Source organism: Acanthochromis polyacanthus, chromosome 6 (assembly GCF_021347895.1).
Source record: "Acanthochromis polyacanthus isolate Apoly-LR-REF ecotype Palm Island chromosome 6, KAUST_Apoly_ChrSc, whole genome shotgun sequence".
Lineage (NCBI taxonomy): Eukaryota > Metazoa > Chordata > Actinopteri > Pomacentridae > Acanthochromis > Acanthochromis polyacanthus.
The window spans coordinates 26353871-26495464 of NC_067118.1; the positions used below are offsets into that span (position 1 = coordinate 26353871).

The following is a 141594-nucleotide window of genomic DNA, read 5'->3' on the forward strand; positions in this document are numbered from 1 at the left end:
GAACGCCTCATCAGTCTCAGTTAACTCTTAAAAACCCAGACACATGAAGATCCCTGGTAATCAGATTTCTTTGCGATTCCCTTTGGGGGTCCGGTGGGAAAGCCATCGCATCTCACGGAAGTGCTGAACCATAACATTTTCCCTGGGAGCAGCTGGGAGTGTCTGGTCATTAAAGAAAGAAGGTGATCAAATTGACATTGAGCAGTGTTATGACCTTGTAAGGCTGCCTTCTTGGTGCTGCATAAGCTCCTCTTTTACACAACTCAGGTGACTCTGTATGCCAGCACTAATAACTTGAGTCTGAATCATGAATAAAATGCATCAAGACAGAGCTTTTGCTTTCCAGTTATTTATATACATTTTAAATGAGCTACAGAAAGGAGACTAAACAGAAACTAACATTCCAGAGCATTAGGAAGCTTAACCTCATGTTCATTTAACTGAACTGATCTGTTATCTGCTACTCATTGCCAACACTTAAATTTTGACATCGGCTCACGGATGTAGAGCAGGTTTTTAAAGAGTCACACTTCGAGTGACCTCCCGTTACCTTGTTTAGTCCACAAGTCAAACAGATGTCAGTGTCCAGACGAGCAGTTTTCTGATACTTCCACTCTCTCTGAGGGGATCCCCTTTCAACTAAAAACCCTCAGATAGGCTATAAATAACCTTCTGAAGTCATCCCTGATGTGTAATTAATTTTCAGCAGTGGCCCCCCACAGATGAAGCGTTGCAGTGTTATGACAGGCCCCTCCATCAAGCCCATCACCTGTTCGACTCACGCTACGCTTGTTTTCCCAGCAGTAACCCAAAACCAAACCCCAATTCCCAGCACACATGGGCACCAGTGAGACAGCAGGTAGAAAATAGAATCTGTGTGCGACAACATTTTCTGACATTAAGGATGAAAAGATGCAATTTATGTGTTTTAAAAGGCAGTTAACATCTCATATGACCTTAGACTTTATTCGATTTGAGCATTTTAATCCACTGGAAAATATACATTATTTCTTTTGCAAAAACATGATTTTTTTGAAAGCAGGACTGATCAACCACAATATTAAAACCAACTCCAAGCAAAACGGCTCTGAATTGTCGGACACAGAATCTCTGGGGGCATTCTGTGGTGTGTGCGATACCTGAACGTTGGCATTAGACCATTTAGGTCTTGTGTAGGGATGTCCCAGGACCGATCAGGATAATATTGAACTGAATGTGCCGGCACAGCTTAGTCTGGACTTATCTACCCTTGTTTACTTTGCTGTAATGAATTTCCTTCTCAAATGCAACTTTTGATCAACAACCACTGAATCTGTTTTGCAAAGTCAGTACACTAAATATTTATCCTGTGCCGATGCTGCCGTTTTCAGCCACATGCACCATATATATATATATATATGCAAAAGTATCTGTTTTATATGTCACTGGGATACAAGATTATTCTCCTTGTTCCTAGAAAGATTTAAAGTATGTGCAGTTACCAGAAGTCATTAGGTATCACAGAAGACTTTGTCATGGTGCCCCATTGCAAGGTAAACATCCACAGTGCTTTCAGTTTGCAAACATGGAACTGCCTACCTTCTGTCTCGATAGTATTAAACAGAAAGATGATCCACCTGCCTCGTGGTACAACCAAGAACTACAAATTATCTACAGTACTTGAAGTGTTTCCAATCTAAGAAAATGTTTTCAACTGAGACTCGACACCAGCAGGTACTAAGTATTAAATTAATAAGATCAGATCGTGGGCAAGAAAGCTTAATCTGGATATTTTTTTTTTTAGTTCTGCAATTGTGGTGCCATAGATCAGGACTTTGACAGCACTCTGTGGAATCTTAATTGTTTAGGGAACTGGAGAGTTTGAAGATAGGGTCAATGCCTTTTGCTCCTTTCAGACAGAAGCTCGGTTCAGTGCATTACTCAATGGGTTCTATGGAGGACAGAGCAAAACAGGCAGAGTTCTCCAAATTTTCAGCAGGTCGACGTCACCTCATCCTTTCAACCATGAAGTTCCTAGTTTGTTACAAACACCTCCATAATGGTAATCTATCTTCCCCCATGCCAAGAAGCATAAACTGTAGTCCTGATAGTAAAAAAAATAAATAAAAAAAATAGGGGGGGGCAGCAAGGAAGAAGAGGCTGTGAGTGCATAAAACCGTCATGTCCAGAGAGCAGCTCATCTACATCATAGTTTCCCAGCAGAACATTTCATTTTAACATAGAGGTAATGCGCTTCACCCATCAGATGTTTTTATGCTGTGGTTGATTGATGTGACAACATACAGGAGATCTCATCACTTAACTCCTTGAGATCACTGCTTTTACAAGAAATGAGCAACAAGTACACAAAATACAAAACTTATCAGCTCGCAACAATGCTGCACCTGTAAGCTAAATGTGGCATGTTTCCTGTGTAGACTCCACCCTTTCAGATTATGCCCCAAATGGAAAACACCCTCCCTACACTAAACACACACACTCCACATTTCAGCAGACATACAAAGCCCTCCACTCAAACTATGGAAACTCTTACCCAGCAACAACAGGGCAGAGCATTGTTTTCACAGGTAGACCAGTGAACCCCTTTGTTACAGGAAGTGAGCTCATTTAACTAAACCATCAATTTGAAAAAGTGCTACTGAAAGCTGAACTACGTGCATGTCAGCAGATCCCAGCTCCTGCTGAGAATGACTACCACGCTAGTTTAGTGCAAGAAGAAGAGAAAGACAAGTAGAAATATGGTTTTAATTAAGGCTGAGTGACTCGCCTGCCATGATGGGGGTTAAACATTTGCCACAAGCTGGGACTTTTACATGATTCACTTAATTGTCCATTAGGGAATAGGGCACACGTACAGGATGTGACTCTACATCCTTTCCCAAGATTTTCAGCAGCACATATCGCTCTCATTTCCACCACTAGGGTTCATGTTTGGTTTGCCTTCAAATTTTCCTTTTATCGCCTCAGAAATATTAAAGGGCGACCATTTCTCTTGGAGTGACACAGAATGAAGCTTTTATTTATATATATATAAAATCAAACAGGTTTTACTGGTGTAATGTTCTGACTTATAAGCTACAGCTGATTCAGAACTCTGCAGCTTGAGAAATCCAGACGGAGAGAAAACAATTCACATGTTTTAAAGTCCTGCCTGGCAGTTTGCATATTGATTTTAATGTTCTACTTGTTTTTAAAGCACTCCATGGTCTCACACCAGCATGCATGTCTCACATTACAGTGTCTGAACCGATAGAGCCCCTCAGGTACTCTCAACACGAGTCTGTTAGTTGTTACAAAGCACAAGACTAAAACTTTCTGAGGCAACATTTAGTTTTTATGTTCCAAGCCACTGTCAAGATGAGAACCTGAGAGTAGCAATGAGTATTTTGAATCTCTAAATGGAAAGAGAAAACCTACCATTCAATCAGATACAAGTATGGTTTATAGAGACTACTGTAACAACTTTTGTCTTTAAATGGATTGTTTTAGATTTATCTTTAGTATAGTTTTTATACTTTAAATTTAGTTTTTATGATTTTCCTTATTTGCTTAGTTTTCAAGTCCATTTTCTTATGTTTTGATCATAGATTTAGTTTTTATTTTAAAATGTAGTTTTATGCTTAATTTTTAATCTTTCAGTAGCTGAATCTTACTTATTCATACAAAAGGTGATAATATTTTAGCGAGGCAGAAAAGTAACCGGGACTGGGTAGCGTTGAGCTAGGAAAGCAAGCCGAGCTAGAACAAAACTACAAATTACAAAATGCCGACTCGGTGAACGAGTTACACCAACACATACAGTCACTAAGAAAACTACGACCCAGTGAGAGAGCGAAGTAGACTTAGCTGACAGCCATGGAGAGAGGGTGAGGTGAGGTGGAATGACATCTAGGGTAGGTGCAGGGTCCAGATGGTGAGGATCCAGAATGAGTCTGGAGAAAAGCAGTGGCTGTCGGGCTGAAGGTGAAGACAGAATCCAGGTAGAGCAGGTCAAGAACTGAGGCACAAGACACAACAAGTAAGCATGCAGGATAAGCACACAGAAAGAGCAGAACAATGATCTGAAACTACCTGGAGTAGTTCTACAGGCTAGCAGTGAGTAGTGGTCAGAATCAGGCTTATATGGCAGAGGTAGATGGGTTGCAAGTGGACCACTCTGTGCTGCAGGTGTGTTCACTCATGTGATTATCCAATCGCCTGCCTCTGCCCACAATCCACACACACACACCTCGCTCATGCCCACCTGTGGAAAAAGGAGGGAAATGAGAAGGAAAGGGAGAGACTGTCATCTGGCACAACTGGAGGAGGAGGCTGTGACATAGAATGTAAAAAAAAAGTCTTAGAAAATGTATATTTAGATTAAGACACATCTGTTGAAACACAATTTAACAAATGTTCCTTCCCTTATTTTTGTCAGATTTTGAATGTTTGCACAATATAGCTGTGGATGGCGCCACTCAGCCCCAGAGCTAAGCTTTAATTTTTCCTGAACAATAAAGACTTTTCAGAAAATTACAGAGTGTGTAAATGTTGTGAAAAGGAGCTTGAGTTTGTGAAGTCACTCAGCTTTGCAATCCATGAAATAACTGATGACATATTTCAGCCTGGAACAAAAATTATTCCCATCCCTAGAGCCATTATGAACATGACCTGTGCTGTCATGTAATATTGCAACAACATTGTTTCAATGACACAATATTTTCATACCAAGAGAAGGATATCCTCATTCATCAGGAACTATCTGGAACTTACCATCATTTGTCCCATTAAGGTCATCCACCACAAGTCTGCAGCTGTGACTTGAGATCTTTTTTTTTCCCCAAAAAAAAGGTAATCATTAAAAAAGACCAAAAAAAGTAAAGACCACAACATTTTCAACAAATTAGCAACAGCTAATTTGTAAAGCCCTATTTTTTATACATAAATTAAAAACATCCTTACAGCTGTGTGGATCAAGCAAGAGACGTAGATTCTTCCTTCTCCAGATAGCTCTGGCATGAAGTCACCCCTTTCTTCTCTGCGGGTGTGATAGAAAACATTCAGATGAGGTTACCCACTGGTTGTTGTTAAGAGACTATGTAAGCATATAGATATTTTAACTTCCACCTCGAGGAAAGCTGGGCACACAGCCAGTGACTTAGCTAATGGGATGTTTTTTATTACGGGTCTGAGAGGAAGGAAGAACATGTAACATTTAAGGAAAACCACAAGGAAACATGCACGGGACTGAAACTACAAGCTGCTGTTTTTTTTCAGTAACTTCCATAATGCATGGTGTTTTAGAATTGCTGGATGAAGCCATGAGGGACATGTCCTTGGGGACCAGCAGGCAGTGCAAGACACACCACATTTCACACAGCTGTGTGTCCACAGCTGTTTTTCTGATTCTGCTGGGAGTCATTTAGCTGTGTTGCTATGTTTTGGTTTGGTCGAGTTTACTTTTTTGCTTGTTCTGGCAGTGCCATCTTATATCAGAAATGCATGATATTATAGAAACCTTATAGTGTGTTTTTGCACATTTGAACTTCTTTCATTTTTAAAAAAAGACTTGATGCAACAAAATGAATCGAGTGCAACCTTTTGTTTGACTGTACCGTATAAGTTCAAAATATTGCAAACACTGTATGTAATTTCTACCTTGAGATGTCTGTCAATTTAAACAGTGATTAAAGAGGCAGTTTGGTGGTTGTGAAGAAGCATGGGATCATGGGAGTTGTTGTCTTCATCACCATTGCCAATAAGAATTGTGAATAGAATTTGATGGGAGGATATTGTGATGCCAATGATGGATATTGTAGGACACAGTCAGCCAATCACCTGCTTCGTAACATCCAAAGCATCCAGCCAATCACTGATACAAACCCAATACTGTGAAATTGTGCATGGAGAAGTATAGGTTGTGGGGTGAAAAGCACTTTTAATCCTTCTATTAAGGCAAACATTTTAAGCAGTTTATTAAAATCAAATTTGACTTTTCATTCCATAAATACAGTTATGTCCCAGTAACCACTAAAATTGCAGTTATAGCATTCATTTAGATAAAGGCGTCTAGATAGCCTGAACTGGCTGCCATCGGTGCTACCAAGATGGCTGCTCAGAGACTGGACTCACCTTTAAAGATTGTGTGAAAATCCGTCTGACATGACTCAGGCAAAAAATTTGGTCTTGGACAAGGAAATGTTCTTAAAGTTTTATTTAAATTATCCATGTATATTTGAATTACAAACTTTCATTGTAATGAAATAGCCACGAGTAATGTTAACTAACGTAATGCTAGTTGCTAAGGTAATATTAGATAACTTGTCTACACCATAGACTGTATATATAGTGGACGTAGCATCTGGCTCCAGAATTGAAGCCAACCCAGAAGTGTCAAAAACTTGCAATATCACGCCGTCCGCTAGGGTTGGCTCCAAAAAGCTTTTGCTCCATAGACCCCAATTCATTTTTGGAAAAAATGAAATTTGATAGACTGATTTTCTACAGTTCAGGATTTTTTTCCCGTTAGTTTTCATGGTCAAAATGAGAGATCAGGTGGCCGATCTTAAAATAAATCAGTACTGAATTTTAAATAAATCGTTAAAGTTGGCGGAGCCAGGGGGCGTGGCTATACTTGATAGACAGCAACAGAAGCCTCTGCGGTAAAATGTGGGCGGGATAAGAGAAACCCTTAGCCAATCTTGCCCCTAGTTGCTCTCCGGTCCAGTCTGTTTGATGACACTTTTTACGTCACTGGCTCCAAAAAATCCAAAACGGTGACCAGGAAGTAGCAAAATCCGAGCTTCATTTTTTTTTTTTCTTTATTTTTATTTTGTAATTGTGTATTGTACATATTTACAGTGAAATTTTATATTTACATACATATTTACAGCAAATACAGACAGTTCATTCCGATAATTTTCAAACTTTTGTTACAATAAAACATTCAAATAAAGAACGAGAGAAGAAAGAAAAAAAAAAGAAATAAAACCAAGGGAAAAAAACAGACCAAAAAAATAAACAAAACTTAAAGAATTCTGATAATTACATAACATTAAAAAAACAAAAAAAACAAAAACAGAGGCATCTCGGAGTTGAAACCAACGGGTGACGTCACGGTTAGTTTACGCCTGGTCTACACATATGGTTGCTGTAGCTAATGTTATGTGTTGAATCTAGCTGTGTCACTGCCATCTGTGGTCAAAAAATCTTACTAAAATTATTACAATCCATCACGAGGGACAAATACAAATCATAAAATGAAAAGAATAGCATAAAGTAGATATGACACCAATGACAGACGACCAAAATAAAACACTCTTTTACCACAGATTGTATATTATATATCACATTATTTACTGTATATATGACACACTATATTATTTACAGTTACTGAATAAAATTAGACATTTATCTGGGTTTGACCACTCTTTGAAACATTTTAGATGATTTAATCACACCAGTCAAGAAAGTATATGAACTGTTCAAGTAATTTTTTGAAATTTTAAAGCAGAAATGTTACAAACTATACTATTAAAACACTAGTAAAGCAGTCCAGTAAAGTCACTCGATAGACCAGCATTTTGAATGTTTACTTTCAGTGGGGGATTGATTATAGCTAAATAAAATACTTAAAACAAAAAATGTATCCAACAAACATCAAAAACAATCCCAACAAAATTAAGTGTCCTATGAAGTGTTTAGATTTCTTTTTTGGCATAGTTATGCAATCTCTATTTATAGTCGTCAGGAAAATAGTTGACCAGTTCACCAGATTGCATTAAACAACAGCAGCATTAGTTCTCCTGAAACTTGACTTTCTATTTCTTTATCTATGTGTGAAAAATGTTTAAGTAATTGTCAGAAATTAGTTTCTCATAACTGCAAAATGGAAACCGTTCAACGAGGAGAAGCTGGCAGTATTTCGGATGACAAAATTCCACTGAGATAGCAGAGATCTTTGCTTCAGTGCACATTCATACCAGTTGAGCTGGTTTAGCACTTCAGTAGAGAGACGCAGATGTCTCTTCCTCTGCATGTACATCTATAACCACAGACCACCTGATAACAATCTCTGTCACTACTTCCCGTTACCAATCCTCCACCCTCTCTGTCACGGCAATTGTAAAAATAATGTTGAATGGAGCATTAGTTATTGCTGTTAATAGTTACTAGTCTGGAGTACACTGATCCCTTTTCTTGTAGAGACGACAAGATTATGGCACTGTGGTACTAGAAACACAAGAACACAACAAGATCCAAGTAACAGCATCTCTAATGTCCGGAAAAACTCTAAAGTCACACAAAAATAAATGTGTCAGGAGGGATTAGGATTATGGGTTGTTTGAAATGGGCTCATAGTTGCTTCCTGTTTCCAGTTTTTATAGTAAACTAAGCTAATTGACTGCTGAATACCATATGCAGTCATAAATTACAGAGATGACAGAAACTGCCACAGAGGATTACTTTAACATGCAGGTACCAAATATGTAGAGAAGTTTAGAGAGATATGTTACTTTTTCACTGATAAAAGAGAATGTTTGAGTAGCTGTAGTTTTGAAATTGATCTTTACTGCCTTCATTGTTTCCTTCTTCCTGCTTTCAGAAGCTCACTTGGATCGTCTCTCGTGAGCACGCAGAATGAACTTTGGGCCTGAGGATCTGGATTTCCCTCCTCAGTTCAGCCAGCATGTGAGGAGCAGCGCAGACTAGTGAAAATACCATGAGCCAGTTTTATGAATAGTGCCATTTAAAAGGGATTGGTTTCGGTGAAGGCCTAATGATGCCATAGCGCTGGCGTCACACAGAGAGAGAGAGAGACAGGGAAGGAGAGAGCATTCTTTCCAGGCGCTGGAGCAGCACTTTCAGACTGGGACTGAGGTGGTGTGGCAACTTTCCATTTCGCGTACGTCACTCCTGAAGTCCAGTTGCTCTCCATGTCTCTGTCCAGTCACAGCAGTAAAATTAAAGCCCAAATAAAGCTGGTGATACTGTACATCTGTCAACAGGCTCTGAGATGACTGTGTGAGAGATTCTCCCTGATTATGATGTGTTTTTAATGTCTTCTTCAAATCTTTCCACAGGCTCCCGATGGACTCCATCAACAGCTCCAAAGCTATCAGCGTAAGCGGACTTCTTCCGGACATTGGAGAGGTAAAACAATAGAGAGCCAGAGGCCGGAAAGGTTAAACAGATGTTAGTTCTCAGCGCTGTGGACCATAGACACAATTGAGGGGGTTAGAAGCAGAGTGGTCTAACCCACAAAAATCCAAACTGAGCTTTATATAATATTTTATGGTCTAGATTTTTGTAGCAAAGTGGTCTAACTCACAAAATAAATATAGCGTTACAGTGGAGCTTCCAATGTTAGACCATTCTTGAAAACATGAAACATTTCAGAAAGTGGGTTAGACCACTCTGATTCCAAACCCATCAATTGTCCCACAGGTTTCAGAGGTAATTTGTTTCTACGTGTTTGTGTTTGGCCTCTTTTCAGTCCTGAGTGTGGCACAAACACACACTGACTGGCACAGGTAAGGAGCGAAATGATGTTCAGGTTACTTCCAGGGATTTAACATTGTGCTTTCATACAGTGTAAAACTTGCAAAAGACTCCCGAAAAGCAAAATACTCAAAGGCTTTCTGAGTCTGTTTTGAGTCCTACATTTACCATAACTGCCATAACTCAGAAGTATCTCTTGTCAGCCTTCATTACCTAGTTAATTCCCCAAAACGTCCCACTATTTTACTTTTAATGGAGGTCTCTGACTAACACTTAATAATAGGGCCTAGAGTTTACAGAGTAATTGCACTGTATGAATCAGGTTCCAATAAAATAGTTACCAGTAGTGAAAAAAAAGAAGACTGAGAAAAGAGCGTTACAATTGAGAAGAAGGAAAAATAAATAACTCTCTTTACAATGTTTCTGCAAATACTGGCTACCCATCTATTGGAATATTTGAAATATGGTGTTAACAAAATGTGTCTTCTACACAACTGAGCAATTAATTGTACTATGAGGCATTTTTGCTTTTTCTAATATGCTACAGCACCAAAGCTGCAGGAGTATGATGTAAAATGCGGGGTACATGTGTCATGGGTTTGAGTTGTGTTCCTATTTTATTTTGACATTCCTTGCCCTTGTGTGTCTCTTGACTTTATTTCCTGTCTCCCTTGTGATTTCACCTGCATCTTGGGAATCACCTGCGTTGTGTCTCAAAGTTAGTTCCCTGTGTATATATAGTTGTATGTTGGCATTTGTTCTACATAGTTCGTCCTTTTTGTCCTTCTTTTGCCACCCTATTGGCTTGCCTGCCTGTTGGTGGGTCTCCTGTTTTGTTCATTCTTCTGTTGTCCCACCTCTTTCCATCCTGACTCCTTCTCTTTGTTCCATGTGCTCCTTGAGTTTTGTTTCCAGTTTTGTGTGTTGACATTTAGGCTTTCTCACCAAATTTGTGTTTGTTTTTGTGTTTGGAATAGTTCCTTTTGGAGAAACCACTTGCTACGGTGGCCGAGACCCGCCATCGCTGCAAATAAAACAAACGCTGCAAATAAAAGAAACACCGCTGCAAATAAAAAAGAAACGCTGCAAATAAAAAGAAACGCTGCTGCAAATATTTGCAGCGTTTCTTTTTTATTTGCAGCGGTGTTTCTTTTTATTTGCAGCGTTTGTTTTATTTGCAGCGATGGTGGGTCTCGGCCACCGTAACTTCCACTTCTAGTAACCCTGCCAGCTATTTTTGATTAAAACTTTTTCGTCACTTTCATCAGCCTACCTGTTGTGTCTGCATTTAGGTTCTTCCATGCTTAATCCGTGACATTAAGCAGCGTTTTGAGTTTCGTTCACTTTTCAAGTGTGTATATGTAGGGTTAGACTAAACAAAGCTCCTGCAGACCCATGCAAAATCTGTTTAAGTCTCTTTAATGCGGAACAATATGATCACCTGAGAGAAAAGAGCCATCTTTGAGAGTCCTACAATCACTAATGTGAATGTTATTTGTACCAGAGCTATCAGTGTCTGGTTTGCACAGCTAGTTGTGAGAGAGTAAATATCAACAAAGGCCTCAGAGACCTCAGAGCCAGAAACTTCCTGCTATTGAAAAGACCAAGTACTTTAGCCTCCGTGGTCATGTGTTAGAGTCAGTGAAGAGCATAGATAGCGTATCTGCAGGGTCAAAACATGGAAAAGATTACTCTCACTGCTACTTTTCTTACTGCCACAGATCAGTATGAGGAAGGCAGTTCAGTGACGTTATAAAAAAAACAGGTTGTGAAAGAGGCTCTCCTAATTTTACCAAGTTTTCATCATGCAGATTGCTAAACCACAGTAAACATGACTTATGGTTTCCTAGCTACGTTAATATCTCCAGTAGTACTATTACTGAGTGTCATGGATAGCATGTAGAGTCTCAGATTTCTAACAACTGCAGTGAATGAAGGCCATGTGACACACATACACACTGGTGCACTGATTGTATGCTGCCACCTTGTGGTCACAGATGATAGTGCACAGCAGACGACTACTGTCGTGACCTCCAGTCTGAGGACAAAGGTTTCTCAATTTCTGCTTTTTCTAACACATAATGTACATATTTCTCACATTCATCAGTCAAGCACAGGGCGTGATCCAGATAACATTGGTGTAAAAAAAACCACACTGCAGCTAATGTCTCTTTAACCTGTCACTAAAGAAAATGTACTTTTAGCGCATTAAAGGATCTTAAATGTTTCTATTTTTGCATGTACACTTCACATTATGGGAAATGTTGTAATTTAATCAAATCAAGGTATTATGATTTATTATATAAACAACACTGTACACAAAAAGCATTTTTTTCAATGAGTATTTTATTGTTTTCATTTTTGTATAAAAAAACCTTTTTGTCCACTTTAGGCAACAGTTAGCATGAGAGTAGTTCTCACAGCTTTTAGATGAAGTCTAAACTTATCAGTCTTCTCAACAATCACACACTCCTTTCATACAAAGAAACACACAATCACATAGTGTACTGGAGTTAATCTGGCGCAGTGGTCCCAAACCTAAAAGTCTATTTGTAGAAAGCCACGGACAAAAGCTCGACAATAGGCAGCTTGTAATCATCGTCACTTCAAAGATGGTACTATGTCAAGGCAAGTCACGCAAACACAAAGAGCCACAATAAGTCTGCAGCCTCACAATAACCATAAGAGACGGCTTAGTTAAAATCTGATGGATGATAGCATCATTTAATTAGGTTTGAAACCACTGCTTTGGTGCAACTCTTAAGCAGGTTTATATTAAGACAATAAAAAAAGGCAAAGAAATACATCAGACAGCTCCTACACAGCAGCACATCCTGTGTTAGGCGAGCCGTTACAAAAAGCAACAGCTGTCATGTCAGGCAGCAAAACAAAGGACTGATTTTGTGTAAGAAGAGTCGGCACACTTACGCAGATCAGTATTAATCAGACATAGCTTAAAAAGACATTTAAAGACTAGAAATGTTATACGATTGCATTTACATACTCAATCACAAAACACTTCATTCCATAATCACCACATTAATGATTTGCAGTGCAGTAGCTATTGCGTTCCTACGAGAGGCTCTCCAACACTTCTAACATCAGCCATCGAGAAACATCTCCATGAACTCATTTCTCATGATGGTGGGGAGCAAAACCTGTAAATTGTAAATCTGTAACATCAGCACCTTTTAGGAATAAAATATGTATCCTCACTAACATCCCTCCCTCCAAAATCTCTAAGAGCGCACATACACGTGTGCATGCACACACACCTTTCTCTCTCATGTAGACCTACAACTGTCAAGTAGGTGCACACACATACACACCCCACACACACAGACTGAACATAAAGCATACAAATTCCGGTTGTTGTCGATCTGATCCATAAATTACTAACATTACATTGTTTTTTATAACTACTTTCAACAGAACAGGCTGCAGTTTTCTTGGACTTTTTTAATGCTATTTTCTGTATATGAAATTTTACTTTTACTTCAGAATCATCTCTCCCTCACAGAACGACGCATTTAAAAAGGACTAGGAAGATCTATTCTGGCATTTCATCATAACATGACTGACTACATGGCATTACAGTGTAGCAGTGTGAAAGAAAAAACATTTCCTTTCATTCCCCCCAAAATAAAACGACTGCAAGGACCTCGACTTCAAAAGCAACAGTATCTAATCCACAAAAGACACATTACTCAAAGAAATAATATCATCATAGGCATTGCAACTACAGGTAAACTTTTTTTTTTCTTCTTTTTGACAAATCGACTGCATTTGTACGAGCAGTCAAAGGTGAGCAAGAGCAACAGCTAAGGCCAGTGCTAATCTGCTGCTCAGTGTTGGTTTACCCTCAGGTCTCAGCACTGCAGGGTCACAACACCCGCTGCCTCACTTCACAATGTGCGTACAGGTCAAAAAAGCAGCAACCTCAGCTCTGTCTTGCACATTGCAAATGCATATACAGTACACAAAAAACAAGTATTTCCAGGATTATTAGGTCTATGTTCAGCGGAGGATACGATCGGAGGCCTTCATTTGGCTTGAATACAGCGTGAGTCTGCTGTAACGGAAAGCGAGCCGGTAAATACACCGGCTGCTTGCGCACTGCGAAACAATTTGTGTTTAGTGTTGATAGTTTTATACATCACCAAACAAAAAGGCTTATGTCAGCATTCACACACTGTGTTTTCTGTTTACTGCGTTGGAAATTACAAAGCACTACTCGCTGAACTTCTCGTTGACTCCTACATGCAAGTGCTTTCATGTTTTTCCATTAAGGCCGCAGTCGTCACCCCCGACATGAATAACGTACAACTTTGCCTTTTAACTGCATCCATATTACACTTCTGGGGAGTGATCTGTATGTGCTTTCAGCATCTCTACTCCCTCTTGTGTTGTAACACTCAATCTCATTCTCCGCATAATTCAATGACAGTCACTATAAGAGATTGCAACCTGTAGTCATTCTTCTTTATAGCAGTAATAAATGTGAAATGTGTAATTTACTCATCTTAGATGAAGCTATTGTGCAAAATATCTGCAGAGAAGCTAGTACTAAACTTCAGGAGGCAGTGGAACGACGTCTTTCTCCAAGCAGGACTCTTCTTGGCGCTGCTCTTCGGGGAGGATGGGTTGAGGACTGGGGGGCGTCTCCTTCACTACTGCCACACATTCCTCTGAGCACAGGATCACATTGGTCAAAGACTTGCTCAAACTCTGCCTGAAGGTGTTGTCTTCATGTTTATCCTCCTTCCTCTCCTCTCCTCCATCTTGTTTCCTCTCCACAAACTCATCTCCTCCTACATCAAGTTCTCTCGCCTGCTCCTCCTCCTCTGCTCTGGGCAGCGTTTGAAAGGCTGCAGGCTCTATGGGACTGAGCTGATAGTAGAGCAGGGAAGTGGAGTCTTTGAGGAGGTCAGAGGGGCTCTCCTCCTGGTTGTCAGTGATGCACAACACGGTAGCACCTGTGGGGAAAGGTCCCTGGAGGAGGACCTGCTCCACACCGGGCACCTCCGCCGCCTCAGATATCTCCCCTCCCAAGGCACTGGGTAGGAGGCAGAGAGGCTGCTCTGTGAGACCAGCAGCGCTCAGCTCTGGCTGCACCGTTTCCCCTTCAGCCTCCTCCCTCTCCCTCCTCTCCTGCTCCTCTGCGCTCTGCAGGTGCAGCACAGCTGTCTCGTTCTCTTGCTCCAGAATATCCTGCTCTGCCAGGAGATCTTGAACCTCCACAACTGAGTGCACCTCGCTTTCCTCCAGCTCAGAGTCCAGGCCAACCACGGAAGATAGGTCCGGGGAAGTGGGGCAAGTGGAGGAGGGGGAAGAAGTTGGGTCAGATTCAGCATACTGGTCCCCAGCTCCTTGTATCAGCATCCTCCTTTTCTCCAAGTCCAGCTTCATGATGGTGTGCAGGTAGTGAGTTCTGACTCGGAGAGGGTTGAACTCGATACGACCTGCTACGTTGCCGCAGCCGTCTCTAGAGCAGCCACACGGGAAAGACATTCGATCCACCTGGAGAAGAAAGCAGTGGAAATTTCAGCTTAATAGCACTGCAACAATAATGAGAGAATAAACACCTGGATATGATAACTCCCCATTAGAAAGGTGTTTACTGTTTTTCAGCTTAAATGACAAAGACAGATGGCACTGAGAATTAAGAAGATCAAGGAAAACACCTGGACAACTAAACAAGTGTTTGGATATTGTGCAATACTCTGGTTGAGGCAGAGATGTTCTTCATTGAAAGTACAAATTTAAAGAATAAAAAGATCATTTAAAAAGTGAACCATTCATTTTTGGCCACTTATTTTTATTTTTTTTCTAGATAAAACCAACAAAGCAGCTCAGGCAATATAAAAGTCAACATGCAAGACGAGCCATCATTATCAAAATTACTAACAATAGATCTGGCTTTTATTGCTATACACAATTTCTAAATTAGCATTAAAATGCACTTTACTGGCCTGCCTTGTTTTGTTTTCTTCATTATCGTTCTTTCTAAATACCATAAAGTGCACACATAAATATTGTAAAGGCTGACTCAGTTCGTCTATGCATTGACTTAGAAATTCTGATGTCACTGCACTGATCTATTGTTTTTAGAAAATAACCTCAGATGCAGGTGCTTTGAAAGGTGTCCCTATAAGAACACAGGGCAGAGATTTATCCATGACTTTAAACATGACGTCATTATCGTTTAGATTCCAGGGCACTGAAAATGCAACTCTGCCAAACAGGGGGAGCAACATTGATGAAATTCTTAATAGGACAGAGGTATTAAATTTGCAAACTTTATCCCCTAAAGGTTTGAACGATGAGATTCTGTGGCATGCTGCGCTCTCTGGAGGTTTGGGACTTTGGGACAAGTAATTCCAATGATTACAATACTATGAATGGCTTATAAAGGGAGCAATGCATATGCTTGCATTTATTAGATGTGTCATTTCTGGAAATAATCTTAGAAATAGTTAAGTGGCTTAGAGTTATACTTGGTAATGTTTTTCTTTTCTTTTCTTTTACATATGCGTTAAGTATACATCACAGTCAGTTACTGAAAGACACTCCCAAAGGAGAATGATTCTCTGACCAAGACCCAGAGAGGCTAAAACATTACCATAATCAATAAATTGTGATACTGCGCAAAAGCAGTGGAGTGGGTGTGATCTTCCCTTCTTCAGACTCCATTGATCAGTAAAGGACACGTTTCTATATAAAGAATGAATGATTCTAGCTCCAGCTGGGTGTTGTACTGAAGTGCTTTTAAAATTGTTTCCATAGTTCCTAAAATGAAAAAGAAAACAAAGACATATTTCAACTAACTGAAACAGAACAATCTGTCATGACTGTTCCGCACATGCACAAAGGGTCCTTTAAGTTGTTCCTGCCCTGTAGAGACTTCCTCAGTTCCCACAGTGGAAACTACAGCACAGAGAATGCCCACTTTCAAGTGCCAGCTAGGACACTAAAGCAGCTGGCACTATAAAACACACACAGTGTGTAGACTGGGCAGGACTCCAGTGAAGCATTGCAGGAACACAAAGCAATCAATAGAATCGAATATCAGGGTGGCACAGTCATACTGTAGTGTTTCATCTTACCCAGTAATAAGAATGGGCTCACTGGAATGACTGCACATGTTGATTGCATTAATGTATAATTCTGGCTTCAATACTGAGTCGAAATGTGGTTTAGAGTGAAATCAAATCATTATACAGTTAAAAAAAATCACAAGATTAAATCAGAAGGCTTTTTTCACAGAAGTCGTTTTGACCTGTCATAGTAGGAAGAGCACATTTGGTGGTGGTAATATTTACAATGGCTCTGTTATATTCAAGAGTCAAAGGAAGCCATGACAGTGAGACAGTGAGTCTGCATGCATAACACCAGCAAGCTAAACTAAAGCAACAAAAATACATAAAATACTGATTTAATTATTTACATCTGATCTCTGTGACATGTCAAAATGTCTTCTCTGAAAAAGACTGAGATAAATATGACAAACAGGAGATGCATTTTGAAAACTGAGCCTCAGCAAACTGCACAGTGGCTCTGTTCTCTCTGCAGGTGCACCCAGTCCGAGCCAACCGCTCTTACCTGGCACTTAATACCAGCCTGGCTGCAGCCGCAGTGCCTAGGGTCACAGTACAAACGGCAATCGCAGCCGCATTCCTCCCGAGAGAGGCGGATGGCTCTGAGCTCGGTTTTCTCTCGCGCGTCTATGCGGGCGATACCAGAGGCTCGCAGCAGGGCCCGACGGCGCTTTGTGGGCAGCGGCTGAAGGAAGAAGCAGTCGTCCACCTCCACGCCGTCCACGTCCAGGTCCTCGTCTGACACGTCCTCCAGAGTCAGCAGGTCTGCCTGAGCGCACTCCACCGTGCCGTTCCTCGTCAGCTGTGGGCGACAGTTAGCGTGGAACCGTCAGCCGTGGACAATAAGAGACTGATTTTAAACCGAAGCGAGCACCGAGTGTCTCCAAACCTGATGCTTTAAAAACAGCTTTAGTTGAAGCTGATTTCACATTCTGCAATAAAACTCAGATCATTTGTTTAAGTATAAAAATCACTGATGAGATTTTCTACTACAAGTAAAACTGATTTTACTAAAGTGAGAGGACTATTATCAGCAGAATACACTTTATGTAAAACCAGAAAATTGGCCCCTGTCCTGCGTACCATTTGCATCGGAAGCTGGAAGTTGGAGCTTGTGCAAGCGTGGTGGAAACCCAAAATTCAAACCTTTGTTTTCTTGTTAGTCATTCTTAGCTATACCAGTTGATAACAATGCAATAGATGGTATTTTGTGCATACAAACGCCATAGCAACGCATTCACAGATAGAGGTTAAGGGTTAGTATGTTACTACAGTTTTTACTACTGTTAATGTGCTGAGCAGCTACTTGGGATTTTGAGGTGGCTGTTGATAAGCTTCCTCCAACTTTCAAAGTCTAGAGGGGCCGTTTCTGTTGAAATTTTCAACATGGAACCACAATATCCCACTTAAAATGGAATGTGTCTCTATTATAAATGTATAAGCCATACAGACTAGATTGTCAACACTAATGAATGAATGTTTAAGTAACATTTTGAAGTTGATATGGCTCCATATTGAGCTTTCTGTCTGGGTAGTTCAGTCCGGTGGTTCCCAGCCTAGGGGTCAAACCCGCCAAAGGGTCACGAGATAAATCTGCTGTGAGACGACTAATGGAGGAGGGAAGACAGAAAAAAACAAAGTTCTACTCTACACATCTATTTATCTTGTGGACTTTCTTCTAATCTGTGAGAAGTGGTTTGAAATATTGGAGAGTTTTTCCTCTTTGGCCTGAAGCAGTTACTTAAACAGCGAGTTTAAAGGTGCTATCAGTCTTCAGTGGGCCTGCTAACAACTAACAGCCATGTGAGATGTGGAAAGAGGCCCCGGTTAGGCTGCTTCTTGTCAGGGAGTCGCAAAACAACAGGACATTACGAGAGTAAATGCTCTTAGTTACTACTGCAGATGAGGATATAAAATGCTTTTCAGGTGAGACCACTATCGAGACACTTCCATACTAAAACTAGTTCACAAAGTTATGCATTGTATTCCAAATAAATAATAATGCAATCTCTAAATATTCATGTTAAGAGAATCAGGAACAGAGCACTCAGTCAGTATCTATTAGTCAAGAGAGCATTACATTTTCAAGGATCACCGCAGACTTTACACAAAGAAGTCTTGAATTAAAGATGATATAATTCAATCACATTCTGAATCTACCTTCATCTTGCGAGCATTGAGCTTCTCCTGGCGCAGGTGTTGCCGCAAAGTGTGACGGTGGCTGGTTTCCTGTTCACGTGCAAACTCTCCCAGCGTGTAGTGTCTGATGGAGGAGTGGTGGCGGGCCATGCCCAGCGAGCTGCCCCCTTGGCTGGGCACGCTGGTGAAGCCCTGCCGCCGGGGGAAGTAATACACCGTCACCACATCGAAACGTACCCGCTTACCCCCCGGAGACGGCTTGTGCTGTCTGAGGATGGAGGTGGCTGATGTGGGGAAGAAAAGGGGAGGAAGTTTTGGGATGCAGTGTTACACATGAGTAATTAAGCGCTAGTGCTAATAAACAGTGCGGTTTTGGGCGGGTGCATTGCCTTTAACGTGTGTCTCCTGCTGTTCCTTACGGGTAAATGCGGTGCTGGAGGGTGGGTTAAGGCTGTCACAGCTGTCAGCGCTGTCACTGCTGGAGATGTCATCGTCAGAGTCCTTGGGCGTAGAGAATGGAGAGCTGTTGTCCACCTCTTCATATCGTCGTTTGAGGCTGAGGGACGAACCTGCCTCCATGGAAACTTGGTGTCTGAGGGCACAGAGCAGCAGACATCGAGCCACAGTGAGAGCACTCTGCACCAGTTAATACGAACCAAAAGATGTGAAGAAGTGAACTTTGATTAATGAGAAGAGAGCGGGTGATGTTTTGGGGGTGCATGTGTAATATTTGTTTACTACTTTCCAGGCAAAATGTTCTTGCTGTCTCTTGGAGAACTGGTTGATTTACATCAAAACGGCTCCTGTGTGAGGTCAGCACAACAGAAACAAAAAGCTGACATCTGTTTGGTCCGGTCTCCTTTCATCTGTATTCCAGCTCCATCATTTTCGTCCCTCTACCTCCCATCTCACATGAAATCCTACTTTGAAATTATCAAGTCCAGAAACGTCACCATGGCAACTGGGCAAGCAGGGTCTATGTGAACAGCCTTGAAGCAAATGATCCCTGTGGCTTCACAATGGGTTTTTAAAACATTTTTACCCCCAGTTCAGCTATAAACAGTCATGACATGAGTGAATCTGAAGGATGGAGCTCATCAATGACATCTGTAGGAGACCTCAAACAAGCATGTATGTTACATTGTGTCATGTATCTCATTAATGCTTGTAGACACAGTTGAAATGAATTAATATGTATGATTACATTCACTACAGACAGTAGAAAAGTGTATCTTAATCTGATCATAGTAGCATTCCCTTTAGGTTAACATGTGACATGCTATTGACTGCAACATACTGCATTGTCATTCCTAAATGGGACGACTCCAAATGAGCAAAATCCAGCTTTATATAGGACTATCATGTAATATTTCATCATTTTGTACAGTTTAAGCTAAACAGAGTGATGGTGGCAGGATGATGTCACACAGAGACCAGTCCAGAAGCTGCTCTGTGGACAGTGAATAATGAAACAGCTGCAGTCATAGTGGCTTTACTTGAGAGGAAAGTCCTAACATTTACTCAGAGAATGAGCACTGTTTGTTTCAAGCCTTGATTTTCAGGGAGATGCCATGTCACATAGATGTATACACACACACACACACACACACACACACACACACAGTTTACTCTTCATTATTTATATGTATCATCTATTCATCATGTCTTGATGTTATTGCACAGTCACACTTTGCATTTCACTGCCAGCGCTGCACGCCACAAATAAAAACTCCTGAATCCTGAATCATGTTGCAAATGCAGAATCAATAAGAAGCAGAAGAGGCTATGAGGGAACAGGGCCTGGTGTTAAAGCTACTGGTGCAGCAAGTGAACCATTTTCTAGCATGTATAAATAGATCAACACAGCAGAGGTGGAGTTTTTTGATAGTGTGGGCTTATTTTTTATTTTTGGTATGGAAACCAGGCTGTGGTTTCTGGTTCCCTTCAGGACTTAGTTTCTCTGTGTCAGGATGCAGCATGTTTACACACAATTCATTAGCCAGCCAGTGTGTGGATGTGTGTGTTTAACTGTGTGCATGCTGCTCACACTGAGTTGGGGGAGGTTGGAGGATTTGATCAGGCTGACAAGATCAGGCTCGATCACACACATACAAACACACAAAGAAACATTAAATCCTCTTACCTGCGGCAGAAACAGGGACCCTTATTCCAACCAACTCGCACGTCGTTTCTCTTCCCAATCCGAGCTGCACATCAATCTTTAAACGCCCTGTGAGCTGCTTTTCTTTCTTTTTTTCTGAGCCACAAACCCCCGATGAATCCAGACTGCAAACCGAGGAGCGACGGTGATCCAAAGTGATCTTGGCCGGATTGTCAATCTGCAACACTTTCTGTCTTGGCTTGTATTGGGCTACTTAGGCTTCATGCTCATTGTTCTTGCACACTGAAGGGATCACGAAGAAAACGAGAGATGTCTGTTCGACCGGCGGGTTTGATTTAAATGCTGCATGCCTGATCTGTTTAAAAGGACGGACGGGGCGTCAGGTGGTGGAGCTGCGATTTATTTCCTAACATTTTTTTTAGGTTTTGTTAGTGCAGAAAGAGTAATTTAAATGTCTTATTCTCCTGATGTGAAATAGGAGTAATGGAGAAATCCGCTGACATCTGTGTTCGTTTATCCTTCTCCTCACCGGGGCGGCTTCTCTCGGCTGGGCTTTAACTTCTCCGTCTTCTCGCTTTAATTAAAAACCCGGACCAGCCTGGTTTGGTTCGGTGTCAAATGTGTTGCAGGATTTGTCGGGAGAAGCCGCCTCCTTTCTCCCCGGTTCGGCCCCGGCCCCGTTTGTTACAATGTAACAATGGAGGAAGAAATTCTTCCCTGTAGACGTATATATACTTATTGTGACATCACGAGCATGCATTGCGCCGAGGCATGCCGGGAAACCGAGTGTTTCTCCTCCTTTCCCCCTGATTTCCTTTGTTCATATTCTGCAGAAATACATGTGCAAAACAGGACGTAACATTTAACACAAGCTTGCATCCCATCTTAATGTGATTTACAGAACAGGATATTGCCATCGTCCTGTCATGTCAAACCTTGTTTCCATGGCAACAAAATGACAGCGGCTAGGCCTCCACATCTGGCCCTTTGTTAGACAGATGTGGAGGTTGTGCTAAATTGTAACAATAAAATTATCCACATTATCAGAGGAGCATCCATCGTGTTTTCTCTTTATCACGACATTTTTTTTGTCAAGTTTAAATAAATCCCCATCACGACAATGCTCAGAGGTTTTTTTTTCCACACACACTTTTAGACATTTTGTGTGTATGTGTATATATATATATATATATATATATATATATATATATATATATATATATATATATATATATACATACATACACACACACACTATCAGCCAGAAGTTTGGACACACCTTCTCATTCTCATTTATTTGTATTATTTTCTACATTGTAGATTAATGCTGAAGATCAGCACTTTTTTGTCTACAACATAATTTTATATGTATTTTATAATTTCGATGTCTTCAGTACTAATGTACAATGAAAATACCAATTAAATAAAAACCACTGAACGAGAAGGTGTGTCCAAACCTTTGACTGGTAGTGTATGTAAATATAAAATAGAAATTTTCAGCTGACAAGTCAAATAAAGTATAGCTGTTCACTCAGAGTTTGACTTTCAGAAAGGCAAACTTTGAGGAATTTTGTTTAAAAAAAACTTTTTTTATATATTTATGCAAAGTTTCCAATCAGAAAGACAACAGAGAGCAGCTAGTGCATGGGTAAGTATTTTAATGATGCTGATGAAATTGGGCAAAGATGAAGATCTAAAATATCAAGCTATCAATTTCTTGTACAAAGGACCGAACATAAACTAATCATAATTTCACATGCAGCTCTGCTGTGTCCGACAACTTCTTACATTTATTAGCGTTTGGAAGTGGTAACATCCAAAAACAATGATAAAGAGATGTAAGTATGTTAAAAAAAGATGCTTTTAAACAAAACTTCCAGAATACCATGATTCATTAACAAAAAATGTTAAAATGATGATCTACTTTAAGATAATGTTGGGAAAATCGCCAGAACTGAACACAAATGCTGGTGTGCTAAAGAAGCCGATAGGGACAGGAAGCACATGAAGACAGTTTGCTGGTGTTGCCACTGTGATCACGAACACAGACAGTGTTTATCATCCTTCAAGATGCCGACGTAACAATCACGTGCGCCAGCACACTGTCTACATAAACTATGACGACCTATTCTGACATGGGAGTCTGGAAAAACTTCTCAACAGACAGACATTGTTAGCTTTCAAAGGAATCTCTGATGTTTTGAAGGACAGCTAAATTCCAATGGTTTCCCTTGACATCCTGGTTGTTGATTTTGATGCCTCTTGAGGTTTTTTTAATGCAACTGCGTGATTGTGTTAGCTTTACCATGTTTCTCGCAGACTGGCTTGGATTCCGTAAGGCAACTTAGCACGAAAAAAAGATATCATGCTGAACTGCAGACTGAAAGTAAAGTATTAACAGTGTCATTTTTGTTGCTTTGATCTTTTTTTCCTTTTTTTGGTTGTTGTTTTTTTTTAAAGAGACAACAAACAGTTGAGTCTGAACCACAGCGCTTTGGCACACCAGATGCTCAGCTAGCAAACAACGATAGCAGCTGTAGTGCCGTTAACCTCCTTCTTGAGACATAAGCGACAGAGGAAAATGCAACCATTTAAAGGAGACGATGGCAGGGCGAGGAGGAGACTGTTACTTTGCTGCGGTACCGGAGTCACTCCCTCAAAAGTAAGACAGTAAGGTACAGTGAGGAGAGGGCCAGGCGCTTCAGTCACATGTTCCTACTAGCTGCCTCAAGAGGTGTCTTGGGGCATCTCCATATATTCCAGGAACAGCAAGGAGTATTGAAGCTCTAGAGGGGCTGACTGGATCGGGTCTAAAGAACAGAGCAAGGCTGGGCTATCCTCATATTCACTTCAGGATGATGTGGTAGCCATCATTTGAGTCATCTGGAAAGAACAGAATAAAAAATCAGCACGCAGAGATGTTAAAAATAAACCTGCAGTTCATCAAGGCTCCATGGTAAATATAGAAACAGATAAATCATCAACATTTATTACACTCAAATACCTTTCATTGTGTCTAAAACAAAACATACTTCATCTTGAAAGTTCTGAATCATCTGTAAAAAAAAAAAAAAAAGAGGGGATGTTTAATGCAGGAAGGAATCAAGCATTAGCTGTTTGTTAGTGTCAAATCAACTATCCTTCTCTTTATTGGTCTCATCATCTGTAGCTGTGACTTAAAGCCTCTGGAAAGTCATAGCAGCAGCACTCACTTACCTCATCACTAACCAGCACATGAATGCCAGTGGGGCCCTGTTTAAAGATCTGATTTATCTGCCGGGGCGAGATGTTGAAGAGCTGAGCAATCTTCTCTGTCAGCTCGCTGGCAGTGAGCTCCTCCAGGTAAATAGCATGATATACTGCAAGAAAGAGCAGGGGGAGTCCAAACAGGTGTCAGTACCACAGCAGGACAGGAAGAACAGCACTTAGAGATAGAGCAGGAGTGTAGTAGCACATGTATTTATATCAAAATGTTAGGAATGGGTCTTTTGTTTGGTGCTCATGTGGATGTGTATTTAGTGCACCAGCTAAAATATTCTTTGTCTGTGTTTGAAGCTCAGTTTAAACTCCACATTTCCCCTCATAGTTAAGCCAAATGCAAAACAACCGGAGCTTGAAGACCTTTCACTATCATAAAAGTCTGCTGATTGGAAAGAGGTGGACTGGATAAAAAGCTATTTGAGGCATTGTTCAACTGCAGTCAGATCTGTAGGTGGTTGTACTTAGAACTTGCTCACTCATTTGAAACAACATAGAATCAGTAGTACAAGAAAAAAAAAGAGAGCGGTGCAAACTCCCTGTGGCATTTAAGAGGCATCTTGCTAACAATTAAGACCAAAGTGATTAAAAAAAAAACAAGACATGTTTTTATAGCAGCAAATGTGCAACCATACTCTGCTGTCTGATTTTAAACACATCCTGAAAGAAGTCAAGCCCCGTTACTAAATTCGCTCCTGTTGCATTTCAGCCAGCGAGTTGTAGCAGCTCTTCATTAGCAACCACAAGTCATGTCTACAACTTCTCATAACATCTGACTGATCGACGTCTAGGGCTAGTGACGGTCACTCGACACTAGCGGTGCAGTACAAGCTGATCATTTTCTAAATGCTGCACTTTGATTGATCACTAAGGTAGTGTCTACAGATACGGACCCGTACCCGTAGCCTGTGGCCTACGGATACGGCACTTTCCATTTGCCAGACAGATATGGACCCGTATCTGTTGAAAGGTAAGCAAAGGTTAGGGTGAGGGTCAGGTTTAGGGTCCGTACCTGTAGTACCGATGCTACGGGTCCGTACCTCTAGCGTCTACCGGGAGTCACGTGACCAGATCTCGCGTATCTGATTGGCAAATGGAAAGTGCCGTATCCGTAGGCCACAGGCTACGGGTACGGGTCCGTACCTCTAGCAACTACCGATCACTAAAGTAAACACTGAAATATGCAATAACTAAGATCAGTGCATACGATGGTATAGTGGAATTAGAATGTGATAGAGGCCATCAAATTTGGTCTTTTAAAGCATGAAATCACCTCTTCACCCCCTAGCTGGACATCGCTTGGCTTCTAAACATCCTAGTGCAAAGGCCTGGAGACAGTCAACATTTTGGTTGATACGTCCAATTGCTGTCTTGCTGAGAGCTATAATAAACTGGTGCCTCTTATGTCTGTAAATAAATATGAAGCCACAGACAGTTGGCGGTTTTCTGAACATGAAGACATCAGGAAACACTTAGTAGCTTGCCTCTGCCCAAAGACAACAGTCTTTCTTTCAGCAACTCTATTAAACATAAAAAGATGGTGTACCAGGACTCCAATATAAACACAGCAGCACATCAGAGGTCGATTTCTGACAGTAAGCTCATATCCCTCATGTAAACCAGGCTATTCATTTCAGGACCTGTGGCAGGACGCGGTATGTTTACACACACTAGAATATTAACTGTCAGTGATATGGAGTGCAGATGAGTATTTGTTGAACTGTGTACCTGCCTGTGTGACTTGCAGTCAGTATAGAAATTGCTGCATCGCAAATTTTACAACCATAAAAGAAATGTATATACAAATTTTCAGCTTTTAACTGTGATTGTTACTACAAGACATGATGCAACATGCCTAATGATGCCACAAGCCACCCGTCTTGTGATTCTCTGCCTCATTACTATGGTAGATTTCAAATACTTACTGTTCTAAAACAAACATGCATGAACTACCAATGTGTACTGACCAAAGAAAGTGTTGGCAGCAGCATCCCCATTTTCGTGTTTTGGTTGCTGTTCCCGTGCCTGCTGAGACTCCTGGCAAACATAGATGGTCAGCCTTGGACGTACCACCCTGCATCCACGGGGAGAAATGAACAGAATGTTGACTCCAAAAGTCTTTTTTTATACTATTAGGGGCATGGCATATTCGAAAATGTGATTAAATTGAGTGTGACTCACCGTCCCTTCAGTGCATTGAAGAGTCTGATACCATCAGCTGGCCCACAGATCTGAATAACATCCTCCCTGGTCAGTTTTAACAGGTCTGCCCCTGGTGCACAAAAATATCCCTTTTTCTCAGCCTCCGGAAATGAAACTCAATGTAACTTTTTTTTTTTTTTTACAGATCCACATAAATGAACAGTCTTTTCATTATCCTGTCCTCTTTGAGGTCACCACACACAGACTGACAGACCACAGTTCAGGATCTTGGCAGAGAATTGGTGTCTTGCAAGGTGGATCATTTCAGTCTTGTAGGGTTGTAACCTTAGTCGCTACTATGCTACCGTGTGTCATTCAATACCTCAAGTCTTCTCTGCTTCTGCTCACCTTCTTGGTGTTTCTCCTAACCACACACGTAGGATCGGTAAATCCAGCAAGAGTTTTGATTGAGCTGTTTTGTTACAGCCGACACTACGCTAAAGTACATGGATGTCGAATTTGAAATATGTATTCAGAGGGCGTTTTACCTGAGAAGTTGGTGAAGAGTCGGCAGAAGGGTGAGAAGCGGTTTCTATGAAGCCACTGCTGTGCATCCTGCGGTGTCGCTGTGGGTAACAAATTCTGAGCACACACACAATACAATGTGATGAAAACAAGTGCAATAATTGAAGCTCTGCTTTAATAAGTGAGTAATGACAGACATTTAAAGAGCAACCCCATCAAATCAGTTCTAAGTTTTAAAAACATTAAAATGAAAACAGAAAGCTAACACACAAAAATAATAATGTATAAAGATGTCAGATTTTCCTAAGGCTGCTTTATTTTGCTTTGAAATGTATATTTCAAAAGTTATCATTTTGAAATCAGGCAAAAACTATTTCCAAAAGTCCATTTTAAAAATAGAAATGAAAACCTCAAACTAACTGTTAAACATTGTTAATGTGGACAGAAATAACATTCTGTTCCTTCACTTCTCAGTGGGTGTACATGGAGGACTGAAGCATTATACATCAGGTAGGCAGCTGCCCAAACAGAGAGGTGACACAGGATGAAATATTCTGACATCATGTTTCAGGGTAAAATAATAGAAGCGTTGAATCACTGGCTTCCTGTGTCACGCACTCAACAGGAGTTGACCTTGTATTTCTGATGTACCACCACTGAATGCTTTCATTCACAGACTGAGGCAGAAGAGGCCAGTTTTTGTTTATTTTCTCATTTCGAAGGCAAAGGGTGTGAATGAATCTACATGTGAGCAAAGGTTTAACACCTCGATGTCAGCTCTGCTTTTGTGGTTATTAATACACAGTGATTCAATGAGGCAGAGTGTAGGAGGAAATAAAATGAACTTACATCTGCTACCTGAATGACGAGCTCAGGTTGATGGTTTGGTGATCCATTTCTAGCAAGGATGAAAAAAAATCATGTGTTAGGACCCAGGAAAATAAATAAAATGCACATTAGGAAGAATCTAAACATTGTGTGCGTTCCTCACTAATCATACATGGCCACTGTTCATGAAGTATTGACAGAATCATGAAACCCTCATACCCTTCAGCAACAGGAAAGCTGTTGTGTGTGCTATTGAAGCCAGGAGAGGGAGAATTGTTGACATATGTGACTTCAGGCCAGGGAGAGCACTGCAAAAGACCAACACTTTTGTTACTGTGGCATCTATATAACATCAGAAAGAAATTTCTGCTGCCACAAGTTATAACCTTTAGCTTTCTTTAAATTAAATGTATCCACACTCTTTGTGTCTCTGTTTGCATGTTATCCGTCATGTTTTTCATTTCTTTGCTTTAAATATGTTCAAGCTGAAACAACAGGCTTCATCTGAAGACTAATAGTCTCATACTGTGATTAATCACGAAACATTCTCTGGTTACACAATGTGAGGGATTGTGGCTTTTCTCTGTATTACAGCACTGACTATTCAACCTATTTGGCTTTTGGACAGTTGATCAAACAGAAACCAGCAAAAACTGACAGTAATGAATAATGAAAAGAAACATCAGTTGAATCTCTACCTGGATTGAGTGCAAACTTTAAAATTTTGACCCACTGCCCATTACAAAACCTTTTCGCTCTTTTCCTAGCCCTTTTTGGAAATACAAGCATATTCTTCAGCGTTCCACTTCATTAGATTAGGTTATGTTTTGTTTTGATCTAGCAGTGACTCGTGCCATTAACACACTTAGAATAAAGCTAACCTCTGTCAGGATCGTGGTTTCATAGGAGGGCTGGTACTTCTCCTTTTCCTGCGGCGCCCTCTTCTCCATCTTCTCCCGATCCGTCTTCTGCTTCCTGTCTGCTCCTTTAGGCTAAAACAGGTCATTCAGAGAAAACGAATGTGGTGGTAATGAACAGTAGTACCAGAGTGGTCACTGAAACAAATATTTGCATAGTAGGATCTTATTTAATTCATTCTTATTTCAGTCTTGTGGCATTTCTCTAACCTTGAAGACTTTGACCTGGCAGGAGGCAGAGTGGAGATGTTCTGTGTACTCCTCGCTCTCATTCTCTTTAAACGTGTCAATCTGGATGCGGAAAGGCACGCCCTTTTCTCCTCCGTGCTTGCGCATGGTGAACTCTGTGCTGATGCAGTGAACCTAAGGAAAAAAAAAATTAAATTGAAATTAAAAACCTGCTGTAGTAGACATTCGGTTTACTTATTACTGTCAAACAGAATATATGAGTACAGTGAATGTTAATAAGCTGAGCTCTATAATGACAAAGGGCTCTAAATGGCCTAAGATCACTGCAATTCCAAAGTTACAACATGTGCCAAGAAAACAAAAGCGTTGACCGTCATGCTACCTGGATAAAAACTGAGGTTCTTTTTGATGGGTCCCAAAGGAACTCCACAGTGTTAAGCTGAGTAGGGTTAGCCCTGGGGTCGATTATTCCAACTGACATGGGAATATCTGCAATGGATCAACACAAAACAAGCTGTTATCAAAGGAGTTCTTAATGACGACCAGCATGACTTTACAGTTTGGGTTAACCGTCAGTGTTCTGAATGATTTTTTAATAAACACAAAAAATATTTTATGGTTAATATACACACATGGCTACACGACGACATTCTTTCGAAAAACAAATCCAACACAACACAAAAGAAATAGAATTTTCTGGAACTCTCCAAGAAGAACAGACATTTTCATGCAGAGCTCACCCAAGTCGAGGATGCGATCCCCAGGCCTGTTCCAGCGCCAGCCTTCTAGCTGCTGGTGCTCTGTGTACTGAAGTCGTCGGTCATGAAACACCACACGAATAATGCTCTGAAATTCACAGAAATTCATTTTTACGAAAGAACCAAAAAGTAAATGCACTTTATACTGTTCAGACAGACAGTGACCTGTACAAATGTGTTGCAGAATATTTTTTTTACCTTCACCATTTTGCCAGTGATTTCAGGAAGTTCCCCAATTTTCCGATTGTCAAGCATTCTAATTTCATAGGACTGCCCTGTGATAAGTCCACACAGTGAATAAACAGATCTCAATCCCTCGAGTACTTCCAATCACAACAATACAACATGTGCAAATCCTTGTCTGTTCATCCCATGATGCAAGACATAGAATTTCTGACACTACTCAGCAACAATGATACAGCTTGTCACTCATTCTAACAATGGTATGATTATAGAGCAAATTCTGCAAGAACACACAGACTTTTAAAAAATCATGACATATCATGTTATTTATTTAACAAAGGAGGGAAAAAAAAACTGTCTTTCACGTACGTAAAAAGCACCAGTCAAAACTTTGGACACACCTTCTCATTTAATGTTTTTTCTTTATTTTCATAACTATTTACATTTTAGATTCTCACTGAAGGCATCAAAACTATGAACGAACACACATGGAATGATTTAGGAAACAAAAAAGTGTGAAATACGTCAAAACGTGTTTTATATTTAGATTCTTCAAAATAGCCACCTTCGTTTTGATTACTGCTTTGCACATTCTTGGCATTCTCTGGATGAGCTTCATGAGGTAGTCACCTGAAATGGTTCTTCAACAGTCTTGAAGGAGTTTCCAGAGATGCTGAGCACTTGTTGGCCCTTTTGCCTTCATTCTGTGGCCATCTCATCCCAAACCATCTGGACTGGGTTTTGGGCAGGTGACCATGGAGACCAGATCATCTGACGCAGCATCCATCACTCTCCTTCTTGATCAAAATAGCCCTTACACAGCCTGGAGGTGTGTTTGGCGTAATTGTTCTGTTGAAAAATAAATGATGCTCCAACTAAATGCAAACCGGATAGGATGTCATGTCGCTGCAGGATGTTGTGGTAGCCATGCTGGTTCAGTGTGCCTTCAGTTTTGAAATCCTCAATAGTGTCACCAGCAAAGCACCCCCACACCATCACACCTCCTCCTCCTCCATGCTCCACAGGGGGAACTATGCATGTAGAGACCATTGGGTCTCACAAAGACACGGCGGATGGAACCAAAGATCTCAAATTTGGACTCATCAGACCAGCATATAGATTTCCACTGGTCTAATCTCCATTCCTTGTGTTTTTTGGCCCAAACAAATCTCTTCTGCTTGTTGCTTTTCCTTAGTAGTGGTTTCTTAGCAGCTGTTTGACTATAAAGGTCTGATTGGTCAGTCTCCTCTGAACAGTTGATATAGAGATGCGTCTGCTACTAGGACTCTGTGTGGCATTGATCTTGGCTCTAATCTGAGGTGCTGTTAACTTGGGATTTCTGAGGGTGGTGCACAGATGAACTTCTCCTCAGCAGCAGAGGTGACTCTTGGTCTTCCTTTCCTGGGGCGGTCCTCATGTGAGCCAGTTTCATTGTAGCACTTGATGGTTTTTATGATTGCACTTGGGGATACACTCAAAGTTTTTGCAATTTTCTGGACTGACTGACCTTCAGTTCTTAAAGTAATGATGGACTGTCAGTTCTCTTTACTTAGCTGATTGGTTCTTGCCATTATATGGATTCTAACAGTTGTCAAATAAGGCTGTCAACGGTGCATCAATCCGACGTCTGCACAACACAACTGATGGTCCCAACCCCATTAAGAAGGCTAGAAATTCCACAAATTAACCTTGATAAGCCACACCTGTGAAGTGAAAACTATTTTAAGTGACAACTTCATGAAGCTCATTGAGAGAAGGCCGAGGGTTTGCAAAGCAGTAATCAAAGCAAAGGGTGGCTACTTTGAGGAATCTAAAATAAAAAAAAATATATATATTTAGAGTTATTTCACAATTGCTTGTTTTCTACATAATTCTATATATCTTGCTTCATAGGTATAATGTGTTCAGTATGCATTTACAATGTAGAAAGTAGTGAAAATAAAGAAAAAATCATTGAATGAGAAGGCGTGTCCAAACTTTTGACTGGTAATGTACATAACACAAACAAACTGACAACATGTCAAACTGCAAAAGAATGCATGTCTATACTGGCATCAGTGATTTAAAAACATTCCCCCCACAGACCACAGCAGTATATCGTTATATAATGTTTTCTATGAGGTAAACGTTTTGCTTTCAGAAGCTTTGGCTTCTTACTTATAGATCTCAACAAATTCACACAAAGCTGAAAAAGGCTGGGATCCTGAGGCTGACCTTGGTTGAGGTAGGTGAGTGTTTCATCATGCAGTTTAACGGCTGGCGAGGTAGCTGCACACAGAACATACTGAAAGGGAAGGATTTTGTTGTCACAGTCTGCAGGCAGATTAGACTCCTCTTGTTTGAAGATGGGGAGGGCAAGTACATCGCTGGAAAACAAAGACAAAAGTCATTAAACTGCCAAGAATTTCTGGCTTCACTGTGAGACATTCGGTCTTTGCTTAGAATAAAAATAATCTACAGAACATCAGTGTTTATGTCTAGCTCTTTGAACTGACAGACTTTCAAACTTGTGATAAAAGTTATGTTAAATGTAACACTACCTGGCATTACCAGACAACACTTGGGGCTGAATGGTGAGTAATCATTTTCTCTAGCCTGCAGTTCATTAACTATAATGGGGGCAACACTACCAAATACCAAGGTATCCAAGTCAATCTGTTATTGCTCCTCTCAACTCAAGAATTTCCACAATAAGCAGGCTCTGTTCAGAGCATTGAGCAAACCAGAAAAGGTCACAAAAGAAGGATCCTGCTCCAGAAAAGCAAAGTACTTGAGTCAGCAGAACCTAAATGGATTTCACATAATTTCCATCACCATAAAAATGAGCATCATAAATATTTAGTTTAATCCCTCAAATAAGCCACACCAAATCAAAAAACACAGAACTGTGCACAGACAATTACACTAATGGGTTAGGGATATGATGCATAGTGATGGGATAAATCTAATGCGCCAGTCAATTTTCTTCAAAGACCATTCTCCATCTAACAGCCAACAAGTCGTGTTTGGCTTTTCACTTTATCTGCAAGTGGTGATTAATTTGCCCTTCTGCTATCTCTCAGTACAGGACCTCACATATCCATGTACTCAGTCAAAGTGTGAAGAGATTTCTCTGCTCAAACTGCCTATTGATGAGGACACACGGGCTGTCAGAAAATGTGAAACACTGTCCACAACATGAGACACCATCTTAAAATCACACTGATAAAGCTCTGGGTTGATAGAAAACACAAAATGCTGGCATTTAAGCTTAAGCAGGTGATACAGGTTCCTTAAGAAAGTGTCATTACAGTCATCTACAACCTCCAAACAGATGTTTTAATCAATCTCTCTGAATTTAATAAAGCTTCAAGAGATTATATATTTTGGTAAGTATTAATGTGTAGCAGCGTTCAGTCCAACAACACACTTTAGACAGAGGGCTTAACACGCCAAAAACTAATACTGTACCTCATACTGTACGCCCCAGCACCAAGCTCCTGGCCAATGCCGGAGAGACTGGCATCAAAGTCCTGGACCAGTCCGGACTCAATCACTTCATCCGTGAGAGGCAATTTCAGAGCCCACGCCATGGTGACGATGTGGAGATTTTACGGAATGAAGTTCCGGTTAAAACTCGGGGCAAGTTTCACCTGTTTCTCACAACCTATCAAAATTTAGAAGAGAAAGTGAAGTGACTTATTATCAGCGGGTCTGACTTTAGCGATAAAACCACAGAACGTGTAGCTGTTCAGTGGACGAGCATACCCACAAAAATGAGTCAAGATGATCAAATCCGCAGTGTAGTACTTATCATTAGCGGGTTTTTATTCTTAGCAGCACAAAACCCCCTAGGTTAACAACAGTCCCAACACGTTTTATGCAACGGTGCACATAAGGACTGCCGAGACCTGAACTTCAGATAAACTACAGCATATTTATACTTTACTTATTATTCGCTTGAGAATCGTGCTCCTAGTGAAGATGCAAAGCTTACCTTTAGCTGAAAACAGTAGCTATTTGCATGCGTTGCATTAGTTTCATGTCATCATGTCGCGCTCCTTCGCCTGTGCACTAAAATAAACATGTCGAGCTAACAAGTTAGCTACGCAGCCAGCCAGTTAACTCAGTTAGTAGGATGCTAGCTCTTCTTTGCCTTCGCTACCGGGTATTCACCGGGCCTGTTTGTTGTTGGTAAGCATATTTATGCCTAACAAGACGTCAAAATCGTCTCCAAACCATAAATAGATGTAATATAACGTCTTGCTTTTGTTTGTTTATCCTGCTTCGTCGGGAAAGAGAGCCGCCGTAATTTCCGCTTCGCTTTCTCCTTCTTCGTTGGTTTATCCACAGTGCTGGTAAACAACTTTGATACTCATTACCGCCACGCATCGCTCAGTTTGGGTACTACCGGGGTACTTTCATCTAGTACTGCGTGTCTGCAGCAGAGGAGGCCGCAGTTTCAGGACTGTATTTCTAGGACACTTGTTTTCTATGACCTCTTTTTGGGCCAGATAACATCAAAAACACTTGTTTACTCCAAAGGCAACCTAACTTTTCTCGCTCAGAGGCACTGGCAAAAAAAAAAAGTACAGTTTTGGGTGGAAAAAAAATCAGTACTTGGATAAAAAAAAGTCTGAACAATATTATAATTTGCAATATTAATTTTCTCAATAGTTTGTGGGATATCAGTTTCAGGATCATGTACAACATTTCCTTTTCACATCAGTATTTCACTTACATTTATGATGTTGTCAGTGTAAAGTTTCATATTCCATTTTTAGGTATGATATTTCAATTTAATTTGTAATGTGTATTATATGATATTAGTCAATGCCTTATTATCATTGTCAACATTATTTTCCTTTTTTTATTCTAACCTGTTTTTTGTTTGTTTTAGCTTATTTAATTTCAATAATTTATCATACATACAGTGTAACAACTTAACAGAAAGTAGTATTTTGGATGGAACAGACTTTTAAAACTATACGTTGCAGTTTGGGAGGAATAAACATTTCAAACATTGTAAGCACTTGGACAGAAAGCAGCACTATGAATGGGAAAGCCCTTTAAAAGAGCTGTGAAAAATGCTGTGAGCTGTATATTGGGTCAAATTAACCCCTTAAAAGAATGAACACTCTGACGGATACCAGTGTTTTGGGTTGAAAAGACTTTTAAAACTATAGGTAGCACTTTAGGTGATGCAAACATTTAAAACTAGAAGCTGTATTTTGGGTGGGATTAGACTTTGAAACGATGAGTCGTGCACTTTAACATCCTGCCAATTTGCCAGCAAGTACTGCTGTGACAAGCAAGGATCTTAGAAATGTGGTCCTGAAACTGCAGCACACATCATATTGGGAGGATTTTAGCTGTGAAAAGCACCCTTTTTACATTTACATTCATACTGATGCCTAGACTAAAAACATACTATGTAACACTCAGGATTGATTAATAAAGACAGAGTTTATTTGATTTATCTGACAGAAAATGACAAAAAGCATCCAACTTTTTCACTCGTCTCAGTAAAACCTGAACTTTTCTGTGCTTTGAGGAGTCAAATGTATAATAGCTTACATCTTATTAATCTAATTTAGCTCTTTTTTTTCCTCTATCGGATAACTTAGCATATTAAACCATATTATATATTGTCTTCCCATATTGAACATGAAGGTAAACGTATGTTAAAGCAAGAACTTTGTAACACTACGGTTAGGTATATGTCCACTGCAATATAAGCCTACTGTCGTTTAAAAGGCAAATATGAGGTGGAGCATAAAATGCACCGTTCAACATATATAACCACAAACTCAAACATTTTTAAAAAATGGAATTAATGCATATTAGCTTTTATATTCTGCAGTATTTTACATTTCATCTGCTTAAAAAGTAAATTAATCTTAATTAGAAATGTTGCTTGTCAAGTTGATGATTGCAATTTTGCCAGTACTGCTACATTTTGCAAAGCCTCTCACAACACAAACATTAAATCCTCTCACAAACAAAAATTGAAACCTTGACTGGACGTAAACCATTCGCAACCCTTTCACTTTCCCTGCTGTCACTAAAGTGCAAAGAATTCTTGAAATATTGGCAAAGACAAACAAAACCGACACAGTATTGTTCTTACAGAAAACACCTTCATACTGCGGACGCAAACTGTCATCCAACTCGTTCAGAGTGAAAGTCATAGCACGTTTTCCTTTCCTAAACGGTTCGTTACACTTTTTAATCAATTTGATAGATTTTAGGCTTGGCATGAGTATTTCAAAAAAATCTGGCACTAATGTTTCAGGCAACATGACATCATATTAAGTCGACTTGAACAGGTCAAACGAGCTCCTATTTTGCAAATACGCTCCGTCTAACTCGAGGTGACGAACGCAGCAGAAGGCTATTAAGCAAACAGTCAAAGCAGTAAACAAACAGAACGCAAAAAATAAAACATTCTCTGAGCATGACGAGCACATTAAACAGACGGTGTAAAAACAAAGACAGACTGGTGAATTCGCACACATATGTCACTCACACAAACACGAAGTATCTGCGCGATCAGTCATTCACAATTAATCAAGCTTCATAAAAATCAAAAACAAATTTACAATTGGGGCACCACAGACAACAGGCAATAATGTAGTAAGACTCTGTTGTCCGAGGAACGTCAGAAGTGACTTTCCCGATGGACACCGGAGCCAAATGAGAGGAAATGACTACAGATTTCAAGCTCATCTTTCATTGATTATCACTTAAGAACGATCCAAAGTGATGATTGTCCCAAAATACTGGTGGCAGAGTCAGGAGTCCACAGAGAGCAAAGTCATTTCTGGAGCTCCTCAGACAAATAATTCAAATGAAAACAAGATTATGGGTCATTTGTCTGTCAGAATCTCATTTATGTCTGCAGAGCGGCTCATGCAGGACAAACAATACGTGAATATCAAATAAATGAGCAGCTAGAGCTTTCATGTTATCCACTGTGGCCAAAGTAGATTATTTAAATATCACCGTAATGCCAGCCAATGTCAGTGACATACATGTGACTAAAATCAATGTGACTTTAAGCACAAACACTTCAAATAAGTCAGAGGGGGAACCTATAAAACCACTGGTATAAAAGTTCATCAAATGCTTTTAAATATAACATGTTATCATCACTGTATTATTATCACTGACTATGATAAGAGGACCATGCAGTTTGACTTAGTACGCACCACGCAGAAGTAGTGTACACAATTACACAACTATTATTCAGTTTTAGTACTCTTTCATCATCTCCTTCATTTTCTCAAAAAGTTCATATTCTTTCGGCCTTAACGGAGTCGTCTTTACAACACAATCCAGATGTGTGCTGCTGCGTTACATGTTCAAATTCCCAAAAGGACAAAAGATCAGCAGCAAACTCTCCCACAATGAGGTCGCTGCTACACCTGGAAGACGTTAATCTTGCTTGTGTTTTTCAGCGTCTGTCGCCGGTTGCAGAACCATACTCGCACAACCTCCCGGTCATAGTTTAGCTCCCTTGCGATCTCCGTAATCTCCTGGCCCGTTGGCAGAGCATTCTTCTCAAAGTAAGAATTGAGGACTTCTATAGCCTGCGGAGTGAAACTGGTGCGCCGTTTGCGTTTTTTGGAAGGTTCACCACCAACAAACTCCATCAGATTCTGCTGGCCTTTCTGGTTCCAGTGCTCTGCTTCGGCCAGCCACTTCTCCAGGACCGGCTTCAGCTTCTGAGCGCTCTTAGGGGTGATATCCAGCTTCTCAAACCTGTGGTAACAAATAGAGTTCACACTGTATGACGCTGTATGGACTGTAGCTGCACTTAACGGCTGAGAGATTAAATCAATTCCATCCTTGTGAATTCACATAGACCAGAAAAAACTCCACAAGACTTCAACCAAACAATTGCACTAATAGACCTCTCCAGATACTGACAACTCATCTGCTGTCAACAGGCTGGTTTCTAATACAATAACAGAAAGGTTTGCAGCCATGCTAGCAGCTCTGTGGGGCTGTGTTAAGTCACAGCAATGGTTTCAGCTAAAAGCTAAGATCCGTACGCTCACAGGGACAATGCTGTTGAGATTTTGATGTGATGGTGACATGAGATGAAAACTAAAACAACAAAGCTGTTACAACTCATCCTTTGAGGGACATCAATATATCAACAAAATCTCATCATAACAGTCTGTACAATAGGGGTTAAATCAAAAACTAGAAGTATCAACCTCATGATGTCGCTGTAGAAAAACTCTGGGGATCACTTTAATTATACTAAACATGTGAAGCTTTTCACCATCACTTCACTTCAGTAATGTCCCAGTCAGGGGTACAAAGGATGAAAAGTGCAATCAAAGGTAGAATAAAGAAATCTGTGATCAATGAGGCTTTATGGTGCTGAAGTGACTGAGACATTAACAGTCAAGTATTTAGTTATTTGACATCTAAAGATGATATATGCCATGTTCTGGCGGGGGTATTTCTAGAACTGCTTTAATTCTGGAGATAAAAAAAAAACTAAACATGAACCTGCCAAATTTTGGAGGGTTTCTGCTACTCCCTCGCAAGACACAGAAGTATCATCAGGATAATGTAAATATAGTGCTGACCATATCTTTAACAAGTGTTAGAGTGGCAGATAAATTATCTTCAAACAGGTGCATGTTAAGGGTCAATCAGTGAGATGCAGGATCTGCAAGTGTCTGCAGTCATAATGTCATGGAGTGAATGCATTGCAAGAAAAGTAACAGAATGACAGATGAATAGATTCTGGGCTGCACAGTGGATCAGTGGTTAGCACTTTACTTTACAGCTAGAATTCCCTGGTTTGCATCCCTTCCTGGAATCTTTCTGCACGGTTTTCTCCAGCTTCCTCCCACACTCCAAAAACATGCTCAGGTTAATTGGTTACTCTAAATTGTCCACAGATGTGAATGCAAGTGTTTGCATGTGTATCCTTGTGATAGACTTGCGACCTGTCCAGGGTGTCCCCTACCTTCACCCTAAGTAAGCTGGGATAGACTCCAGCCATCCAACACACGGCCGTAATCAGAATTAAGCGGTATATAGTTAATGGATGAATAGATTTTTTAAAAATCTATTTAAACAGCACAGGATACAGCACTGCATCATTCTGAAAAGAACAGAACCTCATCCAACACAGTGGAGGCTTGGACCCATAAACAGTATTATCGGCAGGACAATACATCACATCTTGACAAGGGCTTGGTATTGAACATCACTTAACAATGCTTTGCTCTTTAATGGAACAGAGCCATTGTGAATGTTTGTACCTCTGCTTTGCCTGCAGTGAAAAAGATCAAATGTAAACACTCTGCTATCGATGCATCACTGACGCCTTAATAACTCACATAAATTAGTATTTACAGGGCATTAGCAGAAAAAGATTTCACTTGAAAGGCAACAAAACCAGGAGTAGCTCACCTGCAAATAGCCGACTGGCTGTAGGCCGGACCCTCCGTTGCAGTAAGAGCCTGCCCTACTTGCGTCTGAGTAAGCCCCAAGGACAGCCGACGGATCTTAAAATTCTTGGCAAACTCTCGGATTTCCTCCAGATTAATGCCTTCCTCGCTGCTGACGGCCTGCTGGGGTTCTACAATTTAGAGAATCTGGTTAAAAATATCTGGCTTCTTAAAACGGATCTATGCCTGTACAGGAGAAGCAGGTGTACATACTGCTGACAAGCTGGCCCACTTTTGCTATGTCTCCACAGGTGATGGGTACTGTGGAGGAGAGCGTGGTGGCCGTCTTCAGAACAGACGGCTGAGGAGCAATGACAACTGGTGACTGAGTGACAGCTGTTACCGAAGCCTGGGAGGGAACAAATAACATATTACAATATTAAATGTAACATCTTATGGTCCATATGAAAAAATAAACTAAATATTTACATACATTTAAGATCTCTTTCAAGATTATACTGTAAAAATGAAGCAATTGATTTGTCCGTTCTGACCTCAAAACTAAATCCAGACTGGTTTTGTTTGCGTACCTGTGTGCTGGGTTTGGCAAGTGTTGGAGGAGCAGCAGTTTTAGGCAGAACTGCAGCAGAAGTTGCAATTGCAGCAGCTCCATTCCCCACAGTGGCAATGATCTGACCCTGGGTGTTGAGAAGCAGCTGCGGGGTGACAGTCTGGACCTGAAGACCCTGGAGTGGGAGGGTGGGAGTCGCAGCCCCTCCGGCCAGAGAGGCCGGGTTCACTAACAGCGGGAGGGTCCCTATGACCTATAAACAGTAAATAGTAGAGAAATATGTAGACATACTTGAATACAACCCTCTGGATCATTTTTTTGGTTGTTTTCCAAAACGATTTTCAGGACATGGTAGCGATTTTGCTATTGGGATAACCTATTAGCAGTTCACTCAGGATAAAGTGATGTTTTTCAGGAACAAACACGACACGACTCCAGTGAGCTGCCATAATGGTTGGGCTGAGTGGCAGAGCTATTTGAGAGTACAATCATTTTTCACAGAAATTGCCTCATGCTCCACTGCTTTGAAATAACACTGCTGACTAATGTTAACTGGAAGCTGCGCTGTGTTTTCCGCAGAACTGAAGAAAACACATGAAAATAATTTAATGCCCTTTACTTGGATTTTACTTAGAGTGTGATCGATATGAATCACTATAAAAGTTTGGCAAAAATGCACCATCTGCAAAACACTTACTTCAATGTTTTTTAATCATTATTTATGAAGTCTGTTGTGTGCTCTCGTCTTGTTTTTAGATAATGGCTACTATAAGGGCAATTGTGATATTGCCCAGGTACTAAATCGTGTTTTTTCATTGTATTTAAGGAATTTTATTATTATTATTATCATAGCACTAGTATTTTATTGTGCTTACCTGTCCCTGGGCATTTGTGATGATCTGGCTGGTGATGCCAGCCATGCTGGACATGGCACTGCTGATGATGGGAGTGGACGTAAGAGAACTGAGGAAATGAGGCTGCGCTCCTAAAGAAGCAGCATTGATCTGCGAGACAGTAATCACATCATGTTCATAGAGCACAGCATAATGAAACCACAACGCTCAAGCCGGTTGCAAACAGTTGGATGAGGACGTTCTTACAATAGCTGGGTTGATGGACAGTCCTGCTGTCTGAAGAGCTGCCACAGAAATGTTGGACTGAGACACGCTGGTGGTGGCGGCAGAAGTCGCCTGGGCTGCTGCCACCTGAGCAGCAGTGACCTGTGCGTTGGTAACCTGTGTCGGCTGAGGGGTCACCTGCTGCAGAGCGGCCTGAACCGGCTGTAAGGAGGCCGCTTGAGGCTGAAACACCGTCTGTGCATTTGTCTGTAGCTGCGGCTGGACCGAGTTCAGGACAGTTGCAGCTGCGTAGGAAAGTATTTAAGATGTTATTGTTCAGTAATGAAGTCATTTATCGTGAGGAAAACTGACTGTGCACTGTGACTGTCTGCACTGCAAGCATGCAGAGGCACATGTGTGTAATATTTAAACAACACTAAGAGTTTGCAGCTTTGCTAGCAGTTCTGAGTGCTAATACTAACTCACAATCAGCTGAGACTAATGGAAAATCTGACCTGATCACTGTGCTAGATGAAAGTAAGGAATCACCAAAGTTATTACAATTAATCCTAAGAGGGACATTACAACCAAATTTTACGACCACACACTCATTATCTGTTGAGACAATTCGCTTCATACTGCAAATATTAAACTCAAACAAAAGGGACACGCAGAGGATACCAAAGTCAGCAGGGATGATCCTCTGTGGAACAATAATGTTTGTATAAAAGCTCTGGGATTCCTTGCAAAAGTTCAGTCTGGACCAAAGTGAAGTACGATGTCATTCCTACACTCACACAGCATGTCGAGGAGAAAGGATGACGAGTGCACGTTGTGTTTTATCAGTCAACTGTGATCTCAACAAATTAAATGTAGACACATTCTGCCTATGAGAGGCCAAATGGGGAGCAGATACACACAGCATGTCTTTTACCTTGAAGGCCAGCAAAGGGCAGCTTGAGGAGGTTTCCAGCAGGATTAGCTGCTGCGAGACCAGGCAGAGTAGCTACATTGGTGGTAGGAAGAGTGAGAACAGCCAAGCCGCCCTGGCCGCCGATGGAGCCCGCCATGCTGAGGGGGATGAGCAGCGGCTGGCCCAGCGACCCCGCCTGGGCCATCATACCGGTCATCAGCGTGGCCAGACTTTCCTGCGTCAGCACCTAGTGTGGTGTAATGTAGAGAAAAAGACATTGTTTTCTATCAGCAATAATGCCTTGGAGAACATTATTGTCACCTTAAACTATGTTTCCAATTATAGCCGTATTTGTACAGGTGCTAGTTTTCTAAACTAATACTGCTGTTACTGCATGTGCACTAGGAAGCTATACTATTAAGTTGTTCTTTTACAGTGTTAGGGGTTTTGCTACTGGAATTGCTGAAAATGTTGTGCCAACAGTTTCTACAGCCTCAGGCTACAAATTCAAGCATTTGAGATCAACTTTTCTCTATTTTTCACATCCACAGCAGATGCCAGATAGTGGCCTCAAGATATGTCACCTACAACAGCCTGTGGGTGACAAATGTGGCAATGATTCCCCTGACACGTGAATACCGGTCAAGAAATAACATGTGAACAGGGACAAATTAATTGGAATCAGTGGGAATTTCACGATTTCAGCATTTTACAGACACCAGTGCACTCCAAGCTGTTGTTAATTTCTAACCCCAGCTTCAGAAAAACAAGTCAGACAACCACACTACTCACTACACTTTTTTATCTGATGTGTAAAGATGAATACAGGACAGTGTAGTGGGTGTGTAGGTTCAGAGTCATACCTGTGGACAACCTTGTACGGTGATGGGCATGGCGGCCTGTGGCTGGGGCAGGGACACGCTGATGGGAACAGCGGGGGTCAGCGTTTGGACAGCAGGAGCCAGAGCCTCTACAGACACCACCTGCTGCTCGCCCAGCACTGCAGGAGCACAGACAGGGTCGGTCCTTACTGACATTTGAAGTTTTTTTTCATTTCACAGCCAGCTCTCATCAACCTTTCACCACTGTGTCATGCAAGTAGGAGCAATAAGTCATCTGGTCTCCATCATCATCTCGTAGGGCCGTGATTTACCTACTCCCCCGCTGCTCTGGGGCCCCGTGGCGCCGTCTTGGGTGCTGCTGGCATCAGGTTGCTCTGCGGCCTGAGCCACTCCCTCCTCAGCTTTGCCTTCACTCTTCCCATCGGATGCTGATGATGGCTGAGACGCATCGACTTCTACCTCTAGCACACGAATAGTTTCATGGCCAGACATCACAATGACCTGTGCAGTGACCAGGGATACATGAGATGACTTAAATGCAAAAAGAACCGGCTGAATAACTTCTTCATCTGTTTGAGGTTGATAAATAACCCGTAATTTAGCTATTTGTTATGATAAAATATGATAAAAGCCTGACTTGATCTAGCACTAGAGGTGTCACTAATAACCTAGAGTTCCCTACTTTATCAATTCCCCTTCTAACAACTTGTAGTAAGCCCAATTCTGACCTAACTGATGATTCATGGTATGCAATAATGAAAGCCCTAATGGAGAGGCAGCATGACAACCTGGGCTGGAGGACAAGGTGCTGAGAGACAATGCAGGAAGAGAGAGGAGGATGCATACCTGGTTGTCTTTGGCAGGGTATTTCAAAGTGCGGGGTTTAAATGGCTGAAAAAAGACTTCTGCAGTCAGACAGTGAATGGCTAAGGAGAACAGAGAAGCCGAGCACATGTTAGGACACAATGACCCAAAACAAAACAAAACAGAAAAGAAAGAGGCACAAATGAAAAGAGCATGAGTACACCAAAACAATGATAAGAGCATCAGCCAACAAGCGGCTCAAGCAATGCTTTCCTTCAAGCTCGCCTCGGCGCATCCGTGAAGAGCATTGCTTTTTGTTTGCTGACTATGTCCACAGAGAATGTTACCAGAGAGAGAAAAACCACAATTAATTATTAAGCTTGGCAGTGTAAAGATCGGTAACCCTCACAAGCATAGAGCAGCACGTATTATTAGGTGATAAAAGTGGCACCTGATCAATGGACTGCTGCACGGCAGTTAATCGTTATGGTGTGGTATGTTGGCACATGGAGGTGACAGGAGCAAATGGCAGCAAAGAACTTGAAGGGATCAGAGTGTGACTGGACTGGCTGTCATTATATCTGGAGGAGGAGTTGCTTTCACTTCTCTCCAGCAAACAGGTGAGTGTTACCTGCTCATTGACAGTAAGTGGGGCATCTTTGGCAGGCAGATCCTGGGAGTTCATGGCTGGCTGCACCACCACAGTCACTGTCTTCCTGGCATTCTGGGTAAACAAACACTGATTAAACAAACTCCTTTATAGATGCTGTGTAGGCATGCTAGGACTACAAATCTACCTGGACCCCTGTCAGCTCATAGTGTTTGCACTTTAGGAGCAAATCCTGCTCAAACAGACCCACATGCTGAAGCCAGTTTTTTTTTTAAATTCATGGCTATTTCTGTCATTGCAGGACCAGACTATTTGGAGGGGCCTATAAACAGGCCACACTGTGTTGTACTTTCTGCTGCACTAAACGTGACCAAACGGGCTGATCGTGGACACGAAGTGGCTGCAAATTCATCACAGATCGCAGCAAAGAGTCGAGGTGCCGCGTTCCCTGCTGCAATGCCCCGTTCGTGAGGAGGATCTGTCAAAACTTCAGCGGCTGTTGATGGCTCCCCACCCCCATCCTGCCCAATAAAAGTCTCGCCGCGTCGGCCACTTTTGAGGACAAGCGGCAAGCACCAGGCACAGGCGACACAAACCACCTCGACCCGTGCCTAGAGACCGAATATTATGGATTTCCCTCTCTTTATCATAAATATATAAATTATGCTAATTACGAACATTGCATATTAACCAAAACTCATTTCCTCTCGCCATTTCGCTGCGCTGCGCGAAGAGCCAGCGAGAACACAGTCCGGCTATTGTATTCAACTTACCGCGTAAATGCAGCTTATTTTCTGTAGTCCTCCGCTCTTAAAAAGGTCCTTGTCACAGTTTGTTTCGGTCACACATAATTAAAAATTCATCTCAGCTCCCAGACAGGCGCTGTGACTGCACACAAAAGAGGTATTTGCATTGATAAGGAGGCTTGCAATGTTAGGATCTCCTCTCTCTTAATATTTAATGACGATGCCCTTTCTGCAACAGTTCAGATAATCAGGAATCCTTGAGGTGTCTCACAGAATCCTATTTGAGCTGTAAAGTCGGACAAAATTGCCACAAAATTGGCCTTTTGCACTACGTCATGAACATAATTTATGCAAGAAAAAATCTTGCATTGAAAAATGTCTGCCTCGACTTGAGAGGTGCCATGGTTCTCTTAAAGGGGCCGCAGCGCACAAAGAGCAGGGAGGCTGTGGACTGGATGTACGGGCTGGAATAAAAACACAATAAATACACCAACACAGTCCCAACACTGCTGTTTGTGCAAATGACAGTATGGTTGAATTAATTAGTTTTTGAAAATTGTATAAAAAAATGAGAATTTACCAAAAAGAAGTGCTCTGATTGCACTCAAACAACGCCTTTGTATGTATTGACAACTATATGTAGAATAACAGCTTTAAAAAGGACATTTAAATGATAACAGATTAGTTTTATTACTATAACATGAAATATAAAATCTTTAAAAAAAAGAGTAATTTTACCTCACGACTCATTTTAATCTTTAAAAAAATACATCCTTGTCACTTATTCATTACATTAACTTAGAATATGCTTTTATATTTGCAGTCTGATTGTGCCTGTATGTATTGGTTATGTTGTAAAGCAATCCGTAATAACAATAGCAATATTTTGACAGTGTAAACACACATAAATATATACTGTCACTTCTTTTATACATTTATTTTAAATTCCTTCCACCAGTATAATGATTTTAATGCTATTAAAAGATTAACTTAATGAAAGTTGGCTGTATTAAGTGGTTGTTTTTATTGTTTTTCTGCAAAAAAATGCCTAATATCATTGTTTTTACTGTATCGTATTTAATAAATGTGTTCATTTTACTAGTTTAAATATCAGATTCACTTATGCAGATGAAAAGAAGTAGTGACTGATTATTTTTTTGTTCTTACTGTATATGGGTTCTTATGGGTTGTACATATAAATCTGAATCTTGTCATGTCTGTATTGCATTGCAAGATACATTGCTGCAAATTCATTTGTCTCCTGTTGTTTCTTTCACTGATATTATGGCAAAAGAAATACCATGACTGAAAATAAATAGCTCACAGTAGATAAAAATGGGTGTTAATCGTAAGTTTAATGATGACTGGTTTCCATTTAGCTGCTTCAGTTTCATACTAGTGAAATGTGTGCTGAAAGACATACTGTGTATTACTTACATTTGTTTTACTGTGGCTGTACAAGTCATTAGCAAAATGCTATTTTATGTGTAATATCAAAATTAACATCCTTCTTTGCTACATCAATACACTGCTATATACATTTGGACAGGAAATGCATATGTAAATTAGCTGGACTGGGTTGTGGTCTATATGCAGTAAACTAATAAAGTAAACTAGAAGACATTATAGCTATACAAAATATTATCAGGCGCTACTGTATGTATTTTGTATTCCATATAATACTGCAGCAGCTTAACCTTAATTTTAATTGGTCAAGAAAATGTATTAAATAGCTTTGTGGAGTCTTAACTCTAATATTAATAATACTTAATTTTTCCTCTTCTCTCATTTCTTCATTGGAAACCACTTTGACTCATTGTCTGTTGTTTTAAATGTGCTACATAAACAACAGTGAGTTGGCTATTGTACAGCCAGAGGGCCTGAAGGTCTTACCTCAGGAAATTATTAGCATCAAGCTATTTATTTCCTGTATTCTGGTGAGTTTGTATGCACCAGTTTGTGCCTTTTCTCCTCACTATAAGTTAAAAACATGAAATATGTTTATGTAAAGGAAAACACAACATTCAAAAATAAAGGAAAATAATGCAGCAAGGCTCTTGGGGCATTCTTTATTGCTTTCAAATGTTTATGCTCTTGTAGATCAACAGCGGAGTAAATCATTCCTCAATGTGTCATCATACCTACAGGCATGCTTTACTCTGCTGTCCTCTTTTGTGCCCCTTATTTGGGGAAGTAACTACTTAAAATGTGGATGTGGCACCTTTTCTTGTCAGTGATAGATTCTTTCATTTTGCACTGAACAAAATTTGATCAGTACACAGACACTCTTTTGATCAGTGACTTTAAAAGGTCACCCTAAAATGCAGTTTTATTAAAATGGCACAGTATAACACATGACAAGAAATAGATGAGAAACTGTTGTTGGCTGCTGGATGCTGGAGCGTTATTTAGTGTCGTAGAATGTCGACAACTCTACCATTTATCCTCTAAGATGTCATTCCAGACAGGCACCTTCATCCACCCAGAATCTATGCTTTATTACAACATTAAAGTATTTATTAGGGTAAACTGGGTAAACCTCACAAGTTGCTTTGATAAATGTGAATTCATAAATTAATAACAGTAATTAGAATTTTTTAAAATTTCATATTAATTTCAAATTTGTGGTGAGATATTTAGAATTTTTTTTAAAAATGGTCTGATTATTGCCTATGAAGTTGAATTAATGGGCCTACGACAAAAGCGATCCGCTTATTTTAACTTTATTATGAGCGACAGTTAAATTCCGGACACAAAAATATTGTCTAGTCATCAGTCAGCAGTGCTTAGCCTACACTAGTGGAGAGTTCAAGCTGGCTAATGGCTGACGGCAAGTCATTAGCTAGGTAACATACACACAACAACAACATATGCACACAAGCAACCGGTTGCCACATTTCAGGAATGTTTAGCCTACAGTAGTTAAAAATTCAAGCTAGTTAGCTAGTGCTACATCAAGCTATAAAGCTTAAAGCTATTAGCTTAATGCTTAAAGCTAGTTAGCCTTTAAGATAGATTATATATAGATATTTGTTGTTGTTTTATTTTTTATATCCAGTTGATTAGCTTTTATGTTTTTTATCAGATTGCAGTGAACATAATTTATCAGAAAAATTAGCAAAGACTGTATTGTTTAAAATCATTAATGTTCCAAAATTCTCCTTCTAACATTTTTACATATTACAACTTTAATGTTGTTGAAATTAATGGATAATTATCTGTATGACTCTCATCTTAACAGCGCAAAACATTTTGTGTTTGCACGCCTATTTTGTCAAAGTACTATCATTTCTTTCAGTTTCTCAGACCAGAAACATTATTTCAACGTTATTTTAAAAATTAACAAGGCCACTATCACTCCAGGGCTATAGGGCATAGTGGTTAGCACTTTGGCCTTGCAGCAAGAAGATCCTGGTTCGAATCCCGGGGTGGACCTGGGATCTTTCTGCTTGGAGTTTGCATGTTCTCCCAGTACATGTGTGGTTTTTCTCTGGCTTCCTCCCACAGTCCAAATATATGCTGAGGTTAATTGATTATTCTAAATTGCCCGTAGGTGTGAATGCGAGAGTGATTGTTCGTCTGTATATGTAGCCCTGTGACAGACTGGCGACCTGTCCAGGGTGTCCCCTGCCTTCGCCCGAGTCAGCTGGGATAGGCTCCAGCACCCCCCGCGACCCTAGTGAGGATAAAGCGGTGTATAGAGAATGGATGGATGGACTATCACTCCAGACAAGGCCTGAAATGAAAACTAAATTCTTTACTCGGAGGGGCATCTTTCCCTGGTTTACCCCTCGACATTAAAACATTCATACCATCATAATGCAGCAATAGTAACGATAGTAAATATACAATAATATCACAACATTACATTTTCCTGTGATGTCTCACTGGCCTTTTCAAAGAATCAAAACCTCACTTCACCTTCCTTCACTCTTGTTTTTACCTGTGGAGTGCGCATGCGCGGCAGCGTGCGTACGTGCGTCGAGCCGCAGACACAGAGCGGGTGACGTCACCACTTCCACAACAACAAGAAGCTGAAAAACAAGGAAGTGGATGATCGTGTGAAGCCGTAACCTGTAATAAGGCCGTGACAAGATACGCAGAGCTCCGTTCAGTAAGATACTCCTCAGCCTCCGGATCAGTCCACAACCATGAACAACAAAGGTATTTCTCCACACACCGTTTAGCTTGTTAGCCAGCTGTCCGTTAAACGACGCTGACGGTGAAACTAGAGACGAGGAGCTGTCGTTATGGCCATCTGAAGCGGACTTCACGTTTAGCTACGTACATAACAATAAACTGACGCTTTCTGGGTAACAGTGTAGCACACATGCTGAACCGAGCCGTCTAGCTGATTATCAAACACTACAGTTAACAGATGCCTAAATTTACTGTCACATTATGTTCTAATTACATTAGTGGGCAGCTCACATAATTTCCAGTTAGCTAACATCACTCAATACAGACAGATTTAAAGGCAAAGCTGACATGACTTTACTGTTTTGGTCTGTTGTTCTCCTCTTTGTTTTGTAAGATCCAGAATGAAAATCTCAATTTGTACCAGTAATTTTAGTAGTAACTGAACATTATATGTGTATTTATGTATGTGCACACACATACTGCATCTGATTCGGATTTATTTTAAAAATCACCCAGGTTATGCATCCATGCACTTTTGCTGTGGACTGCTACTAACCATTATTTTAATTCTAGATCCGTCTATTTAGTATTTTCTAACGCAGTCTTTGGCCTAGAAAAGATTACCTAACTGCAATAAAAAATGTATTTAAAAAAATGTCCACTGGGGCCCTTAAGGTCTTGTTTTGCCCCGAGAGTAGACAAAGAAACCACAATTTATTCAAATTTGATATACTGAAATTGAGATTTAAAAAAAAAAAATTGGAATGTTTGCAATCTACTATCAGAGTACATTGTTTTTTAATACCTTAAGTTGTTAATTGCCATCTTGTAATGTTTATTTATTGTGGCATCTTGTCATTTTGTGTACCCTACTTCAAGTTGGAACTACACTGGAAGTTGTGTAGATGTTTCCAGAACAAACCTCTTGAAAGAAATATTTTCTTTGAGGCTAAATTAAATTACACTTCCTGGTGAACCACTGGAATGGACAGTACCTTTTGATAAATTCCTCTAATGTCCATATTTATATAGTAAATTATTTTCTTTTTTTTAAATTGCTGCTGACACTGAATTGTTCTTTGCTCTAAATATGACATTTTTGTCATGGCCTCTGTCTGGGACTAATATTTAACTTCTGAAATTCTTGTTCTGTACTGCTTCAACATTTAAATACTGCCACCAAAGCATCACCACTCACTTATTGTGGGATTTCTGTGTCAGTCACTGTTACAACTACATGAAAAGTATTTGCCATAACGTAAAATGTTGTTTTGCAGGTTCATATCCACAGCAGGCTGTGTACCCTCAGCAGAGCACTGCACCTGTATACCCTCCTGCTATGCAAATGTCTCCTCAGGCACCTCCTTACACAGACACACCACCTGCATATTCTGAGGTAACATTTATAAGTCATGTGATACCACATTTAATACACACAGTAACGGTTCTCAAGTTTGTTTGTTTTTTAAATCTGTTCTTCCATCTCTGCAGATATACCAGCCCAGATATGTGCTTCCACCTCAGGTGCCTGGACAGGTGCCTCAGATGTCCTCTCACTACCCTGGTGCTCAGGTGTTTATGCCCATGCAGGCACCTATGCCGGTCGGGCCAGTGGGCCAGAATGTCCCCATGGCTTACTATCCCATGGGAGCCGTTTACCCACATGGTTCAACAGTGATGGTGGAAGGCGGCTTTGATGCTGGTGCTCGCTTCACAGCTGGCAGCAGTGTTTCCATCCCAGTGAGTATCCACTTGGTTGAGTAATTTAAAGATGCCATATTCGGATGCTGATCAAAAAGTTGATCAGCCTATGTTCATGCTTGTCTCGTCTCTGCATTAGCCTCCACCTCCTGGACACCCCCCCAATGCAGCTCAGCTGGCTGCCATGCAGGGTGCCAACATTGTGATGGCACAGCGCAAGAATAACTTCTTCATGGGTGGATCCAGTGGAGGTTATACAATCTGGTAACAGCAACTCCTCAACTCTTTCTTCATGCCTAAACCGTGTCCCCATTCCTGATGATTCCCCAGTTCTTCCCCCATCCCATAAGCCTCCCTCTTCAGGCTGCTTGGCCGTGCCACAATACTGATATCACCTAACGGAATGTAATATTTTAGAGCCCTTGTGAAAGGTACAGTACTCCACTTCTGACCTAGAGATCAAATGATAAATGCCACTGCCTGGAGAGGACAAATGCAAATTTTTAATGTTATAGAATCCATTCCATAATTCTTTGATGGGTCTAACCTCTTTGGTCATTCCAGATTGGACTTGGACTCTTTCAGGCATCTGTATTTTTTCAAGAGACCTGCTCTCCTTTGATCGAACGGTCACAAATTACATTGAGATGTTCTTGTATTCCTGTAAAGCTACGTAAATAAAATGTTGAAATATCAGACCCGCATTCTATAGTTTAGCTGCTTTATGGTGAAAGTGAAACGCAGTTACAAGGTTGCAGTTAAAGCGCAAAAAAAAAAGAAATCTCCACTTGTCTTTTTTTGAAACCTTTTAGTGTAGTTAAATTAATAAGTGTGTAATAGTTCCATGTAAATACCAGTATGATGATCATGAGAAATTACATCTCAAATATAAAAAAAAATCTGCATCCTGGATGCTTTTAGCTAGAATTGTCTTGTCTTTTGCACAGTATCCAAAAAAAAAAAAACCACAGCAAATTTGTTGCACAGTGAATTGTCTATCGGACAAATTGTTCTATTTAAATCACGTGTAAATTATATAAATTAAATTTAAACAAAAAATAATCAAAAATTTGAGAAAACATTTAATGCAATATCTAAAGTGGTTTACTGTACCTTGTTGGGCAACTTGTAGATGAACATAGTCAAGTGCCAAAGAGCACTGGGGATAGCCCTAAATTAAAGCAAATTAACTTCAGTAAACTTAAAGGAAAGAAATTTAAAGTAAATCCAAATAGTAAGAAGAATGGGTGGTTGGTGTAACATTTTAGCTTTTTTTGTCTCCTGTTTCTATTTCACAGTCGGATACCCAGAGTTTATACACTAAATGTTTTATTGTACAGATTTTAAGAAGTTCCCTCCCTTGTTTCTCTTTCACAACTTAGCGTCATTAAACTAAGTACTTATTCACCATAGAAAACGTCACCTTTTGTGATAGTATTAGTTTATAGTCAACATTTTCAACAAGGCTGAGGAGACTTCATCAAATACTTCACAATTTCTTTTTTTCTCCCCCTTCATTACTTTTTCCAAACTGAAGTGATTTACATGAGTAGTTAGGCTAATAAATTTGTTAGTATGACCAATGAGCTGGTTGTACCAAAGATCTGGTCTACAATGCACTTACGTTTGGTTGTGACTTGAAATTTTAGACGTCACAATTTAAAAGCAAACATATCCTTGAAAAAGAAGTTGTGACACTGTCGGTCCTCGGAGCCTTCAGTGTGTCGTGACTGCAATCGTTAGTTAATGTGTTAGTGTCACTTTACGTGGGTTAAATGCATCTTTAAGTTCCTTTATACTTTTGCACCTTTGCTATGTACAAATTTGATTGAAACACTTTTTATCTGAAATGCACTGCTAAGCAAAACTGAGAAGTTTCAGACAAGGGGCTACTCTCTTTTTTTTTTTCTCCACAGTTTTGTTTTCATGTGTTTTTTAAAGAAAGCTGTGACATTTTTAGATTTTAAAATTCATCCTGTCTAGTCCATTTTAAACTAGTGTCGAGACGTGTAGTGTTGTTCAGTAGCCTGTAAGTGTATGCAAACCTTTTGCAAGGAGGCTATATGACTGTCAGCATGATTGTTAATTTCCAAGACGTTTTTTGTGTCGTTGAGCAAACACAGTACAGTATCTGGCGAACTTATACAAGGCATCTGAAACTAGATAAGTCATCAGCATGGATACCATCGACTAATATTTGTAGATATTCCTCATTTTGGTGTCAATGTGTCACTGGGTATCCGACATACCGTATCAAGTTTTAACAGCTGTGGCCGCCGGAAAACAAAGAGCGTTCTTGTCGACACGCATTTAGTGATTTCAGTGTTCCCTAAGTCAGAACGACCATCTGTCTGTAAACCTGCTTCATTCCTGTGATGAACCTCTTCTGCGCAGCTCTCATGCAAAATCTCCAAAAACAGACGTGACTGATGTGTCACGCGAGTATTTTAAATGATTCTCTGTGTTCATTTATTCCTGCTCATGCTGTCATTATGTACAGCTTCAATGGGAAAGAGGCCACAGCTATTAAAACTTCCCCAAAAAAAAATAAAATGTAATTCAAACAAATGTTCTCTTTTTATTTCCATCTCTGCTCTGATTGTTTGTAAAGCAGCATAATGGTGGCTTTGTCCCAGCAATATGAAGTACTGTAAACTACAGCTGACCAGTAGATGCTATGCCAACCACAGCCAGCAAAAGGATCACTCTTTGTTGAAGGATTATGGACATTTATAGTTCAGGGATTCTCTTTACAATATTTTGTAAAATAGATGTATGTACTAAAGTGATGTGATGGGACTTTGGTACACATTCTATCTTTTAAGATTACTAAAGGAGATGAGTGTCACTACAGTTTGCTGAGACATGTCAAAGATGGAATACTTTGGAAAAAAAAAAGAACTTAGGTGCACTTAACTTTTTTATACTAAACTTAAAATTTAAAATGTAAGTTTAGAATAAAGGTTATTTTGGAAATTTGAAAATGTGTCAACTTTGTTCTTTTATTTGCAATTACAATATATTCATAGAACAGGACGGGGATTTATTACAGTGTGATGATACAAGACTGCATGACATCTGAGATTTTGGTTTGTGTGGAGTCAAGTGTGTATTTTCAAGTACACACTACATGAAGGGTAAGTGATGATTTAATCAGCATGTCTGTTTGAAAAGGTCCTTCTACTTTCCTCTTTTTAATACTGTCATCATGCACATATATAATGCATATTTTAACAGCATTAAAACCACCTGAATAATATTGTGTAGGTGAATGCTGTGATCAACAAGCAGCTCTGACCAATTGAGGGATCAATGCCTGATCCTTTGGGGTGTCCTGTGGGTTCTGGGGTGGGGGCCTCCTTAGATCAGACTTGTTCCGGGACATTCCACCATCAGATTAGGAGGCTAGGACAACACTTTTGGCTCTTCGTCGTGTTCCTCGAGCCATCCCTGAGTAGTTTTTGCAGTGCGGCTTCCTGTCTTTGTGGTGCAGGGAGCTTTGTCGTGCTGGAGAGGCTGTTGCCACGCTTGATCTGGGATAAAGTAACATTCACATAAATGCTAAAAGTTTCCCAGCAGAACATTGGATTGTGACAAGAAGATCAATATTAATTCACTTCACCTGTCAGTGGGTTTTAATGTTGTGACTGATTGGTGTGTATGCAGATGCAAGCGCATATACATGAGCTAAAAAAGGAAGCACAGTATACACTGCTCGGCCGGGAAAAAAAGTCACACACTCTCATATTTCATTGGACCGCCTTTAGCTTTGAGTGTGGCATCGTTTCGATAAGCTTCTGCATTGTCACAGCATTTATTTCTGTCCAGAGATGCATTCATTTTTGACCAAGATCTTATATTGATGATGGGAGAGTCTTCTCCAGCACATCCCAAAGATTCTCAGTGGGGCTGAGGTCTGGACTCTGTGGAGGACAATCCATGTGTGAAAATGACGTCTCATGCTCCCTGATCCACTCATTCATGATGTGAGCCCCATGAATCCTGACATCGTCATCTCGGAATATGTCCATGAAATCAGGGAAGAAAAACTCCACTAATAGAAAGACCTGGTCATTCAGTATATTCAGGTAGTCTGCTGACCTCATTCTTTGGGAACATAATGTTGCCGAACCTGACCAACCCCAGATCATAACCCTAACCCCCACAGGCTGGTAGACACTAGGCATGATGAGTGCATCACTTCATCCATCTCTCTTCTTACCCCGATGCCACCATCACTTTGGAACAGGGTAAATCTGGACTCATCAGACCACATGACCGACCTCATTTGGTCCTTGAAGATGTTGGTTCACCACTACCCTTCAAGTTTTAATAATGTGTTGAACGGTTCTTTATTTTAGCAGCTTCAGAAACCTCCTTAGTTGTTTTCTTTGCTTGATGCAGGCCAAAAATTTGACCCGTCTGAGACAGATTAACATCCTTTCCTTGACCACAGCATATCTTCCAACACGGTTTAAGAAATGAAAAGCTCCTCACTTCAGCTAGGCTTAGATAAGTTGTTGCAGCTGAAACATACTCATTAGTACAGTAATTATCCAATGGAAGGCTTACTTATTTGATTAGTTAAATCCAGGTGGCAACTTTCTTTTTTGTTGGCCAGGCAGTGTACTTAAATTGATGTCAGAATACTGAAGTTACTTGCAAGCACATCTCACTTAGTAAGCCAATTTTGTAGTGCATGAAGAGGAGTGAACTTTGTTTGGGCTTATACAACAGATTAAAGCGGACAAGCAAGGACTTTAGAAGCAACATTTGAGTTAAACAGAGTTATGATGTATGTAATCCACAGCTGTAAAAATGTAATGTGACTTAAATATTCAAGTAATAGTTCAGGAAGACTTTAGTCTCTAACAGCAGCAGCTTTATGCTTTCTTGGAAACATATAATATGGACAGTAAACATGGGAAACATGACTTTTTCAAAAAGACCAATGAAAGAATTACTAAATGAAAAAAAATGTTTCCTGAAATGAGCGTTCATACCTGCGGCCTACACCTAGTGAGTCAGACTACTGTCATACTTCTTCTTGACATCAGCAAACATTACATATTTGTATGAGATTATACTGAATTTAGCTAGGCAGATCAAACTTTGAGTGCAATGTGCAGCATGTTTTCTAATGTGATGTTTGAAGTCCTGTGGACAGCAGTGCTCATCAAAGACCCTGCCTGTTTCACAATACATTAAACACAATACTACACTGTGTTGCCTTTAGTCCAAAAAAGTTTTATTGCATTCTCTATTTCAAATAAGGAAGTCGTCAGTAACAATGTCTGGTGGAGAATTAACGCACAACAAAATCAGTTGCAAATACAAAAAAGAAAATAACATTTAGCCGTCCTAAAACAAAGAGGACATTGTTTTTGGCTAGCTTATAAAAGAATTGCATACAAAATCTAGAATTTTAAAAGCAGACTGCTATAAAAGCGACAGCCCATAATAGCACCACAATATGCTTATACAAGGCTTGTTTAGGAAAAAAAAAAAAAAAAACAGTATGACTGAAAACACATTTCAAAAACTAAAGAGAGAAATATGGCTGATAAATAGTGTTGCAGAGAAGCTCGTCCTACTTAACATTGTTGCTGAGTATTTTCTGATCTGTAACTGTGGACATTTTTAAATCCCACCACCTGTTCCGTGCCCTGCTCTGCTAGTCTGCACCCACCTGTTGTGTTTCACCTGCTTCACGTCCATCAACATTCACTCCCACAGTCTGTACAATCTTTGGTTTCACTTGTGCTTTTTGGAGAACATCTTAAACTAAGCTAATCTCTGAACAGTGCGCAGTCTGGAGCGGGTTTCCCCTCAAAAACACAGGAAAAATCAACCATCCGCAGATCCTTTTTTCCCTCCTTCAAGCAACACTGACTCCTGAAAACTTTTCCACCAGGCTCATATGAAGTATTCCTTCTTTTCGCTCACGCCTTGGTTCGTGTACTCCTCGTCGGGGTCCTCTCCTGGAGCCAGCTCCCCCGTCGTCCTGTACGCTCCCTTGTTGTGGCAGAGATACCGGTACAGCAGGAAGCCCAAAGCAGCTAACGTCAGCAGGATGAGAACAATAACCACTGGAAAAATACAGCCAACAGTTAGAAGACATTTATCACTTTTTCATGCGGTGAGAAAAATCTCCGGATAAAGCGAAAGCAGTTACCTGCAATAACAGCAGAGTCTGGGCCTGGGGGGACCGCTGTTGTTACCACTGAGGGGTGGAAATGAAACCAATTGATTGGATTTAAAGCAACTGGTGTCAGACAGTAGACACGGTAGAGGTCATGTGATAATACTGTAACTGAGGGGAAGTAAATGGTGTAATGTAGAACCACTGTGGGAGACTGACTACAAAAGCAAACAGAAAGCGTAGGCGTTACCCTCAGTGATGGTGGTGTCTGCCTGTGTGGGGAGCGTTAAAGTCGTCACATCTGTCGCTGAAAGAAAAACACAACATGTGTTGAGAAAACAGCACAAACAATTGGATTATAGTATCAGAATAACAATTGGCTGCAACCCAGCTTTCAAAACCAATCAGCCCATTCATGACAGATCGTAAAAACACAACGCGCTCACCCTCTGTCACAGCTTTGTCTGCGTGCGGGGCCGGTGTCGTCAAATTATCTGTATCTGTGAGATATAAAAGCATGTTAAAAACGTCACAGCGCTCCATCTGCAGCACACAGTCTGCTAGAAGCGCCTTGTGTAACAACATAGCTGCTGGCTGAGGAGGACAATAGTAATCTGATTAATAAGGGCTGGAGCTGAAACAAACCTGAAATATTTTGCACAAAGTAGAACACACAAATATTAGAGACAAAGCTGCAAAGACTGGTTAAATAACCGATTAGTTGATCGACGTAAAATCAGCAACTACTGAGCCTTTTAAATTATTTGGCTTTGAAAGGTGACCGTGTTTGTCTTTTCTGTGCTTTACATTAAAGCAAACCGAATAGCTTCTGGTTGAGGAGTGTTGGTTGAACAAAACAAGATATCTGAAGAGGTCACCTTTGGCTCTAGATTATTCTGAAGGGCATTTTTTGCTGTGTTCTGATGCTGTATGGACTGTTACTTGTAGCCTTGATCAGCAAAAGTACCAAAACCAGTGCATTAGTATGTTTTCTTAGATTACAGAATATTATTTATGTGTTATATTTGTTGGGAGTGGAGCAAATGTTAGTTACATTAGACTGTTGGTTGGTTAATCTATAATGAACAATATTTTATTTGGTAAAAGGAGGGTGTTATTGGGGTATATTGCACCATTAACTGTTATTTTTTTGTTGGGACTGGAGCCGACATCCATTACTTTACATTTCTGGGTAGATCAATCTATGATAACCTGTATGTAAAATGCTTTTTGTGTGGTTTTTTTTTTTCTGTGTGAGATAAGAACCAAAACCAGCTTTGTCAAATGCAGCAACTAGCGATTGTTTTGATTTTTATTCATATTTTCACTCTTAAAACATCACAAAACACTAAAAAAAATGTCCCACAGAGCACAAGGTGGCTCCATAAATGTCAGTGTACTGTGATGTAAGAGCAAGAAAAGCAGAAAAAGGTCACATCAAAGTATGCAGATACATTAAATGTTACATGTTAACCATTATTCAGAGGATTATTAAAAGAGCTGCCAATTCTTTCTCGGTCAAATCTGCAATCAATTAACCCAGTATTAATCAATAGGGGCAGCTCTAATGTTGTCAAAATAAGTATCAATTAGTTTAGTACTCAAGTATTTTCCAAGTATTGCTGTAAACAAGTTGTATAAATTAAAAAGTCATACAATGCTCCCATTAAAGTGATCAAATGGTAACTTACCATTCATGGTGAGCTCTGGTTCTCTGGATACCTGAAAGAAACATAGAAAATGTGAAAATCTAATTAAAATCTCTCACTTATATTTCCACTAAAAGTTAAAAAAAAAAAACCCGTTAAAACGTTTCAGTGTGTTGCACATTTCATTTTAAAGGTGGAATTTCAACGGTCAACACGTCTTTCCTGCTTTGTCACCGACACATTTCATCCCAGCTGACTCTTTGTCTGCTCAGTTAAACCGGTCTAACCTTTACAGGGAAACTAAACTTCTACTGAACTACTTCAACACCACAAGAGGCCTGAGCTCGAAGGAGGGAAGAAAAAAAAATCTATTTTCAGGTCAAGTTTTCTCGCTTCTCAATCAGCGACTCAATCAATCAGTCGTTGTTCCAGCAGCTGCGGTGGGATTCTTACCTGCAGCGGAGGAGTCAGCCAGCGGCCGGAATGATTTTCACACCTTTTATTCCCTCTTAGTTCGCTTTCCGCGGTGGATAAATCCAACGCACTCCGCTATTTTAGGGATGAAATCTAGACGCAGCGAGACTCAGTTTCAGCGTCTGAAACTGCGTCTGTGAAACTCAGTAAGTTTTCCTCCCAACACTCGTGAGTCATGAAACACACGCTCTCGATTTCCGCCCCTCCCTTCCCTCACCCCACCTCCCCCACACAGAGATCCTCTATGGACGGGACGCATCACTCCTCAGTCCAACACATGGACTGTATATGGGCCACTGGAAACTCTATTTGAACCGTTCGTATATAAATTGGATGACTCAGCTTGAGTAGCTGTAATACATACATGAATATGGATTTATTATATTGAAGCCATTTAAAAAAAAGGAAACCAAATGAAATGTTTTGAAATTGAAATCAATCTGAAAGAGCAGCAGCTGAGGATCTGCACACAAATGATGGAAAATGAGCAGAAATATATGCCATCAAAACCGTCAGCCCTCATGTTAAACATGAAACAAAGATAAAATAAACTTGAACTTAAGTGTAATGCATTCCTTTAATGATCAGGTTGTGTTAAATGCCACTTCAGTCACTTATTAAACCCCTAAGAACTCCTCTGTATATCAAAGTTACATAATTAGAAGGTTTCTCCATAAAAAAAAAAATCCCTCCGTGCCTTAAACGGCACAATGTGCAAATCTTTGAAGTCCTCTCCTCTATTTACACAGTTAACTGTGTATAAAGATGGACAAACCCCCAGTGACATCACCCGTAGGTGTCCTGAAGAGAGGCTTTGAAGCTCAGTGTAGCTCTCTATCTGGTGCTATCTTAACCTTTTCTTTCTCAGCCTTGATTATACTCTATAACAGATGTGCACACAGATAGCTGTGGACACCCATGAAAGCACGGTTGTTGTCATTATTCTGCTTTTCTAGTTGTACTGGAGAGTCTGCTTGAAAAACTGTGTTTCATACCTGCTCAGTACGCAGCATCTACTTATTCTGCACATGCACACGGCTCTCAAGGATGCACATGACTGTATTTATAGTGTAGTCATTGTGTTGGGCTACACACAACCCATTAGGACCCTCACATACCTGTTGAGATGACACTCACAAAACCTCACAGACACAGAAAATATAACAGCAGTGTAACTGAGGCGGAGTGGAGTTGAGCTGAGGCGGGCCATGCAGATGTCTCTGGGCCATGTACTGTAACTGTCTGTCACTCAAAGTGTTCATAACTTTAAGTCTTAATACAATTTAAACAGATGAAGGTATGTAAAAAAAAAACATTCCCTGTACAGTTGTGATTAACAGGGAAATGAACTCTAGAGAACAAGTACTTTTGTGTACCAGGTTGTAAATATGTTCTATGGAAACTGGCTCACTGGCCATTTGAGCTACTGCAGCCTCAGAGGTTTCTGTTGAATTTACACCCACTACCTCCCACTCGCTGCAGCTCAAGCACACCAGTAGCCTAGCCACGCTAGACAACCCACGGCAACGAATTTAATTCTCTGCCAGGGTGGGTCTAGTTACCCTCCATAAGGCTCGAGGCTGGATTCTCCTAAAACTGGCCGGACCAATCACCATGAAGTGTAGAGTCAGAAGGCGAGCGTAACTCAGTGACGACAGAGGCGCGACGATTCTGACGCACAATAAACAATTATCTTTCGACTGGGCTTTGGCCACAGCCCTTAAAGATTTGAAGCTAAAATTCAACTTGAAAGATAAACAAAGGACGGCACTGAAGTGTTTCATTGAGAAGAAAGACGTATTTGGACTTATGCCGACGGGATATGGCAAATCCTTAATATACCAGTTGGCTCCGCTGGTTGGGAAGCTAATGGGACTTAGCCACAATCCGCCGGCGCTCTAGGAACTACGTCAGCCTATTCGTTGCACTGATTGGTTGTATACCTACCCAATTGCTGCAGAGTGATTTGAAAGACAACCTTTTAGCCCGCCTCCCTCCCTGTCGAGCGGCCCGAGACCCTTGTGCCTTCAGAAACAGGGGGCTAGCATGGCTAGGCTAGCACACCAGTTCATCAAGGACTCTGTACAACTATGGAAAGTTGTAATATTACTCCAACAGTATTACTCCAACAGTCAACAGTATCTTCCAGCATATAAAACACCAGCATGTTAATGAGGTCCTACAGCAAGTGATTGCTGCATTTTCATTAATATGAGCTTGGTTTTCCTGCATAGCGGAATTATTGTAGAAATCTGTGTTTATTAAACGGTCAGAAATAACAGAACAATGCACAGATCTCTGTCAAGTAAAGTAGCACTAACCCATTGCCTTTTCTGTGTGAGCACTGATCGGCTTACTGCTGTGAATAGTCCCCCCCCAAGGGCTCAATCTGAGTCAGGAAAAATCTGTATGAAGGGTTCAGGGGTGACTGTTTTTACATAAGGTTTGCCAAAATCCGTGCAGCAGAAGCCACAAGTCCTCGAGTTACTTAACCACAACTAATTTCAAGAAGGTCCTGCTGCATGTTTTTTTTCTTGTAATCAAAGAAACATGAACAAAAACATGCACTGTATTATCTAATCATTCTGGTACTGACTAATCTCTATTAGTCAGGATTTTCCAAACTGATTCATCCAAATAAAATTATTCACTTTGCTGGAGGAGTTCAACATTTAACTTTTAGAAATTTGGTCCAAATAAGTCCTTTTAAATGAGGACTGCTTGCAGACGCACGTCATATCTTGTAGCAAATGTAAACAGTTGAAAAAGCATTGAAATCTGCGCAGAGTGGGAGGTCATGTTTTTCCTCATCATCTTAAACCTACATTGGCAGAGAAAGAACCACAGCAACTAACACACTTTTAAAATTAACTGCATTTTATTATTTATTCTGTTCATATTTCTCCATAATTACCATATATCTCAGTGCTGACTGAGTACATTCATCAAATAATTCAAATTAAGAGTCAGCTTGAACAATAAACATGTTTTAGAAATGTTTTGTCTCAGAATTACAAAGAGGATCTTCAAAGTGCACGGCTAATTAACAGATTTGTGAGTACACAGAGTCAAATGTATGTACATTTAATTCAAGCCTTAAAAAATAAATCCCTTCTGAATCCTTGCCATTAAATGTGGTTAATAGAATTACATTAAAAATTCAAAAAAGACAAAAGAGAATAAAAGAAAATAATCAAAACTTCTACTTAGTTTCAGTCAGTTGCAACATACCGTGGAGTAAAGCTCATTTCCTTTCAAAACTGAGATCACAACACTGTAGTGAGTCTGCATGTGTTCCTCATGTATGTAAACCTGTATAATGCATTTATCTTTGTTAAAATTAGACATTTAAGTCTAATATTGAAATGTATTTGCTTGGAAAAACTCCACTATACTGCATGGGTTCATATTTGAAAGAAGAATTAAAACTGAACTTGGCTGCAACAAAAATATTTTACCCAAAGACACCATATACTGAGTGCAATGTTGATTTCAATAAAAGATAAATAAGAAAACTAAGACCAACAGTATCACTCATGACACACAGTTGGACACGTCAGTGCGGCTGCCTCCACATTTTTTTCCTCTTGTGCAGCTGTTGATTTCCATCTCTTCCGTGTTGTTCTGTTCTGGTATTTAAAGATTCATGCAAAGTCAAACACGGCAGCAACAGACACAGACAGAAGAGGAACGATAATATGTGGTATCTTGTATGCATGAAAAACACACTAACCTTTGATCAAACTTTAAACCACTGTGTTTTTTGAGTCTGTGGAAACCTCTTTTCCTGCAGGAGCATCCTAGACAGGACACAAAAAAGAGTCAGGAACACAAAACAGAGAGAAATACATAGAAAAGCCCTGCAGCACTGTGCCATTAATGTGAGATGACAAACCTTTTGTGCGTCTTTAGGGTCAGAGTTCAGCCCACCATTCCCCAGTCTGTTTGGTTTAGGAGCATTGAGGGTTACTGGACTGTCGTCCCTTTCTTCAATGTGCAGTGGTTCGCTGTCTGCTGCAGACAGCTGTAGGTCCAGGCTCTCTGAATCAAACGAGTTGTTGTGTTCAGAGCTGCTCACACTTGGTGGAGCTTTTTTACCGTCTTCCTTATTATCAGATTCTGCAGCAGGCTTTGGCTCCTCTTCCTTTAAGCTCTTCTCCCCTTCGACCTGACTGCTGTCTTCTCCTGTCTTTGATTCACTCCCTGATGTTCCCACTGCTCCGTCTTCTTGTGTCGCAGAGCTCTGGTTCTCGCTGTGGCTCGATCTGGCCTCCAGCTCCCTGGACCCGGACGTGGGATCCTCCAGAGACGGTGAGGTTGAGGAGACTGTGAGGCTACTATCTCTGGACAGGGTGCTGTGGCGAGGTTTTTCTGGGGACTTCAAACTGAACCGCTGTCCAGGTTTAGGGCTGTAGTTTCTGTGGAATTCAGAGAAACTGGTTTTCCAGGCTTTAGGAGACATCAGAATCCGTCTCCTCAGAGAACCGTACCTGAAATATTTAGAATAGAGAGACATCAACTCATTAAATAAGCACATCTCTGCTCAGTACTTTTGGAAATTCAGTGACCAAGGCATTGTAATATCGGAAAACATATCGGAAAAGTACATCTGTGGAGACATAAAATGCTTCTTGGAGCTGCAATACTTTGAGAGAAGACTGAGACAAGACTGTGGAGGAAAGTTTACAGTGTTTTGTTTTCTGCTGAGTTTAGTGAAGGTTCAGCTGTCAAACGTAGATGTGAAAAACTATTCCTTTGAAGTGCCAATTGACTTCAAACTTGAAAAGGAAGAACTCACCGCTGGATTCCCTTCACAGCAAACACTTTGTCTGGATACTGAGCCTGCAGCTCCTTTATCACATTGTGTAGATCACGATTGAGCTGAAAGAGGACATGAAAGGTCAAAAAAAATGTTTTTTTAACGATGAATGTCATGTGTAGGATAGATATGAACATACCGTGCTCATTTCCTTGTAGAAGATGTCGCGTAAATTTGACACAGATGAGAAGACGGTCACATAGCATCCGATACGGCTGAAGGAGGAAAACATGGAAGCAGAATAAAAAACAATTTAACTCCCACAAATCATGCTGTGATAAAAATGAATCTACCAGACCTGTCAAAGAGAACAGGGAGCTCCTCTTTGAGCTCGTTGTTGATCCACTCATAAACACTTTTGGCACTTTTCATCTCTTCATCTGCCTGCAGAGTGAAGAAAATAGTTCTTTATAATGTATATATTTAAACATAGCAATAAATAGCTGTTTATCTTGCTTCAATTACCTTTTTAATCTTGATATCGTCCCTCTTCTTAGCAGTCTGCAGTGCCTCCAGGTGGTGAAGTGAGGAGTCATAATCGACCAGTTTTCTTCCCCTCTTGTTAATTTTTTCCTGTGAGTAAAAGTTACGTCAAGTCACCAGGATATGTGTGGCACGCTTAAAACAACAGACGCTGAGGTCAAGCCTTTACAAAATTAGATAATATACAACTTCACCTGACTACTTTAAATATTGATTTGAGCATCCTACAATATAATCTATTATACAAATTCACCAGAATAATTTAAATATTAAGGTTAAAATCCTACAATATTAATAGTTATACAAATGTATCTAACTTACACATTAAAGTTAATACCAAAGAATGTTATTTATTATTCCAATTTACCTGACTAAATTTAAATATTAAAATGGGAGCCTGTGATGTATTTTATTCTACAAATTTAAGTGACAAATTTAAATATTAAGTTTCATACCCTACAGTATTAAATACCATACCAAATTGCCTGACTAGTTTAAATATTAAAGTTTATGTCTTGATTTGTAGCTCTGTAGCTCTAAAAAACTCAGAAAAACTGTCTCTCCAGGCCACAGACAGATTATTTCTATATATTATCTGTGTATACATGTGTCTGGGTGTGAACTGCATGTGTGTGTGTTTGCTTTCAGGCTCTTCTGTCTGTTCAGTCTGTGTGTTCTCTTTTGTTTGCTCGTCTCCTCCCGCTTACCCTGACATCTGGGAATTGGCCCACGTAGGACTCCATGGTGCGAACAGCCTGATCTAATAGCTTCACCTCGTAGTCATTCCACAGGAGGTCCTCCCCCTTCGTTAAAAAGATGCAGCATAAATATTGCATTAATTATTTAAAGAGAGGGGGAGAAAAAAAGGGGGTTTGGTTCCCTGGCGATTCATGAATGTTGCTGCTTTTACAGCATATTAAAATGTGCAGTGGTGATGCTGTGGCAGCTTCTTTTTTTGGCCACTGACCTCCACGATGGCTCCCAAATCTTCCTCTCCGGCCCAGTCGGTTTCATAAACGTCAAACAAAGACTGGGAAAGGCGCCTTGAAGCCTCACGCATGTCTGTAACAAGCAGAACCGACTAATTGAGACCTGCAGAGGGCACAAATTCACAGTTCTGCAGCACCTATACAAGCAAAGAGCGTTCTCACCTCTGACTGCACTGATGTAGTTCCTCAGGTCTTTGTAAATTCGGTTTCCGTCAGTCTGAAAAAGCACAAGAGATTTGTATGATTTTCAGTCTTTATATTTATTACATCTATGTTGTTTGATTCACTGCCTGGTGGTGCACAGTGGATCGGTGTTAGCAGTGTCGCCTTGCAGATATAAGATTCCGGTTCGCGTCCCGGCCTACATGGAGTTTGCATGTTCTCAATGTGCGTGTATGGGTTTTCTCCAAGTAGCCCAGCTTCCTCCCACAGTCCAAAAACATGCTGAGGTTAATTGGTAACTCTAAAGTGTGAATATGAGTGTGATTGTTTGTCTCTACATGTAGCCCTGTGATGGACTGGTGACCTGTCCAGTGTGTCTCCTGTCTTCACCCTAAGTCAGCTGGGATAGACTCCAGCCCTCCTAATAAGGATTAAGCGGTGTATAGATAATGGATGGATGGATTCACTGCCTATCATCAATAAATCAACCCAGCAAACACACAACAGAACATGTTGAGACAGCAGCACAGAGTTCTCAACTGAAGTCAGATATTTTACTGGCCAGATAAACATGCAAAATCTTTCATGAAGCATTATTACCTGTTGGTCATTAAATTGCTGGAGACAATGTTCAAATTGGTCATCTCTTGTCTCCACAGTCTTTCCCAGTCTTTGCAGTACCTGCAGAAAGAGCATAGAAAATGCTAAATTCCAAAGCAGCAGCGGTTAAATGGCGATACATTCTTTCTCTTGTTGTTCAGGAAGCAAGTCGTCACCGACTGTGTACCTTTTCTTTGCTTCTGCTCAACTGTCTCTGCAATTTTTTAGTAAATTCACCCGAGGAGCCTTTTGGACTTGTGTTTTCTGCCATCTTTGATCTTATCTGTGTTTATTCCTGAGATGAAACAGAGAAAAGAGAATTTCTGTATCGCAGCACAGGCCTGCTGGGTGTAGCAGTGCAGAAAGTCAGGATCAAACACATTTTACCTGAGGGCAATGTACACATTTGGGTTATACTGTATTTAGTTATATTAGCACAATTTAGATTATGACAGCATCATTTCCTAAAAGACACTTTCATCTGGAAGGTCCAATTACTGGTGAATTAGTACTCCTGACTATCGCTACATCATGAATACAGTAAAATACAAACAAAAAGTTATTGAAAAGCGCAAGTCAGTAGACGGGTACAAGAAAATTTCCAAGTCACTGAAAATCCTTTGGAGTAAATAAACATTCATCACTGAAAGGCTGGAGGTAATATGGTACATGTGTGAATCCAAAACCTGAAACAAATGAGGTATCATATGGAAGAAAGAGACAAGTGAGCGAGGCCACCATGACACATATGACTCCTCTAAAGGAGTTACAAGCTTCAGTTAAATTCCCATGCAGTCACTAATTCTAAATTTGACATTACTTTGTAGAAATCAGTTTTCACTTGGACATAAAAGAGAGTTTTTCTGTAGATTCTTGCCAAAAAAATGCAAATTATATTAACCACGATTCAGTGTTGAAAAACGAGAAAAGGAGAAACTTCCATGGGGGAGTGAATACTTTTAATAGGCACCGTAAGCAGCATATAACACCCAGACTGCAAATCCTGTACATTATAGGTGACATTGAAATATTTATATGTAATATTACTGCTGTATTTCTTATGTAAAAATGCAATCTGATTTTACTGTATCCTTACATTTTGGCTTGTATCAGTGCTGCTGTAATGTGAGACTTTTGTGGAATTTACCTCACAGCATTTATTCAAACGGTTCAATCTAAAGATATCCAGTGAGATCGCAACAATGGGAAAAGTGAAGTATATCCAAATAACTTCTAAACATTCACCTCAGCGAGCACAGTTCTGAGAGAAGCTGCTAATTTGCAAGGGCCTTTGGAACCCTCTCAGCACTGGTGGTAAAAAAAAAATCATATCCATACATTATGTAAAAACATCAATAACGTCTTATGAAACTATTTCATTACAAGTAAAAGTGCTGCACTAAAAACTTCACTGAAGTAAAGTTTGGAATCATCATAGAATGTATTTAAAGTACTATATATAAGTAAAAGTGGTCATTATGTGGCAGGATAACTCCTTTCATACATAAATTATTACTTAATTTCCATTACTAGTTATTATTATCTTAAAAGAAATGTCTAAGAAGAATACCACTGTTGCAATTGATGGATGTGGAGTTAAGTTTGACTCACTTCTAGACTTTTAGAGCAGTCCTACAACTGATCAGTTAATATTTATATGCCCAGTTTAACTAAAAAATAAATTTACATGTGAAATAAAGATAGTGGAGTAGAGGGAAGAAACTATTTTCATTTTACGTACTTTTATTTACTCTACGTTGCACTTTTGATTGCTACATATTCCACACAAAAACTCAATCTCATTACAACACTGAAGCAATCATTAAACTATTAAAGCAAAAACAACTGCCATTTCCCTATTCTAATTAAAAATGTAGGGAAAGGCTGCATAAATTCTTTGCTTTAAAGTGATTCAGAATGCTATATTTCATTAGTCTGCACATTTGGTTGGTTTCTCCTCTTGATTTCAGCTGTCCTTTCAGTTTAGAGTTGTCTGCTGTAATAAAACTGGGCAAGGCCATGAATTCCTGCCTCTTGTGTCTCGGATCAAGATGTTTTCCACAATTTGACACAGTTACAATTGAATTTACTATGCAGTGTGTATAAAACATGAAATCTTCAACCACACTCCCAGGCTACAGCAGCAAAATGCCCATCAGTAATCCAGCATCATAAGCACCATTTACTGCTTGAGCTGGTAGTTAAGCTTTTACTTAAGCAACAGGATCAATATTTATTCCACCACTGGCTAAAAGTAGAAACTGAAGCAAGGCGCAAATCCCACAAAGGTAAGTAAATGAACTTTCCACCTCTGCCTCTCGGTGCGCCTCTGATCCTCTCGTGACTACAATACCCACAGTACCCCGCGGTAACCCACTTAACCCAGTAGTGTTGTGCAACCGTGAACTTTAGCCCGTGTTTTTGTTTGAGTGGCTGTTGGAGGAGTGGCCCCATGATAGACCCGCACATTCTGGAGCTGCTCGCCGAGGTGGCAGACATGATCATGGGCAGCACTCTGGCCAAATGCGCCGCCACCGACCTGGGCATCCAGTGGGCCGGCTGGGCTGTAGCTGCGGCTCTCAAGACCGAGAGGTTCTATGATTTGGCAGGTAATGTGGAATAGAAACACATTTGAAGCAATCATTTGTAGCCATGTGCTTCCTGCTTGTGCAGCTTTGGTTAGTGTTCTGCATAACTATTTTGCGTAAAGACATCTCGACTGAAAAGCGAATCACGTTTACGCGATAAAACAGCCTGTATTTCGGTTATTTAATCATCTATTTGATATGAAAGAACAGCAGTTTTGCACCACACGTAATTGTTGAGTTGTCATCATTACAAAACTTGCAAAACAGCTTTGTTGTGAAGCAGCCTGAGAGCTCCTCCTTCAGATTAAAAGCACAGATCCAGTCCGCGCCTGCGCCCTCAGGGACGCACAGGGAAATCTTGGGAACCTCTAATAGGAGCCAAAAGAGGGGTTTATGGCCCCCAGTCTCGTATATCTAATCACAAATCTCCTTTTTTGCAACCTGACCTCATATTTTCAGTAGTTAAAATCAATTTATGCTCATTTTACCAGCATTTATTACAGTATCAGAAGGTTAATAATGTTGTTTTAATAGCAAAAGCATTCAAATGAGGAGAGAAATTTATCTGCAACTCTTTTGAATGGTTAGCATCTTTTACATCATTTTTCAAGGCTGATCTTCTCTCTGATCGTCTTTCAGTTTTGGACAAAGCAAGCACAGGAATTGGGGAATTTTTACATTTTTACACCATTCGCTAAGATCTCACACCTCCTATAATTAATCAGCTAATTCAGAGGATAAATGGCAGATTGATTGACAATGAGAGGTTTTGTAATATTTTACCCGTTCAGACTGTGATTTTGAGTTAGATAGTAGACATCCATGCAGCTCACAAAATGAATGCTAAGTACATGAACAACGAGGAAGTTACAGATTTACAAATTAATTCAGCCAGTCAGCAAAAGGTGCGTCTGGTCCTGAATACAGAACATTGCAGCTTACCTCTTGACACCAGTGATTAAATACTTCTTTAAATTTTGCAAATGAATCACCTTGACACTTCTCCTGTACTCGTCTTCTTCTTGTTCGCTACTCCGCTCTGGGCTCCTGTATATTTTTACCCTTGAACTTTGGATCCAATAGTCTGCAGTATCCTGAGTAAAAGATTTATTGGACACGCCTTAGTCTCGAGCCACAACCATGCCCACGTCCTAACCACTGAGTTTACAACTCTTGTTATCTTTTCCAGGCTCCGGCACCTTTATACTCCTTGCACACCTGAGTCGTATATGGGGAGGAGCCAGTCATACCCGGCAGAAGGTGCAGACCGGGCTGGTGACAGCGTGGGGGCTCAGGTGAGGAAGGCAGCAATGACCCCAAGAGTCAAACACACATCTGCGGTTGAAAAAAACTGAACAAAAACACCAAGAGAGTCTGTCTTTTTTGAGAATTTATGTAGTCATGGAGGATTCTTGGCTAGGTCAGAGGAGAAGCTAGTGGATGTGTTGAAGTCAGGGGATCCAGGTTAATGAATAATGCCTTAGTTAATGTGAATGGTTGCTAACTGTTCTTTCTGCAGGCTGGGGACATTCCTCTTCATGCGGATCTTGAAGGACGGTCATGATCGCAGGTTCAACAATGTCAGAGACAGCCCAGGGACTTTCTTTGTGTACTGGACTGTTCAAGGTACTTGGAAGCATCGTACACGCCTCCCTCTCGTTACCATAGTCCTTGACCCGCTCAACACCCAACTTAAGGCAGGGTCGCCCCGTATAAATCACTGTCTAGTCGTCGGCTCCTTATATGCATTTATTCTAGGTTGGAGCTGCAGTTACTGTAAGTTAAGTGCATTTATTTCATGGCAGGATTAAGGCAAGGCTTGCTGAAAATGATTATTTTTTTCTTGTTTCTCTCAGCCGTGTGGGTATTTATGACCCTCCTGCCAACCCTCATGTTGAATAGTGAGAGGCGAGATGTGCCTCTGGGAACGAGGGACTATGTTGGCTGGTCTGTTTGGGGCCTCGGCTTCGCTGCTGAGGCTATTGCCGACCAGCAGAAATGGCTTTTCAAGCGTGACCCAGAAAACGCTGTAAGTTAAGAGACCTCATGTTTTGCAACCCTAAACTGCATTAATGCCTATTTCACTGAATGCCCAATTTACTTGTGCTTCTCTAGGGGAGGTTCATCCAGAGTGGACTGTGGGCCTACAGCAGACATCCCAACTATTTTGGAGAGATCCTGCAGTGGTCGGGTCTCTGGCTCTCAGCCTCGTCTGTGATGGAGGGTCCACAGTACCTGAGTGTGGTGTCGCCGCTGTTCGTCTGGTTCCTGCTGCGTTACGTCAGCGGTATCCCCATCCTGGAGAAGCAGGCCATGAAGAAGTGGGGATCTGAGCCAGCCTTTCAGGAATACATCAAGAACACTCCTCTTCTCTGGCCGTGTCCGAAACTTTGATGTTACTTGTTTGTTATAATGTCTGAACATTAATTGTCTCAAAGCTGAAGAAGCTACACACATTCAGGTCACTGAGTTTTCTGAGCAAAACATAATGAAATGGGTTGTAATATGCTTTTACTGTCACTTTGTAGTTATTCTGTAAAATAAATTGACTTTTTCACACCAAGTCTTTACATAAAAGACTTTAGTATCAGATCTTGTTGTGGAATTTCATGGTGAAAACTAAATTGCACTAAATTATTGTCAGGACTGTAGAGGCATTTTTACTTCCAAATACACAACAACCTGTTATTATATCAGTCATCCAGGATGTTGAGAGTCATGAATTGAGTTGCTAAGGGGCCTCTAATGTGTGGTTTTAAAGAGGAGTGAAAAAAACATCACTAACCAGAGGAGGCTGTGTTTACCATTACTTACAATGCCCTCCTGCTGTCCTTTACAAGACGCTTTTAAAACCCAATCATACCCTTGCACTTCACTTGAGTAATTCCATTTAGTACATCGTTATACTTCTGCTCCACCATGTCACATGGGCAAATACTGTACTTTTTATCTCACTGTATTTGTACAAGGCTGAGCTCATGATTAGCAGACTTCCTAGAGATAGGTGGTTCTCAGAGGACAGCATTGTGACAAATATATATAGTCGTCATTTGATGCAAGGCTGTAGACTAAACTTAGTATTGTATAAAGTGCTTAACTTAACCATCTGTAGCAGTAAAATAAAGGAGTACATGTTGCTGATGATATTTAAACACTTTTACTTAAGTTATTGAATGCAGGATGTTTATGTGAGTGTTTTATAGTGTTATTAGTACTTCTACTTACTTGTTAGTACTAAATTGCGAAAGCTGAAAATGTCAAACTTGCGACTGATCTGAAAACCAATTATGGGATGCCTCATCAGGATCATTCCAGGAAAAATCAAATCAGAAAACGGCTTTGACACAGAAGGAATCAAGGCTGGATGACAGACCTGGTTTCAAAATGTAGGTAAAACTGAGATATTTCATTTGCTGTAACTCACGACCAACCACATTTCCCATATGGTGATTTGACCCCTCAAGTTAAACCCAACATGCACATTCTAAAAAGTTATCTTCATGGATTTATCAGGAAAAAAAAAGAACCCCGGAAACCAATGCCTGGTCCCACTAGTCTGTGTTGTAGCAGATTTGCTGTTGAAACTATGTCATTAATGAAAAACAAAAACAGGATTTTGGGTTCAGATCATGACACCTGAAGTGGATGTAAATTTGATTTGGTTGTATTTTTAAACAGAACTCCTTAGTGTCTATCTCTTGTACTTATGAAGTTATAAGGGCTTAAAAATGCTGGAAAAATTTAATGTGAATTAAAAAGCAGGACATTTTGATCCAACCTTATGTACTTCAAACACTTGTACCTTCCAAAATACTCATGAGCATTTTGTATGGTGTCATTAAATATACTTAGGTTATTGTACAAGAAAAACAAGTTATTCTGAGGACATCATGAGGAAAGTTTTGTAGAAATTTGGTTGACTTTACTAAGGAATAAATATTCAGCAAGACCACTGTTAAGTGCAATTGAAATCAAGTTTATGGTCATTGTCAATGGATGCATTTGTCAAAAAAAACAAACAAAAAAAAAACTTATGAACACTGTAATATTTTCCATCTCCACCATCTATCCACCATGTGAAACAGCAGAAGGGCTTTTGAACCCCTTAAAGAATCTAAACCCAGTGCAGTTGCTTTTGACTTCCCACTTTTCAACAGAGTTGACTTTATAGGTCACCTCTCATAAATGAATGCAGTACTGAGGTCAAAGAGCAATAAGATTCAGGAAGTTAAACTTCATGACTCATTTCATTGAGAGGACAGGAGACATCTTTGTAAATGTTAGAAATGTATTTTATAAGTTACATGAATCTTGGAGAGCGCATTCGAGTACAAAACTTGTGCTAATAGTTAATGGAATAATGCCGTGGTAACTGAACTAGCTGATGTTACAAAGCAACTTCCGACTGTACAAACAAGCAATTCTTACGGGAGGAGCAAAATGATCAGACAATGCAAAGACAACAACTGGTGAGCGAAAACCCACAGCCGGTTAAGCTTGTAGAGGATCACTGAGAAGATGCTGCCAATGAGAAAGGTCTTCTGCGTGGTCTTACAACCACTGCCTGTAGTTCACGTACAGAAAATCAAGGATCTTGTACAATTCTAAACAAGACAATCCAACTCAAATAGAAACAGAAATAAAACATCAAAACTAAAAGCTACAAGCAACCACATATTCAGTTACAACGTAGAATGAAATGCCAATCGGTTCTTCAACTTCTGAGTGACACATGAGCTGAAAACCCTTAAAAGTAATGATTACACACACAAGCAGGTCACAATAAAGCTGCATATACAGTACATATTTTTATCTATGAGCACACTTCTCAAAAAGAGTGAATAAAGAGTGAGTAAAGGGCATTCTCATGTTCTGAACTGAGAATAACATGTTAAATATTTAGTAAAAGCAAAGACTCTAAAGACACATGTGTGCATAGATGGTAAAAACTACAATTTGCTCAAAAAATTACCCTTTAACAATCATGTAATACCATCAAAATGTAACTCTTACCATTGCAAAATATTATAAGTAGAAAGAGGACGGCTAAAATTGAAGCGTTTATAGCTATTATCAAATGTTATGCATAAATGCAAAAATGTTTTGGTTGTTATTGAAGGATTAAGTGGAGCTGCTTTGTATTATTTGAGAAGCGGCGAGGCAAAAAACTTTCCTTGGCGAGAAAACCCGACTGCTGATTTGCTTTTGCTCCCGAATCTGCAACAACCAGAGCACATAATGAAATTATATTAATTAGGAGTCGAAGTCAGTAAAAAAAAAAAGAGTCAATGAAGGATAATGGGATATTGCACAGGAGATTAAGTCCTATGAAAAATGTTGAAAGGAGTCAGCGTTTGAGGAAAAGAAAGCAAATTCTGGCTTTCTTTGCCTCCTGCGTTCATTGATTGACTATAAAAACAGTGTTAAAGCCGGGCAGGAGGGGGGGCTGTGCTTGTGTGTGTTTACCTGGGGGTCAGAGTGGACTTCATGCGCTGAGACAAGGAGCTGGAGGAGGGAGTTTTATTGAACTGCTGCTCTGGAGTGGTCAGAGGTCCCAGCATGCTCACTGCAAAATTGCAAAACAGTCGACATGATTTTGGGCTCCTGTGAACTGTCAGGCAGCGAACAAACGTGCCCATACACATACATACAAACACTGCAGCCACAACAAAGAAAGCTTAGCGAGCTCCGTACCTCTCTCTGGGGTGGCGTAGCAGTTTGCGTTCTCGATGATCAAGTGGTTCAAGTGCGGCTGCTCGCTCTCTGCCATCACAAACTGGCCCCAGTAATCCACCGGCAGAGCCAAGAGACGCTCCACAACCTGAACACAGAGGGATTAGTATAAATGCAAAAGATCAGAGTTATTTCAGTGCATTGCCTCATCGTCTTCCACCAATGCTACGCTGGTTAGCTTCGCCTTGAGCAACACAGAGGGGGGGGATTACTTAAAAACGGCGGATGGCATTATGATGATTTTCTGGTGTGTAAAACGACACACTAAAGAGGTTTTTGGTGGCCTGTAACTGTTGTGGAAGCTCAGTCTCTCAAATCACGCTGGTTTACACCATTTGAATGCATTCATTGCCCGACATTGTGATTGTTCATAAAAATGCGTCTGAAAACAATTCCTTAATACATTTTTAAATATTAACACCGATTTTTCATGCTTTGCCTCATTGTGGGATGAAACTAAATTACACTTATAATCCCTGTGATTTAACTGAATCTATCCCAGCTTAAAATGTATTTATGTGCTGCATTTTCCCCCCACATTATTTAAATTCTGAATTCTCTCTAAAGAGTAATTGTAACAGTTGGTGGTGGAGTCTGCCCTTCCTGTGCTGGATTAAACCTGTTACTGTGTAATTTTATTTTACTGATACCAGCCTCAATGTTTTCATTAGTTAATTAGCTTTTTCACATTAAAAATATTCAACTGGCAAAACATAGAGGGGGGCTTTTTTGTGAAGCAATCACAGGGAATGAAACTTAAGGTACAGTTGCAGAAAAGTGTTTCTACCTCTGAGTAACGACATTTTGTTTGCTGATGCCCGCAGAAAACAGACATCCAAACTATACTCTTACAGGCACGAGCATTTTGCTCATTTTTCTGTCAGCGGACCAGTTGTAAATATTGCAGGAAGTAGTGGAACAAGTAGGTTTGCACATGTGGCACACCTATGACTCCTAAGATAACAATCCCTGATAAGCAGTTTATTCTCCTTAGTTTTCTGCCAACAGAGTTCAAGGAACGTGTCAGACCTACCTTAGGCTGTCGTTTGGTGTCCTGCAGGATTGTCATAGGCTCTGGGTTTGGAACTGCATGACCCACAATAGTTGGACCAAAAACACGGGCCAGGTTATGGATGTCCATCTTAGTGTCCAAACTGTCAGCGACTCTGAGAGATTTCATTCGATTTAATTATGTCTGTCCGATGTATATAAAATCAAACAGCCACAACTAGAGGTAGGTTAAACACTGATAGTTGAATAGCTCGTCAAGCAAATCATTTCCCCGTCCACAAATCTGAAAGTCAGATATAATTAAGTAGATTCTAAAATTCTCAGCATATTTTTGCCTGAAGCAATCTGTCCAATTAAATTTAGAGGAAAAGTTCATTTACAGAGAGACGAGAACATTCTGTGAATATCAGCAAATCCTCTACAGAGAATTAGAAGCAGGAATGTACGAGGCATCAAAGATCAGGCAGGTATGTTACCGTTATAATCGCAAGATAGTACGTGCTCACCTCTGAAGGTGGAGGACTAAGAAAGCCAGCGTGTCTCTGTTGGGCTGCGGCAGGTCACCAATGGTTTGGTACATCAGAGCGATGCTGTTGTCGTCATCTGAAACCTCTGTGGGGGAATGAAGAAAACACTTCTGTCAGCACAGACTGAGAAATAGGATGTTGTGTGGATTTATAAGCACCTTGAAAGAAAGTACACCTGACTCCACTAACAAACAAACAAACACTAGAAAGGCCAACAGGCTAACGGATCAATCTCTTTTCTGTTTCAGGCAACTTCCTGCTAGAGGTTTCAATCACTGCTCAGAACACACTAGAAAAACAAAGCAGAGGCACTTAGGAAACCTGCATTTAATGGCTGCGTTGGGTACATTTCTGCTCCCCATTAAGAAGTTACAATGCAGTTATTTGGAGCTCTGCTATAAATTTCTTTTATTAATGTGCTGGTACTTTTTCTGCAGAGCCCTACGCATCAGACCTGCAAAACACACACAGACAGAAACACACACCGGCTGCTTCCATGAAGGGATGGTTGAGGCGGAAGGTGAGAAGAGGCTCTTTGAGGTTCCTCAGGAAGTCCTTGAGGAGGCCGGTGATGGCGTGGATATCGTCCACCTTGCTGAGCACGGGAACGGTTTTGCTGCGGAGAAACTTCTCTTTCAGCTCCTTCACTGTGCGGTCAGCTCCGGACAAACGGTAAAGTCCAGCCTTTAGAGACAAAAAGTACAATTATTTACTGTTTAATTATACTTCGAACTTAGACACAACTGGAGATGCAACAAACGATGGTAATTTTCAGTGAGTCTCCTGATTGTGTTTACAGCTCAGAGATGTTTTTTTATAGTGAACAGCAGCGTTTACATTCAGTACAGCACAGGGTATAATATATTTGAAATGATAGTTATCGTGTCAAAATTACGGCAGCCATACATCATCATTATGAGAAGTGACAAAGATGTAGCACTTTAATGGCTGAAGAGTTAAAGGGGAACTTTGGTTTTTTTCAACCTGGGATCTGTTTTCATTTGTCATTTCATACATGTGAGTGATGGAGAAATGAATTTTCGACATAGCTCCAGTATTTAGCCAGGCAGGCAGCTTAGTACTCAACATCCTCAGTTTAATTTCAACCAGTGGCCTTTTCGAGCTCTCTCCAGTGTTTTGTTATCCCTTCACCACCTCCATATTATTAAAGGCTCTTCCCAACAATATTTGCTTTAAAAAAGATGACAAAAAGAGCATTGAATTCTAAGAAGCTGCAAGCAGCAGAAATGTGACATTTTCCCCACATCATCAAATGGTGCACACAACGGTATTGGACAGGGTGATATTTGTCAGGTTAAGAGCCATGAGGACAAAGCATATCTCGTACAAAAGCAACAGCTGAAAAGGCTAATTCGCTTCAGAAGAAAAAGCCAACATTTCACAACAGCAGCTGCAGAAAAGAATTCTATGGAAGGAAAGTGGGAAAGTGAGAGAGGATCAAAACATAAAGCAACGCACAGAGGAGACAGCAGCAGTCATACAGCAATCAACAGATTTGGAGTCCTTTCACAGTCCAATTACACATTTAATCTCCTGGGAACAGATTGTAAAATCTTAGTTACAGCTCTGTCTTGGCTTAAAGGGAAGACATTAAAAATAACTACTGAGATGAGAGGCTTTACGGTTCTTCAAATTTCTGCTTACTATCAAGACAGCAAAGCGCCACTCACCTCATGCAAGCCCCTTTGCTCAATCTCATTGACACAGTGGACCACGAGAGGGGGAATCATAGGAGATGTGTCAGGGACATAGTCAGCAAGGACACCCTGGAAACAAATGGAGTCAACTGTCAGTGTTGTGATTCAAATATTTGTCTGCACATCAAGAAAGCAATTAGTGAAAATCTAATCACACACCTCCCCAATCCTGACTGGTGTGCCTCCCAGGTTGGGGATGCATGGCAGAGGACAACGGTCTCTACACTCGGGGTGCGAGACAATCCTGCAGTCACGGCACTTCTGTGAAATCTTGCCAAACTTGATCCTCTTACCACAGGGCACGCAGGATTCCGGCTTAATGACCTATAAAAGACATTGAACAGGAGGCCATAAAGCCTTGGTTGCTTGCAGCTCAACCAAGAAATTACACTTTGCTAACTGGCCTGTATAAACAGGGCCCAGAACGAGCAAGAGACCATTTAAGAGCTGGTGCCAAAAAGATTTCTGTGCAGACACCAAAATAAATCCAAATAAAGTAGTTAGATTTAATTCTGAGAACATATAAAGAAGCATTCAAGTTGAAGACAACAACAATATAACAGAAGAAAAACATTCACGTTAAAGATAACTGGAATTCCTCATAAAACCCCAGAAGAAAATAGGCTTTTCTTGTCAAATTAAGCCAACGCAGTTCTGTCACGCAAATGTCATGCTTACGGTTTTGGAGACAAATTCATGAAGACGGACACCGCCGTTGCTCTGTGGAGTACTGGGCTCAGCTTTCATCTCTCCCTGAGGGTTGCTCGGCTGCTTGAAGACATCCTCAGACTTGACAGATTCAGAGTCCCATTCCATAGCAGCTGAACAGGAAAGATAGACAATAAATGCCCGTTTGTAAAAACCATGAATATTCCGCATGTTTAAGGAAAATGCTCTGTTGAATCACAGCTTCAGCACACTGAAGTTTATTCAATACATCCATCAGGGCATTTACTTTTCAATAAATTGTCTTTTCATGAATACTTCTAAAAATGAACAACATAATTTAAGCAAAGATGTTATCCTGAACTGATAAAGCCATGTATAAAGAAAACATTTCTGCGTAATTAAATTAACTTTTAGGAGCACACAGAATGCAATTTCATATCCCTTTCATGATTATAGTGCAGGGCTTTTCCTTCATAGAGGAATTTCTGGCACCCCCCAAAGAGGCTTTCGCCAGGCCCTGAGGAACAGAACGGAGAATAAAAATAGCAATTCAATTTTATAACCACTTTTGTTAGTTGGGATTTCATTTACTCAAACACAACAGACAATTTTATTTATCAACGGGTCAGAAATACCAGGAAAATGCAGAGATTTCTCTCGAATAAGGCTGCATAGACTCTGTGACTTTACTGTACACAGAGCCATCATGCCCACTGTTGTGTGTAGTAACCCTCTCAAAGACCTATTCTAAGTCAGGAAAAACTGTGCAGCGACCAAGTACGAAAGTATGATAGACTAGTAGGGCTGAGAGAGTTGAAAATTATATTATATTACATTTTCTTTATGTAATGAGCCACAATATATAGCAATACTTCCTGGTAATGGACTCCAATGAGCTGCAAAACATAGACGGATGAATAAGTCAAAGTAAAATCATTAATTAATTTAAAGTTTTTCGTGAAATTAACACTTCAGTGGGTGTCATAGCTGGTGTATCTAAGAAGAGCAGCGAGGCTGACAATGATGCTGACTCCAACTTTTAACTGAAGTTTACAATGGCCTACAATTACATACAAAAACATTGTAGTATGACTATGGCAAGCAACGGCTGAAATGGACAGACAGATGAGCTGCAGATACTGGACACATATTGGCTCATAACAGAAATCTTACTGGTCTTTCTCCTGCTGCGAGTCCAGTAAGGAACAGTCTCAATGGTAGAAACAGCCTCAACAGGTCCTCCACTTATAGGGACGGTCACTGTGGTCTTCGTCACAAGGGTTTCATTTGCCTGTCACAGTAAAAAAATGAGTCTTGAAACCTTTCCTTTAAAAAAAATAAAATCATTGACCCTATAAGCTCATTTTAATTTTTTCAGCCCTAAGACTTGCCTGCAACGAAAACTCACCTTTTGGTTACCAAAGGTGACCGATTAGTAGCCATATTATTTAAAGTCAGTCACTGTGGTCATGCGTAATAATGCCACATGTAACAGTTATTAAAAAGTGACAACAACATCCAGATTGAGGCAAAAAAAAAACAAATCAACCAACCCTACCCTGTCTGAAGTTCTGCCTGTCGATCGAGACCTTTTGGAGGCGAGTGGAGGACCATCGACATGATTCCTTGAGGAGCGCTGAAATGGAGACATGATAAAACATGACACCTACACTTCCAACAAACATGAAGCATTCTTTTTATTTTTTTTAAAAAACATTTTTAAACAGCAGTAGGGCACATGTATTTAACATACCCTTTTTTCACGTTTCTTGAGTCGTACTGTTCTCACAGTGGAGGAGTCCCAATCCTGCCGCAGATCGAGCACAATACAATCAGATTCAGAGCAAACTTTACAGTATAATGTTGCTTTAAGACTAGATGAAGTTAAAGAGGGAAGTACTTACAAGAGAGTCATCTGTCTTGTCATAGCTGATATCTGACAGGATGGAGGCAGACTCATCTATCGTCACCAGACTATCAGGAGTGACAGAAAAACACAGGTTAGTCCCACCAATGTTGTTTTTCATGTTGAGCGTTTATTCACATTTTCTTCTACTAAGTTCTTTTAATAAAACTGTTTTATTTCCCATATTTATAAATATAAGAGCAGTTACTGATTTGAAACTGGGTTGAAACAGTAAATGCATTCAGTAAAGTTTACAGCTATCGCATCAGACTCTAAAGTGGATTTCAAGCTTCCACATAGCAAATCACCAACAACACCGGTCACAAACAAAGCTAATATACAGTAAGCATCTTCAATTTGTAAGCTACTCACCGTCGGCTGGCGTTTAGGTTGGCTGCTGTCTGACAGTTTGTGTTCAGGAAGGCCAGAGCCGAGCGCTGCTCTGCACTCAGTTGGATGCTGTTAGAGGATCCCTCACTGGTCAAGAGGTCCCGCATCAACTGAATCTGACGGTCCTGTATCATAAATAATCAGGCAGACCACAAATAAGAGTCAAGTGAAATAACAAGGGCTGGCATTTTAGCCAATCATCAAACATACCAGTTTGTCACAGTCAGCCTCAGCCTTTTGTCTGCGGCGGATTTCCACATCTACTTGGTTCCGGGCATGTTTTAGCTTGACCTCCAGAGCTCCTCTCTCTGTCTCGGCGTTTCTGAGAACGTCTTTGCAGGATCCGAGCTCCTGCTCAGCCCTCAGCCACTTGCGACGGCAGTCTTCAAAGTTCTGTACCATCTGAATGAAGTCTGGGGAAAGATGACACAGGTATTAATGTGGCAGAGAACTGTATAGAGACCTGTGGCAGAGAACTATATAGAAATCTGTGTCAAATATCAGACAACAAATTTGAAGCCACGACTTATCAGCCACTCACTGGGTTCAATGTTCTCATTGAGAATGTCAACTTGCATTCTCAGTTTATCATATAAGCTCTGGAGGCTTAGCACCGCAGACTCCATGGTGTCTTACGGTTTAAGACCCTCTGAAAAGAAACACATTGCAAGTTAACTGCATTAAGGTCATAAGGGTTGTGGCTTTACATCCTTTTGATTGTACTGCTGTATGGTTGTATTTTCATGTAGCCAAAAAACGAACAAAACCAGTACATCAAAGTAACACTACGTTCACAGGTTCACTTAAACATCTCTTCTTTGCTATCAGGTTGAATCATCAGTGCTAAAATCTGCTCCTTTTGTTTTCTTCTGACGCTACCTCGTTAGCTTGTTGCTAAAGTTACACGCATTTCACTATGAAATAGATAAGCAACACGACGGTTACATTGGGTCAAACTGTTGTTGCTAACGTTAAAAAAAACAACAATTAGCTACGTACCTGAAGAAATGTTGTTAGGTCAAGCCTCTCAGTGATTTCTAGTTAGAATGATGTTTTCTATTTCTTTTTCTGTTTTTTAACAGCCAGCTTCCTGCACCTTTGTCCACATCCTCACGCAGCCACAGCTACACTGAGCGCGTTGCATTTCAAATTTCGCCGCTGGCCAATCAGAGAAGAGCACCGCGCCGCTGTCACGGCGACGAAGAAGAAAAAATCTTCAAAATAAAAGTTCTGTAACGGCCACACAAAAACAGACGATTTTAAAACAAAAAAGAATGCCAAAATAGAAATATAGTACAACACATATAATATACAAATACAACATAATATAAAATTAAAAGAAAAGCATTTTTAATAAAGAAGAAATGTATGCGATTTTAAAAAGTGCCTTTCAGTTGTAACTTTCAAAATAAAGTCCATACTTGCGCAGAAACGGTTATTTCTTGGAGTCTGTGGAAAAATAACGACAGCAGCAGAGAGCAACGGAGATGTGCCAAAAACTATGACTAGTCTGCTACCATTATAGTAGTGAATGAAGTTATTGTTCATCAACCGTCAAAACTACGCTGTAAATCCCAACTTACTCGCTGTACTTAAGACACAAGACACATAATTCCTCTCCTGGCTACTAGACTGAATCTTTTTCTGGCATGTTCCTTTCCTTGCTAATCTTCAAATAACCATGTAGCTGGTGGGAGGACATCAAAAGAGGTGTTTTGACCTATGCTGATGTAGTATTTTGACTGTATAAGATTAGTCTCTGTGCAATTTTATAGAAATATGCACACACAACCTTTTTCCACTATTAATAGAGTCTTGTGGAGGATTATCCATTAATTTTAACAAAAAATGACACTTTTTCCTATGTTAAAGTCTTAGCGGATAAAGAAGCTACGCATAGACATCAATGATTTCCAGTCTGCTGGCTTTAATAATGTTAAATTTGTGATTAGTTATGTGTAAAATTATCTTAAAAAGTAAGGCAATAGCTTACCAGCAAAAGAAAATGTGTAATTAAGTGACTAACTAGCTGACTTTATGTTAGGCTAATGATGCCATATTAGCTTGTTGTAGCACTGCCTAGCTAGCTAGCTTGAATTAGGTAATTTGACATTGCTGCTATATCAGAAATGTTAATATTAATGATAATAAAGTTGTTAAATTACAACTTTTGTCCTAAGCTAGTCAGTTCTAAATTAATTGGTTTTCATGATACATTTTGAAATTATTCTAATTAATTTCTGTGCATATTAGCTAACATTTATATTGCCATCAAGGTCAGAGCAACAACAAATTTTGAAAACAGGAAAAGCTCTCAGAGAGCACAGTACTGTGCCAAGGCTGTTCATTCCCCCACATGACATTGTCAGAAACGCAGCATTAGTTTTTAAGAAATGCAGCATTTGTTTCATCATTATTGATGATCAGAAATCATGACAGTATAGAATGTGGCCATTTAATATAGATGTACCCACAAACAAAATGACCGCACTGAACACAGGCATGTGTTATGCATGTGTACATTATGTATGGATATCAAATTGTGTGACCTAAGAAGTTGGCGGTGGGAATTGATGGAACTCAGAAACACCCCCAAAATTTAGTAAACTGTTCCTTCTTTAATGTCAAATAGACAAGGCCTGATAGTTCCACAGTGGTTGATTTATACTAGGACTGTAATCATGTGATCGTCAGCTGATGACATGATTACTTGGTTTCACTTCTTGACATTGTTACAGTGAAGCCATATCGCTGTCTCAGTGATCTTTAACAAATCCATGGATCCAGACAATAAGTCGCATCACTGCCAAAATCTAATGAGGTGGTTCTTGTGCTATTTCTGACCTTCCTTGAAAATTTCATCCAAATCCATTATTGCATTTGAGTAATGTTGTGAACAGATGGAACAACAGACAAATCTGCCGCATTCCTATAATGTTCCAGTAAAGTAATAACATTGTCAGGATTTGCAAAGGGAGCTCAGGTGCAGGAAATGTACAGCAGACACAGGTGCATTTTTAGAAGGTTTATTACAGCAAGTTTCACAAAGACTACAATATTTCACTGGAAAACTACAATTGGAAATAGAAAATAGAAAACAAGGCTAAGCACTCTAATGACTGGATAATTCTAGAAACAACTAAGGAACCAAAAGCGAAGCATACTACGGCTGAAGCACAACTAACTCTGACAAACCTAATAACTAAGAAAGGCTTCAGTGAAGCTCTAGCACAGAAGTAGGCTTAAACTAAGGACCACAAACTAGAACTCTAACTGGAGAATGCTCGGACTGGGTTCTGGCGTTGCAGGTTGGGATTCCAGGGAAAGGCAGCAGCAGGTCGGTATGGTGGATGGCCAGGAGGGAAACAACTCAGGTGAGTTATCCTTGGGAAGCGGCTGCGGTGGCAGAGAGTCCAGGTGGAACAAAGTGGAGCAGGTGAATCCAAACCTGAAGCAGAGGAGGACAGTCAGAGTCACTAATGACAGAAATTGTACTAAAACCAAGCAGAGAAACACAAATGACAGTTACTGTTCATGTGATGATCTGGCACTGACAGGTGTGTGGTGTCTGGTTGTATTGTGAGGGAGGGAGGCTTGATTGGACGAGCTTCCACCTGCTCCTGATGACTGAACGAGGAACACCTGCCACTGCAATTATCCCTGAAGGTATCTAGAGAGGGAGAGAAGGAAACAGGAGGGAGAGAGAAAGAACTAGCCAAAGCTGGCAGCTGCCAGTCTGACACATTGATATTTGGCACAAATCACAGGTTAATATAGATTAAAATGACTTCTGAGATAATGATTCCCAACATTCTCAAGTCTTTTAATTGCAAAGTTGTTGTCTGTTAGAAAACAATTACCTACTAAATTTGTACACTAGTACCTTTATATTTACACATAAAATATATTTGTGTTCAACGGCATAACATTTTTCAAAATATAAAATATCTTCAGTGAACACAACATACATTTTAATGAGTTTTTTTTTTTTTTGCTTATAATGAACTGGTTAAAAACATGTTTTGCACAATGCATACTTTAATTCAATTGAAATGGTGGCTGAGCTTGAATTAATAAGCCTTTTTCAACTCATAAACCAAAACCTGCTGACTTAACATAAAATTAGAATGTCAAGCTTGTAAAAAAAAGTATGTGTTTGCGTCGTGAATAAATGTTGGTAAGCCATGTTCACGGTTCATAAAATTTGCGTAGACAAGATAAAAATAATAAAATGATCAAATTTTGCTCCACATTTCAGAGCATGAAGGTGCTTGTCTATATGAATTGTGATGCACAAAGCTGTTGTCAGTCTATTAGATTTTTGGTAAGATGTTGAATCTTCTGAACTTTCATTGAAATAAAACCATGTGGTACCTTTAGAGAGATAAACCACTATTTGGTGCAGCTGTTAGACATCTGAAGTATGACCCTGAATACACAATGCTCTTTGTGACATGTCAGAAGAAGCAATAGAAGGTTGTAAGCCACTGATTTGGTCTTTAACAATGTGCTGTATCTTTTTAAAAGCAGATTCAGTTATCCATTATTTAAAAATTTTCATCTTGAAAGTCACTAAAAGTATCAGGTAAATGTAGTGGAATGGAAATGCAAACCAGCAGAAAATAGAACTAATCAGGTACAAGTACAGTACTTGGATAAATTTACTTAGTTTACATATTTAAGTAAATATTGGTTGTTGAATAATTCCTCCTATTAGATTTTTAGTGCCCTATCAACAGCAATACAACATGAAGCCATCATGTGGGATAAAATTATTACATTCAGGTGTAGAATACTGAATTGTGACACTAGAAGCTGTGCCTTTCAGTTAAACTGGCTTTTCATCATATCCTAAATATTCTGTTGTAGCATAATCCCTCATTTTGACTGAGTAGTGCTGAAACAGCTGGAGCAGCAGATAGTATATCTCTACACACAACACCTTGTCATGATCGATTTCTGACTCAATCAATAACCTATAAACAGGTTGGAAATGGGCGAATGAGTGAAGGAGTGTCACCCAGGCAGAGAGAGAGGGAGGAGGGGAGAGAGCCCATCCAGCCCACTGAGGACAAACTTGAAGAAGCAGAGCAGCAGAAAAAGCTCCGCAAGACACCAGTGCAGCTGCTCGGCGGCTTCTGAAGCTACACAGGCGGAGGAGCTTGTTGCGGATTTACCATGATTGCCACAACTCAACAAAACATGACCACGGAGCTGGTACGTGCGCGTTTTTTTCATTCCTACTTTTTTTAAATTGTCAGATTCAGAGCAGATGTGTGTGTCTGTGAGGGGAGGCTTTTCCGATTTGCGGTGGATAAACTGGTGTTTGTTCGTCCATTCACACTTTGCCTCGTCAATATCCACCTCCTGGACGGGCTTGACTCTGAGCACTGCGGTGCAGCCTGGACTAACTCGACGTCCAGTCCCGATCACTCTTCACATTTCTGCTTCTTTTCTTTTCTTTTGTCCAATGTACACTTTAGCTGCATATTATCTGCACCAGTAACGAAGCTCGTTTTCCCCCTCTCCCAGTGTTCTGAAATGGGAATTCGTCCCAGCAGCTTGTCCCCTCCAGCATGAACCTGCACAGTGACAAAGGGGCTGCCTGCACTGTATGATTGATTAGCCCTGTGCTGCATATGAACAGAGATTATGAACCTGCACCTACAGCCAGTGCTGCTGATGGTGACATGCTGGTAGTTAAATATCTACAGTGCTGTCTAAATTCTAACCGTTGACTGTCTTGTTTTTATGTCAGCTTATGCATATTTTTTAATGTTTAGTAGGTGCGTTTTACACAAGATGTTGCTCAGCTTGTGTTTCTGTGATAGATTAATGCAATATTACAGATGGTGGTACAGTCTTGCATCAGATTAATCGGCACACTTTGATTTTGATCAGATTTATTGATCATAACTACCCTGCAAAACTTTCCCCAGCTTAATCTGTCAATTTTCCTCACCCGCTTTTTTTACTCTACAGTCCACTGCAACAATTTCAGCCCTTCTCAAGTCACATAATTGACACATCGAACTGTCAGGCTTCTTGAGAAACACTTTCAGTCATGTGTTGCTGGAGGAGAAAGTGCTGGAGAGACTAGATTAGGCAGTTAAATTAAGTCTAATTGTATTGTGCTTTTGAGCATATCGACGTTTGACATTCGGTGTCCCCCTCATCTTTAGGGCTTTTGCTTTCATTACGATGTGATGAAATCTTAGAGAAACTTGTCTGAAAAGATCTGTGTGATAATCCTGCAGTGCTATTGTCTCCTTGAAAGGGCCACACAAGCCTGCGGGGCTCATAGAAGATTCATTATACCTGCAAATGTCGCAACGTCTCATGCTACAGTGTAATCAATTTGCTTTACACTGTAAAGCAATTACAAGACAAGTCCTATTTGCTCGTTTTCAGTAGCAGGCTTTATTCCTGCTTCACTGGGTTCACTTGTGCGTCAAGTCAAGTTAAATTTTATTTAGCTCATTATCACAAAACGACTATCTAAATTGTGTGTGCGGAGTAGAACACCCCGTGTTTTCTGACCCTCGGTTCAGATAAAGAGATGTCTCTGTTATTGTGTCGAGACTGTGGCTGCTACCGGTGTTGTATTTTGTTTGTAATATTACTAGACGTATATAAGGTGCAAAGTGGATAGCGGAATCACTTTAAATGCTTTGGGATGCCACTTATTGCCACAACCAACTAAGAAAGTAATACCACAGTTTTACGCCAGAAAAGCATAATGCTTTGGTTCTGCCTCAGTTAATCCCTGGCATCGAGGAAGAAAAGAAACAGTGGTTTAAATAGTTCTTTCAAATGCAATATTGTTTTAATATTCACCCTGCTAAATTGACAATCTGGCACGGTGAATTCTTAGAGCGAGAATTTTATACACATGTTTGCTGGTGAAATATCAACATACAACCTGAGTCTGAAGAAAAATGGCACATGCTTTCTCATATATTACTGTAACTTTATATCATGTCACCCGTAGCTCTCTCAAGTGTGTTTTTCTGATGCCGCTTATTTCCTAAGGCAGGAACTCGGTCACGTGGCTGGACATGCCGAGGAAAAGCTCCTTCGTACAGGACCCTTTTGTACAGTAAATTTGTTACGTGTGATGGGAGGCATGAAAAGAAGATAGGGTAGCCTTGCAGCAGCAGAGGCTAAAGCAGTTGCTCTTTCATTTCACTAAGGCTTTTGCTGCATTGTCTTGCAATAGCCTGGAGGGCAAAAAAAATCTGCCCAGTTAGTCTCATATGGTGTCTGTACCACCTACTGTTTTCTTTTTCTTCTTTTCTTTTTTTTTTAAGATAAGAAACACAAAGGGAGAAATACTGGTGCAGTGAGTAGGAGCACAGAAATTCCTCTGGATGTGATGAAAGATGGCCTGGAAATGAATCAATACTGAGCTGTAGTATCTCATTACTATGGCCATTTGGTGACCATTTATTCTGGACATGCCAAAGTTACAGTCCACTCTAATGATGACCTTCATTTGTAATGAGGCAGTGAGAAAAATTGACAAGGTAATACATACCTGGGTTACTTGCTAATCTACAGTTTCCCTTGTGAGCAGTTACAGCGAATCATTAAAATCCGGAGCCTATAGGTTATATTGAGGGCTGTATTCGTCTGCCTGTAGATCTCCCCCTTTTAATGTGTGTAATCATTTTCACTGATGTCTTTGCTGATGTCATTTGTGTGATAAACATTATCGGCCGATGTTAAAGGGGGTTAGAGTTATGTAAATCCAAAACCAGAATCCCCGAACAGCTTGCTTTGGTTCCCTCGTTTCTCTGCATTTGATTTATTGTCGGATGCCTCAAAGACACAGAAGATGGAGTTAAGGAGGTCTCTTGAGCCTAATTTATAAATTCTAAACACCGCCTGGATTCTGCGCAACTTAGTTGTGGTGCATGCTGTGCAGATTGAGTAATTGTGTTTGGTGTGACTTGCTTTTTTAGCGTTCAAACTCAATCAATACAGTTGGGACTGTTTGATTTTCTTTGCAGTGCTTTGAGAAAAAGGAGCCAGTTAATTGGAATCAGTTTGTGTGCGGCGTCGTAAACAGATCCAGTCTGAAATTTTAAGTCGAAATATTAAAAAAAAGTCCTGGTATTCCACTGAGAGGTGTCATACTGTGCAAGAAACCATGTTCAACAGTGTTTCTATCTAAAAGTCTCCTTCATGGCTGTATTCCCACTATTAATTGTTTCACCCTGGACCCTGTACAACTGTACACCTTATCAATTCCCTCATTTAGTTGAGTGAAAATCCCTTGGCTCCGCTGGCACATGTTAGAGCTCTCTCAGTTCTGCATGGTTTGCCAAAAAGTCTTCTCAGGGGATCTGTGCACGAGAGTTATCCATAAACATAAAGACCTTTGATTTGCATCCCCGTAGCCTTTGGTGTTTGACTGACACTTCGGCTAACTCCTGTGGGATCAGGCAGGCTGAGTGAAAACACGGAGCACCGAGGAAGGTCTGTGTGCGATTCATTTTTTTTGAACTTGGCTCAGCAGAAAAGCTGCTCGGAGATATTTTTGCTTGTCCATCAGCATGCTGACTGATAGAAACCTGGTGTGTCACAAAACCCAGGCAGCAGTTTGCTCTGCATTAGATTCCCCACGTGCATTGTGACCAGCAGCCAGTCGGCACTAACAGCTCCTCCAGCATTCACTCTGGGGACTCTGCTCAGCGCATCTGCACCTCATTTACCAGTGTGACAAAACTCCTTATTCGCCCGAGTGTGGGATTCTCCCTGTCTGTCTTAACAATGATGTGACCTTAATTGGAAGTATAGCCTGGTGTCTCAGCTTGGGGGAATGAGAGGAGCTGTGCATCTCATTAGGAGGATCTTTGGTCTCACGTTGCTCAAATAATTACAGCGAGGACTTGCAAATGAAAACACTGTGTACTGGAATCAGTCAAGTGAAAAATTTAGTGTTTCCCCCCAGTATGAGATCCTGGAACCACAATGTAATTTTACTTTTATAATAAGTTTTACAGTAAGCTCATGATACACAACCGTCATTAATCATGGATTGCAATTGTTTTCCAGCATGTAGCCAGTTTGTTGTGGTAAAGTCCCTCTCCAGTGGTGGATTTAACCCATAAAAACTCATGTGTATCAAAGTTGCATATTTTAAAGGCTTCTCCATGAATATACATGCTCACTGCCTTGAGATGGTGTACAAGCAGCTACAAAATTGTGTCCTCTGGAATGCATGGATCTGTAAAGCCCTTGCTGCTCTCTTTTTCCACCCCTCGCTGCAGCTGAGCTCACCAACAACGACTCTGCTCAAACACTGTCGATATTCTTTAACACAATTGTAAGCTGTAATATTGGAGTAACTTCTGAAAAACAAGAATGATACAGAAAGCTCTCCGAGGTTTGTTACATATGAAACCTTGAAAGACTGTCATCGACACTCTGCAGATTAAAGGTGGAAATGCTCTTCCATGGCATTGCCTGCTCATTTCTTTCATGATATGCCGTAGAGCTAATAAAAAGCACCATATAGACATGGTAACAAGGTTAGAAAAAGATCTGAGATGATCTTTAAGGAGGCCCATCCATCCACCCGTTAGCTATACCTGCTTTGTCTTGTAGAGTGGAGAAAACGCGACCTTCACACTGAAAGAAATCTAACCGATCAACCAATTCAAGGTTCATTCTTTTCCCCAGGATTTTCTTGCTTTGGGCACAGTGCTCACCGCTGCACTACTGGGTTGCCCCACGTTAAGGAAGCACCATTCAGAATTCTCAGTTTTTCAAACTTATAATTGAAAGTGCTAAAGGTGCACCACGGTTCAGTGCTGACTGTAGCCAGCGGGTTACCTTATCTGATGGAAGCATAATGGTGGTTCACTGAGAGACTCTGCAGCAAGAGGACAGAGAATGAGATAAAACAGAGTGTTAGAGAGGCCAGGAGATGCACAGCCTTGGACATCAATCACCCAGCTCTGGCCTGCGTTGAAAGTTCAAACATCACTTAAAAGTTGTCCCTGCAGGTGCAACTGGTAGTGCTTTTTAATTTGTTATGATACTGCAGCCAGGAAGATCTATTGAAGATGAGACCTTGGCAGGCGTTCTGTGCTGGTGGACTTTGTATGTCTTGCAGTCATCTCGGGGATAAAGTACACCTGCTTCCTTACATCAAGAGATAAAAACATGTGAAATGCTCTTGAAAGTGATAAAAATCTGTGTCCAAACCACAGCAACAAAAAATAGATGCACACAGAAATTGAGAATCCATGCTGCTTCTTGTTTCACTGCACTAGTCTTTAATCTGCAGTTCCAGCAGAATTACCCATGTTCCCCTTTTCTGAAATGGGGTTTTAGACACCTTGACTCTTGTTATGTAAGTACATTCTCACTTTCCAGTGCGTTAATACACTTCGCTGCCAGGAACTTTGGGTCAGATGGTGAAGGGAGGTAAAGTAGTGTATGGTAGTGGAGTAAAAGCATGGCCAATAGCGCAGAATCAGGGACAGCTGGTGTCACCCAGGGAGTACGGAAGAGATACAATCTGTTGACGAGTAAAGTGCATAGATGCCCTTTTTCTGCTGCCCGCCTCTCCAAGGCCTGGAGGAAGGTGAGGTTTTGAGGGTTAAGCCAATGGGGTGGGCAGCCATTATGAAGGCTGAGTTTTATGGCTGCTCTGTGACTGAACTCTCACACTCCAGCAGGCGTGTGGCTCCAGCAGTGCCAGCCACTCATTATGAGGGAGCGGAGCACAGCCCGGGAACGGCACGCAATTGTGTTTAATTGTGATTGATACCGATGCAGGCTCATTCCATCAGTTCCCCTTGATTGCATTCAGAGGGTATACAAGGACTTGAGTTGAGACCTAAAGTTTTTCTTCTCCTGGTGTCTGTATCTTTGGCTGTAACTCATCTTCTGGCTATATAGTCCCATCTTCTGCTTTGTTTTTATTGCCTTGTTAACAGTTTCATCCTGAGCTGCTGAATAAATCTTGTTGCTTCTTTGGAGATGGAGGTTTGCCGATAAAATCACACTATAGTTTGAGACTTTCGCTTCTGTTTTAGCGGTACTACATGGCCCATCAGTCATGTAGCAGGTGAAATGAGGCGAGGGCGAAGAATTACGGGGCGGCCAAAATTGCTCCCGCAATTAAAGGCAGATCCCCTCGTATGCAACAATTTTATGCAGTTCTTATATGGAAAATTAGTGTAATCCAGCGAGGTCTCTGATGCTGAAGGCTGGTCTCAGTCGCCAGAGGAATGCTCTACTGATATGACTGTCGGGGAGATATTTCTGTGAGACTGTGGAAGTGAAGCTGCACTAATATCCTCGTTCTTGGCCGTGCTTGCACCGATCACTGTATTTGTGTGTTTACGTTCTCTTCAATGTCAGGACCTGGGGAGTTCAGACGGTCCCCCGCGGAACTGGAAGGGCATCGGGATTGCGATGGTGGTGATCCTGGCTGTTATGTCTCTGGTTATTCTCTCTGTCATCCTCCTCACGCCTGGTAAGAATGTGGAAGAAGAGAAAGACAGGGCAAGGAGGGTGTGAAGAGCTGAAGGGGAGAAAACACATCAAAGCAGGGAGGAGTTGTGATGTGGGAAACTAAAGGAATAGTTTGACATTTTGGGAGATTTGCTTTCTGGTGGGTACTTAGACGAGAGAATCGATACTGCTCTAATGTCTGTAGGGTGAACACTTTCTGTCCTCTTTGTGCAATCTACAGTAAAATCACAGTGTAAATTAAATGATTTACCCTTTTATGGGGTTATGATCTCTGTGACTATTTCTTGACTCCGAGCAGTTGCCAGGCAACCCGGGGAGAATCCTAAAACAGTGAGTTCTTGGTTTTACACTTTGGTTTTAAGACAGATTAAAGAAACAAGAGATAATGTGCTAATTAATGAGCTATAGAAGAGGTGCTATTGGATGGACTTTGTTATTGGTGAGCCCTGCCTCCAATCTTAAGCTAAGCTAACTAACTGCAGGCTGCAACCGTTCATCTAGAAGACAGATAAGAGATCAGTTTCTGCTTTAACTCAAGATAAAAGGACTCTTCGCACATCTATCTCATTAGGCATGTGTATAGTAGACGGTGGGCATTTGAAAAAGTGCCTGCACACTGGCAAACGTGCAAAAATATATTTATTTTTATGATGTTTTGGTGCTAGTTCTTCATGAGGCAGGTAGTTTCTTACAAAGAGAAGCAATATTGAATCGGGAGTGGGTGTAAGTCCAAAACCAATCTCATTCCCCAGAAAGAATATGAAGGCTTGAATCCCTTTATGAATATTATTCTACTCAATGACAATTTAAATTAATTTAAAACGCTGCATAGGAGCAATTATTACTAGACCCCAAAATTGTCTACATGCATTGGGTAAATTACTATAATGCGAATGTTAAAAGTCACTACTAAGGACTAACTATCATAAATATAATGTTCTGCAGTTGCTTAAGTCTTACAGTTCAGAGATTCAGCAGTATTGTCATAATGAAACAGCTCCATTGACATCAAAGCAAACTGTATTGTCAAAAATGACCTACAGCTCTAAAATCCTTCTGCCTATACATGCATATACGATCAATCCTGCCGTCTACCTCTCCAACAACTGAATGAACACATCTTCCAGAATGCTGAACTTGCTTTAAAGGGAGGTATACAATGGGCAGGCCGTTCCAATAGCTGCAGATGTTGCAGAGCTGCATGTATGACGAATGAATCCAAGATGAAGCAGAAATGTAGGCCAAGCTGGAAAAAGGCTCAGACTTTGCATTTCTGTAAACAAAGGAGTGCCCCTGATGAACTGGTTAATTCTGTCTCTCTGTCTTTAAAGATGAGTCTCACTTGTTACTCCGTTCCCATCTCACCATGGAGGATCTGGAGAGGGAGGAGTTCAAAGTTCATGACCCCTGTGTGGCATGGCTGAATGGTAGGATCTGTGTTCACACTTGTAATTTACTCCTGACTGACAAAGTGCTCCTGACAGCTTAACACCTCTTTAGTGTCACCCGTAACTGGATTTATGTATTCACTCTATTAACTCTAATAATCTCCTCGCTGAACTGTCATAAAAAATTTCAGAAAACGAAGTGGCTCTGCGCACCAGAGAGGGACATGTCCTGTCTTTCAGCCTCACCAACAACCTGACCACCACTCTGCTGGACAACAGCTCCCTGGTGAGTAACCGCAACGCAGCTTAGGAACACCGGGGACAGATTTCAGTATTGATTGACTCATATCCACAGACGGCTGGACAAATTGACGGGCGAATGGAGAAGGAGGTGTTTCTAGATTGAGAGCGAGAAGCTGTAGAGTCCCACTGCTTCACATCCCACAGTTCAGACAAAAAAGACTTGGCAGTGTGACAGTATCAGCTCATTTTCCCCCCAATCTGGCTGCTCTGTGAGCCCTCAACATGTGCCTTCAAAGAGAATTTTCCAAGCAAGGGCATCATTTTCAACACCGCCTCTGCGCGACACTGACAGACTTATATGGGTCATCGCCGAGGAGCTTAAAGCAGGGTTGTGTTGTCAGGTTGAGAAGTCTCTCCTTAGCGCTGTGATGTGGTTCGTCATCTCTGCTACTGTTTCCAGTTCCAGAAAAAATATTATCTTGTATGAATGCCAAGAAGCACAGGGGATTTCCCTAAATAAATTACCTGTGGAGACAATTTGACCTAAATATAGTGTCAGCCTTTGAGATTAAGATGCACAGTGAGTAGGTGAAACACAATCCATATCAAACCCAATGTTACACAAGGCTTCAGGGCTGCAAAAAAAAAGGCTGAATATTTAATGGTGAGATAATAACAAGACATAAGGGACAGAAAACTTCCACGGCAGCAGAAATGAGATCACTGCAAGTCTTAAATGTTGGGCAGGAGCTCCTGTTTGATGACCAGAGTGGTCCTACTTTTTATGAGCCACTCGCTGAGACACAGTGGAGCCACACGGCCTTGTAATTAGAGAGATTTTTAATTCTGTCATAAATTGAGAGGAATTGTGTTATGAAGCCTCAGGGCGATAAGAACACTGTGGACTGCAGCAATATTTTTGAACTAAATCATGATTTTACACACTACTTCTTGAATTAAGCAAGAATTGAATGCATTGGAATTGTCCAAAGTGGATGATATGTTTGAGGTTTTGGTAAGATAAGGAGGAGTGCAGTTTGCTTCTACCAATAGCGATTTCCAGCGAGGGTTCCAAGTACCTCATGGGGTACTTCTGTAGTGCCAGGGTACTATTTTTATATAAATAGTATGTCGGCAAGATCCGTAAAATGATATGTCAGTCAGCTATGTTGCTGTATGGCATTAATGTAACATACAGCAAAAGTTAGCACATGTGCTTGAATTTTAGATACAAAAACATGCAACTGCATAATCATCTTGTTGCATTATGACAATAATGTAATCTAGCATATATTTAAAAAACAATTATGCAGAAAATGATTTCACGTCGTTAAAAATATACAGAAAGATTAATTACTTAAGATATTCTTTATATTATGGTATTGAATTGCTGCTATCTACAAAAGATGAAGCATTTTGGTGTGAAATTTTTCGTTCAACCAGATGTCCAATACTTGTTTTGCATTTGTAACAGTCTAAACCATTTGAAAGTCGGTTCAGTGAGTTGTATTGATTATTTCCTTCAGCCTCCACAGTAGGGCTCAATGATGTGCAAAAATAATCATATTGTGATCATTTTAACATTGATATGAGTCACATTTGTAGTGGGAGTGGTAATATTTGCATTTTCTTCTCTGAAAAAAAGTAAAAATGAAGATGAGATTTCTTCTGTGGGCTACATCATGTATAATGGTTAGCTCCTGTGATTTGGATGTTGCAAGTGTCCATATTGAGAATTTGGTTATGTTTAGATTTATTCCTCAAACCGAATCAACAGACATCCATGCACTCGTAAAGTGCAGCTTCTCCTGACCAATAAGGTGCCATGTTGAAGTATTGCTGCAACTAACGGCTAACAAGCTCGCTGAAATGGGAATTCAGCTTTTAAAATGATTAGGCTAACTGTTGAAATTGTGAGAGGTCATCTGGCAGGTCTGCGGGTCATCTCATAGCAAAAGAATGAAGAACTGAGCTGACATATTCACAGGAGTTTAGTTTACGTTACTCTGTGAGGTTGCAACTTGCTGTAGTCTGAGTTTAATTTTCTTGTCTTAGCCTCTCTGAAGACCTAAGTAGGTTAATTGTCTTTGATTTGAGTTTTCTCATTGTCAGGGTGAATACACTAAGCGAAATATAAACCAGTGTTCAAATGTTCTTATTTTTTCTTAAGGAAAAAGTAAAAAAAAATGTGTTTTTCTTGAAAAAGCAGTAAAGTTAGCCAGTTGTGCGCAAACAAACCCAGCTTTCTATGTCTTGCTGCACATTCTCTGTCAGGGGCAAAGAAAGACGTTCAGTTTTATTTTATTTAACTGCAACAATCTTTTGAACATGAACACTGATCTCAACATCCCCAGACACAGAGTAAAAAGTGCATTTTCCAAATTTGTACCCTTTGCAACACCATGTCTGCTGCGTTTCAGTCAGCTCCTGTTATATCCCTAAATATATTAGAAAACCATTTTCAGTATTTTTATTTCTAAATGCTTAAACTTTTCTCTTTGAATAAAACAAAACAATATTTTTGACGCCTCCTCTTGAACTTGAAAGTGTTCCTTCATTTGGAACCACATTATTAATTATTAAGATTAGGATGCACCAGTTTGAGGAGGCTGTGGGTATAAGTCTGCCATTGGCTGCGCATTTCAGCTGAATTTCTCCCCCTCAGCAACAACTTCCAGGCTGCAACCTGCCACGCTGAAAATTTCAAGTTTTGCAGAGGATTTGGATCGTGCAGTAAGACAGCCCTGCTAGTTTTTTTCTTTTCTTGTGGATTATCCATTTTAATCACAGTGATTGTCTTTCTGCCTGCAAATACTCCACCAAAACAATTCCACCTGTCACTATATTGAGGGAACTCCAAACCTGCATCCTTCGCTTCGCTCTGCCTAAGACGATTGTGATTGGTATAAAGAAATACAAACAAGCCGGAGTGTTTTTCCCCCTATGGCAGAAAGATAATTAGACGACAGAATGATCTGGCTTGAGACTAAGGATGCACCAACTCCCGCTTCACTCTGACAGGATTGTAAACACTTGCCAGTTTTTCAGATTTCACAAAAATGTTAGAAACAGGCAAACTGGCATCTAAGGTGCCTTATAAAGAAAATGCAATGAGGGAGAAGGAGACAGGAATTGACCCTTGAAGACCTATAGAAGTCAGAGGAAAACAGTAATAAAGCATACATAATTCCAAAGAAGTTGCAATTTGATAAGCAGAAAGAAGAGCTAGACCAAGACTTTTTGCACAGAAGTCGAAATAGAAGTTTCTAATAACCTGGTGACTACTTTAATCTTGCCTTTTTTTTTGCTGCAGGATCTGACCACGACTAAATTCCAAGTGTCTGCAGACAAGAGGTTTGTCCTGTTGGCGTATAACATTCGACCGGTAAGTTTTCTCTAAATGTCAAGTTGGCTAAGATTTATTCCAGACAGCAGCGTCAAGCATTTTGCTCCCAGAAAATATCCAGGGCCATAAATTATCCACTAATATCAAAGAGCAGCTCTTACAGCTCGCAAACCTCCACATGGCTGGCAGGCCACTAGTGGCTGTGGAACGACAGTGACGTGAATTCTGATCAGAGCCTCAAAGAAACAACAGAGAGAAGGAGCAAGAACATGGAGGAGGAGGTTGAGGAGAAAGTGTGTGTGTGTTAATGTGTGTGTGTCTGTGTATGAGCTCATTTCTGCCACTGCAGCAGTCTTTACCTCTGTAACACCGCCCGCTGAACAACTGGGATAACACATGAGGAGCTGAATATTTAAACTGGCTGATGGCTGAAGGTGCAGGGGGGGGGGGGGGGGGTGTTTGAGGAAAGTTTAGAATTGAGTGATCGCTGTGAAGCGGATTGCAGTAAGGTGCAAAAGGGGGAAGGGGAGATCAAGGAGATGGAGAGGTAAAGTTGGAGCTGCAGTAATGAAATCGCCCTGCCAGTTCGGGGGGGAATTTTAACGAGGAGCTGACGGGAATCACAATCGTAAGGTGGGTTCAGATAATCGTTGAGGCAGACAAAACACAGATCTTTTGCTCGCTTTGCCTTTACGCCACGCCGCTCAGTTTCTCCACCCTCCCACCAGCCGTCTCACTCTGTAAATACCCGCAACGTTAATAAATAGTTGACTCTTTCCTCAAAGGGCAGGCAGGCTGGGTAATGTGCAAGTAATCAGCAAGGGAAGAAAACAGAATTAGGATGAAATGAAGGTCCTCAGCACATTTTCACCCACATTTTTATTAAAAATCTGGAAGCAGATTTCGCCGCTCTCTTTCACTCTCATTTGTTCAGCCTTTCAGTCTCCTCTATCTCTCTGGCTTTCCCTCAGAGACCTGCTTTTGCTCTAATCACTGCGTATCATATTTTCTCTGTGTGGGGGAATGAATGAGCCTGTTGCTGTGTTACAGCATTCGTCACACATGGTGCATCCATTCTAACTGAATTATTGAGCGGTTTGCATGTATTCAATCAGGTCTCAGATATCTCTGTAGAAAAAAGGCTCAAATCTTTGCCCAGTTTGTGGGTTGCTTTGGTTCAATTGCACTGTGTCATTAGCATACTTCCTTTGATATCAGCATGAATTGTCCAGTCTCATCTGTATGCTCAGAGTGTGTGCACACTCAAGGACCCAGTGGGAACGCCACCTGGAATCATGTGTTTGTTTAGAAATGGATATTTGTGTGTGTGCACGGCTGGCAATTTGTGTGCGTGGGGGTTATTCCTCCGTTCTCCCATCCGTTCTAGCTGCCTCCTTCTCTCTCCTGCTTCATCATCCTCACTCTCTCTGACTTTTTTCTGTCTATCTCTGGGGGGATTTGTGCTGACTGAGGCAGTTTGCGCCAGGCTCCAGCTTTGCTGTTCAGAAGAGGAGCGACACGCTGCTGAGAGTGGCAGAGAATGCAAGAGAAAAACAGAAAGCAGCGGCGAAAGAGACTCACGATGGAGGGGGTTGAAAAATGGGATATGCACCGTTTGCCCTCAGATACACTGCCCAGTTAAAATCAATCAGAATGATTATCAAAGAATGTCAGAGATGCTGGAAGCGAGAGAGCTGCAGTGGAGAGAGATGGATGAGCAGGCTGTGTGTAAAGTTAAAAGCCTTCCCTGGGTTTTGTATTAGCTTAGGAGGTTTTGTAGGGGGAGTTGTGCCTGGTGGGTGAAAATAAATGGATTTTGATAAGAGGGTATACATAGATGTGAGTTGGGGATTTTGCCACAGAGGAACAAGAGAAAGCAGATTTCCTACAGGGAAATGTCTTTCCTTAAAGCCTGTTTGAATTAAGCAGGTTTGCCTGAGAGTCTGTGTTGTGAGCAAAGCAACAGAGAGAACATATTTCCAAATGAGTGATTGTGAGATAGTTGAGTGGAGGAGGAGGCTCTGGGACTGATGAGCAGAGGCAAACGAGCCAGCGCCTGCCAAGACCGTGTAGTTTAGAGACAAATAAAATGCCAGGGGAGTTGTGTCCGCACTCTGCAGCAAACGCTGATGGGTGCCCGAATCAAGGCAGCGCATTGTGGGGCGGCTAAGAAATGTCTGTGAACAATGTTGAGATGGACGGATGCTATTATCTCTGCACTGTGAGTTTCACATTGTACAATAGATCCTAGTATCTCTACTCATGCAAAGGGTGTTGTAATCTCTATACATATCCTTTGTCACATTATCCCGCTCTACCTTCTGAGTGTTTAATCTGCGTGTTGTGCCCCTACCCCCCCATTTTGGCAGCATGGAGGGGTGGGTAGTAAAAGAGGAGGGGTGACAAGCAGAGCAATCTGCAGGAATTTTATGATACGTTACTGGCAGCCACATTAGAATTCACTCTGCCTCTCCAAGACAAGATGCTCTCACACTGTGTGCCTGTTCATCACGCAGACACACACGAACACACAATAACGTCGGCTCCCATAATGGTAAATCGCAAGCAGAATCATTGGGTTCCTAAACAAATCATAAACAGTGATTGGACAAGGTGCTGACAGCAATGCTGCCCCTCTTCGGTCTCAAAGAGTGATGTTCCCTTTAACTTCTTCTCTCTGCACTGGATAAAAAAAAAACAAGACGGTAAAAAATGAGGAAAATGAGCAGCAAGGGTGCCAGAAAAATACACATTTAAACAGTGGATTACTGTTAGATTCAAATTGTAAAAGAGTAAAAATATAAGCAGAGGTCTAAAAAGTTTTTTTTGCTGATTTAAATGCAGTAAAACTATAAATTTATGGTCAAACATTTTAAAAGCACAAATGTACTAATACTTTATCATTTGAAAAAAAATCTGATTCTTGCTGTGGACAATATTTACAGTGTTGTGGTATGTTTTTTCCATTTTTTTTTATTGTTTGTTTTGTTGGAAAGTAATTTATTCTCTGATTTTTTTTTTGTAGTTTTCCATAACATAAATCTGTAAAATAACATTTTAAGGAATTATTGACCATTTTTTTAATCCTCATTATGCACAATTTTTCTTCAAAAAATGGCAAATATCTATGAATAAAAATGTGGAATTACAACGGTAAATGCTCTAAAAGTAAAAATACAATAAGCTATTTACAGTTTTTGGCCCGTTTTTTACAGTCACCATGTACATTAATATGTTTTTCAGAGATTTTACTAGATATTTGTAATTTAACAAAACAGGAAAATATGTTTATGGCGTTAAAATGCTCAAAAAATAATTTGCAAGCTGTTAAAAAATTCTTTTTCCTCCTTTTTCTACATTTTCCGTTCACGTTTGACCAATTCTTGCCTTCCTCTCCCTGTTCTTGCTGCTCTTTATTCTGCCGTAAAACAGCTCTTTTCCTGTACACACTATTTCCCCGTCATGCTCGGACTTTACACCGCAATCAGATTTCGATTTCATTTAGATAGCCTCGGAATTTATTTCCCCTCCTTTATCCCTGCAGCTTTAACCCTGTGTCACTCTATCATGCATTTTCGAACACAGACAAAGACACTGTAGAAAATCCAATTCACTGCTAAGTGTGCTGTATAGAGGATGTGACATTTAATTTCTTAGGGATTGGTTTTCCAGGGGCTGAAGCTTCAGAGGCCAGTGGCAAATACGCTGCTTCCAACCATTTGCTTGGGATAAAAAAAAAATAAAAAAAAAGGAATGGTAGAAATCAATATATTACCAAGAATTCGTCAGGTAATGCTTTGATCAGTCGCGGTTAACACGATATGCACGCACGCGTTCATCGATTCTGGTCTACTTCAGCATGTAATTGAATTATTCAGAGCTGCTGATGCTTGTGCCAAGGTGCGACACAGCTGCCAGACACAATAGAGCTCATGGGAAGGATATTAGCTGTAATGATGCCATTTAATGCGAATGTCTGTTTAGCTTTTGCACTTTTCTCTCGCATGTTGTGTCTTAGTGTTGGTCTCCTTTATTCAGTCTCCTGTTATTCACTTGTGATCACAGTAATGATGTAATATGGATTGAAACTGCTTCCAGTGGTTTAATGGCTCGTATAAATGAAATCTAGCATGAAGATGTGATTGGCTCTTGTAACAATCCAAGCAAAATTAAAATACTGTCGCTTGATAATCACCACACATACAGATACTTAAAATAAGAGGGAGATCTTGCGTGTAGGTGAAAAGAATCCTGGCAGCCCTGATCATTTATCTGTCAGATTTTGTAAGAATACAACAATAAGCACTTAAAGGGGTGAAGTTTAACTAAATTCATAATTCAATACTGTGCTTAAGTACAGTTTTGAGGTACATTACTTAAGTATTCCTTTTTATTCTAATTTCCACTTCCTCTCCACCACATTTAATTAATAGTTTCAGTTACTGGTTACTTTTAAGATGAAGATTTTACTCTGAGTAACATAGCAAATGTTTCAAATACAATGCATTGTTACACTCAACAAAAATATAAATGCAACACTTGTTTTGCTCCCATTTTTTAGGGAGATGAATCAAAGATCTAAAACTTTCCACATGCACAATATCACCATTCTCTCAGATATTGTTCACAAATCTGTCTAAATCTGTGATAGTGAGCACTTCTCCTTTGCTGAGATAATCCATCCCCACCTCACAGGGTGCCATATCAAGATGCTGATTAGACACCATGAATTAGTGCACAGGTGTGCCTTAGACTGCCACAATAAAAGCCACTCTGAAAGGTGCAGTTTTATCACACAGCACAATGCCACAGATGTGGCAAGATTTGAGGGAGCGTGCAATCGGCATGCTGATAGCAGGAATGTCAACCAGAGCTGTTGCTGGTGTATTGAATGTTTCATTTCTCTACCATAAGCTGTCTCCAAAGGAGTTTCAGAGAATTTGGCAGTACATCCAACCAGCCTCAACAACCGCACACTACGTGTTTATTGTGAGCAGTCTAAGACACACCTGTGCACTAATCATGGTGTCTAATCAGCATCTTGATATGGCACACCTGTGAGGTGGGATGGATTATCTCAGCAAAGGAGAAGTGCTCACTATCACAGATTTAGACAGATTTGTGAACAATATTTGAGAGAAATGGTGATATTTTGTATGTGGAAAAAGTTTTAGATCTTTGAGTTCATCTCATAAAAAATGGGAGCAAAAACAAAAGTGTTGCGTTTATATTTTTGTTGAGGTATATTGTAGATACAACTAGAGTTTTCCAACCTTTTGGCTTCTGGTGTGCTGCTGACTGCAGTGTGTATTCAGGGTCACATTTCAGATTTCTGTGAGTTGTTAGCAGCTCCACTAGAGTGATTTTTTTTTTTTTTTTTTTTTTTTTTTTTTTTTCAATTCAATAAATGTTCGTGATCCAATATCTCAGCAAAACTACCAAAGATTGGAGAAGAGGTCCCAAAACTGAAACAGATCTGTGTATCCGAACGCTCCTTCCTCTCCTATAAATCATCCAACGTCTCTTCAGATTTATCTACCTCTGTTTAGTAAACTTTGAATAATATCGTTCCAGTAACATGCCGCTGATACATGGATGCTTCATTGCTGTAAAATTACACACCAGTCAGAGGCAGCAAAACAGAGCTTTTACTTCAGTATTTCAATATCCTTTTGTTGCTTGTACTAATCTACTAGAGTTTCTTTTCTTTTTGCCATATTCTTTACTTTAAATTGCTCTGTTAGTGCTTTTACTTCAGTAAAGCATCAGACCACTTGACTCGGTGCTTTGCAGTGATTTAGGAAGAGCTTAGGGAATGGAAACACAGCTGCCTGTTGCTTTTGACTTGATAAGGTTGACCGCAGCAGTGTCCTTCACAACATTCTTTCATTTGCATTTACCTATATTTATACATGTGTAGGAGCATGTGTGAGCACTAAACTATGTGTGTTTACAGCTATGTGCGGCACACCTGTGTGCATGATATCCTCTACCTCTTTCAGGTGTTTCTCTCAGTCCTTCACAGCCTCCTATGCTATCTACAATGTGGCTAATGGGTAGGTGGAATCATGAATGCTAATGCATGGGCTGCACTGGGCATGAGCGTTACCAATGCAAGCAGACCTGCGAATTGATAAGCCTCCTCTAAACGTGTGTCTCATTGAGTCAGAACGTCATGTTTCTGTAAGACATGCATTCATTCATCAGTGTTCCTGCCAGGCTCCGTATACCAACGTAAGGTTTGTGCTGTACTTCAGATTTCACTGCTTGAGATTCATATTCAGCATTATAAATGGGACAACTCTTTGGTAGCTGTGGATGATCCCTGTACTTCTGAGGAGTGATTCTGGAAAAGATTTCTGGAAGACCTGCAATATTGATCATTGCTTGCCTTAGAGGGAAATGTTTGCCTGTCCTGAGGAAGATAAAAGTGTGGCTAGACATATGGAAAGAAAAATGTTGCACTCTTGCATGAAGCAACCCCGTTCTCTGTTTCGTTTTCCCTCTCTGCATCTTGCTCTTCTGTCCTCGCAGTGCAGTAGCTCTGTCAAGGGCAGGGCATGGACGGACCTCACAGGGCTTCGAAAGGGACAGACGTCCCTAATGGATGGCTTACGCCTGAGTTTTTGTGTGTGTTCCAGGGATCTGCAGGAGCTTAACCCTCCAGAGAAGGAGAAGGCAGTGATACAGTATGCTTCCTGGGGACCTCAGGGGAACCAGCTGGTACGTGAGGCGCTTACTCATATACCGGATCTATGTGTTATAAGCTGCATCAGCTCAAACTGCCAATATGATAAGCAGATTTTCACACCCCTCATACCGTCTACGTATGAATGTGTCCTCCGTTGGACAGAATTTACATCATGATACCATCAATGGTACCATGTCATTATGAGATGAACTCCAGCCGCAGTGTCTATAGTGTACTATAATGGGGTTGTTTTACACTCATAATATAATTCATCTACCTCCCCTGTAATGTAATTGGCTTTTGCTGCTATGTCAGTGCTCATCTACAGCATATTAACTGGCAAGTAAAGATGTATTGGCTCTCACTCGTGTGTGTGTTGGCCAATGATTCATTCAATCTTGGACGGCTTCCGCTGCTCAAATCCGGCAGCCAGCTCTGAAGTCTGCAACCTTGCTGTCTTTGATAATGGATTGGTGCTGTCTGTCTGTGGTGCTCATGCCAGGCCTATGTGTTTGACGGAGATATCTACTACAAGCCCAGTGTGACCAGCAAATCACTGCGCCTCACATCCACTGACCTGGAGCAGAATGTGATGAACGGGCTCTCTGACTGGACCTACGAAGGTAGGATGCTGTCCAGCTTCACACTGAGGCTAGTTTACAACAACAGTCATGAAAAGAAGAGTTATGCTATGAGTCTGACATGAAAAACCTTCTGTCTTCTACAACAGAGGAGGTGCTCTTGACATATGCAGCCCACTGGTGGTCTATGGATGGCGCCCGGCTTGCTTACCTCAGCATCAATAACTCTGCTACACCTGTGATGGAAATACCTCACTTCCTAGGTGGTCTCTACCCCTCCAATGTGCTCTTCCCCTACCCCAAGGTGACAACTGGTTATAAAACGTTCACCCAAGCAGCTCCGTGATGCTGCACTAACATGCTCACTAGCAGATATGTTTACGGCGTTCGCCATCTTAGCTTAGCATGTTTGCATACTAATGTTTACCACTTGAAATGATGGAAATGTCTTTAGTTTTGTAAATGTTGAATGAAATTATAATGATGACCTCTACATGAAAAATTATCAGAAAATCTAATTTATTACAATTCATCTAGATGTGGACATTTATTTTCCTCCAAAAACAAGTCTTCACCCTCAAACATGGCTGTTTCAAAGTGAGGACCGACCAAAATGTCCTCACTTTGATAGTTAAATGCAGAAAATGGTCCTCACAATGTAGCAAGTACAACACACACACACACACACACACACACACACACCAGCTCCTTTATTTCAAACTACCAATTAGATACTTATAGACATTATAGCGTCAGCAGCTCCTCCTCCTGCCATCAGGTAGAGCTGATCTTTCCTCTTCATCATGTGCAGAGTTTTGTTCATTTATTTTTGTGCAAAAAAGTTTTATAGTCATTGAAGTATTGCAGTTTTGATTGAGTACTAGATTTTATCTTAAATAGATTAAATTAACATTTCCCTGTCATTCTACACCTTTACAATAATAAGGGAAAGTATGTTTATAGAAATGTTGGAAAATTTCTAAAAGTGAAATCTCCCATTTGCAAAAAAAATATTTGGACCATAAATTTTGTATTTTGTACAAACTCATTTAGCTACCTAAACTGCCCAACTCTAGTTTTGCAATGCCTGTAGAGATTTCCTCAAGAAGAGTCAAATCTGTAGTGGCTGTTAAAGGACTTGGTGTGGATTGAAAATGTGCAAATTTTGTTAATTTACAATTAAATCTGCATCACAGTAAAGTGTACTAAAAGTGAACCATCTGAATGGTTTCTGAAGTGACTGTATGTCAGCCTGAACCAAGGCGGAGGAGAACTGACTGATAAACCCTCTTTGCCGCCCCTACACTCTTGCTGCGAGCATGGCTAAAAAGATTTGCGAGGACTTTATAAGTTTAGGAGTTTATTTGACCATTTTTTTCCCTTCTGCATCTGCTCAGGCGGGCTCAAGTATCCCATCAGTCACTCTGCTTGTGGTGAATCTGTACGGTCCGGCTCACACTCTGGAGATGATGCCTCCCGACTCCCTCAGGGCCAGGTAGTACATCTTAGTAAATGTGAAAACAGAATAAACCTTTAAGGATTCAGGCACCACCTGTCAGAAATGATTACACACGTGCAAATTTCAGTCCCCTTCACTGCTTCTTCCTCTTCAGTTTTTTTTTTTATGCTTTTGCATCACTTTCCAATACTTTCCCCGTGTATCATTTTCTGCATCGCCTCTTCAGAGACAGCTACATCTCCATGGTGACTTGGATCAGCAGCACTCGGCTCGCGGTTCGTTGGCTGAACCGAGCTCAGAACCAATCAGTGCTCTGCGTGTGCGAGGCCACCACAGGGGCATGCTCAGAGGTGAGCGGACATCGCTTGTTCCACATTAGTAATCTGTGCGGCCTCTGCTGCAGTATACAGCTTTAATAGAATTTGTGCTTCATTTACACAGTGTTGGGAGTTAGGATTGATTTCCTTAAGCTCCCAAATCTCTGCTGGCTGGATTAATATTTAAGGTCATTTGCTGCATGAGAAGAATTTTCAGTGATGTACTGCAGCATTTTATTGCTGTGGCCCCTCTGTGAAGGCTTGCAGATTACAGTTCAGTGTTACTGCTATTTTTAATAATTAATAAACATGAAAAGTGATCTTTGTACAAGGCTATTTAAATTCGTTTTCGATGTTGATGTAAAATGTTTTGCAAGTGGTGTGACTAATAATTTCCTCTATGCTGTTTGAAATTGAAATCAACAGAAACACAAAATGACCATGGACATAATGCAAAACCAACGGCAGGTATGTTTCGCTTGCATTTTACCATCTCTGTACACCCATTTTTTCATGATCTATATTTATTTGTCATTACTGACTTTCTTTTGACTCTTCTACAGGACGTGCCACTGTTTTCAGCAGACGGCTCTGTTTTTTACACAATCTTGCCGGCAAAACAAGGCGCTCGGGGAGAGTTTCACCATGTTGCTGGTCTTACAGCTCAGGTCAGTTTTTGGACGGTTAACTTCTGACGAAAGTGGCTGTTGTTCAGGGGTGGAGGATATAAAAAAAAACTGTGATTAAAGATCTCAGCAGCACAGAGGATGAAGTCTGCTTTTCCCACGCTATCTCCACCGTTTTAATTAGCAAAGCAATTTGATTGCATTTATTTCCTCCATAATTATACAAACAATTGCTAAAACACATTTTTCTCTCAGGAGTCATTTCTCTGATTAGCATGTTCTTGGTCCTTTGCTGTTCACATTTTTGAAGAAATTAATTTCACCAACATATTCATCCTAAGCGGGGCAATTACAAATGTTTACTGGTGCTTTTTTTAATAAAAAACTATGCAGAAGGGAATGAAATCTGTTTATTTTCTCCTTTTAATTTAGAATTAAAGGCATGTGTTGGGTAGTGAAGGCCCATGTCTTTGTGTTCATGTATGTTGCTTGAACTCTCCTGTCTCTCCCCGACTTCAGTCCCAACATCAAGAATAAACGTAGTAATTCAAAAGCGCTTTTTCTGAATCATCGCTGTCTTTATTCGGTTTAACTTTTTGAACCTATCTTTATTTCCCTCTGACACAAACTTGCTGTATCGCTGCGCCTATTTTTACTCTGTGTCTGTGACTGCTTCTACATTTCTCTTCATCTCTGTTTCTCTGCAGCCTGCCATCCCCTCCGTCCCTCCTCGCTTCTTGACATCAGGGAGCTGGGACGTCACCTCGCTCTGCGCTCTAGACGAGAAGGCTGGAAAAATGTATGTGAGAGCCACAGTGTGTGGAGCCGACTTAAATAACCCTTTATCAGCTCTCAGCCTCTTACTGTGAAGACACGACTGACAGCAGGGGTGGAGTTGAACATTGGCCATCATTAAAATGATCAGCTCTTGAGAGTAAGGTCTAGATGTGTCAACTGCTGGAGAGCGAAGTCCTTCATTAGATCAGAACAATAGAGATAGGATTGTAATTAAAAATCACTTTAAAGAAGCTATTTTAACATGTCGCATTAACCTCAGTTAAAGGGCCAAAGGAAATCACTTTGAATGTGAAGAGAACAAATGATTACTTGGACTTGACCAGAGCAGATTATTACCTAAATCTGTCTTTATCCTGCTGGGGGCAAAACCCCCACATGAAACGATTTACTGGGGTGTGACCACCGCAGACTAGCAGGCAAAGTCAATTGCAAATCTAGTCAGTTATTTTCAGTCTCAGAGTCCTTGGGGTGATGCTGCTTTTTGCCTCCAGACAAGTAATTCTATCTTAAAGTATTTATGCAGCGTTGGATAGTCAACATGACTGATACCACGAGGCACATCGAACGGACTGAATTTACCATCACTGATGCTGCTTCAGGAAGTAAAAGTGATCCCAGGCTGATTTTTATTAACATGCTGAAGTATGTAAATCAGTGAAGATGGATTCTTGTCATGAATAATTGATACCCAGAATAATTAGGATGAAGTTAAGACACACAAATATGATGTGCGGTGCTCTAAGCAGCGAGTAATTGACTGTGTATGTGGTTTGTTTCTCTCGTCCTCAGTTATTTCCTGAGCACAGAAGAATCCAGACAGAGCAGACATCTCTACAGGTACGACCCCTCCCTGTGAAAAATCACCCTGATCTTGTAAGTCATTTTAGCATTTAATGGCTCCAGTGGACATGTATCGCAGCGATCCGTATTTCAGTTCCTTCTTGTCAAAATGAGCATTTGAGATTTGCACAATGACAGTCTTCCTGCCCACAGCTGTCACATCAGATATCAAGCACATCATTCTTTCTTTCAGATTTATGATGCGCAAATATCTGCAGTGCGTTTGTGACAATGACATAATTCTGTCATTGATATCCACAATTGCATTTCTACGCCCAGTCGTGGATATGTGACTGGTGGTGTTACTTGTCACAGTGTGTTTTAGACAACTGACAGATATCTGAAATTGCTTTTTTCACTTGGAATACCTGACCATAAAAATAAGTCTAGCAACAACTGAGCTGTAGATGTCTGAAAGGGGAGTGTTTTCTCTAAGAATTTGACTGAAATGTTTGAAACTGTGAATATCCGAAACTGAGAACAACAAGAATGGAGGAATGGAAGTGAAGAATCAGATATCTGCAGTAGCTATAAAATGTTTTAAACAGTCACATTTATTGTTTGTTTGGGGTTTTTTTTGGCTATTGCTTAAAATGTCTTTTCTCTTCACTATTCATCTCTTATTTTGTCTTATTTAATTTTCTTGTTTTGATGCGTTAAGTCTATTTTTAAGATCCAGTGTTTTGTCAGTCTCTATGAGATGGATTTAATTTGTTTGAAAAGTCCAAAATAAGTCAAGTTGGATTAAATACCTGTCTGATACTTCCTAAATCTTTTAAATATGTATGTTTTTAATTTTGGTTAGTACTATCAAAGTTGTATATATATGTATGTATATGTGTGTGTGTGTGTGTGTGTGTGTGTGTATATATATATATATATATATATATATAGAAATGCAACTTCTGTTCGCATGCAATGTAATTGTGATAGCTTTAGTTGCTGTTTTAGTGAGTAAGAATATAGTTTTTACAAGGGAAGAGGCTAATTTAAGTGGCTAAAATGCAGTCACATCTAGCATATGTCATCATTGTGGCATCAATATACAGCTGATATTGATGGAAATGTCATTATTGTTGCAGAAACGTCATAAACTAACGGACTCCGTTTATTTTTCATCTGAAGATAGTACTGAATGAGACATCAAGATATGACCAAAGTTATTACAATTCATGTTATTGTTGTCAAGGTATTCTACTTAAATCCAATAATGTGTAGCTCATTGTGGAATATTAGGAGAAATATCAGTCGGATGCATCATCTTGGGGCCATGCATGTCTGTTAATTCTAAAAAGCAATCAGAAGAGTAGCTGCACTCAGGAATGCATTGATATGTGAATCCTAATCGGGCCAAGAGCTCAGTTATGACAGAAAAATCACATCTCGGTGGACGAGGTCTCTGTGTGTTGCTGGAGCTGAGTCACTTGAGACTGATGGTCTCGACTGTAATAAACACACTTGTCTGTTCCCTCATCAGCCTTCTGGCTTTCATATCTTTTTATTAGCTTACATAGCTTTAGGCTTCAGGAGATAGCTCACGATGAAGGGAGATGGTTTGTTTAAACCTGGTCTGCGATTAGTTCTGTATGAAATTTGTAAGCAGCGGAGTGTAGAGGGACATTTAGAAACTCAACGCCTAACAGAGCAATCTATGTAATGACTTTAATGTCTAACCTTATTGAACCCCATTTGTTTCTGAAAACTCAACTGCTTGAATAGTCTGTCTCAGGAAACTATCATTTGACCTGCTCCTGAAGCAAATCAAGCTGCTTTAGACCGACCTGTTTCTTTTAAGTGTAGCCAATAACCCCCTTTTCTTGTATTTCTAAGTGTGGACATGGATGGAGTGTTTCAGCGCCAGTGCGTCTCCTGTAACCTCGTAGACGGATGTCGCTTCTTTAAAGCTATTTTCAGCCCCAATCAAACCCACTTCACTCTCTACTGCCTTGGTAAATCTCACAGACAGACACACAGCCATGCATTCAGACTTGTGGAATAAATGTGAAAGCTTCACATTACTCCGACAGTTGGTTTTATAATGTTGTCATTTGAAAAATTCCCCAGGCCCAGGAATCCCTAAAGTGACAGTTCACAGTACAAAGGACCCCTCCAGTGAGTGTTACATCTGCTTGTCTGACTAATGGTATAATAATACACACACATACACACACACTCACCCGGTTTCTGCAGTTTCCCCTGACAGCCTGCAGAGAGCAATCCATTCAAGTCGACCAGAAAGTAGATACTTGTGAACACTGCCCTCTGTCTGTGGCTCTCAGTTAGAGCGATTTTACTTGGAGATGGTGAGGATTTGATCCACAAGCTGATGCTCTGCTGCAGGGGTGTCAAACATGCAGCACGCGGGCCAAAACTGTCCCACCAGACGGTCCGATGTGGGATGTCTTTGTCAAGTGTAAAAATTACAGAGAAGGCATTAACTCCAGATTGTAACTTTGTGAAACTATAAATTTTAAATAATTTCTAGACCATGACAAGTTGTTTAAAATACTGTATTGCTCATTGTTCTTTTGTCATTTTGTCTCATTTTTGTAATATTTTGTCTTGTTTTTGTTGTTTTTTGTCTGACATTTGTCGTTTGTCATGTTTTTGTTATTTTGTTTCTAATTTTTGTCATTTTGTATTTCCTTTTTGTCTCACTTGTGTTTTTTTTTGTCATTTTGTGTTTAGCTTTATTCGTCGTTTTGCGTATCGTTGGTGTTGTTTTTTGTCTTGCTTGTCTTGTTTGTCTACTTTTTTGTTGTTTTGTTTCTCGCTTTTGTCATTTTTGGTCTTGTTTGTGTAATTTTTTTGCCTCATTTGTCAGTTGTTCATTTTTTTGTTGCTTTGTAACTTTTGTCTAATTTTTTGTCTCTTTTTTTGTTTTATTTCATGTCGTTTGTCTTGTCTTTGTTTCTCGCTTTTGACGTTTTATGTCTCATTTTTGTAATATTTTTTTATATTTTTGTGGATTATTGTCTTTTTTTTTTTTGTCTGACTTTTGTTGTTTTGATCATAAAGTAAAATACTATATCATACAGTTCCGGATACCTGTGACTGAATGTTTTATTCGTTTATAGAAACCCTGATCTATAAGTTGTAATGTGTAAATGATAAACTGAGCCATAATGTTGCTGAAACTGAATTTATTTTTCTTAAGGAATTTCAGGTTGTTCATAATGCTTTGTAAAAACATAGCTTCTTAAATTTACCTTTATTGCACTAAAGCAAAGGAAAAAATTAGAGTTGTGGTTATTTATTTATAGATTATTGTGCTCTGATTTTTCTGGTCGGGCCTACTTGAGATCAAATTGGGCTGAATGTGGCCCTTGAACTAAAATGAGTTTGACACCCCTGCTCTACTGTCTCTCTCTTGAAGTTCAGAATTAAAATATAACACAGTGGTGTTTTGTTTCTTGCAGGATATGTGGTCTTGGAGGACAACAACCTTATGTCTAAAGCTCTGGAGGATAAAAGTCTCCCTGAGACTCTCTTCAGGACGCTCCCAGCAGACAACCACGGTACAACAAAGAGAAAAAATTTCTGTATGCTTTTACTTTGCTAGATAGCATTCATCCAGATCATCTTGTATCAGCAGTCACAATGGAGCACTGATTACCAAATATCTCTGTCTGGGCTCCAGTTAAGTATTAACCAAAGCAGTAGTTTCTTGTACTTAGTGCTGAGATAGTAATTGTAAATCACAGTGAAAGATAATTCTCTCTGTGGATCACGGGTTCAAATGTATGTCAGGCAGAGTGTCTAAATGTAGTAGTAGGTCTGACCCATATATGCACAGTTCAAGCCCTGTTTACTTTTCTTAGACCTGCACCTGAAGCTATCTCTACCTCAGGGTTACGAGGCCAACCTGCACCCTCTCCTCATAATTGTGTAAGTGTCATTGAACGAGCACACTGAGCAGCCATGAGCTCATTAGTCATCTGGTTTGCAACCTATGATCCTCTCACCTTTCCTGTACTCCTCGATCTTAACAACTATCACCACACGAGCTGATCCTGTTTGTCTTGTCTCTCAGTGACGGCATTCCTGGCAGCCAGTCTGTGACGGAGGAATTTGCCCTCGACTGGCCTCAGGTCCTCTCCAGCACACACAGCGTGGCCTTGGCCTGGGTGGACGGCAGGAGTGGGGTCGGCCGTGGACAGAAGATCACCGCTGTGGATCCACGCAAGCTCGGCTCACTGAGAGTCAAAGATTATCTGGGTGTTGTCGAGTCAGTGCAGTTATGCAGCAATATAGGGCCATACAACTGAAATGAGAGAATAAAGCCTGTTAATTGAAAAATTGATGTTTCCACAGGCTGTTGATGCAGCTGCCATATATTGATGATCGCCGGATGGCCCTCTATGGAAAGGTTGCAGCACTTTTTTTTTAAATTTAAAAGCACAATTCTTCCCAGAGCTGAGGCACACTTTAATGCTTTTTTTATATCTTGTTACAGGCATTTGGTGGTTATTTGACTCTAAAAATGTTAGCTGCAACAGATAAGTTGTTTCAGTGCACGGCCGCTGTGGCACCAATAACTGACTTCAGGCTTTACAGTGAGTTGAGATCATGCCATAAAATATTCATTAAATGAGGGTATAAAAATTGTGTCCAAACTCGGAGGCAGTTTGTGCATTAAAACAAATTATCCCACTGTTTTCAGGTGCTGCCTTCTCAGAGAGGTATCTCGGCCTTCCAGCAAAGGAGGAACACGCTTACTCGGTGAGGTTCTGAAGCTGGAGAACTTAGCAGGGTCCACTGTCAGTGCCAACGTGACTCTGTTAGACATACAACTGAGCCTTTACGAATTTTATCTTTTTTTTTATTGAAGAGCATAACAGGAAGATCTTATGTATGTTTTCCTTATTAGGAGAGAAATTTGTGCTGATATGTAGATAAATGTAAAGTTTACTTTCCTAATTCTTTCTGGAGATCACATGATAATGTCTCTCAAGCAATATAGCAGAGTAACAAGTAATTAATCTGAGAAGTAGCGTAACAAATTACTTTCGGGAGGGAGCAAATAAGTAAAGTAATGCATTGTTTTTTTTTTAAAAGAAGTAACAAATGATGTTGATAAATTGCTTTTGAGCAACGACTCCAACACTGGATGTCTCTTGATGTAATTTAACACCAAGCAAGTCTCCAAGATTACCTTGAATTTGTCTTTAGTGGACCCATCTGCCATCTATGATATGTCTGAGGCAACCAAGGTATTAGAAGCAACCTCCCATTATAACACAACTTTATTCAACATTATGACAAGCATCCAAGAAGATCATAAAATGTAATCAAAACCTCATTTAAGGTGTAACGTATTGTTGCAATAGCCTGCAATAATTTTAGCTAGGTGAACCCTTTAAACCACTCATAGTGTGATGTTAAATGTCTTCAGACTGCATCGGTGCTGGAGGAGGTTAACAAGCTGAAAGAAGAGAACTTTCTTATTCTACACGGAACTGCAGATGGTAAGATTTTGTTCAGTTTGATTAGGATTATATTTTGTGTTCATTTCTCTTAAATAATACATATGTTTGTGTACCTGCGTGTGTTTCGACCAAAGCGAGGGTACATTTCCAGCACAGTGCTGAGCTCCTGAGCCGACTGGTGAAGGTGGAGGCCAATTACTCTCTCCAGCTGTACCCAGACGAGGGCCACATCCTGAGAGAGCCCCGCAGCATCCAGCACTTCCAGCGGACTGTGGTCAACTACCTCCAAACCTGCCTGAAGCACAGCGCCGTCCAAGATCTCGTAGAGGACGAAGAGGAGGAAGAAGACTGAGCCCCGAGGTTCCCCTTCCCTTCTTCTGGAAGGACTCTCTTAGGACTGTAGGCCATCTTATGCATTACCTTGAGTCGGATAACCAGGCACAAGAGCACAGGAGTGGGGACCAAACACATCATATCACTTCCTACAACTTCTGGAAAAATATATGTACTGTATAACGTGTTGCACACAATTATTTCTGCTGTTTTATCGTACGTTTGAGGCCCTGTTTGTTTACAGAATTCACATGACATGATGTGAACTAGACGGCTACTGATTCTGCCAAAAGTTTACGATTTTAAAACATGCATGTCGTAATGGCTGCATGACGTGGATTAGTTTACATTGCATTTTGTGTGTTTTGCAGGTTTTCAATATCGCCTATAGGGGTCAAAAATGCAAAATGTGCCAAAAGCCGGGAACACACTTGCAGACTGTAAAAAATACTTAACTGATGTTTTGATAAGACTTGGGCCTCATGTGTTTAATGATTGCAGAAAATGCTTGATGTTTTCCATACAGATTTAATGAATAAACCAGAACCACCTTCAGAATGAGGCAGATTCAAGTCTTATGAAACCAAACCATTTTGGACAGCTCTGATGGAACAGATTCAAATGCCAAACTCGAAGATACGATGAAGACTGTCTCTATTGGTTAATGGCCTGTGCATACCTTCATAATCATATAGATGCAGTGGTGAAATTGGAGTTTGTGTCTTTTTTTACAGTGTGTTCCCGGCTAAAATAAAGTTAAATGAAGCATAAGGATCATTCTAAATGTGCCAAATACTTTTTGTGGACTTTATCCACTGGTTTTATTTGCATTGTGTGATCAAGAATGAATATGCAACTCAGACTATTTACCACAAGCTCCAATTCAAGAATGAACATCTCCATAGTTGTCTGTGTACTGTATTTGAAAGTGCACAGTGTTTCTGTTTTGATACATCTTGACATTTTCTTGTGTATTGCAGAATTAAATTATTTCTTTGGACAAACTGTTGAGCCATTATGTTACAGTTTAGCAAGCTAGTGGGCCAGCCATCAAACTATCAAGCATGCATGCAGTTGGTTTGAAAAGAATGCCACTGACTCCAACTAGCTACTTCTTTTTCCAGCAATCCCTGAAAATAAAGTTTGAACATCTTGTTATACGCCGAGAAATTATTTTTTATACTTCCATAACCACCAGTGGTGTAGTTGAACACAGCCATTTGGAGAGATGATGAAAAAACTATCATGCTAGCACTTTCACATCACTTATTGTTCTATATTAAGGGTTTTTTAAAGTCTGAAACCGTTTGCCTCCCCACTTGCAACACTTAAAAAAGTGACCCCTTAGTTTACTTGCTTAATTTTGCTTCTTTCTTGGATACCAACAGGATTGTGTTAATATTTGATCAAATCGGCACTCCACAACTGAGCCTAGAGCCAACTGAGCCTAATATTGTTGTTTGACATAATTCAGACTACACAAGATCATTAAAAAAAAAAAAATCTTCCTCAGGCATCTCTTTCCTGAGGCATTTATGATTTTCTGACTGTGGGGAAAGCTAGAATTCTCCAAAGCTACTGCACCTCTATAACCAAAGACACTCAACAAAAATATGAATGCAACACTTTTGTTTTTGCTCCCATTTTTTATGAGATGAACTCAAAGATCTAAAACTTTCTCCACATACACAATATCACCATTTCTCTCAAATATTGTTCACAAATCTGTCTAAATCTGTGATAGTGAGCACTTCTCCTTTGCGGAGATAATCCATCCCACCTCACAGGTGTGCCATATCAAGATGCTGATTAGACACCATGATTAGTGCACAGGTGTGCCTTAGACTGCCCACAATAACAGGCCACTCTGAAAGGTACAGTTTTGTCACAGCACAATGCCACAGATGTGGCAAGATTTGAGGGAGCGTGCAATTGGCATGCTGGCAGCAGGAATGTCAACCAGAGCTGTTGCTGGTGTATTGAATGTTCATTTCTCTACCATAAGCTGTCTCCAAAGATGTTGCAGGTTTCAGCAAGTCAAATTTAAGACTTTTTAAGACCTTTTTAATGCCATCTTGAATGAAATTTAAGACTGAAATTTTAAAAAAAATCCTATCAATACAAGCGATGGTTAGGGATCCCGCTGTACTAGAACCTCAATGACAATCATTCAAGTTTACTTGTCAGTTTATTAAACAAACTGATAATCAATACAAAACACTGCTTTGCCAACGAGACTTGGCGTGAGTAAAAGCACATTGCATTTGGTCAAACACATGAAATGACAAGTGCAATAACAGTACTATATGTCAACGACAAAACACTGAACATGTTAGAGTTGAATTTGTAAATACATTTATCATAATCAAGCCTTAGAGCATGAACTGTGTGTGCATAGTGTTTTACATGACTATTTTTATAGAATACCACTCACTCACTTCTATCTGCACATATCCCTCTCTCTCTCTCCCTAGTCTCCACATCCCAGTATATTTCCACTCTTCCAGCTTAGCACACCCCCTTGTGTAACTCGAGCTATTTCTTTTTCTTTTTTTTTTTTTTTTTGTCTGCAAGTCCGCTCAAAAATGACACCAACCACTCATGGTGCCATTGCTTAAGCTTCATGTGCAATTTTTTTTCTTCTTTGTGACTGTGACCATCACCTGCCCTCATGGCAAATTAACCTATCATGTTTATTTCAAGCTGTTTCCTACATTATGCCATTGAGGGCTGTGCACACCCAATGAAACATAAAACAAACACAGGACAGACAGAAAGGTGAGGCATAGACAGTGTTCTAAGAGAAAAGGTGCATTTTATTTGTTTGTACTCTTTAATTCACACCTTAAAACCATTTACAAATCTAAAACCCTTCACAAACACCTAATACGACAAAGTCCCAACTGGATCAATCATGAAGATGTCAGGAGGCCACAAGAAGGATAGATAAAGCAGAGTGAGATCCACAGACACTAACCCAGCAACCTCCACTGACTCAGCAACTGGAGGAACACACTCTATTGCAGCCCGGTCTCACGGGGATTCGTGAAACTGTCACGTCAGTTTTTGTTTCGGTTTCGTGCGCACCAACACGATGTCGTCATGTTTTTCGTGCCGCTCACCACGAGCGAAACCCGCTGTGGTAATCACATCTGAAAGTGGTTTATACCGGCGGATTCATGACGATCTAAGCTGTCCATCGGCGTTTGCGGCCGCCGCTGCAGCCGCCGCTTCGGCCGCCGGACATTCTTTAAATTCCTATGCAAATTCGGCGGATTCATGACAATTTAAGCTGTCCATCGGCGTTTGCGGCCGCCGCCGCGGCCGCCAGACATCCGGCTGCAGCAGACGCCGATGGACAGCTTAAATCGTCATGAATCCGCTGGTATAAACCACTTTCAGATGTGATCCGGCCGCTGTTGCGGCCGGATGTCCAGCGGCCGCAATGGCGGCCGCGGCGGCGGCCGCAAACGCCGATGGACAGCTAAGATCGTCATGAATCCGCCTAATTTGCATAGGAATTTAAAGAATGTCTGGCGGCCGAAGCGGCCGGCGGCCGCAGCGGCGGCCGCAAACGCCGATGGACAACTTAGATCGTCATGAATCCGCCGGTATAAACCACTTTCAGATGTGATTACCACAGCGGGTTTCGCTCGTGGTGAGCGGCACGAAAAACATGACGACATCGTGTTGGTGCGCACGAAACCGAAACAAAAACTGACGTGACAGTTTCACGAATCCCCGTGAGACCGTGTTGTCTATTGAGTTTTGGTAGGTGCCGGTGTGGTGGGTCTGGCATGCATGAAAACCTCCACCAAAAGGAGGGAGCTGTCCCCTCCAGCCCAAGGAGGTCCACCCAGCCCCCCCGCAGGAGCCACCAAGCGGAGACCCAGCCCAGGAGCCCGGAGCGACCCCCCCCCCCCCGACACAGCCAGAGCCCCAAGGCCCGCGCAGCAGAACGGGCCATAGCGGACCCCCACGGCGCCCCACAGCCCCACTTCCTCCACGACCACCCGCCTTTTTCAGACTATTAAGAGATTTGTAATTATAAGTATATGTATTTTGCATTTTTGCTACCTGCATTTTACCATGTTTGAGATCCATGATTTCTAAAATCATAACCACTTCTGTTGTTGCGTATGCTGCACTCGAAATGGAAGAACCACAATATGACTCTAATGATGAGAATGATGATGCTGAAGTGTAGTTTAATGACGTGACAGCAGAAAATGTTTTACAAGATGTTGTTAACTGATCTTCACACTTTTTGATCATGATAAACAGGAGGGAATGTTAGAGTTGAATTTGTAAATACATTTATCATAATCGAGCCTTAGAGCATTAACTGTGTGTGCATAGTATTTTACATGACTATTTTTATAGAATACCACTCACTCGCTTCTCCTGCACATATCTCTCCCTCTCTCTCTCTCCCTAGTCTCTACATCCCAGTATATTTCCACTCTTCCAGCTTAGCACACCCCCTTGTGTAACTCGAGCTATTTCTTATCTTATGCCATGTCTTCATTTCTGCTCGTGTATAAAATAAACCTTGTATGGGAGCAGTCTTTGTAGCTCGCACTAATGTGTCTTGTTACACTGTGCTGTGGTACCCTTGCAAGTAAAATTACAGTCTCTGTGTTTTTCTGATTTGGTGAATATCTTCTTATGTTATGTGGGAGCTCTCAGCGGCGCTTCTCTCTGCCATATAACTTGGTCCTTCGAGCCGGATCCGAGGATTCCTTCCCGACGTCGAGGAGAGCCGACACTGAAGTCTGTCGACAGCGATCGTCGCCAAGCAGCGAGGTCTGAAAATCCTGGGACGTGAATTCGCGGCCAGGTCGGTGAAAGGAAAAGCGGTCCCTCGGCGCTGGTGTTGTGAATCCAAGGATCCGTTCCAGGAAGTGACACCGATCAGAACCACAGGTGAGAAAGAATTCTTTGGTTAGATTTCGCCGTAATGAAACGATAAAATAGGCCGTGAAATAGAATAAAATAGTGCCACTGGCAGGTCCGCCGTAAGAGACCAAGGTTTAGAGTTTAGCCATAATGAAACCAGGCACAAGTGTACACAGGGGTGAATGTGAAGTGTGATTGGGAAATTCAAGCACATTATAAGGTCTAGAGTACCTTGCTGAATTTCTAGTTTATTATTTTCCTTGTTGTTGACGACGTACTGGTGACAAGGGGATTAAGGGCGAGCTAGACTCATAAAAACTAACACCGCTGCAGTAAATGGTAAATGGTTGTATTTGTATAGCGCTTTTATGCAAAGCACTTTACATGATACATCACATTTACCCATTCACACACACAGTAGAAGGATGTGTTAGTGTCCTCTCGTTGTCTCATGCCAGAGAACTCAACAACAAGCAGCTATGGGACAAAAACAAAGTATTAGAAGGCGATGAGAAGTTTATGGAAGGATATGTGGAAGAATCAGGAAAAATAAGTCAAAAAAGATGGAGAAAGAAACATAATTTCTCAGGCAAATTAGATGAGAGAGACATCTTAGAACTCCAAACTAAACTAAAAACCGAAATCCTTCAGACAAAGAGTGACAAAAAAAAAAAGAAGCGCAGAAATACACCTGGGACCCCAAGGAGCTGTTCGAGAGAGACCGAAGTCTGTGCACAGCCCCCTGGAACTAGGTTCGGGGACGAAAGCCCTCCGTGGTTGAATTCCACGTCGGCCGGTTACACCCTGTCCGGGTTCTGTGGGGTTCCAGGTTGACGGCATCCGAACAAAGCGCTTTAGGAAAGTGAAGTCCTGAGCTAAGAGAAGCCAAAAACTTACAGTAAGAAATTGAAGTCCTGAGCTAGGGAAAGCTGAAAACTTACAAAATGTGTGCATGTGTAAAACTGTGTGTGAAAGGACTGGTCAGTGATTGAAGCAGCGGACAGCCTGAAACCTATCAGTGTGAACGTACGGCTGTTGTCAGTTGAAGTAAATCACTGAGTGTGAACAGTCATGAAGATTTAGGAGGACTTTGTGAAAACTCTAAAACGACCTTTAGTCCTGATATAGGACCCCTAGTGGAAAACCGCACTAGCTAATAGAGCTGGCCGAGAAGCTTGTTTTCCAAGGGCTGAATTTCGCTTATGACGCATTGTTTTTCACAAATTCTCAATAAAATAATTTTGAAAAACACCACAAATTCTAAATAAAAATAATTTTTAACAAAACAAAACAAAAATGGGAAATAATCAGGAAAAAAATTCACTATAAGGCGATGCAAAATATATGGAACAGAAGCATCCAGATTTGATACAATTCTTGTCAGATTGGGAAAAGAAATATGAATTTAATAGCAAATTAATAGTAGGAGGCTGCACAGAGCTATTTACAAATTACAAAACAATAAACTGATAAAAGAAATTAGAAGAAACTGAAAAACAGCTTCATTATGCAGAAATATGGCTGAAAGAAGCACAAAAAAAAAAAAAGGAAATACAGCAACAAATAAAAAGAAGCTGAGGCCTGTGCAGCCAGAGCAGAAGGTGATAAGATAGTGTACAAAAACACAAAGACAACAACAACGATGGCCTGGTGCATCAGAGGCCGAAGGCGCCGCGGCACCTGAAGCACCAGATAAATGACCCCCCCACCCCCCTCCCACCCCATAACAAGGGTGACAGACCACGACCACAGCCGACACAACTTTACCATGACAGATCACGAAACCCAAGGACTGAATTTACACACTTACACTGTGAATATAAACAAAAAGGAACAGAAAGAGAAGACAGGACAGCTCGCGTCTTCTATCAAAATGATCACACTCAAAACTGTGAGGTGTGAGAAAATAGACAAAGGATTTATCATTTCTTCAGTGTCTCGTGAAGAAATGCTCTTCTGTGTTGCAGAGATGAAACATTGTCTCCGTTCAGTAGGGGGTTAACCTCCGAGACCAATTGTAAACTGTATTACCATTCATTTAGCACAACATTGTCTCCATTCAGTAAAAATTAGACCAGCTTCTACATTGAATACTAGCTGCAATAACTTGATAATGTAACTCTTATTATGTGTTGGTAGCTTCAGATTTAAAACCTAGATGTGAGTTTGTCTTTTGACATAGTTGCACTTACTATAAAAGTATGGTTTTAGACACTAAAAATGATGTTATTGTGTTTATAAAAAACTTTCCTACAAAAAGCAGAAAAGAAGCATGAATTGAATTCAGAATATCTGCACCATATGTGCTTCTCTTTTTTCTTACCTGTAATTTGACATATAACTTTAACATAATTTTGTCATATGCAAGCATGATCACAGAAATTACTTTGTGGTCCGATTTGCTTTGTAATATTGATTATAGAAACCTGCGATGGAGTCAGTGAAATAGGAATCTAATTTTCAGTTGTTCATATGTTTAGAGATTTGGGATTTTTCAATGATGAGCTTTTATGAGGTGTGTGAGGTAATTGTTCCTGTGAGACCAAGACTGTATTTTTGCTGTTAGTTTGAAACACAATGAGAACTCAGTGCTTAAAATGGTTTACTTTCAGCTGCTTTTGCTTCAAGGTTCTTTTTATCTCTGGAATGCAGCTCAGCCTGGTAAATTTCAAACACTTCACTCTGTATGCAGTATTAAGACCACAGGAACAATTATCACACAGTTCAACAGATCAAGCTAAAATAAAATTTCATGTTGATAAAGCATAGATGTAATAAAATATAAATGTATTATATAAAGATATTAATATATAGATGTGGTTGCATATTTCTTAAAGTGTTAGAGGAACTGGGTCCCCATGGGGACGGACGGGGAAAAAAAAAAACCCTATCTCATGAGAGTGCAGACCTGAAAACCAGAGTAATAGAGCTAAACACCCGAATTACAACAACTTTTGTGGTTCATGAAACAGCCTCTTGGGTGGTGTGTAAAAACCACACCCTCCACCCATTTGGATTAAAAAGAAACCTGATCATTAATTTGTCTGTCGATAGAGGATTACCCAGAATTTAAAAAAACCCTGCCCGGTGATCTCTGGTCCAACAGCCCAACAGATGTAGGACTGTTAAAAGATTTTCCACCTGTTGAAGTACAAGCAGCCACTCCATATCGACCACGGATTCCTCAATAGCCTCTGAAACACGCAGTAATAGAAGGTCTAAGACCTGTTATTGCAGATATGGAAAAATCAGGGATTAGTGTGAAAATGAAAAAGCGCGTTTGTAATACACCCATTTTCCCTGTTTAAAAGGCACATACAGGAAAATGGAGGATGGTACAGGACATGAGAGCAGTGAATGATGCTGTACAGAAAACTACGCCTGATGTTCCAAACCCACATACATTATTAAATGAAGTGACCCCAGATAAAAAGTGGTTTTCAGTTATAGATTTAAGTAATACTTTCTTCTCTACACTGCTACACCCTACCTCACAAGACTGGTTCGGTTTGCCTTTAAAGGTGCACAGTACACCTATATACCATTACCACAAGGCTTTACCGAAAGCCCCCATGTATACACTCAGGAACTCAGGTGCTCAATGGCAAAATTTCAAATTCCAGAACACAGCCAAATTTTGTTGTATGTTGATGACATTCTTGTGACTGCAGACACGCAAGAACGCTGCAAGCAGACAACGATGGCAGTGTTACGACACTTACATGGAACAGGTCAGAAGGTTTCGCTAAACTAACTTCAGTTATGGGCTCCACAAGTAGTGTATTTAGGCCATATACTTTCAAAACATGGGAAAGCTCTACATTCTGACAGAAAAACTGCAATCCAAAATGCTCCAAAGCCGCGAATAAAACAACAAATGATGTCCTTTTTCGGCCTTTGTAATTTCTGCAGATCTTGGGTTCCAGATTATGCAGTGTTATCTCAGCCACTGCAAGATTTGATATATGGCAAGGACATGTTATTAACAGATGAAATTACTTGGACTGAACATGCTGAGAAGGCTTTTAAAAATCTAAAATTAGCCCTGAAAAGCCCTGAATGAAGAAACTAAACCATGACCGGATATTTTTGTTCTACCACAACCTGGTTTTATTGATATTTTTTGTGGACGGTTCCGCTTCGAACGACGTTCGAGATAATCATTGTGAGGGCTGTGCAATAACAGCAACTACCGTCTTAAAAGTTAACTAAACCTGCCGGCGTGTATTGAAAGTATTTTCTTAGTTTTATTTGGAGACCCATTTGAAACTCCAAAACACTGTTCTATATGGATTAGGCACAAATAAAATCCATTTCTCATAGTAACATTTCTCTCAAAACACAAGAATCATAGTGCAGGACAGCATTATTATTACTGAGAGTGAATATATATATCTGCTTTGTCAAAATCATTTTTCAGATAGAGTAATTCACATTCATAGAACACAGTGTGCAAAACAATTCAGTTCTAGCCTTTTACACATGTATAATCAAACTGCAAAAGCTGAACCAGTAAAAAACAAGTAAGAAAAGGAAACGCTTCTGCACCAGAGAGGCTCTGATCTGTTCAAGCACTCAACAGTGAAACATATGATTGGCACATAACTGCACAAAATTACAAAAACAAAGAGACGGTTAGCGAAACGTCTAGAACTAGTAGCATGAATTTCCTTTTCTTGCTTTTGATACTTTACCTTTTGATGCACTACATGGGTCAAAAGTGACCCAGTCCAGTGGAAAATGGGTATCCTGACCCCCACTGTGCACCCAAGGGTTAAAGGAGTAACGTACAGATGTCCTGTCCCGTGATGCCAAAATATTTAACTGATGCTTAAAGTTGAAATCTGCTGAATATTAACACATTTTAAAGCAGTACATGCTTGGCTAATAGATAACCTGCCTCACATTTATCTACAAGTAATTGAAAACTGTAGAGACAAAAACCTTTAAGAGATGGTTGTCGAAGGCTACATTAGATCTGTTATTAGGAGGGTTTCACCATACTGCGTTTTTCTTTTCTTTCTGCATTACAGTATTGCGGATAGTATTATAATCCATAGGAGCATTTTCGCACTGTGTGAGTGCAAAGCTCATCAAACGGATGACTCCACTATAACACTGAGTGACCTTGCCGACTCTGGTGCAAAACAAGCCTCATTCAGCACACAATGTTTTGAAAACACTAGAATTAGAAATCTTAGCAGACGCATATCTGAACAAACTTCTTGGCTGAAGCGCGGAGCAGTTCTCATAGACAACCTCTATCACATTGGAAACAAACCCATCCTCTCGTGAGTCATGGTCTCACCCATGTCTCAACAGGAGGGATGTTGTTCTCATAGACAACCTCTATCACATTGAAAACAAACCCATCCTCTAGTGAGTCATGGTCTCACCCATGTCTCAACAGGAGGGATGTTGTTCTCATAAACAACCTCTATCACACTGAAAACAAACCCATCCTCCCGCGTTTCCCACACCTGCTCTAGTGAGTCATGGTCTCACCCATGTCTCAACAGGAGGGATGGTACACATGATACAGAGACAGTTCTTCACTGTAAATTTTTCTGACTTTGCCAAGGAATACTGTAAGAAAATGTTTAATCTGTTGTAAGAACAATCCGCAAGGAAATATGAGACTAAAGAGAGGACAATTTCCTCTACCACAACATCCCTTCCATACAATTCATATGGACTTTATTGAACTAACAGCATCAAAAGGACTAAAGTATTGTTTAGTGATTATAGATGCGTTTTCAAAATGGGTTGAAATATACCCATCCGAAGATAATACAGCCATAACTGTAGCAAGAGCACTCTGCAACCACTACTTTCCAACTTATGGTATTCCCGCCATGATTAGATCAGATAATGGTACACATTTGTCAATGCAATTATGACACATTGCTCACACTAAGGAACCACTGTGCATATCATCCACAAAGGGCTGGCCTTGTACGAACGGAACGAACGGCACAATAAAAAAACAGACTAGCCAAAACTATGGAAGAAACTAAAAGGCCTTGGCCAGATTGTTTATCCTTGGTTAAACTGTGGATGAGAATTACGCCTACGGGAGACAAAGCAATAACACCATTTGAGATGCATGGGAGACCTTTCCCACTTCCATAAAACAACAATCCACTGAATCTTAGTGAGCAGACTGGATGGCTCACACACTGAAAATGAGAGAAGTTCAGAGTTCAAATAATCTGCCAGAGTGTTCTTCTCCTTCGTCTAGACAGAAGCTTCAGCCTGGAGACTGGGTCCTGATCAGAGTCCTGAGGAGGAAGAATTGGAGGTCGCCTCGGTGGGAAGGGCCGTATCAAATACTGCTGACGACACCCACGGCAGTAAAAATTGCTAAACGGCCTTCGTGGATCCACCAATCGCACTGTAAGCTGATACAACTGGAAGCAGAGCCAGATCAACCGACGGGGTAGCGGTGGAAGTCCAATACAAAGGGGTCAGTAGAACAATAGGGTACTGACGTCTCAACTCGGTGAAGAAACCAACTGATCCGCGCCCAACTTTAAAATGGCTCTCTGGCGACTCCTGCTAGTCGCAAGGGTGACTTTGTCACTTCTGTGGCTTTCCTTCTTCTTCCTTCCCCCTACAGGAACTCACAAGACTAAAAGAACCCATGAACACTCCATGGCAGCGACTTGGGAACAGAACCTCTGGAACCTATGAATTTTACAGCACGACAGAATAAAGTCACTAACGCACTAATAGACATAACTGATCAGCTGGAAAACGATCCTGAACTTGAGGCTATCAAGCAAATGACACTCCAGAACAGAATAGCTTTAGACCTTCTTTTAGCGGCACAAGGACGAGTTTGTGAAGTTGTTAATGACCATTGTTGTACATACATCCCAGACCACAAAGGCAATTACACCTTAATCAGACAGAAATTGGATGAGATTAAAATAGACATTTTAAGCAACCAAGACAAAGGTATTCTTTCAGGCTGGGATTTTACCTCTTGGTTTACATCTGGTGGTATTTTTCAGACTATTAAGAGATTTGTAATTATAAGTGTATGTATTTTGCATTTTTGCTACCTGCATTTTACCATGTTTGAGATCCATGATTTCTAAAATGATAACCACTTCTGTTGTTGCTTATGCTGCACTCGAAATGGAAGAACCACAATATGACTAATGATGAGAATGATGATGTTGAAGTGTAGTTTAATGACATGACAGCAGAAAATGTTTTACAAGATGTTGTTAACTGATCTTCACACTTTTTGATCATGATAAACAGGAGGGAATGTTAGAGTTGAATTTGTAAATACATTTATCATAATCAAACCTTAGAGCATTAACTGTGTGCATAGTGTTTTACATGACTATTTTTATAGAATACCACTCACTCACTTCTATCTGCACATATCTCTCTCTCTCTCTCCCTAGTCTCCACATCCCAGTATATTTCCACTCTTCCAGCTTAGCACACCCCCTTGTGTAACTCGAGCTATTTCTTATCTTATGCCATGTCTTCATTTCTGCTCGTGTATAAAATAAACCTTGTATGGGAGCAGCCTTTGTAGCTCGTACTAATGTGTCTTGTTACACTGTGCTGTGGTACCCTTGCAAGTAAAATTACAGTCTGTGTTTTTCTGATTTGGTGAATATCTTCTTATGTTATGTGGGAGCTCTCAGTGGAGCTTCACTCTGACAGAACACACACTCATACTGAGCCTCAGTTGAGCTTCAGCTGGCTGATCTCAATCACCAGTTCTGCCTCTACTTTTTTCAGCTTACTCATTTTTTCTTTATATCTCTTCCTGAGGACGTTTGACTTGGTGATGAGCTGAGCCATTAAAGTGCCAGACTTCCCTTCCGCTTGCTTAGCAAACATGTCTGCATGTTTCTACAGACTCTCACATACATCCAGGAGATTGCCAATCCCCTCATTTGAGGTGTAGGATTGATGTTTCACCACAGTGTTCAAGATCCATAACACCTCGGATTTGAGTGTTGCTGTCCCACCAAAGATAACCGTCAGGTCATTGCTGCTAGCACCGGTGGTAGCAGCACCGGTAGCAGCAGCGGTTGTTGCTAGCTGGGGCGCTGGACCCACACAAAAATGAGAGATGCCCGGCGTTTGTTTTTGGCTCTCTGTCGCCATTTTATGCTTAGTGCCCTGCATGTGCGATTCGACCGCTTTAATTCCCATGGTGCCGAGTTTGAGATCCTTCTTGCAAAGAATGCACCTGGCCTCCTCGAGATTGGCCACAGGTTTCAACCAGCTTTGACACCGACTGTCCTCCAGCCAACACTGCTTAAACTTGCACTTCCCCATCCTGACTGACCGGTGACGCGAGGAAGAAAGGAAAGAAGGAGTCTGCTCGCGACTGAAATTAAACTTCCGGCGCAACTTTTACGTTACTCAAAGTCCCCCTGAGTAAAAAAAACAGACCCGACAATTTAAGACCACTGACTACTGTATTTAAGGAATTTCTAATGAATTTAAGACATTTTAATGCCTTAATTTTAGATACACGAATTTAAGACTTTTTAATACTTTTTAAGGATCCGCGGGTACCCTGTCATCAGGGTCTTGACCTGACTCCATTTCGTCGTTGTAAACGACTTGAGTGGGCAAATGCTCACATTCGATGGCGTCTGGCACGTTGGAGAGGTGTTCTCTTCACGGATGAATCCCAGTTTACACTGTTCAGGGCAGATGGCAGACGGCGTGTGTGGCGTCGTCTGGGTGAGCGGTTTTCTGATGTCAATGTTGTGGATGGAGTGGCGGTGGGGTCATGGTATGGACAGGGGTCTGTTATGGACAAAGAACACAGGTGCATTTTATTGATGGCATTTTGAATGCACAAAGACACGTGAAGAGATCCTGAGGCCCATTGTTGTGCCATACATCCAAGAACATCACCTCATGTTGCAGCAGGATAATGCACGGCCCCATGTTGCAAGGATCTGTACACAATTCTTGGAAGCTGAAAATGTTCCAGTTCTTGCATGGCCAGCATACTCACCGGACATGTCACCCATTGAGCATGTTTGGGATGCTCTGGATCGACGTATACGACAGCGTGTACCAGTTCCCGCCAATATCCAGCAACTTTGCAGAGCCACTGAAGAGGAGTGGACCCCCCCACCCCCCCAAAAAAACAAAAAAACTGCACATTTCAGAGTGGCCTTTTATTGTGGGTAGTCTAAGGGGCTGTTTACACGAGGACGCTTGCAGGTAAAAACATCAAAATATTTCAACAAAACACCCTATCATTTATACGAGGACGGCGTTTTGGGGGCTTAAAAACGCAAAAATTTGAAACCGGCCTCCAGAGTGGAAAAGTAGAAAACTCTCCGCCGTTACGTTTCCGTCTAAACAGCAAAACGCAAAACTTTCCCGAGATCTGACCACGTTGTGTACGCGATTACATCATATACGTGCGCCGGTGCTTTGGTTTGCCGGCCGGTACAAGGAAGTAAACAAAGATGTGTGATTATTTCCATCCTTCGTACCTTCAACTCTGGCAGCTCTATGTACACTACAGGAGTCGTACCAACAAACGTACAGAATCTGTACAGATTCCATTCATGAACATTTACGCGGCGGACATCCGAAAAGGGAGATAGTAAGCATGCGCGTAGACATGGCGGAGTTTTATCACAGCGCCACCCAGCTGCCTGGCATGCATATCCAATCGAATTCCACACATTATAGAGTCCCCGTATATACGCAGATTTCCTTCAAAACCGCTCGTCTAAACGTGAAATGACAGGACGCCACTTTTGCGTTTTCTGTTAAGATGGTCCTCGTGTAAACGGCCCCTAAGGCACACCTGTGCACTAATCATGGTGTCTAATCAGCATCTTGATATGGCACACCTGTGAGGTGGGATGGATTATCTCAGCAAAGGAGAAGTGCTCACTATCACAGATTTAGACAGATTTGTGAACAATATTTGAGAGAAATGGTGATATTGAGTATGCGGGAAAAGTTTTAGATCTTTGAGTTCATCTCATAAAAAATGGGAGCAAAAACAGAAGTGTTGCGTTTATATTTTTGTTGAGTGTAATATATTTAGGCAATTCTATATTATCTACTGTGATGACTAATGTAATATTTTCTCACGAGCACTCATTAAGTCTCCACTGAGCTGAGCGGGGTCCACACATTGACAAACATTTTCTCCAAATAATTACAAAGACCATGGTGACTCATGTTTTTGATTTCCAAAGCAGTTTGAAACATGCCATTTCAGATTTCAATAAAGGTAATGCAGCTTAAAACTATTTCCAACAACTAGAGGCATAATCTTATTTCCGTCAGATATGAGGGGGGAGGGGCGGTGTAAATGCAAGCAGAGATGAAAGTGAGTACACTTTCATCTCTGGTCCTGTGCCGACTGTCGGCTGCGGGATCGGCCGCTTCTCCAGGCTCCTGAGCCTCCACAACTGGCTCTCCACCGCCTGTCGGCAGCACGGTGTGTTTTTTATTGACAATTTTAATCTTTTATCGGAACGCAGGGATGCTTTCAGACAGAATGGCCTCCACTTGAATTTCCGTGGTGCCTGGCTGCTCTTCTCGAACATTCACTTCTCCCTCAATAACAACATGGTCAATCACCATCCACCTGTTCAGCTCGGATCATTATCACTCACGTCACTACCACCTTCTTCTTCACGTTCCTGACTCCTGATGCCACACGACCCAAGTACTGTCACCACCACTCACAACACAACTGGCTCTACCCGCAGTCTCACCAGTGACATTCTCTACTCATCAATTCCCGTCATCATCACAAACAGAAATAGTATCAGACCCAGTTGTCGCAGCATCAGAACTATAAACAAGGACAATCTCGCCTTCCCACCACCCATCACAGATCAAAAGACAGCAGTAACCATAAACATGGCACTTTTAAATTCATGCTCTCTTTCCAGTAAAACTTTTATTATTAACGAGTTGATTTTAGATAACCATGTTGACTTCTTGTTTTTAACTGAAACTTGGCTGGGGGCAGATGCATCAGCAGTTCTCGCAGAGGCCTCCCCACCAAATTTTAACTCTGTGTTTTCATTAAGGCATGGTAGGAGAGGTGGTGGCACTGCATCAATCATTTCTGGTTTATTCTCAGTTAAAGAAATTTTATTTGATCAGTACACCACTTTCGAATACCATGCCTTTACTTTTAACAATCCCTCAATTTTATGCATTACAATATATAGACCACCAAAACAATGTGCTGCTTTTAACAATGAATTCTCTGAGTTTTTAACAATAATTCACAGCACGTATGACAGGATCATTATTACTGGTGATTTTAACTTACATATAGATAAGCTGTCAGATCCTATCTGTCTATTTTAATCTCATCCAATTTCTGTCTGATTAAGGTGTAATTGACTTTGTGGTCAGGGATGTACCGTATTTTCACGACCAAAAGGCGCACCGTACCAAAAGGCGCAGTCTGTTATGTGTGCCATTACTGTATTTAACACACATAAGGCGCACCTGATTATATGGCGAGGGTTTTATATACAATCCATGCCCACACTTCCCCCTTTAACGTTCTCATGGTGTCCTCTACTACGTCGGCCTTACAACAACAACACACACACAAGCATACAAGTGTGCGTATTTAAAAATAGAGCCGGAGCAAAACTGAGTTTGGTTGTGCTTTATTTAAGTATTGATTACAAAGTACTAACATTTTTTTAATCATCAATAGACGTGGGCATGGTAAAACACAGATAAAACAAGCACACAAGTGTGCGTATTTAAAAATAGAGCGGGAGCAAAACTGAGTTTGGCATTCACTTTTTTTTTTTTACCGGTAATCGTCATCAATCAAACCCATGGAAGTCCTCATCCTCAGTTTCTGAATTGAACAGCTGCGCTAAATCTCCATCAAACATGCCAGGTTCACTTTCTTCACTGTCAGAGTCACTTTCCGTGCCGTGCGGCGCCTCGGAAATGATGCCGGCTTTTGCGAAAGCTCGAACAACAGTGCCAGCAGACACGTTAGCCCGAGCATCTACAATCCATTCGCAAATTGTGGCGTAACTCGCCCGGCGCTGCCTTCCACTCTTAGTGAAACTGTGGTCTCCATCGGTCATCCATCGCTCCCACGCCGCTCGCAGCCTTACTTTGAACGGCCGGTTCACACCGATGGCCAGCAGTTGGAGTTCCTTTGTCAGGCCTCCCGGAATGACAGCAAGCTCAGAGTTCATTTGCTTCACTTGTTTTTTCACATCGGCTGTGAGATGGGCACGCATAGAGTCACAGATCAACAGCGATGGTGATGCGTGGAAAAAACCACCTGGTCTACGTCCGCCTTACAACAACAACAACACACAGGACGCACTGCACCATAGGGCGCGCCGCACAATTTGAAGAAAATCTAAGACTTTTATGTGCGCCTTATGGTCGTGAAAATACGGTATGTACAACAATGGTCATTAACAACTTCACAAACTCCTCCTTGTGCTGCTAAAAGAAGGTCTAAAGCTATTCTGTTCTGGAGTGTCATTTGCTTGATAACCTCAAGTTCGGGATCGTTTTCCAGCTGATCAATTAGTGCGTTAGTGACTTTATTCTGTCGTGCTGTAAAATTCATAGCTTTATACCAGAGGTTCTGTTCCCAAGTCGCTGCCATGGAGTGTTCATGGGTTCTTTTAGTCCTGTGAGTTTCTGCAGAGAAGAGAGAGACGAAGAGGAGCCACAGAAGTGACAAAGTCACCCCTGCGACTAGCAGAAGTCGCCAGAGAGCCAGTCTAGAGTTGGGCGCGGATCAGTTGGGTTCTTCACCGGGTTGAGACGTCAGCACCCTATTGTGCTACTGACCCCCTTGTATCGGACTTCCACCGCTACCCCGTTGGTTGATCTGGCTCTGCTTCCAGTTGTATCAGCTTACAGTGCAATTCGTGGATCCACGAAGGCCGTGACAAAGGAGAAGAACACTCTAGCAGATTATTTGAACTCGGAACTTCTCTCATTTTCAGTGTATGTGCTTTCCAATCTGCTCACTAAGATTCAGTGAATTGTTGTTTTATGGAAGTGACAAAGGTCTCCCATGCACTGTCTCAAATGGTGTTATTGCTTTGTCTCCCGTAGGTGTAATTCTCATCCACAGTTTAACCAAGGATAAACAATCTGGCCAAGGCCTCTTGGTTTCTTCCTTAGTTTTGGCTAGTCTGTTTTTTATTGTTTGATTCGTACGTTCTACAAGGCCGGCGGATTGTGGATGATATGTGCAGTGATTTTTTAGTGAGAAACCCAATGCCTGTGAGTAATGTGTCATAATTGCATTTACAAAATGTGTACCATTATCTGATCTAATTATGGCAGGAATACCATAAGTTGGAAAGTAGTGGTTGCAGAGTGCTTTTGCTCCAGTTATGGCTGTGTTATCTTCGGTTGGGTATATTTCAACCCATTTTGAAAACGCATCTATAATCACTAAACAATATATTAGTCCTTTTGATGCTGTTAGTTCAATAAAGTCCATATGGATTGTGTACAGTATTCCTTGGCAAAGTCAGAAAAAATTTACAGCGAAGAACTGTCTCTGTATCATGTGTACCATCCCTCCTGTTGAGACGTGTCAAACCATGACTCACGAGAGGATGGGTTTGTTTCCAATGTGATAGAGGTTGTCTATGAGAACTGCTCCGCGCTTCAGCCAAGAAGTTTGTTCAGATATGCGTCTGCTAAGATTTCTAATTCTAGTGTTTTCAAAACATTGTGTGCTGAATGAGGCTTGTTTTGCACCAGAGTCGGCAAGGTCACTCAGTGTTATAGTGGAGTCATCCGTTTGATGAGCTTTGCACTCACACAGTGCGAAAATGCTCCTATGGATTATAATACTATCCGCAATACTGTAATGCAGAAAGAAAAGAAAAACGCAGTATGGTGAAACCCTCCTAATAACAGATCTAATGTAGCCTTCGACAACCATCTCTTAAAGGTTTTTGTCTCTACAGTTTTCAATTACTTGTAGATAAATGTGAGGCAGGTTATCTATTAGCCAAGCATGTACTGCTTTAAAATGTGTTAATATTCAGCAGATTTCAACTTTAAGCATCAGTTAAATATTTTGGCATCACAGGACAGGACATCTGTACGTTACTCCTTTAACCCTTGGGTGCACAGTGGGGGTCAGGATACCCATTTTCCACTGGACTGGGTCACTTTTGACCCATGTAGTGCATCAAAAGGTAAAGTATCAAAAGCAAGAAAAGGAAATTCATGCTACTAGTTCTAGACGTTTCGCTAACCGTCTCTTTGTTTTTGTAATTTTGTGCAGTTATGTGCCAATCGTATGTTTCACTGTTGAGTGCTTGAACAGATCAGAGCCTCTCTGGTGCAAAAGCGTTTCCTTTTCTTACTGGTTCAGCTTTTGGTGTTTGATTATACATGTGTAAAAGGCTAGAACTGAATTGTTTTGCACACTGTGTTCTATGAATGTGAATTACTCTCTCTGAAAAATGATTTTGACAAAGCAGATATATATATATATTCACTCTCAGTAATAATAATGCTGTCCTGCACTATGATTCTTGTGTTTGGAGAGTAATGTTACTATGAGAAATGGATTTTATTTGTGCCTAATCCATATAGAACAGTGTTTTGGAGTTTCAAATGGGTCTCCAAATAAAACTAAGAAAATACTTTCAACACACGCCGGCAGGTTTAGTTAACTTTTGAGACGGTAGTTGCCGTTATTGCACAGCCCTCACAATGATTATCTCGAACGTCGTTCGAAGCGGAACCGTCCACAAAAATCAATAAAACCAGGTTGTGGTAGAACAAAAATATCCGGTCATGGTTTAGTTTCTTCATTCAGGGCTTTTCAGGGCTAATTTTAGATTTTTAAAAGCCTTCTCAGCATGTTCAGTCCAAGTAATTTCATCTGTTAATGACATATCCTTGCCATATATCAAATCTTGCAGTGGCTGAGATAACACTGCATAATCTGGAACCCAAGATCTGCAGAAATTACAAAGGCCGAAAAAGGACATCATTTGTTGTTTTATTCGTGGCTTTGGAGCATTTTGGATTGCAGTTTTTCTGTCAGAATGTAGAGCTTTCCCATGTTTTTGAAAGTATATGGCCTAGATACACTACTTGTGGAGCCCATAACTGAAGTTAGTTTAGCGAAACCTTCTGACCTGTTCCATGTAAGTGTCATAACACTGCCATCGTTGTCTGCTTGCAGTGTTCTTGCGTGTCTGCAGTCACAAGAATGTCATCAACATACAGCAAAATTTGGCTGTGTTCTGGAATTTGAAATTTTGCCATTGAGCACCCGAGATCCTGAGTGTATACATGGGGGCTTTCGGTAAAGCCTTGTGGTAATGGTATATAGGTGTACTGTGCACCTTTAAAGGCAAACCGAACCAGTCTTGTGAGGTAGGGTGTAGCAGTGTAGAGAAGAAAGTATTACTTAAATCTATAACTGAAAACCACTTTTTATCTGGGGTCACTTCATTTAATAATGTATGTGGGTTTGGAACATCAGGCGTAGTTTTCTGTACAGCATCATTCACTGCTCTCATGTCCTGTACCATCCTCCATTTTCCTGTATGTGCCTTTTAAACAGGGAAAATGGGTGTATTACAAACGCGCTTTTTCGTTTTCACACTAATCCCTGATTTTTTCCATATCTGCAATAACAGGTCTTAGACCTTCTATTACTGCGTGTTTCAGAGGATATTGAGGAATCCGTGGTCGATATGGAGTGGCTGCTTGTACTTCAACAGGTGGAAAATCTTTTAACAGTCCTACATCTGTTGGGCTGTTGGACCAGAGATCACCAGGCAGGTTTTTTTTTAATTCTGGGTAATCCTCTGTCGACAGACAAATTAATGATCAGGTTTCTTTTTAATCCAAATGGGTGGAGGGTGTGGTTTTTACACACCACCCAAGAGGCTGTTTCATGAACCGCAAAAGTTGTTGTAATTCGGGTGTTTTGCTCTATTACTCTGGTTTTCAGGTCTGCACTCTCATGGGATAGAGTTTGTTTTTTTCCGTCCGTTAAGAAATATGCAACCACATCCATATATTAATATCTTTATATAATAATACATTTATACTTTATTACATCTATGCTTTATCAACATGAAATTTCATTTTAGCTTGATCTGTTGAACTGTGTGATAATTGTTCCTGTGGTCTTAATACTACATATAGAGTGAAGTGTTTGAAATTTACCAGGCTGAGCTGCATTCCAGAGATAAAAAGAACCTTGAAGCAAAAGCAGCTGAAAGTAAACCATTTTAAGCACTGAGTTCTCATTGTGTTACAAACTAACAGCAAAAATACAGTCTTGGTCTCACAGGAACAATGACCTCACACACCTCATAAAAGCTCGTCATTGAAAAATCCCAAATCTCTAAACATATGAACAACTGAAAATTAGATTCCTATTTCACTGACTCCATCGCAGGTTTCTATAATCAATATTACAAAGCAAATCGGACCACAAAGTAATTTCTGTGATCATGCTTGCATATGACAAAATTATGTCAAGTTATTACCAAGTTATATGTCAAATTACAGGTAAGAAAAAAGAGAAGCACATATGGTGCAGATATTCTGAATTCAATTCATGCTTCTTTTCTGCTTTTTGTAAGAAAGTTTTTTTTTATAAACACAATAACATCATTTTTAGTGTCTAAAACCATACTTTTATAGTAAGTGCAACTATGTCAAAAGACAAACTCACATCTAGGTTTTAAATCTGAAGCTACCAACACATAAGAGTTACATTATCAAGTTATTGCAGCTAGTATTCAATGTAGAAGCTGGTCTAATTTTTACTGAATGGAGACAATGTTGTGCTAAATGAATGGTAATACAGTTTACAATTGATCTCGGAGGTTAACCCCCTACTGAACGGAGACAATGTTTCATCTCTGCAACACAGAAGAGCATTTCTTCACGAGACACTGAAGAAATGATAAATCCTTTGTCTATTTTCTCACATCTCACAGTTTTGAGTGTGATCATTTTGATAGAAGATGCTAGCTGTCCTGTCTTCTCTTTCTGTTCCTTTTTGTTTATATTCACAGTGTAAGTGTGTAAATTCAGTCCTTCGGTTTCGTGATCTGTCATGGTAAAATTGTGTCGGCTGTGGTCGTGGTCTGTCACCCTTGTTATGGGGTGGGGGGTGGGGGGTCATTTATCTGGTGCCTCAGCTGCCGCGGCGCCTTCGGCCTCTGCACCAGGCCATCGTTGTTGTCTTTGTGCTTTTGTACACTATCTTATCACCTTCTGCTCTGGCTGCACAGGCCTCAGCTTCTTTTTATTTGTTGCTGTATTTCCTTTTGTTTTTTTTGTGCTTCTTTCAGCCATATTTCTGCATAATGAAGCTGTTTTTCAGTTTCTTTTGATTTCTTTTATTAGTTTGTTTTGCAGTGAATTTTGTTAATAGCTCTGTGCAGCCTCCTACTATTAATTTGCTATTAAATTCATATTTCTTTTCCCAATCTGACAAGAATTGTATCAAATCTGGATGCTTCTGTTTCATGTATTTTGCGTCGCCTTAGTGTGAAATTTTTCTTGATTATTTCTCATTTTTGTTTTGTTTAAAATTATTTTATTGAGAATTTGTGAAAAACAATGTGTCATAAGCCAAAATTCAACCCTTGGAAAACAAGCTTCTCGGCCAGCTCTATTAGCTAGTGCGGTTTTCCACTAGGGGTCCTATATCAGGACTAAAGGTCGTTTTAGAGTTTTCACAAAGTCCTCCTAAATCTTCATGACTGTTCACACTCAGTGATTTACTTCAACTGACAACAGCCGTACATTTAACCTGGCAATAGCCAGATTAATAATTGTATAGTTCTCCACAATATCAATCTGGGACCGCTCCATGTAAATTCGTTTGGAGGTAAGAGGCACGGATTGGACAATGCAACAGTATGTCCCGCCTCTGACAGGTTTGTTTTTAGCCAATCGCGGGATCTTCACAACGAGCGGAGCCAATTGGTCGATTAAACTCTTACCAAAACCCGTTGGTAAAAAAGCACAAACATCTTTACCATCCAGAAATGCGCAAAGAGCCTCTCGTTGTTCTTCCTTCAAAGAAGCGATATGAGATTCGGCTAAAACTGACTTAATAGCAGCATCTACACGATCGTTGTCCTCCGTTGCCATGTTTGTTTTGATCTACTGGCGCTTGGTGTCGTCTAGAGTGCTGTCGTCTTCACACCCGGATATCCCGCCCCACACACGAATACTGCTACGTGATTGGCCCGTGCCAACTTGGCTCTGTCCGAACAGTGAAAGCGGGAGCGGTACAAGATGCTTTCTTGAGAGATTTGTGAACTCACAAATATCGCGAGAAATCAACTTGCTGGCAAGGTTACCGTACGTTCACACCGATAGGTTTCAGGCTGTCCACTGCTTCAATCACTGACCAGTCCTTTCACACACAGTTTTACACATGCACACATTTTGTAAGTTTTCAGCTTTCCCTAGCTCAGGACTTCACTTTTTTACTGTAAGTTTTTGGCTTCTCTTAGCTCAGGACTTCACTTTCCTAAAGCGCTTTGTTCGGATGCCGTCAACCTGGAACCCCGCAGAACCCGGACAGGGTGTAACCGGCCGACGTGGAATTCAATCACGAAGGGCTTTCGTCCCCGAACCTAGTTCCAGGGGGCTGTGCACAGACTTCGGTCTCCCTCGAACAGCTCCTTAGGTTCCCAGGTGTATTGGCATCCTTTCTGTGCTTTTTTTTTTTTCCCTTTTCACTCTTTATCTGAAGGATTTCAGTTTTTAGTTTAGTTTGGAGTTCTAAGATGTCTCTCTCATCTAATTTGCCCGAGAAATTATGTTTCTTTCTCCATCTTTTTTGACTTATTTTTCCTGATTCTTCCACATATCCTTCCATAAACTTCTCATCGCCTTCTAATACTTTGTTTTTGTCCCATAGCTGCTTGTTGTTGAGTTCTCTGGCACGAGACTACAGGAGGACACTAACACATCCTTCTACTGCAGATAAGCTGCAGCGGTGTTAGTTTTTATGAGTCTGGCTTGCCCTTAATCCCCTTGTCACCAGTACGTCGTCAACAACAAGGAAAATAATAAACTAGAAATTCAGCAAGGTACTCTCGACCTTATAATGTGCTTGAATTTCCCAATCACACTTCACATTCACTCCTGTGTACACTTGTGCCTGGTTTCATTACGGCTAAACTCTAAACCTTGATCTCTTACGGCGGACCTGCCAGTGGCACTATTTTATTCTATTTCACGGCCTTTTTATCGTTTCATTACAGTGAAACCTAACCAAAGAATTCTTTCTCACCCGTGGTTCTGATCGGTGTCACTTCCTGGATCGGATCCTTGGATTCACACCCAGTGCCGAGGGACCGCTTTTCTTTTCACCGACCTGGCCATGAATTCATGTCCCAGGATTTTCAGATCTCGCTGCTTGGCGACGATCGCTGTCGACAGACTTCGGTGTCGGCTCTCCTCGACGTCGGGAAGGAATCCTCGGATCCGGCTCGAAGGACCAAGTTATATGTCAGAGAGAAGCTCCGCTGAGAGTTCCCACATAACATAAGAAGATATTCACCAAACCAGAAAGACACGGAGACTGTAACTTTTACTTGCAAGGGTACCACAGCACAGTGTAACAAGACACATTAGTGCGAGCTACAAAGACTGCTCCCATACAAGGTTTATTTTATACACGAGCAGAAATGAAGACATGGCATAAGATAAGAAATAGCTCGAGTTACACAAGGGGGTGTGCTAAGCTGGAAGAGTGGAAATATACTGGGATGTGGAGACTAGGGAGAGAGAGAGAGGGAGAGATATGTGCAGATAGAAGCGAGTGAGTGGTATTCTATAAAAATAGTCATGTAAAATACTATGCACACACAGTTAATGCTCTAAGGCTCGATTATGATAAATGTATTTACAAATTCAACTCTAACACTATGTCTAAAGATTTTATTGATGTTCTTAATTGCTTAGATTTTAGACAACACGTCACACAGCCGACTCACAACAGGGGACACACTCTGGACCTGGTCATTAGTCACGGTCCTCTGTCCATCAGTGTGTCCTCTGTTGACTTGGCTGTGTCCGACCATTTTTGTGTGTTTTTTGGAGTCACTGGTTTTATCCAACAGGAGGCCCCTGTGAGAACTGTGAGGAAGCGCTATTTGACTTCTGAAGTGGCTGCAAATTTTTTAGGCATTTTAGAGAACTATCCTCCTGCTTTTCTACCAGCTCCCTGCGATTTTATTGTTGATTATTTTAACTGTAAACTCAAGTCAAGCCTCAACTCAGCTGCTCCCTTTGTAACAAATCAGATATATATAAAAAACATACCACCATGGAGGACTGAGGAAACAAAAACACTGAAGAGGAAATGCAGAGCAGCGGAGAGAAAATGGAGGAAAAAACAAATTGACAGTAAACTATCAAATATTTCGTGATCTCGTAAATACATACAACGGTGCACTTAAGCATGCCCAAAACAACTACTTCTCAAAACTGATTGCCAGCCACAAAAACAATACAAAATTTCTTTTCTCAACCATCGACAAACTACTCAACCCCACTTCCAATAATTATAAGGGCATCATAAGTAACACACTCTGTGAGGAATTTGCAGTCCACTTCGGAAGGAAGACAGAGTCGATTCGATCTCGCATTTTATCAAATCTGAAAACTGCCTCTACTTTTACTGCTTCCGCGACTCTGTCTTTAACTGAGGAAACACTGGACAGTTTTGACCTGGTTGATGCAAGCACATTTGGTAGAATTTTATCCCAAATGAACCCAACAACCTGTCTTTTAGATCCCATCCTCACTTCATTTTTTAAGACATTTTGTGGGCATCTTGAAGATGAGCTTTTAAACATCATGAATTGCTCCCTTCAGACAGGGGTCTTCCCTGCTGCTTTTAAAACAGCAGTGGTGAGACCCCTTCTGAAGAAGACTAATCTGGATCCTGCTATTTTTAATAATTACAGACCAGTATCCAACTTACCATTTTTAAGCAAAGCTTTAGAGAAAATTGTTTTTACTCAGCTGAATGCTTTTTTAACAAGACACAGCATTTTAGAAAAATTTCAGTCAGGTTTTAGGACGAACCACAGCACAGAGACGGCTTTGTTGAAAATTGTTAACGACCTCAGGAGTAATTTAGACTCCCATAAACTTTCTGTTCTGGTGCTACTGGACTTAAGTGCAGCCTTTGACACAGTAGATCACCCAACTCTTTTATCTAGACTTAAACACCTGGTCGGCCTCTCTGGGACTGTTTTAAAATGGTTTTACTCCTATCTCTCTGACAGAAGTTTTCTGGTAAGTTTGGATACATGCTCATCAGATGTCCACAAAATGAAATATGGCGTGCCTCAAGGCTCAATTTTAGGTCCCATTCTTTTTAACTTATACATGCTCCCACTTGGAGATGTCATCAGGAGACACAGAATCAGTTTTCACAGCTACGCTGATGATACTCAACTTTACATTGCTGTGTCTCCTGATGACACAGGGCCAGTCGATGCCCTTTTCAACTGTATTTTAGACATCAAGTCTTGGATGGCAGAGAATTTCTTGCAGCTCAACCAGGACAAGACTGAGGTTTTAGTTATTGGCCCTGAAGCCAAGAGAGAGAAACTTTTATCAAAACTGTCTTCGCTATCTTTTAAACCCACTGTTTCTGTAAAAAAATCTGGGTGTCATTTTTGACTCTGAGCTTAATTTTATACCTCACATTAAACAAGTAACTAAAACAGGTTTTTACCATGCAAAGAATATAGTCAGAGTCCACCCATTTCTCTCTCTAGCAAACACAGAGATGTTAATGCATGCTTTTATTTCTAGTACAATGGACTACTGTAGTGCCCTGCTTTCTGGTCTTCCCAAAAAAAAAACTATCTCTCACCTCCAATTATTGCAGAACTGTCATGAAACTGGCTTGCGAACCCAAGCAGCAGACACAGATCGGTGGGTGAAATTAAATAATGATTTAATGTCAAACGAGAATATTCATGAACAGAAACACTAAATAAAGGGAGCCGGAGGGAGACTCACGCGGCTCGCGGCACAGGGCCTCTCCTCAACCAGAGGGATTAGGACCCGCTCGGGAGCCGAGGGGTTGCAGAACCCCTCTAGGGTAGGAACCGAGGAGTCACAGCGCTTCCTGGCGCCGCGCCTACGGCGACCAGGCTTCTGTGCTGGGGGTGTTGTGGATTGCAGGTAAACTGGGCTGGGCTGGCTACTAAGTGGCTTCTTAGCAGTAACTAGATCCACTAGTTTGGGAGTTGGCTGACTGACAGACTGAGAGGTGGGGATGGGAAGGGTGTCAGATGGTAAAGGAGTGTTCAAGAATTCTCTGATATAACCTGGCAGATGACAAATAAGCCAGGGTTTCTGTGCCGCCAATCTTCGGCCCTGGGTAACCAGAGTATCTTTGCTGTCCCCCCACCAGTCCCAGTACAAATAACTGAGGTCACAAAGAAACTTTTCATTTTCCTCACAAGAAATAAAGATCTCCAGGGAGGCACTTGGAGACCTCCCTGGAGATTTTGGCCGAGAACCCCTCCGTTGGGAGCCACGTCGCCCCCTGGATGGCAGTTTAATTGCCAGCCGGGTTCCCCAAAAGGGAGAATTCTGGTCGAAGGCCAACATGGTGTGAGAATATGGAGAAAGGGAAAAAAAGTAAAAACCTGAGGTGCCTGCTGGGTTCTAGGTTGGCCGCATCATTCTGTCATGAAACTGGCTTGCGAACCCAAGCAGCAGACACAGATAGGTGGGTGAAATTAAATAATGATTTAATGTCAAACGAGAATATTCATGAACAGAAACACTAAATAAAGGGAGCCGGAGGAAGACAACGGGAAGGAGAAAAAAACTAAAC

At 40.7% G+C, this 141594-nt stretch overlaps 9 protein-coding genes and 2 long non-coding RNA genes across 19 annotated transcripts; 4 read left to right on the forward strand and 7 right to left on the reverse strand.

Annotated features, from left to right (window-relative positions):
- Positions 1-11806: 11806 nt before the first annotated feature.
- csrnp2 (cysteine-serine-rich nuclear protein 2) lies at positions 11807-21571 on the reverse strand. 2 transcript variants are annotated; one of them, XM_022207373.2, is made up of 5 exons: positions 20860-21571; positions 19106-19308; positions 18738-19000; positions 17083-17379; positions 11807-15000 (listed from the first exon to the last, which is right to left on the reverse strand). In XM_022207373.2, exons 2-5 carry the CDS (start codon positions 19293-19295, stop codon positions 14047-14049), a joined length of 1704 nt encoding a protein of 567 aa, XP_022063065.1. In that variant the 5' UTR covers positions 19296-19308; positions 20860-21571; the 3' UTR covers positions 11807-14046. The 2 variants fall into 2 exon arrangements, with proteins under 2 accessions (XP_022063065.1, XP_022063066.1); XM_022207374.2 differs by having other exon boundaries at positions 19136-19308; positions 20860-21570.
- A 908-nt stretch (positions 21572-22479) lies between these two features.
- tfcp2 (transcription factor CP2) lies at positions 22480-33972 on the reverse strand. Of its 2 annotated transcripts, XM_022207370.2 has the most exons (16): positions 33615-33972; positions 33089-33284; positions 31853-32004; positions 29654-29730; positions 29438-29543; positions 29080-29186; positions 28719-28871; positions 28473-28583; positions 27811-27899; positions 27613-27661; positions 26787-26880; positions 26278-26368; positions 26064-26170; positions 24055-24197; positions 23843-23894; positions 22480-23721 (listed from the first exon to the last, which is right to left on the reverse strand). In XM_022207370.2, the coding sequence occupies exons 2-16, from the start codon at positions 33208-33210 to the stop codon at positions 23684-23686; spliced, it is 1491 nt and encodes a 496-aa protein (XP_022063062.1). In that variant the 5' UTR covers positions 33211-33284; positions 33615-33972; the 3' UTR covers positions 22480-23683. The 2 variants fall into 2 exon arrangements, with proteins under 2 accessions (XP_022063062.1, XP_022063063.1); XM_022207371.2 differs by lacking the exons at positions 29654-29730; positions 33089-33284; positions 33615-33972 and having other exon boundaries at positions 31853-31970.
- Positions 33973-35064: 1092 nt separating this feature from the next.
- On the reverse strand, positions 35065-44995 carry pou6f1 (POU class 6 homeobox 1). Of its 6 annotated transcripts, none has more exons than XM_051949174.1 (12): positions 44608-44995; positions 43856-43948; positions 43267-43346; positions 42732-42921; positions 42442-42578; positions 41600-41825; positions 40708-40970; positions 40483-40611; positions 39627-39860; positions 39310-39445; positions 39059-39227; positions 35065-37381 (listed from the first exon to the last, which is right to left on the reverse strand). In XM_051949174.1, exons 4-12 carry the CDS (start codon positions 42910-42912, stop codon positions 37039-37041), a joined length of 1818 nt encoding a protein of 605 aa, XP_051805134.1. In that variant the 5' UTR covers positions 42913-42921; positions 43267-43346; positions 43856-43948; positions 44608-44995; the 3' UTR covers positions 35065-37038. The 6 variants fall into 6 exon arrangements, with proteins under 6 accessions (XP_051805134.1, XP_051805133.1, XP_022063059.1 ...); XM_051949173.1 differs by having other exon boundaries at positions 43676-43948; XM_022207367.2 differs by lacking the exon at positions 43267-43346.
- A 3584-nt stretch (positions 44996-48579) lies between these two features.
- dazap2 (DAZ associated protein 2) lies at positions 48580-53405 on the forward strand. The gene is made up of 4 exons (XM_022207365.2): positions 48580-48744; positions 49998-50116; positions 50212-50460; positions 50561-53405. Exons 1-4 carry the CDS (start codon positions 48732-48734, stop codon positions 50687-50689), a joined length of 510 nt encoding a protein of 169 aa, XP_022063057.2. The 5' UTR covers positions 48580-48731; the 3' UTR covers positions 50690-53405.
- A 2242-nt stretch (positions 53406-55647) lies between these two features.
- Positions 55648-58889, reverse strand: LOC110960218 (glycophorin-C-like). Of its 2 annotated transcripts, none has more exons than XM_051949195.1 (6): positions 58666-58889; positions 58255-58285; positions 57010-57063; positions 56814-56864; positions 56597-56644; positions 55648-56510 (listed from the first exon to the last, which is right to left on the reverse strand). In XM_051949195.1, the coding sequence occupies exons 2-6, from the start codon at positions 58259-58261 to the stop codon at positions 56338-56340; spliced, it is 333 nt and encodes a 110-aa protein (XP_051805155.1). In that variant the 5' UTR covers positions 58262-58285; positions 58666-58889; the 3' UTR covers positions 55648-56337. The 2 variants fall into 2 exon arrangements, with proteins under 2 accessions (XP_051805155.1, XP_022063073.1); XM_022207381.2 differs by having other exon boundaries at positions 56814-56870; positions 58666-58886.
- Positions 58890-61545: 2656 nt separating this feature from the next.
- bin2a (bridging integrator 2a) lies at positions 61546-66044 on the reverse strand. Its single transcript, XM_022207361.2, has 12 exons — positions 65927-66044; positions 65740-65820; positions 65140-65194; positions 64956-65050; positions 64696-64791; positions 63971-64078; positions 63804-63889; positions 63645-63720; positions 63485-63567; positions 62582-63176; positions 62420-62486; positions 61546-62315 (listed from the first exon to the last, which is right to left on the reverse strand). Exons 1-11 carry the CDS (start codon positions 66008-66010, stop codon positions 62433-62435), a joined length of 1413 nt encoding a protein of 470 aa, XP_022063053.2. The 5' UTR covers positions 66011-66044; the 3' UTR covers positions 61546-62315; positions 62420-62432.
- Positions 66045-68135: 2091 nt separating this feature from the next.
- Positions 68136-70890, forward strand: si:ch211-210c8.6 (uncharacterized). The gene is made up of 5 exons (XM_022207364.2): positions 68136-68348; positions 69517-69622; positions 69847-69953; positions 70184-70356; positions 70443-70890. Exons 1-5 carry the CDS (start codon positions 68192-68194, stop codon positions 70719-70721), a joined length of 822 nt encoding a protein of 273 aa, XP_022063056.1. The 5' UTR covers positions 68136-68191; the 3' UTR covers positions 70722-70890.
- Positions 70891-72597: 1707 nt separating this feature from the next.
- On the reverse strand, positions 72598-81425 carry racgap1 (Rac GTPase activating protein 1). The gene is made up of 17 exons (XM_022207360.2): positions 81281-81425; positions 80823-80930; positions 80492-80694; positions 80264-80406; positions 79890-79959; positions 79739-79792; positions 79544-79621; positions 79159-79276; positions 77995-78137; positions 77476-77640; positions 77290-77385; positions 76084-76282; positions 75578-75683; positions 75094-75226; positions 74022-74148; positions 73794-73893; positions 72598-73544 (listed from the first exon to the last, which is right to left on the reverse strand). Exons 2-17 carry the CDS (start codon positions 80905-80907, stop codon positions 73469-73471), a joined length of 1896 nt encoding a protein of 631 aa, XP_022063052.1. The 5' UTR covers positions 80908-80930; positions 81281-81425; the 3' UTR covers positions 72598-73468.
- A 1866-nt stretch (positions 81426-83291) lies between these two features.
- Positions 83292-84045, reverse strand: LOC127534324 (uncharacterized). The gene is made up of 2 exons (XR_007942404.1): positions 83837-84045; positions 83292-83729 (listed from the first exon to the last, which is right to left on the reverse strand). It is a non-coding gene; the product is annotated as an uncharacterized LOC127534324 (long non-coding RNA).
- Positions 84046-85095: 1050 nt separating this feature from the next.
- LOC127534322 (uncharacterized) lies at positions 85096-93382 on the forward strand. Its single transcript, XR_007942401.1, has 3 exons — positions 85096-85498; positions 93106-93201; positions 93354-93382. It is a non-coding gene; the product is annotated as an uncharacterized LOC127534322 (long non-coding RNA).
- An 8629-nt stretch (positions 93383-102011) lies between these two features.
- On the forward strand, positions 102012-114985 carry LOC110960203 (inactive dipeptidyl peptidase 10). The gene is made up of 20 exons (XM_022207359.2): positions 102012-102807; positions 103393-103474; positions 103945-104065; positions 104173-104327; positions 105421-105518; positions 105709-105832; positions 106226-106267; positions 106363-106467; positions 107133-107224; positions 108013-108060; positions 109894-110012; positions 110128-110175; positions 111483-111581; positions 111885-111951; positions 112097-112291; positions 112378-112432; positions 112520-112619; positions 112727-112785; positions 113459-113531; positions 113627-114985. Exons 1-20 carry the CDS (start codon positions 102710-102712, stop codon positions 113842-113844), a joined length of 1998 nt encoding a protein of 665 aa, XP_022063051.2. The 5' UTR covers positions 102012-102709; the 3' UTR covers positions 113845-114985.
- The last annotated feature ends 26609 nt before the right edge of the window (positions 114986-141594 follow it).

Bases quoted from the DNA above. Each gene is read 5' to 3' on its own strand.
- csrnp2 (XM_022207373.2), bottom strand. From the start codon at position 19,295: ATGGAGGCAGGTTCGTCCCTCAGCCTCAAACGACGATATGAAGAGGTG. The intron at 19,001-19,105 runs GCAATGCACCCG...TCCCCACATCAG, and splicing joins GCAGGAGACACACGTTAAAG to CCACCTCCATCCTCAGACAG. The intron at 15,001-17,082 runs GTAAGAGCGGTT...TTTCTTCTCCAG, and splicing joins AGGCTGGTATTAAGTGCCAG to GTGGATCGAATGTCTTTCCC.
- tfcp2 (XM_022207370.2), bottom strand. From the start codon at position 33,210: ATGGCGTGGGCTCTGAAATTGCCTCTCACGGATGAAGTGATTGAGTCC. The intron at 32,005-33,088 runs GTACAGTATTAG...TTTGTTTTCCAG, and splicing joins GCTGGGGCGTACAGTATGAG to CGATGTACTTGCCCTCCCCA. The intron at 23,722-23,842 runs GTATTTGAGTGT...TGTTCTTTCCAG, and splicing joins TGTTTTAGACACAATGAAAG to ATGACTCAAATGATGGCTAC.
- pou6f1 (XM_022207366.2), bottom strand. From the start codon at position 43,467: ATGCTCTTATCATTGTTTTGGTGTACTCATGCTCTTTTCATTTGTGCC. The intron at 42,579-42,731 runs GTAAATCACGGC...GTGCTCCTGCAG, and splicing joins CCAGAGCAGCGGGGGAGTAG to TGCTGGGCGAGCAGCAGGTG. The intron at 39,861-40,482 runs GTAAGCACAATA...TACTGTTTATAG, and splicing joins TCACAAATGCCCAGGGACAG to GTCATAGGGACCCTCCCGCT.
- dazap2 (XM_022207365.2), top strand. The intron at 50,117-50,211 runs GTAACATTTATA...CCATCTCTGCAG, and splicing joins CACCACCTGCATATTCTGAG to ATATACCAGCCCAGATATGT. The intron at 50,461-50,560 runs GTGAGTATCCAC...TCTCTGCATTAG, and splicing joins GCAGCAGTGTTTCCATCCCA to CCTCCACCTCCTGGACACCC.
- LOC110960218 (XM_022207381.2), bottom strand. The intron at 56,871-57,009 runs GTGAGCGCGTTG...TTTTTCTTTCAG, and splicing joins AGACAAAGCTGTGACAGAGG to CGACAGATGTGACGACTTTA. The intron at 56,511-56,596 runs GTAACTGCTTTC...GTATTTTTCCAG, and splicing joins AGACTCTGCTGTTATTGCAG to TGGTTATTGTTCTCATCCTG.
- bin2a (XM_022207361.2), bottom strand. From the start codon at position 66,010: ATGGCAGAAAACACAAGTCCAAAAGGCTCCTCGGGTGAATTTACTAAA. The intron at 64,792-64,955 runs GTCAGTGGCCAA...TTTTTAACGAAG, and splicing joins ATTTGGGAGCCATCGTGGAG to GGGGAGGACCTCCTGTGGAA. The intron at 63,177-63,484 runs GTGAGTTCTTCC...TAAATATTTCAG, and splicing joins GCTGTGAAGGGAATCCAGCG to GTACGGTTCTCTGAGGAGAC.
- si:ch211-210c8.6 (XM_022207364.2), top strand. From the start codon at position 68,192: ATGATAGACCCGCACATTCTGGAGCTGCTCGCCGAGGTGGCAGACATG. The intron at 69,623-69,846 runs GTGAGGAAGGCA...TTCTTTCTGCAG, and splicing joins GTGACAGCGTGGGGGCTCAG to GCTGGGGACATTCCTCTTCA. The intron at 69,954-70,183 runs GTACTTGGAAGC...TGTTTCTCTCAG, and splicing joins TGTGTACTGGACTGTTCAAG to CCGTGTGGGTATTTATGACC.
- racgap1 (XM_022207360.2), bottom strand. From the start codon at position 80,907: ATGGAGTCTGCGGTGCTAAGCCTCCAGAGCTTATATGATAAACTGAGA. The intron at 79,960-80,263 runs GTGAGTAGCTTA...CACTCCTGATAG, and splicing joins AACCTAAACGCCAGCCGACG to TCTGGTGACGATAGATGAGT. The intron at 73,894-74,021 runs GTACGGAGCTCG...GCAATTTTGCAG, and splicing joins CTACGCCACCCCAGAGAGAG to TGAGCATGCTGGGACCTCTG.
- LOC110960203 (XM_022207359.2), top strand. From the start codon at position 102,710: ATGTGCGGCACACCTGTGTGCATGATATCCTCTACCTCTTTCAGGTGT. The intron at 104,066-104,172 runs GTAGGATGCTGT...CTTCTACAACAG, and splicing joins CTCTGACTGGACCTACGAAG to AGGAGGTGCTCTTGACATAT. The intron at 106,468-107,132 runs GTCAGTTTTTGG...GTTTCTCTGCAG, and splicing joins TTGCTGGTCTTACAGCTCAG to CCTGCCATCCCCTCCGTCCC.